A 124,686-nucleotide genomic window follows, 5' to 3' on the forward strand; every position below is an offset into this window, starting at 1 on the left:
GGTCGGCCATTTAGGAAGAGATGAGGAGGCATTTCTTCACTCAGAGGGTGGTGAATCTACCCCAGAGGGCTGTGGAGGCTCAGCCTTTGAGTATATTCAAGACAGAGATAGATAGATTTTTGGATGTTAAGGGTATCAAGGGATATGGGGATAGTGCAGGCAAGTGGAGTTGAGGTAGAAGATCAGCCATGAATTCATTGAATGGCAGAGCAGGCTTGAGGGGCCAAATGGCCTAATCCTGTTCCTATTTCTTATGTTCTTATAAAGTGATGTGGAATTTGAAAGCAACATTCCATCCTGATCCCTGGGATTACCCTTTAGTGAAATGTTTCTAGGCAATTCATCAGAAGGAGAATTGGGCTCCACTCTGCTATCAATCATATTCATGAAAGCAGCATAGGCCATGAATCTATAGAGTTATGTAAGATGTCACTGGAAGTTAAAGTCAATCTGAGGCCCAATCAGATTGCAACGAATTAGACAAACACATAAATATTGGGGCTGGAATTGCAGTCGGAGGCTTCCCGTGGGCAATTGCCTCCGACCTGAAACATTTCTACAAAAGTACCTGGTGGTCCGGGAGGAGCGTGGGATTCCGGTAGGGAGGCCTTCTCTTCCCACGCTGTGAAGCGCGCTCCCGTCCTCCAGGTTCCCACACAGAAGGTGAAGCCATGTGTGATTGCTCAGCCAATCAGGTACAGTATTCCACAGCTTTCTCATTAATAACAATGAGAACTCCGTATAATGAGGAAAAAAAACAAACACACTAAACACATATAATAAAAAATAAAAAACACAACTCACATAATTAAAATTAAAGTTAATAAATCTCTTAGAGACATTTGTTTTTCTGAGTCTTTGAAAAGTTTTTTTAATTATGGTTAAAAATAAATGTAATGTAGTCGGCAGGGTTTTTAAAAATAATATGTGTTTTATAAATTTAATTTAATTATATTTTTGTATATTTTTAAACTCTTATGCCTGTAAAAGTAGGCTACACGCCTGCTTTTATCAGGTGCAAGAATTTTGAGGACATTTGCTGGGCAAGATATGGGCTGTAGTAATACCTGCCCTCCTGTATGGATCAGAGGCATGGATGATGTATAGAAGACACCTCAAGTCGCTGGAGATATATCACCAACGATGTCTCCTTCAAGATCCTGCAAATCCCCTGGGAGGACAGGCGCACCAACATCAGTGTCCTTGCTCAGGCTAACATCCCCAGCATTGAAGCACTGATTACACATGATCAGCTTCGCTGGGCAGGCCACATAGTTCGCATGCCAGACACGAGGCTCCCGAAGCAATTGCTCTATGTGGAGCTCCTCCATGGCAAACGAGCCAAAGTTGGGCAGTGGAAATATTACAAGGACACCCTCAAAGCCTCCCTGGTAAAGTGCGACATCACCACTGACACTTGGGAGTCCCTAGCCGAAGACCGCCCTAGGTGGAGAAAGTGTATCCGGGAAGGTGTTGAGCTCTTCGAATCTCAACGCCGCGAGCGTGAAGAGGTCAGGCGCAGGCAGCGGAAGGAGCGGCGGCAAATCAGTCCCACCCCCCCTTCCCCCGACGAATATCTGTCCCACCTGTGACAGGGTCTGTGGCTCTCGCATTGGACTGTTCAGCCACCAAAGGACTCACTTTAGGAGTGGAAGCAAGTCTTCCTCGATTCTGAGGGACTGTCTATGATGATGTTGAAATCCCACAATCTTGCCCTTGCAAATGTCCTCGCACCCGATATGCGTGCGTTCTGTCAAGCTCCAGCTTGACAAATTGGAAAAGCCGGTTTTCAGCGCATGCGCATTGTGCGCCCAAAACCGGCTTTTGCGGGGCCTTTCCAGGTCCGTCGACACTCAGTACCAAAGCAAAATACTGCAGATGCTGGAAATCCAAAATAAAAACAGAAAATGGTGGAAACACCAGCAGGTTAGACAGCAGAGTTAATGTTTTAGGTTGGTGATATTATCTGAAACACATTAGGTTTTGCATGTACCCTGGTGACACTCAGCTCTATCTCATCACCACCTCTCTGGATCCCTCCACTGTCTCTGATTTGTCACACTGCTTGCCCGACATCCAATATTGGATGAGTAGAAATTTCCTCCAACTAAATATAGGGAAGACTGAAGCAATTGTCTTTTATCCCCACCACAAATTCCATTCCCTGGTCACAGTTTCCATCCCTGGCAACTGTCTGAGGCTGAGCCACGCTGTTCGCAACCTTGGGTGTTGTGTTTGACCCAGAGATGAGATTCAGACCACATATCCACTCCATCACCAAGACTACCTACTTCCACCTCAGTAACATTGCCCGACTCCGACCCTGCCTCAGCTCATCTGCTGCTGAAACCCTCATCCATGCCTTTGTTACCTCTAGACTTGACTATTCCAGTGTACTCCTGGCCAGCTTCCCATCTTCACCCTACATAAACTTGTGCTCATCCAAAGCTCTGCTGCCCATATCTTAACTCGCTCCAGGTCTCATTTATCGATCACCCCTGTGCTCGCTGACCTACATTGGCTCCCACTCTGACAATGCTTCAATTTTAAAATCCTCATCCTTGCTTTCAAAACCCTCCATGGCCTCGCTCCTCCCTAACTCTGTAACCTCATCCAGCTCTACAAGCCTTCAGGATCTCTGCACTCCTCCAATTCTGGCCTCTTGAGCATCCCCAATTTTAACTTTTGGTGGGCGTGCTTTCAGCTACCTTGGCCCTAAGCTCTGGAATTCCCTCCCTAAATCCCTCCGCTTCTCTCTCCTCCTTTAAGATGGTCCTTAAAACCTACTTGTTTGACCAAGCTTTTGTTCGTCTCCTCTTGATATTTCCTCTGTGGCTCAGTGTCAAAAATGTTTTTATTGATAACGCTCTTGTTAAGCCCTTGGATGTTTTGCTATATTAAATGCACTATATAAATGTAAGTTGTTGTTGCTAATAAACAGCAGAATGACTATTCTGACTTTGAACTCTACTGCACTCCCTTTGGTTTTCTTGCATCAACTTCAATTAGGCAAAATTAACACAATGTGTGAACCGAGTAACTGCTGAGTAATTTTGCACCATCTCTGTTTATTGCTGCTTAACATGCCAAAGTAAATGCCACCACCAGGTTTGCCTTACACATATTTAATACCAGAAGAAAATTTAGGGTTGTAGACAATAGCTAGCACTCACTATTAACAACTCACAAATTACTGATCCTTAATGTATAATTAGTATATGCTCCAGGTCTAGGTTCAGCCCCCAGTTGTCTCACCTGATGGGTTCTAGTTGGTAAAAAATGGTTGCACTTTTCTGGTCCTGAAATTCCGGCCTCACCGGGTCCGTGGGGAATACGTACAGACCCGGCGAGGCCCCGCAAAAGCCGTTTTTTGGCATGTGATGCGCATGTGCCGAAAACCAACAGTTCTAATCTGTCTAGTTTTAGCTTGACATATCCTCCATATCCTCACAGCCAGGACATTCGCGCGGGCAAGATTGCACTATTTGCCCATCTCTTGCCCAGCGACTGTCCTTAAAACTCTTGCGCCTGGTAAAAGCATAACCTACTTTTACCAGCGTAAGAGTTTTAAAACATATGAAAACATATAAAAAGTAAAATTAAAAAACACATTTTTATGATAAAGACCCTGTCCGCTAAGGTAAGTTTATTTTAAACCCTCATTACAACACTTAAAAATTCAAAAAATTTTTTTTTTTCTAACACATTTCATTACCTTTAATTTAAATTTATATAAATATGTGAGGTTTTTTTTAATTTTTTACTTGTGTTTGGGTGTTGGGAGGGGCGGGGGGGTTATCATTCATAATAAATTCAAATTACTTACGGAGTTCCCATTATTATGAATGAAAATACTGTACCGAGATTGGCTGTCCAGTGCCACGTGACTCCAGCTTCTCTCTCCACATCTCCAAGACGTGAACGTGCCCCGTAGCAAGAAGCCTCAGAACGGAATCACTGGAGGGTGCAGGAGCAAAAGGTAGGTGCGGATCTCTTCCCTTATTTTCAGGCAAGCGCCCGCGGGAAGCCCAGAACCGGGATTTCAGGCCCATTGTGTTTTTAAATGTAATCATACAAAAACATTTCTGAACATTCTAATTGATTCGCTCTAATTTCACAATTTCCTAGGAGCTACAACTCACAATAAGCTTAAAAGTAATTTGAAAGACTATTGGCTTGTGACCTATAGAATCATCACAACTATTCCTGTCGGTATTTTATTGATATGATGATGGTTGCTGGTCCTCCTCACATTCCTCTCATGGTACCTGAACACACTCCCCTTTACCCAAATTTGTGTTGACTCATCGTACCATCTTTTGCTCTAACTTTTCCAAGACCTCAAAACTGTGGAACCTCCCTTGCCTCCCACAATCCACAGGCTGGCTAATATGCCAGCTATCTGGTCTTGAATTCCTTTATCTACTGTGCTAACTCTTTCAAACTTAGATGGTGTCTCATAATATGAGCCTTAGCCTCGCACCCTAGGTTCCTCAATTAAAAATATAGTAGCACAGAGGGCCAAATTCCCTCTGCTTTTGCACCCCATCTGCACCTATTTTTGAAGCGAGACACAGGTGAAAAATGGACCATTATGCCAGTCACCTCCCTGATTGTACTGTAGGCCAACTTTCTCTCAGGGTTTGGATGGGCTGCAATTCATTGTGCCTCAAAGCGGCATTAATATTTAATTGATATTATAATGGAAGAGCAGAGAAGATATGTTAAACTTGTATCAAACCTTACTAGATCACACTGGGAGTACTGTGCACAGTTCTGGTCTCTATATTATAAAAAGGATATATAGGCATTGGAGAAGGTGCAAACAAGATTCACAAGGATGATACCAGAACTGAGAGGATAGACTTAGCAGGAAAGACTGAACACGCTGAGGCTCTTTTCTCCAGAAAGGAGAAGGGTGACCTGATTGAGCTCTATAAGATTATGAAAGGGTTTGATCGGGTAGATGTAGAGAAAATGTTTCCACTTGTGGGGGGTGTCCAAAAATAGAGGTCATAAATTTAAGATAGTCACTAATAAATCAAATAGGGAATTCAGGAGAATCTTCTTTATCTAAAGAATGCTAAGAATGTAGAGCTGCAGAACACCAAAGGGCAAAAAACGTTAGTAGGAGTTGTGTACAGACCTCCAAACAGTAATAGGGATGTTGGGGAGGGCATCAAACAGGAAATTAGGGGTGCATGCAATAAAGGTGTAGCAGTTATAATGGGTGACTTTAATATGCACATAGATTGGGCTAGCCAAACTGGAAGCAATACGGTGGAGGAGGATTTCCTGGAGTGCATAAGGGATGGTTTTCTAGACCAATATGTTGAGGAACCAACTAGGGGGGAGGCCATCTTAGACTGGGTGTTGTGTAATGAGAGAGGATTAATTAGCAATCTCATTGTGCGAGGCCCCTTGGGGAAGAGTGACCATAATATGGTGGAATTCTGCATTAGGATGGAGAATGAAACAGTAATTTCAGAGACCATGGTCCAGAACTTAAAGAAGGGTAACTTTGAAGGTATGAGGCGAGAATTGGCTAGGATAGATTGGCGAATGATACTTAGGGGGTTGACTGTGGATGGGCAATGGCAGACATTTAGAGACCGCATGGATGAAGTACAACAATTGTACATTCCTGTCTGGCGTAAAAATAAAAAGGGGAAGGTGGCTCAACCGTGGCTATCTAGGGAAATCAGGGATAGTATTAAAGCCAAGGAAGTGGCATACAAATTGGCCAGAAATAGCAGCGAACCTGGGGACTGGGAGAAATTTAGAACTCAGCAGAGGAGGACAAAGGGTTTGATTAGGACAGGGAAAATGGAGTACGAGAAGAAGCTTGCAGGGAACATTAAGGCGGATTGCAAAAGTTTCTATAGGTATGTAAAGAGAAAAAGGTTGGTGAAGACAAACGTAGGTCCCCTGCAGTCAGAATCAGGGGAAGTCATAACGGGGAACAAAGAAATGGCGGATCAATTGAACAAGTACTTTGGTTCGGTATTCACTAAGGAGGATACAAACAACCTTCCGGATATAAAAGGGGTCAGAGGGTCTAGTAAGGAAGAGGAACTGAGGGAAATCTTTATTAGTCGGGAAATTGTGTTGGGGAAATTGATGGGATTGAAGGCAGATAAATCCCCAGGGCCTGATGGCCTGCATCCTAGAGTACTTAAGGAGGTGGCCTTGGAAATAGCGGATGCATTGACAGTCATTTTCCAACATTCCATTGACTCTGGATCAGTTCCTATGGAGTGGAGGGTAGCCAATGTAACCCCACTTTTTAAAAAAGGAGGGAGAGAGAAAACAGGGAATTATAGACCGGTCAGCCTGACCTCAGTAGTGGGTAAAATGATGGAATCAATTATTAAGGATGTCATAGCAGTGCATCTGGAAAATGGTGACATGATAGGTCCAAGTCAGCATGGATTTGTGAAAGGGAAATCATGCTTGACAAATCTTCTGGAATTTTTTGAGGATGTTTCCAGTAAAGTGGACAAAGGAGAACCAGTTGATGTGGTATATTTGGACTTTCAGAAGGCTTTCGACAAGGTCCCACACAAGAGATTAATGTGCAAAGTTAAAGCACATGGGATTGGGGGTAGTGTGCTGACGTGGATTGAGAACTGGTTGTCAGACAGGAAGCAAAGAGTAGGAGTAAACGGGTACTTTTCAGAATGGCAGGCAGTGACTAGTGGAGTGCCGCAAGGTTCTGTGCTGGGGCCCCAGCTGTTTACATTGTACATTAATGATTTAGACGAGGGGATTAAATGCAGTATCTCCAAATTTGCGGATGATACTAAGTTGGGTGGCAGTGTGAGCTGCGAGGAGGATGCTATTAGGCTGCAGAGTGACTTGGATAGGTTAGGTGAGTGGGCAAATGCATGGCAGATGAAGTATAATGTGGATAAATGTGAGGTTATCCACTTTGGTGGTAAAAACAGAGAGACAGACTATTATCTGAATGGTGACAGATTAGGAAAAGGGAAGGTGCAACGAGACCTGGGTGTCATGGTACATCAGTCATTGAAGGTTGGCATGCAGGTACAGCAGGCGGTTAAGAAAGCAAATGGCATGTTGGCCTTCATAGCGAGGGGATTTGAATACAGGGGCAGGGAGGTGTTGCTACAGTTGTACAGGGCCTTGGTGAGGCCACACCTGGAGTATTGTGTACAGTTTTGGTCTCCTAACTTGAGGAAGGACATTCTTGCTATTGAGGGAGTGCAGCGAAGGTTCACCAGACTGATTCCCGGGATGGCGGGACTGACCTATCAAGAAAGATTGGATCAATTGGGCTTGTATTCACTGGAGTTCAGAAGAATGAGAGGGGACCTCATAGAAACGTTTAAAATTCTGACGGGTTTAGACAGGTTAGATGCAGAAAGAATGTTCCCAATGTTGGGGAAGTCCAGAACCAGGGGTCACAGTCTGAGGATAAGGGGTAAGCCATTTAGGACCGAGATGAGGAGAAACTTCTTCACCCAGAGAGTGGTGAACCTGTGGAATTCTCTACCACAGAAAGTAGTTGAGGCCAATTCACTAAATATATTCAAAAGGGAGTTAGATGAAGTCCTTACTACTCGGGGGATCAAGGGTTATGGCGAGAAAGCAGGAAGGGGGTACTGAAGTTTCATGTTCAGCCATGAACTCATTGAATGGCGGTGCAGGCTAGAAGGGCTGAATGGCCTGCTCCTGCACCTATTTTCTATGTTTTTCTATGTTTACCACTATGAATAGTTGAGGCAAATAGCATAGATGCATTTAAGGGGAAGCTAGATAAACACATGAGGGAGAAAGAAACAGAAGATAATAAATAATAATAATAACTTGTATTTATATAGCGCCTTTAACGTAGTAAAGCCTCCCAGGGCACTTCACAACAGTCTTACAACACGTTAGATATTGACAATGGAGGGAAAGAGAGAAAAAGCAGGAGAAGGAAGTGTAAAAGAGGTTAAAGGCTCGGGTCTGAAGCGGCAGCCAAAATACGTATGCAGGTAGACACAGGCGAAAAATACATTAAAAAAAGACATTCAAATTATATTGTAAATAATACATTAAGGAGTATACAATAGTAAAATCAGTATAATAAAGTTAATTATAATTAAACAAAATTAAATAATATATACAATAATTATAAGTTAAGTTAAATTGAGAAAATCAGCAATTGAAGCAAATTAAACATGTTTTTAGCTCTCTCTCTCTCTCATTAGGTTATGCTGATGGGGTTAGATGACGAGGGGTGGGAGGAGGCTTGTATCCACTTTTTTAAAAAGGAGGGAGAGAGAAAATGGGTAATTTAGCCTGACTTCTTTAGTGGGGAAAATGTTGGAATCAATTATTAAAGATGAAATAGCAGCGCATTTGGAAAGCAGTGACAGGATCGGTCCAAGTCAGCATGGATTTATGAAAGGGAAATCATGCTTGACAAATCTTCTGGAATTTTTTGAGGATGTAGCTAGGACAAGGGAGAAGCAGTGGATGTGGTGTATTTGGACTTTCAAAAGGCTTTTGACAAGGTCCCACACAAGAGATTGGTGTGCAAAATCAAAGCACATGGTACTGGGGATAATGTACTGACGTGGATAAAGAACTGGTTGGCAGACAGGAAGCAGAGAGTTGGGATAAACGGGCCCTTTTCAGAATGGCAGGCAGTGACTAGTGGGGTGCCACAGGACTCAGTGCTGGGACCCCAGCTATTTACAATATACATTAATGATTTGGATGAAGGAAGTGAGTGTAATATCTCCAAGTTTGCAGATGACACTAAGCTGGGTGGCGGTGTCAGTTGTGAGGAGGACGCTAAGAGGCTGCAGGGTGACTTGGACAGGTTAGGTGAGTGGGCAAATGCATGGCAGATGCAATATAATGTGGATAAATGTGAGGTTATCCATTTTGGGGGCAAAAACACAAAGGCAGAATATTATCTGAATGGCGGCAGATTAGGAAAAAGGGAGGTGCAACGAGACCTGGGTGTCATGGTTCATCAGTCAATGAAAGTTGGCATGCAGGTACAGCAGGCAGTGAAGAAGGCAAATGGCATGTTGGCCTTCATAGCTAGGGGATTTGAGTATAGGAGCAGGGAGGTCTTACTGCAGTTGTACAGGGCCTTGGTGAGGCCTCACCTAGAATATTGTGTTCAGTTTTGGTCTCTTAATCTGAGGAAGGATGTTCTTGCTATTGAGGGAGTGCAGTGAAGGTTCACCAGACTGATTCCTGGGATGGCTGGACTGACATATGAGGAGAGACTGGATCAACTGGGCCTTTATACACTGGAGTTTAGAAGGATGAGAGGGGATCTCATAGAAACATATAAGATTCTGACAGGACTGGACAGGTTAGATGCAGGAAGAATGTTCCTGATGTTAGGGGAGTCCAGAACCAGGGGACACAGTCTTAGGGTAAGGGGTAGGCCATTTAGGACTGAGACGAGGAGAAACTTTTTCACTCACAGAGTTGTTAACCTGTGGAATTCCCTACCGCAGAGAGTTGTTGATGCCAGTTCATTGGATATATTCAAGAGGGAGTTAGATATGGCCCTTATGGCTAAAGGGATCAAGGGGTATGGAGAGAAAGCAGGAAAGGGGTACTGAGTGAATGATCAGCCATGATCTTATTGAATATGGTGCAGGCTCGAAGGGCCTATTGGCCTACTCCTGCACCTATTTTCTATGTTTCTATTCAAGAGCATAAATGCCGGCATAGACCAGTTGGGACGAATGGCCTGTTTATGTGCTTGTACACTCGATGTAACTCAATATACCTCGATGGACCTCAAATTATGTCATACGATTAGCTTTCCTTCCTTTCTGCTTTTCACAGGTAAGGTGCAGGCTGCTTTCATTTGTGTATGGAGAAAGAGTCAGACTGAACAGTGTGAGCTCAAAGTAAAGTGTGGCCTTAGTCTTTTATTGTAGGTCTCCAAAGTGTCTGTCCAACCTGTGAAACCTTCTTAAATACCTGTGCTCCCAAGGGATTATGGGATCCCTTGGGACTCCGGGTAATGAGCCCTCTGGTGGCTGCACAGAGTAAATACAAGTCCACATATATACCCTCTGGTGGCTGTACAGAGTAAATACAAGTCCACATATATAACACTCTCCATACCAGGGGCAATAATGAAGGGGTGTGTGTTAATCGAGGCTTTGATTACATTGTGGCCTGTTTCGTACAAGGCAGGGCAAGTATTTCAATTTTCCTCCGGGGCTATTACTTTGATATATATATATATGCAAACACAGTATAATTATTACCATCAAGCTACAGACATGAGTACCTTAATTTATTTATTGCGTCACATTTCTAGTAAATATGTTATTTTCTAAGTGTTTGAATGTGGAATAAAAGTATAGTATTAGGGGAGGTGAAATATCTGTGTGAAATATTTGTATTAAATGAAAGATGGTCATATTACATGGAACTGTGCAAATTAATACATTCGTCGACACGGGGTAAAAACATGATTAGCCAGTCTGTCTGAGCAGGTGAAACATTTCTGGATTGCTCTTTTGCCTTTCCAAGGAGATCACATGGTTTTGGGAAGGGTGGAGATATATGGGACAGGCTGGATGGACCAAAGGGTCTTTACTTGTCCAAATTTTTTTGTAAATAGCCCGGTTGAAAAGGCACATTACAGGGGTTTAATATGAGTAGTGTAACATTTGGAATAAATTAACTCCAGTGACCAATGAATATGTATAAGCATCAGAATGCAGGTCTGTATTTCCTTCGCATATAGTCTACTCAGACTTGGCAGATGGAATATAGTATTTTGAGCATCTCCATAATCAAAGCACAGGCCATCAGCCAGGTCGGGACCCAGGAAAGGCTCAGCACGGGCCATCAGCAACATCAGGATCCAGGGAAGGCACAGTGTGGACCAGCAGGGAGGTCGGGACATGAGTCCAGCAGTGTGGTTGGGACCCAGGGAAGGCTCAGTACGGACCAGCAGGGAGGTCGGGACATGAGTCCAGCAGTGTGGTTGGGACCCAGGGAAGGCTCAGTACGGACCAGCAGGGAGGTCGGGACATGAGTCCAGCAGTGTGGTTGGGACCCAGGGAAGGCTCAGTACGGACCAGCAGGGAGGTCGGGACATGAGTCCAGCAGTGTGGTTGGGACCCAGGGAAGGCTCAGTACAGACCAGCAGCGAGATTGGGAGGCCAAGGCCAGCAGTGGTTACTAGAAAAGAACCAACGATCAACGGCTGGAGAGAGAGCGGAAAAGCGCAGGAGAGCTGTGTGCTGGAGCTGGACCCGGGGGGGGGCCCGGGGTACAGTGTCAGTATTTTATGGACAAATTCGCAAGCTGCTCCAATGCGCTCTCCTGCACTGTGATTGCTGATAAACAGGGAGAGGGGACCTGAGGGAGGGAGGGGGGTCAGTAGGAAGATGCGTGTGTGTACTAGGTCCATGAAGCAGAGCCTGCTCTCCAATCGTCTTGGATCCATTGGACTAAGAGCTTGCTCTGTCAAGTTTGTGCGGTAGCTGATGTGCAATGGCCACTACACGTTAAAAGAATTCAAGCACAGGCATCTTCCACACTTTACCAAGTGCAAACAGCGGAAGGAGCAGAAGGAGCTTTTGACTAATCAAGCACCCCATCCACTCGTCCCTCCAACCACCGTCTGCCCCATCTGTGACAGAGTCTGTAGATCCCGCATTGGTTTCATCAATTACCTTAGTATTCATTCTAGTGTGGAAGCAAGTCATCCTCGACTCCGGGGGACCCTAAGAAGAAGTGAAGAAGATTTGCTCTTTTGAAAGAAATATACATATATATATATAAAGTTAAAGTTAATACAACTGTATAACACGACGGAATTTTAATATGAATTAATCAGGCGCGATGGAGGAAGGCTTCCGAGAGCCTGGCTTGACCGGGATCTGCTGTTCTTTCCCAGCTTTCAATTGCTGTATGTGAATTTCTTCACTTCACGGCCCTCTGTCCCTGACTGCAACTTAAAGCAGGCGGGAGTATTAATTGTCACAGGACCAAACTTCTCTCACTTGCTACAGCTGGAAATAGTCGTCACGTCACTCCCCAAAGTGTCAGCGAATAGATCTCAGCTATCATCTAAATGTTTTTTCTAGCGTTTGAGTGGATCAGCATACGTTCAGTGTAAAGTGCACTCCTGCTGCTGGTTATCCCAATGTAGAGTTTTGTAGATTGTTTTCTTCACTTGATATTAGGATCGAGGTGCCATACTTGTGAAAGCTACATTTTTCAATTAGAGATTTTAAAATGGCCACGAGATTAGGTAAACAAGTACACGAGACAAAATAGATAAGAGCTAAACAATGGCACGCAGCCAAAGTGGGAACGGAAGACATTTAAAGGCATGAGGATTTATAAATTATATAATAGTTTATGAAGCCTCCCCTTCCTAAAGCATTACAGTACCACCTGATCACCAGAAAATCTCCAGATGTAATATAGTTTTAAGACTAAGCAGATATCAGGTAATCATTAAGAAATAACAAACTTGCATTAATGAAGTGTCTTTCACATCCCCTGGACATCCCAAAGCTTTTCATGTGAAGTATTTTTGAAGTGTGGTCACTGTTGTTATCTGGGCAAACACACCAAAGTCCCACAAATACAAATGGGATAACCGACCAGGTAATCTGTTTTGATGAGCGTTGGTTAAGGGGTGAATGTTGGTTGGGACACTGGGAGAATGCTTTGCTCTTCTTCAAAAAAAACCATGGGATTCTTTTACTTTGACCTAAACAGGCAGTCATACTCCTGGTTTAACATCGCATCTGAAAGATGGTACCTATTGACAAAGGAGCGGCAAGCGGCGGCCATGAGTCACTGCAAGGTACAGTGAGAGTCAGTCCGGGAGGGCAACGGCTGTGAAGAGGGCGACTGGATTGGACGTCACCAAAATCCCTGTCGTTGATTGGAGCCTGAGCAGGTACAGCAGGAGCGGCGAGGTCGGGGCAAAGGAGCGGTGAGAGATTGTAGAGTGACGCGATCGGGGCCCAGGAGAGACGTGAATTTGGGCCCAGAACAGGTGAGGACCCAGGGGTAGCACGAGCCAGCCCACACTGCGATATGTGTACGCTTTAGGTCCGTGCAGCAGAGCTGGTCTCCAGTTGACTTGGTTAATCCTTGCCACTGGACCAAGACCTAGCTCTGTCAGACCCGTGTGGTGGCTAGTGTACAACGGCCAGCACATGTTAAAAAATTCCTCGCACAGGCATCTTCCACCCTTCAATATGTAGTTCGGGATCTGGAATATTAGATCCTGTGAACTCATCCTTTTTTGGCATGGAAACAAGTCATCCTCGATACGAGGGACCACCTAAGAGAAGAAGAGATGACAATACAGCACTCCCTCAGTACTGTACTGAAGTGTTAATGAAGATTTAGTGCTAGCATGGGATTTCAACTCACAACTATGTGACTCAGAGTAAGAGTGTGATTATTGAGTGCAACTGATACCTAATCATTATATATAAATTAAAAAATTGAGTGGCAAAGGGTTAAAGGAAGGCGAGCAGAGCTGAGCAATGTACACACCATTGTACTCTTTACAGAAACTCTAGCATCCAGTGAAATCTGCTTAATATAAATTATATAGGCTAATAAAAAAGTATAGTGATTAATGGCCTGGAATTTGCGGTCAGCAGCGAAGCGAAGGTGTTCCATTCGCAATCGCGGTGTTCAAGAACTTCAGTTTTTCTGACCTTCAATTCAAATCAACGAATTGTAGCAGGGATCCCCTTGTGCGAGCTGCTGTGATGTAAACAAACTGTCTGAGCAGCCAATCAAAACACATAATTCTCAAGACAGCAAACAAGTAAGTGAGTAAAGCTCTTAAAATTCTGATCATTTAAAAATGTTGGAGAGAGCAAAATAAAGATTAGGGCTCCCACATAGGGAAAAGGCAAACATGAAATAAAGATGGACAATATTTTTTTTACAACATTTTTTTTAAGTTTCTTAAAAATGTTAACTTTTATTAAAATGGACAAATTTCACACTGCACAATATTAAAATTAGTTTTTCAGGACCGTAAGCTTTCCTTAGCAGTCAATACGCTGTTAAAACCCCAATTACACCTAATCCCTTTGGGTCTAACTTTTAGTGGGGCATTTAACAGCGTAATTACAGTGGATGAGCCGGTTTTCGTCAGTTTCCCTGATTTGGGTGGTTACACAGAATGTTGGCTCAATGGGGAATTAGGGGGAGGGGGTGGGTGTCAGAGCAGTGAATGACAGACTGCAAATTCAGGATTTCCACATTAGTCTGCGCATGCGCTAAATCCTGAAATTGCGGTCAGTTTCAGAGGCGGAGTGACGTTGAACGAACGCTGGCAGCTTAACGTCATCCCGACCGCAAATTCTGGGTCAGTATCTCATACCACTGAAGAAAGCATGTTCTAAGAAGCAGATTAACCATGAAGGTCACAGTTAAGACACCAATCATGTAATTGGTAAGATGCCTGCTAAAGGCATCTGACTACTGCTGGAATTTCATAGGGATGCAGTGTGAAAACATGGTACAAATATCATTCAACACCTAGGGGCCAAGTTTCATCTGTGAAATTGGACAGATTCACAAAGTGTTCACGCACAAACTAAGTTTTGCTCTAAGTGAGTCACTCTCATACACCTCCTAGTGGCAGTTTATGAAATGTCTTGGGCAAGGACAATGAGAGCAGAGATCAGAAAGAGAGAAAAAAAACTCAGCTAGTTTTATCCACACATTACTTTTTTTAAATGATGGGGTTCATTGTGCAGGCAATTTGGATCCATCTCCAGATAAAAGTTTCACGATTTCTCCCAACAATACACAGACCAGCTCATTCTTGCCTATAAAGGTGGTTCATACATGACATCTAAATACTACTATTTCTGCTCAGCCATGCTATATATGCAAAGTGGACTATATGCAAAATGCTTGCCTGGGGAACTTTTGTCAGCTGTGGCTCAATGGTAACATTCTCGCCTCTGAGTCGGAATGTTGTGGGTTCAAGTCGCCACCTCAAAGATTTGAGCACAAAAATCTAGGCTGACAAGTCAGTGCAGTACTGTGGGAGTGCTGCACTGTCGGAGGTGTCGTCTTTCAGATGAGACATTAAACCGAGGCCCCATCTGCCCTCTCAGCAGGATGTAAATGATCCTATGGCACTATTTCAAAGAAGAGCAGGGGAGTTTTACCGGTGTCCTGGCCAATATTTATTCCTCAACCAATATGAGTAAAACAGATTATCTGGTCATTATCACATTGCTGTTTGTGAGAGCTTGCTGTGTGCAAATTGGCTGCTGCATTTCCTATATTACATTAGTCACTACACTTCAAAAATAATTAATTGGCTGTAAAACGCTTTGGGATTTCCTGAGGTCATGAAAGGAGATATATAAATGTTAGTCTTTCTTTCCATGGTGCAGGGTGCTTTAGCCACATGCACTAATTTTAGTAGAAGACACCTTACATACTCATACACAACACATCAACATATAGCACCATTCAGTAACCAAGGAAGTAAAACACTCACAATGATCAAAAAGCACTGGCACACTTTGCTTTTCGTTTTACCATTTTACCAACAAACGGATACAAAGGTTAAATTTCACATACACTGTGCAAATGTAAATATTGAGATCTCATCCCCAATGACGGTGTCTATTACTCATTTATTTACTGATCAAAATACAATTAGCCACATCTAGATTCCCCAAATCTAGGCTGACACTCCAGCTGAGGGAGTGCTGCACTGTCGGAGGTGATGTCTTTCAGATGAGACGTTAAACCAAGGCCCGTCTGCCCTCTCAGATGGATGTAAAAGATCCCATGGCACTATTTTGAAGAAGAGCAGAAGAGTTCCCCCCAGTTTCCTGTCCAATATTTATCCCTCAATCAGCATAACAAAAACAGATTATCTAGTCATTATCACATTGCTGTTTGTGGGAGCTTGTTGTGTGCAAATTGTCTGCCATATTTCCTACATTACAACACTTCAAAAAGTACTTCGTTGGCTGTAAAGTGCTTTGAGACGTCCATTGGTCGTGAAAGGCGCATGTGGCTAGTGGCTAATTTATTGGACAATAATTGGTTAATGCAGCCAATATAATTGCTCTGCCTCAAATGAAAGCCACCACTAGATGGCAGTAAAAACATTTTTTTCATCAACTATTTTATGCTCTTATTTTTATTTTGTATTGGAAAACTTTCTCGGTGAGATGTAATGGGTAATGTGATGACATTTGGTACCAATTACATAATTGTGTTACCTCCATCCACATGTACACAACCAAGAAAAATTGTATTAGGTGAGTTATCCTATCGGTTTTGTAAGGATCAATGGCAGTTTTGGCTTCACTTTAACAAGAAGTATTCAATGTGAAGTTACTAAAATGGCAGTACTTTGCATTTTAGTGAGTGGTGTGAGACCACCTTAAGGAGATAAACGTATATTCCAACATTATACTCCATCTGCCAAATATTTGCCCACTCACTTAGCTTGTCTATGACCTTTTGTAGATTTTGTGTGTCTTCCTCACACATTGCTTTTCCTCCCATCTTTGTATCGTCAGCAAACTTGGCTACGTTACACTCGGTCCCTTCTTCCAAGTCATTAATATAGATTGTAAATAGTTGGGGTCCCAGCACTGATTCCTGCAGCACCCCACTAGTTACTGATTGCCAACCCGAGAATGAACCATTTATCCTGACTCTCTGTTTTCTGTTTATTAGCCAATCCTCTATCCATGCTAATATATTACCCCCAACCCCGTGAACTTTTATCTTGTGCAGTAACCTTTTATGTGGCACCTTGTCAAATGCCTTCCAGAAGTCCAAATACACCACATCCACTGGTTCCCCTTTATCCACCCTGCTCGTTACATCCTCAAAGAATTCCAGCAAATTTGTCAAACATGACTTCCCCTTCATAAATCCATGCTGACTCTGCCTGACCAAATTATGCTTTTCCAAATGTCCTGCTACTGCTTCTTTAATAATGGACTCCAACATGTTCCCAACCACAGATGTTAGGCTAACTGGTCTATATTTTCCTGCTTTTTGTCTGCCTCCTTTTTTAATCATCTGTTGATCAGATCACCCTAGGCTTTTCCAAAGTGTAGAGTCTCAGCTCTTTTAGCCTATCTTGATAACTAGGATGCTTCAGATGGAAATTAATTGAATGGCCCTTCTCTGCACCCTTTCCACAGCCTCAATGTCACCCGCTATGTGAGGAGACCAAAACTGGACACAGTATTCCAACTACGGCCAGGTCAAAGTCCACTTTTTCTTTCAAAAGAATATGCGCTGGATCACTGGAAAGAATATAGAAACAAATGATGTACTTGCAGAGCTGCTCAGTTCCCGGTGAGTTGGAATTACACTTCTAAATTTTCACCAGGATGTTGCAGTGCACAGTGGCAAAGTTATTGACTGATTCGTGACACATATCCAGCGCTTGGATATTGTGCTTCAGTTTTAGTCTGACAAGACTCGTTCTTTCCTGTTTGTTTGCTTTATTCGATTAATGGACGTTTTACAGATTTTATTTGAACATTACTGTAACATTCTTATTTGGAAAACAGGCCATTTTTTAGTAGTCTTGATTGGCCTGGCAAACCCTTTCCTCTCTCCCCCCACCAAAGAATATCCTGCATACGTGTCAGCGGTGAAGAATGGAGTTCAGAGACACATTCCCACGTCCATTAAATGGCATCCGTGTTTGTATAAATGCATTTCACCATTAGTAATCCCGGTTCTCAACAGAGTTTAGCAGCCCCGCACAAACTGCGGTGTTTTCACAACAGCCCTGGCTGATCTGCCTGTGACAGCAAACACACTTGAGTGCGGAGCAGAGCGAGGTTTTATTTAAACAATTTCTGACATTGGTGCTATGGTAACGCGTTTTTCGATATTGCTGTTAATGAACTTTCCCTGTTCAGTGCTTGTATTGCACAGCGATTCCCTTTACTGTTTCTTTCCAATTGCTGCCCCGCTTTGATTCTCTGTATGTAAATGTCCCCTTTTTCTGGTTAAGTTCTCTTTTCCGCTTGGCTTTCCCTCATGCGCCTGGTTTTCCTCTCCATCTCCCTCGGATTCGCGGCATTCCACCAACCGATTCCCTTCTCTTTTTCTCTCCCATTTGAGGTTCAGTCCCATTCCTACCCTGCCCTGCCTCCTCGGGCCAGTTGGTGTCAGTACTCGGCGGCAGAGGAGGAAGGAGGCCACAGACTAGAGGGAGGAATCCGCAATCCCGCTCACAGAGCCGCCGCACACGGAAACACCCCGCCGAGCGGCGCAGCGTCGGCGGAGCGAGGGAGGGAGCGGCGCATTAGCCGAAAGTCCACGGGAAAACTCCCTGCAGCGTCTGCAAAAACGAGTCAAAAAAAGTTATTCAAAACTATTGCAACTTCTCTCAACTTTGTGGCGAGTGACGGGGATTGTTTCCCACTCACTGAGGGTTCCAAGGCACTGCGAGTCCAGAGGGATCGGAGTCTGGCCGAGCTGCAATTTAACCCGCGGTTGGTTTCTAGGTTTGTACAATGAAGGGGAGCCCGAGAGACGCCATTGACTGCCACCGGCGGCTGTATTGGTGGATGCGCGGTCGAAGTTTGACGCAATTCGGAAATCTCAGGCTCCTTAAATAGCTCACTGCTCGAGGGCCTCACTCTTTGCAGGATGTTGGAGCAACCTGTCATATATATATATAGATCATAATAAAACCAGCCACTGCTTTAATTAATTATTTATGTATTCAGCAAGAAAGTGAAATATGCAAAATATCTTCATGAGAATGTTCTGGGTTGGAGAGAGGAGCTGGTATGTTAACTTTTATTACAAAAGGATTGCAGTATAAGAGTAAAGAAGTCGCTGCAATTGTATAGGGCTTTGGTGAGACCACACCTGGAGTATTGTGTATAGTTGTGGTCTCCCTACCTAAGGAAGGATATACTTGCCTTAAGAGGAAGTGCAAGGAAGGGTCACCAGACTGATTACTGGGCTGATAAGGGGGATGTCCCATGAGGAGAGATTGAGGAGAGGAGAGATTGAGGAGAGGAGACCTATATTCACTCGAGTTTAAAAGACTGAGAGCTAAGGCTTGACAGGGTAGATGCAGGGAGGATGTTTCACCTGGCTGGGGAGTTTAGAACTAGGGGCCATAGTCTCAGAATAAAGGGTTGGCCATTTAGGATTGCGATGAGGAGAACATTCTTCACTCAGATGATGGTGAATCTCTGGAATTCTCTACCCCAAAGGGCTATGGATGCTCAGTCGTTGTGTATATCCAAGACTGACCGATAGATTTTTGGGCACTAAGGGAATCGAGGGATATGGGGATCAGATGGGAAGGTGTTGAAGTAGACATGATCTTATTGAATGGCTGATCAGGCTCGACAGGCCAAATGGCCTACTCCTGCTCCTATTTCTTATTTTCTTGTGTGTCACAGTGACTGTTCCAGTCTGTGCATGATGTACTTTGATGTAATTTATATCGCAGTGGTGTGTGTACACCTGTGAATGACAAACACAAACAGGTTTTCTGAACACTTTCTCACAAAGATGGTCTTCCTCTCAGTTAAGTGTTTCTTTTAAATAAGATTTTGTGCCTCAATAATTGAGGATGTGGTTCTCCTGATGCCTCAGTGGGAAATTGCATTGTATTGTCTGATAGTGAATCATTCATAGCTGCAGCTTCATCTCTGCCCTGGGCTAATACCAGTTAGGGCATTGACTGAGGCTCAGTGATATTGGCCAAGGAAATGGATCTCAGCCAATGTCCACAGTCCCGATTGGCAGCCAGTCACCCCTGCTGGGAATTATGTGATTTGCTGTGATTTCCCCCCATGGTAAAACTGTATATTGCTGTGATTGATTGCCCCATGGTAGAACAGTATATTGATGTGATTCCCCCCATGGTAGAACAGTATATTGATGTGATTCCCCCCATGGTAGAACAGTATATTGATGTGATTCCCCCCATGGTAGAACAGTATATTGATGTGATTCCCCCCATGGTAGAACAGTATATTGATGTGATTCCCCCCATGGTAGAACAGTATATTGATGTGATTCCCCCCATGGTAGAACAGTATATTGATGTGATTCCCCCATGGTAGAACAGTATATTGTGATTCCCCTCATGGTAGAATAGTATATTGATGTGATTCCCCCCATGGTAGAACAGTATATTGATGTGATTCCCCTTATGGTAGAATAGTATATTGATGTGATTTTCCCCCATGGTAGAACAGTATATTGTGATTTCTCCCCCCCCCCCCCCCTGGTAGAACAGTATATTGCTTTGATTTCCCCCTCCCATTGTAGTACAGTATTGTAATCTCATTAATTAGAAAATATAATGTTCATACAAAGTTTCATATTACAATAACCCTTCTCACAGGTCACTGCCTTTTGCTGTGCATGGTGTATCGATTATTGAGTTAGTCACGCTCCTCGTCTTTAATGTTGTACTGTGATGTTATGTAAACAACTGCCTGGACAATGTGGCTTATTTTTTTTTATTTGATCTGCAGAGTGTAGTGTGTGGCATGGCCTCGAATATTCTACACAAGTTTCGAAAGAAGGTTGGAAAACGCAGCCCAACTGAGGAAACGGTGGAAGATTTTCCTGAAAGATCAGAACTCTATGATGACACAGAGGGGGTGTCTGCACGCCTGAGTGGGACGCTGAGCTTTGGAGATGCAGTTGTGGCAGATGAGGACTGGGCCCAAACAGCTGCTGCAGACAGTGACCCTGAATTTTTACACAGTTTTGAGAGTGATGGGGTTGAAAGTACAGGTAAATATTCCTTTTAAAAATGTAAAAATTCTAATTTTACATGCCAGTGTTGCCCTTACTACTTAAGGGTATAATGACATTCACTGTTTACATCGAAATTTCATTAATTGGATTCAAACTATTAAACTGTGAATCAATCCGCTAGAGTACTGGATGGAGTTATTACTGAACAATCCAGTTAATACATTTAGAGGATTTACATGGAGAATAATGGACAGAGTGGAATGAATACAGCTTCATACGATGCCATTCATCTAATTGACCAGTTGAGACATTATGACCCGGATTTTACAATAGCAATAACAGTGAGGCTATCAGTACTTACCGTTGTTATTGAGTGAATCTGACAGCAACTTCCAGCATCCACACATGCGCAGTTAAATGCGGAAATCAGAAAGTTGCTGTCGTGAGTTGTCCTGCTCCCCCACAACCTTCGCTACACTGATATCTTGCAGGGAGCTTTAGCATTGAAACACACAAAGGGCTTGAAGTTGCTGTACTTGCCCACTAAACACCCCCAAATTAAGACAAGTCCATTCAATTGTAAGTGAATTTTTAACAGCGTGGTTAGTCTTAATTACACACAGAACAACTTCTCTGGTACTGAAAATTAACTTTCACAAGCGAGGAGTCTCATTCCTTCAGATTTTAATTATTGTTGGAGATTTAAACATTTTTTTAAGTTTTCCTCTCTTATCTTTCTTAATCCCATCTTTCTTTCTGTCTCTTTATTTTGCTTTCTGTACATGATTTTACATTGAACTAAATATTCTAACTGACTCTTCCTGGTTTAGACTCTGCATGTCTCAGTAAGGATTTTTCAATCTGATTGGTTGAAGAGACATGCTGTTGCTTTGCCTGCGCGCACAGGTCCCAGATCCCCTGTAGAGGGTGTGCGTTGAAATGGCTCTCCAATTACCATAAGTTGCCATGCAAAAGCCCACTAAAAGTCTCTGGGCAGCTGGAAGCGTATTGAATGGCGAGCACCGTTCATTTGCCGCTGACCGGAAAATCCGGGCCAATATGTGTTCAAGCAAAAGCAAAGTTTGAGCAGTTTGTGACGACTCATTGTGGCAGATTATCTTATTGCTACTGTTTGATCGATAGTGATTTTATTCAGTCTCATTTTCTTGTGATTATTAGTATCTATTACTGTGAACGCATCCTATTGCCAGTACTGGTGTTAGTATCTGTCACTGAACATTAGAATCCAGTGTGTTCTGTCGATGATCATGGAATGACATTCATGCGCAAGGATTAACAGTTGTGATGTCCTTCTAATAATTTACAAGAGTCTGTAAATGTAGAAAATAGTTAAATGTTAGCAAGTTACACAGACTTGAGCATGAATTATTAGCACTAATATCTTCTGTTTAAGGAAAAGTGGAGGAAGACCATTGCAACTATTCATCTCATGTTCTTTGCATCGTGCTGTACAAAGACAGGTTTAGTAAGCTCATATCATATACTGTATGTTACTCTGTCTCACTGCAAGACAGTGCCATAGAGGAAGGACTGTCAGAATTAAAAATTATGTATGGGAAGTTGTTACCTCTAGATTTACCTTCTCCTCTAAATGGGTTTTAAATTATAATATATATGAGCGATAGACAGACTTTTACTATTAGGAGTTCCATAGAAGATCATATAAATGCATTTTAATAATTCCTTATTTCTGAAATGTATTGTTGCCTAGCCCAGACTCTTGAACTATTGACACAGTAGGAATCGCATCCTCAAAGAATTTCAGATTTCCACTAACTTTTGTGTGGGAAAAGTGCTTCCTGATTTCACTCCCGAATGCCCCCTTGTTTTAGATTCTCCCACCAGAGCAAATAGTTTCTCTGTATCTACTCCATCAAATCTTTTTTATTATTTTAACTACCTCAATTAGATCACTCCTTAACCTTATGGCTTCCTTGACGCATCAGGTCATGAAGCAACCATGCATTGCATTTATCAACTGTGACTCAAAACCACTTGGGTTTCCCCCTTATAATAACATTCTGGTTCTCACATACCCTTCCTATCAATTGGTACAACTAATTGCCCTCTTTATGGATTGGAAACAAGTTAATATATTTAAATGGGGGAGAAACCAGACATGGGTAACTCAGGACAATTATTCTTGCTTTCATTCTTTGTAAAATAATGGCATCTATTTATCAGGAATAAACTTGAGGATTGCCTCTCCAATAATAACATAGTAGAACAACATCCAGCATGAATTAAGAAGGGAAAGATGCAGCTTGACCACTCATATGACTTACTTGAGGAAGTGCCATTCCAAGTAGTCTGGTAAACCCTATGGCATGACGCACCTAAACTTTCAAAAAGCATTTGACAAGTTCCGTGCGAAAGGCATTTAATTAAACTTAAAGTTGTAGGAATTCGGAGTAAACCCTTAGTGGATAAGAAATTGGCTCAAGGTGTTATGGTAGGAGGAATTAGTCAGGTGCCCCAAGGCTCTGTGTTGAGACCACTACTCTTTCTAATTTAAATAGATGACTGATTCAGAAACTCAATGCAAAGTGGTCCAATTTATAGGTGTTAACCAAACTGCGGTAGCTCAGAAATTTTGTGGCAGATATAATTCAATGCAACAAATGTAAAGTGCTGCATATAGCAGGAAAAAAAATAACTGATCCCATGCTTCATGAATGATGTCAATCATTGAATGGTACAGCACAGAAGGAGGCCATTTGGCCCATCTATTGCAAGGCAGCAATCAACACAGCCAATAGAATGTTGAACTACATAGTCAAAATGGCAGAATTCAAGTCAGAGAAATTCAAGTCTGTGAAACCGCACAGTGTTCTGACCACACCTTTAGTAATGGGTGCTGTGTTTGATTCTGGTCTCCCAGACACAAGAGAGACATTTAATTGCTAGTAGCAGTGTAGAGCCCTGGTATATGAAGTTTAACTTATGTAGAATGACTGGAGAAACATGAAATGGTGCAATATGTTAAACAACTTGTGGTGTTTAGCTCTTTTTTTTTGGAACCCCATCTGGCATTTCCCCTATGGTACACCTGTGCACAGTGAAATGATAGGGACCTTATTTGAGGACATTTTTGAATGATTTTGTCCTAAAAATCACTTTCCCTGTTTCTTCAATCTCGCAGCTGAATTGTGCTGCTATACAATGGTTTTCATTTACTTGCGTTGATGGCTGCTTACACAGTTATTTTTTTTCCAAATTCTATCACTTTACAGCAGTTTGTATTTTAAGCTACAAATTGGTGAACTTATATTATATGTGTCGTATACAGTTTACATGGTACAGTACAGATGCTTCATTATAGAACATTGAATCACAGAATCTTGCAGCACAGGCAGAGGCTATTTAGTCCATCGTGCCTGTGCCAACTCTGAAAGAGCTATCCAATTAATTCCACTACCTTGCTCGTTCCCCATAGCCTTGCAAATTTTTCCTTTTCAAGTATATATTCAATTACCTTTTGAAAGTTACTACTGAATCTGCTTCCACCACCCTTTCAAGCAATGCATTCCAGATCATAATAATTCGTTAAAGAAAAATATATCTCCTCATCTCGCCTCTGGTTCTTTTGCCAATTGCCTTAAATCTGTGTCCTCTGGTTACCAACTCCTTATTTACTCTATCAAAACCCCTCATAATTTAAACACCTCTAATAAAACTCCCTTAATCTTCTCTATGGAGAACAATCCCAGTTTCTCTTGTCTCTCCATTTCCTAAATTACAACACTTACTACACTTCAAAGGCTGTAAAGCACTTTGGCATGTCCTGAGGTCATGAAAGGCAGTATATAAATGCAAGTCTTTCTTTTCTTTCATATAACTGAAACTTCTCATCCCTGGTATCATTATGGTAAATGTCCTCTGTAGTCTCTCCATGACTTTGACATCCTTCCTAAAAGTGGTACCCATAATTGGGCACAATATTCTAGCTGATGCCTAATCATCTACAATGGACGTGAACACCTTGCGCTGCGTATAACGGGAGGCCAATCCAATTTCGCCTGGTTAGCGCCATCGCCCGAGACAAATTCCTCGACCATTGTATTTTAACTCCTATAGCTCTGTTTTCTTTGAAATTTGTTTGAAGAGATGGATCAAAACGGATATATTCACAACTTGCCCCACACAACAACTGATTAGTTACAACTCACACTTGCATCCCGCTGCACTGAGATGAAACCACAAAGGAATAGAACATATCATTCAATATATCATTCACCCAATTAATTTTACCTTATACTTTACCAGATTAAGTTATAGGAAGAGAAACCGGCCATTTAGCCCCTTGAATCAGTTCTGCTTTTCAATTGAATCATGGCTGATAACTCCATTTTTCCATTGTTGAGAGTATAATTTCCAATTGCATGCTCCCAGCCTCATATGCAGGAAACATCAATTGGGAAATTGCGATTCAACCCAGGAAAATTCTAATTTGTGCATATACAATGTCCCAATATGAGCTTCTGGTGGGTGAGGCTCTACACTGGGAGCACACAGTCAGAATATTGAGCCTATAGTATGTATGATATAAGTAGACGCTGCATTATGATGATCCACGAGGTATAATTTATATTGAACTTGCTTGCAATGCTCAACAGTGGCCTATACACCATGTCCTAAAGGTCTTTTAGGATGCATCCAGTATTGGAAAGAAATATATCAAAGAAGACTTCGGCCTCAAACGATAACCGTGTGCAATAAAAATAGTTTAAAATTATTCAAGCATGGTTCCAATTGTTTTAGAAACATAGAAACATAGAAAATAGGTGCAGGAGTAGGCCATTCGGCCCTTCTAGCTTGCACCGCCATTCAATGAGTTCATGGCTGAACATTCAACTTCAGTACCCCATTCCTGCTTTCTCGCCATACCCCTTGATCCCCCTAGTAGTAAGGACCTCATCTTACTCCTTTTTGAATATATTTAGTGAATTGGCCTCAACAACTTTCTGTGGTAGAGAATTCCACAGGTTCACCACTCTCTGGGTGAAGAAGTTCCTCCGCATCTCGGTCCTAAATGGCTTACCCCTTATCCTTAGACTGTGACCTCTGGTTCTGGACTTCCCCAACATTGGGAACATTCTTCCTGCATCTAACCTGTCTAACCCCGTCAGAATTTTAAATGTTTCTATGAGGTCCCCTCTCATTCTTCTGAACTCCAGTGAATACAAGCCCAGTTGATCCAGTCTTTCTTGATAGGTCAGTCCCGCCATCCCGGGAATCAGTCTGGTGAACCTTCGCTGCACTCCCTCAATAGCAAGAATGTCCTTCCTCAGGTTGGGAGACCAAAACTGTACACAATACTCCAGGTGTGGCCTCACCAATGCCCTGTACAACTGTAGCAACACCTCCCTGCCCCTGTACTCAAATCCCCTTGCTATGAAGGCCAACATGCCATTTGCTTTCTTAACCACCTGCTGCACCTGCATGCCAACCTTCAATGACTGACGTACCATGACACCCAGGTCTCTTTGCACCTCCCCTTTTCCTAATCTGTCACCATTCAGATAATAGTCTGTCTCTCTGTTTTTACCACCAAAGTGGATAACCTCACATTTATCCACATTATACTTCATCTGCCATGCATTTGCCCACTCACCTAACCTATCCAAGTCGCTCTGCAGCCTCACAGCATCCTCCTCGCAGCTCACACTGCCACCCAACTTAGTGTCATCCGCAAATTTGGAGATACTACATTTAATCCCCTCATCTAAATCATTAATGTACAGTGTAAACAGCTGGGGCCCCAGCACAGAACCTTGCAGTACCCCACTAGTCACTGCCTGCCATTCTGAAAAGTACCCATTTACTCCTACTCTTTGCTTCCTGTCTGACAACCAGTTCTCAATCCATGTCAGTACACTACCCCCAATCCCATGTGCTCTAACTTTGCACATCAATCTCTTGTGTGGGACCTTGTCGAATGCCTTCTGAAAGTCCAAATATACCACATCAACTGGTTCTCCCTTGTCCACTCTACTGGAAACATCCTCAAAAAATTCCGAAGATTTGTCAAGCATGATTTCCCTTTCACAAATCCATGCTGACTTGGACCTATCATGTCACCTCTTTCCAAATGCACTGCTATGACATCCTTAATAATTGATTCCATCATTTTACCCACTGCCGATGTCAGGCTGACCGGTCTATAATTCCCTGTTTTCTCTCTCCCTCCTTTTTTAAAAAGTGGGGTTTTGACTTCATAATGGCAGTCACTGTACCTTAACTTCAAAACCAGTACTTAACACCACTATTTTAATTAACACATTCTGAACTTTGGTGTAACTGAAAAACAGCTCTGCCTTCTATATTAATTTAACATTTTAAATATCTGTGACTTATTTTCAATTTTTTAATTACATTGCCTTCCTTGTTTTTTTTAATTTTCTCCAGCTCTGTATGTCACACAGTTGTTTCTTCCTGGTGTACAGTGTGTTATTCAAAAGTAGTTGCCTTGTTTTTAAACTCCTTTCTGTAATACTTAAGTATGTTTTGGATACTGGGCTCCGTTCAGGTTAGATTTAGAGTGGTAGTGAGACACAGGGCAATGTAGAATTATCTGCAATAGAGGTTCCTTTGTAGGCAAATTAGATCGAGGCATTATTTTGCAACTAATCTATACCAGCATGGCTTGTACTTGACCTGGTCTGCTTTGGTTAATGGTTAACAGTGTCCCAAGGACACCATTTTCTTTACGCTATTGATTTATATCTTTCAGTAAAGAGACACTATATAGAATACCAGGGCACAAAGACAGCAGCACTGAGGCTTTTGCCAACAAAATAGTGCCAGTGACTGAAGTGCTGATTGAGTAACCTGAATATCTAGACAAAAATTTAGCTTTGCAACTCTTATCAGAGTCGAACACTGTGCATTGTTTGTATCTTTCCGAGCACTCGTGGAATAAGTCATCATCATCATAGGCGGTCCCTCGAAACGAGGATGACTTGTTTCCATGCCCAAAAAAAGGACAAGTTCACAGATGTTTCAATGAAGGACCCGAACTACATCCTGAAGGATGGAAGATGTCTGTGCGTGCATTTTTTTAACGTGGGGTGGCCGTTGCACACCAGCCACCACACGGGCTCGACAGAGCTAGGTCTTGGTCCAGTGGCAAGGATTACCCAAGACAACTGGAGACCAGCTCTGCTGCACGGACCCAGTTCGCACACGTATCGCAGTGTGGGCTGGCCCGTGCTGCCCCTGGGACCCTAGCCCCGAAAGATAACGAGTGTTCCTTTCACAGACCACAAACAATCGACCCGATCCTGAATTCTACCCATCTATCATAGAATCATAGAACCTTACAGCACAGAAGGAGGCCATACGGCCTGTCGTGCCTGTGCTGGCTCTTTGAGAGAGCAGTCGTGTTTAGTCCCACCCTGTAAGTTCTTCATCCTCAAGTTACTGTCCAACTCCCTTTTAAGATTATTTATGGAATCAGCTTCTACCACCTTTTCATGTAGAGCGTTCCAGATCCCGACAACTCATTTGAAAACATTTCTCCTCATCTCCCCTCTAGAGCATTAGCAAATGATTTTGAATCTATGACCTTGAGTGATTGACCAATCTGCTTACTCATTGCATCAATACATTTGAACTCTGCTTTTTAAGAGCCGTATAGACGCACACCAGATATGATTATTCCTCCTATCCATCTCTACTACTCATTTTCAGTTACTCAGATTTCAAAGTAAGTAATACTGTAACCACCACGGCATCTATTGTCATTATGGCCCGGATTTTTCGGTAACAATAACGGTAACAGTGCTCACCATTATTAAAGTGTAAAACGGACAGCAACTTCTGACGACCACAAATGCACAGTTAAATGCAGAAATCAGGAAGTTGCTGTCCGAGATGCCTTGCTCCTCCAAAAGCTGCGTGAGAATGGTATCTCGCCGAGAGACTCACCATTGAAATACATGGAACAGCGTGAACTTGCTGGACTTGCCTATACACACTAAGCTCGCCAGGAAAGGTTAGGGCTTCTCCATTCTAGAGTAAGTAAATATTTAACGGCGTGGTAAGTCATAATTATTGCCAAAAAACCTCTTTGGGCTGGATTTTCGCATGGTGCGGAGGGACCCGGGAGACAGTGGGAAATGCGAAAGGGTGGGCACTCTGAGTTTTAACAGAAGGCTGGTGTTCGTTGCAGACGGGAGGCCCGAGTTAATTTTAGATCGATAAGCATGTATAAAAGCAAGATTCTGCAGATACCTGTAGTTTAGCCTCTGACCATTTCTCTCACTTTGCATTGTATCTGCAAAGCACTTTGACCACACACTCTGCACCTTGTTTCTGAAAAGTAGCTGTCAGCAACTCTGAGTGAAGTGACTGACTTAAGGATGACTTTGGTTAAACAGAAAGTGAGTGAATGACACTAAGGCTAAATGGCATCCTATATGCCTGACTGTGGAGGTGGCAACTTCGAGAAAATCATTACACGAACCAACAAAGAAAGGTTTATCAAAGCATACAAGAGAATAAAGTACATTTGATGCCTCATTAATACTTCAGGTACCAGCACCTGTTTTAGGGTAGGATAAGCTGATAACTGAGTTATACTGCTGGCCTGCTCTGTGTAATTCAATAAAAAGAGAAAATGTTGGAAACACTCAGTTGGTCAGACAACATCTGTGGAGAGAAAAACAGAGTTAACGTTTCAGGTCAATGACCTTTCATCAGTGTACTTGTTGTTGGAGGGAAACATAAAATGGTCTCCAAATGCAGGTGAAACTTTTAGTGTAAAGCTGATGGCCCTCTTAGCTTTAACAGAAAAATTTAAAGTTGTTTTGCATAAGCCACCCGAGAACCTTTTGAACGTTAAGTTTCCTTTCTTTGTACTAGTTGCAGTTGGCCCTGCATCCAATGTCTAAACCTGGTTTGGCTTCAGTCATTTGTCACATATTATATTGCTGTGACACCAAAACTGCTTTACAGTGACTGTGCAGTATAACTGCTCGTGTTATAGAGTAGCGGCAGCAGTTATTGGGTGGATTAGAAAAACTTGCATTTATATAGCACCTTCCCTGACCTCTGGATGTCCCAAAGCGCTTTACAAACAATGAAGTACTTTTTGAAGTGTTGTCGCTATTGTAATGTAGGAAACACGGCAGCCAATTCAGGCACAGCAAGCTCCCACAAGCAGCAATGCGATAAAGACCAGATCATCTTTTTTTAGTGCCGTTGGTTGAGGGATAAATATTGAACACTGGGGAGAACCCCCCTACTCTTCTTCAAAATAGTGCCATTGGATTTTTTACATCCACCTGAGAGAGCAGAAGGGGTCTTTATTTAATGTTTCATCTGAAAGACGGCATCTCCGACAGTATATCACTCCTTCAGTACTGTACTGCAGTGTCAGCCGAGATTTTGTGCTCAAGTCTCTGAAGTAGGCCTTGAACCCGCAACTTTTTGACTCCGAGGCAAGAGTGCTACTGACTGAGCCACGGCTGACACACACTCGTATGTAGAACTCAAGCAGTTTATATACCTCATCTAAACTCTAGGAATCTGTTATTACATTTTACCCTCATATCTACCTAATGTGTTTTAATTCATAGAATCATAGAATCGGTACGGCACAGTAGGAGGCCATTCAGCCCGTTGCGCTCGTGTCAGCTCTCTGCAAGAGCACTTCAGCTACTCCCAATCCTCCACCCTTTCCCCGTAGCCCTGGAATTTTTTTTCCTTCAGCTAATTATCCAATCCCCCCTTGAAAGCCACAATTGAATCTGCCTCCACCACCCTTTCAAGCAGGGCAGTCCAGATCATAACCACTCGCTGTGTAAAAAAGTTTGTCCTTATGTCGCCTTTGGTTATTCTGCCGATCACCTTAAATCTGTGTCCTGTGGTTCTTCACCCTTCCATCAGCGGGAACTGTTTCTCTTGATCTACATTGTCCAGACCCCTCATGATTTTGAACATCTCTATCAATCTCCTTTCAACCTTCCCTGCCCTAAGGAGAACAACCCCAGCCTCTTGAAGTCTATCCACGTAACTGAAGTCCCTCATCCCTGGAACCATTCTTGTAAATCTTTTCTGCACCCTCCCTAAGGTCTTTACATCCTTCCTAAAGTGCAGTGCCTAGAATTGGACACAATACTCTAGTTGAGGCCAGACCAGTGTTTTATAAAGGTTCATCATACTTCCTTGCTTTTGTACTCTTATGCCTCTGCAAAAGCAAGGAAGTTATGATTAATTATTTAAAAATATTTTACAGTGTGCGCAAGGCTGTCTGTAAAACGGCAGGAATGTTTTCATTTAAATAAGCTTCTTTTGTGAATCCCCTCTCCCTCTGGGCCTTTGAAAGGCCCGCTCACTCTGGCCCCTCTCCCAGATTCCAGTCCCAGGCTCTGTGCTCACTGAACTGCTTTCATCTGGGGACAGCGCCTTAGTCCAGAGGCAAGTCTGATTTTTACATCAATGGAAGTTGAAAATTCTCACGATTATCAGCATGGTTTAAAGTTTCTGACCACACAGCTACCTTTCCTTGCCCCAATGCTTGCTGACATTGTTAAGTGCTCCCTTTGCACAGACATTATTTACCTTCCCTTCAAAACTGCCATGCCCAATCCTTCCTCAAGAAGCCCATCCACTAACACTGTGTCCTCTGCAACAACCAGCTCACTTCCAGCTTCCCTGGCCTCTCTAAGGTCTTTGAATGTATCATTGTCACCCAACTCCATACGCACCCCTCTCACCTCTTTGAACCCCTGCAGTCTAGCTCCCGACACCAAAAGCTCACTGGACAAAGTTGCCAGCAACATCCTCTGCGATTGTGGCCATCACACTTTGTCTTTCCTTGACCCTTCTGTGGTGCTGGACATGGTCAACCGTTCCATCCTCCTTCACTGCTTCTCCTTTGTGATGCACCTTTTGTGGGATCATCCTTTCGTGGTACCAATCCTACCCGTCCCAACATAGCTAGCATATCTCCAGCGATTGCTTGTCCTCCCACCCATGCATGGTCAGCTGGGCAGTACTGCAAGGTTCTATTCTTGGCTCCTTCCTTTTCATCATTTATATATTTCCCTCAGTGACTTCACCTTTTATGCCTGGAGAAACTTTCTAATGATATGATGACACTCAGATCCACCACTCTGTTATCACCCTTAACTCAGCAACCACTGCTGGCAGATTGCTTGTCTGGCATCAAGTCATGGATGGGACAGAACTTTCTCCAATGTAACACAGCCATTCTGTACAGTTACATAGAATTTACAGCACAAAAACAGACTATAAGGCCCAACTGGTCTATGCCGGTGTTAATGTTTCACTCAAGTCTCCACCCACCCTACTTCATCTAATCATATCTGCAAAACCTTCTATTCCTTTCTCCCTTATGTACTTATCTAGCTTTCCCTTTAAGGCATCTATGCCAGTCCCTGCCAAAAACTGCGTACCCCAGTCCCTCCTTTCATGTCTGCTTACATGCACTAACTCAGTGTCCTACTTAATCTTGAGCTGCACATCAAACCCCCAAAAAACTATCTATCACCAGGAACGCCTACTTCCACCTTAAGTAACCCCCACTGCAGCTGAAACCCTTATCTGTGCTTTGCTTACTTCCAACTCACCCTACATAGAATCCAACTTGTCCCTCCATGCTGTATTATTCACTCACCAACCTCCATCATCATCCTATACTCCAACACATTGTTTAGAAATCCCTCCAAACCCTCAACCCCAACATCTTCAAGCCTCCATTTGGTGATCTATTACTCCATTTCCCCCCCCCCATGAAGCACCTTGGGACTGCATTAAAGGCGCTACAGAAAGATAAGTGTTGTTTGTTTATTTGATGTCTAATAAAGGGCTTCTCCAAATCATCATTTGCAGAATATTTATATCTAGACGCCAGCTGATCTGTTTGAAGGGATTTAACCCTTTTCTTTCCACACATTCCCTGCACGTAGATTTATACAGAGCTGAACCCTCACTACTGCTTTCAACACGCTTCATTTTACATTCGGTCAAATCCCTCCCTCCCGTTCATTCTGGGACAGTGCTGCGAGACTCACCGCTCAAGAGAAAATCCTACATAATTTCTCCCTTTCCCTGCCCCCTCCTTCGCCCCACCACCTTTTCTGATAGTATGGTGGGTCCCTCAGGCATCTGCAGCCATTCAGTACCTCGCTCAAGTGACCATTATTTATTTGTGAGACTAGAGGGGTGACTATTCAATTGTGGAGATCATCACACCCTACCCACACATGTACTTTTCAGTAGGTGTCACTGGATAGGGATCAAGTGCAGGAGCTTGGGTTAATTTGTATTTTATTTTTGCCCTCCTTAGCCCAGAAGTGATGAGGCTCATTGTAGCAGCCCATCTTCAGATCAGCTAACTTGGCACAAACCAATGATTGTATTGGTCAGTATCAAACTGGTGGGGCATTCACCCAGTAAGGCGCTGGGTGAGACTCAAGCCTTTGGAAAAGTATTCAAAGACAGCTATGCAATTTGAACTTTTCAAGACTGAGATCGATAGATTTTTGTTCAGGATATGGATCAAAGGCAGCTAAAAGGAGTTGAGGGACAGATCAGCTCTGATCTGAATGAATGGTGGAATAGGTTCAATGGGCTGAATGGCCTACTCCTATTCTAGTACATTAATGTGAACTAACATTACAGCTGAGAACTCCAGTAGAAGTGTGGCCCATAGTCCTGCCACAATTCTGTTCATTTTCCTTTTCATCCTTGGGTTTTGTCAAATTTTAAGTTTATTTTCCGAAAATTATATTTGTTGATGTGCAGGAGCCACTTGCCTACATTTGAGTGAATGTGCTATGAGGAATGTCCTTACCCTCTGTCACATCAGCTCAGGAATTATCCCCAGCACTGCCGCCAGCTGTCCAGTATGGGGCTACACTGAGGAGGCCTGAAAATGGTAAATATTTCCGAAGTAAACCTAAAATGATGGAGGTACTGAATGGACAAGCACGCACTTCCATATATAGCTGGTAGCAATGTGGTGGAGGAGGATTTCCTGGAGTGTATTAGGGATGGCTTTCTAGACCAATATGTCGAGGAACCAACTAGAGAGCTGGCCATCCTAGACTGGGTGTTGTGTAATAAGAGAGGACTAATTAGCAATCTTGTTGTGTGAGGCCCCCTGTGGAAGAGTGACCATAATATGGTAGAATTCTTTATTACGATGGAGAGTGACGGTGTTAATTCAGAGACTAGGGCCCTGAACTTAAGGAAAGGGAACTCTGATGGTATGAGACGTGAATTGGCTAGGATAGACTGGAAAATGATACTTCAAGGGTTGACAGTGGATAGGCGATGGCAGACATTTATAGATTACATGGATGAACTTCAACAATTGTACATCCCTGTCTGGAGTAAAAATAAAATAGGGAAAATGGCTCAACCATGGCTAACAAGGGGATTAAGGATAGTGTTAAATCCAAGGAAGAGGCATATAAATTGGCCAGAAAAAGCAGCAAACCTGAGGACTGGGAGAAATTTAGAATTCAGAGGAGGACAGAGGGTTTAATTAGGAGGGGGAAAATAGAGTATGAGAGGAAGCTTGCAGAGAACATAAAAACTGACTGCAAAAGCTTCTATAGATATGTGAAGAGAAAAAGATTAGTGAAGGCAAACGTAGGTCCCTTGCAGTCAGAATCAGGTGAATTTATAATGGGGAACAAAGAAATGGCAGACTAATTGAACAAATACTTTGGATCTGTCTTCACTAAGGAAGACAAAAATAACCTTCCAGAAATACTAAGGGTTCGAGGGTCTAGCGAAAAGGAGGAACTGAAGGAAATCCTTATTAGTCAGGAAATTGTGTTAGGGAAATTGATGGGATTGAAGGCTGATAAATCCACAGGGCCTGATAGGCTGCATCCCAGAGTATTTAAGGAAGTGGCCCTAGAAATAGTGGATGCATTGGTGATCATTTTCCAACATTCTATTGACTCTGGATCAGTTCCTATGGACTGGAGGGTAGCTAATGTAACATCACTTTTTTAAAAAGAAGGGAGAGCGAAAACAGGGAATTATAGACCCGTTAGCCTGACTTCGGTGGTAGGGAAAATGTTGGAATAAATTATTAAGGATGAAATAGCAGTGCATTTGGAAAGCAGTGAAAGGATCGGCCCTAGTCAGCATGGATTTATGAAAGGGAAATCATGCTTGACAAATCTTCTAGAATTTTCTGAGGATGTAACTAGTAGAGCAGATAAGGGAGAACCAGTGAATATGGTGTATTTGGACTTTCAAAAGGCTTTTGACAAGGTCCCACACAAGAGATTAGTGTGCAAAATTAAAGCACATGGTATTGGGGGTAATGTATTGACGTGGATAGAGAACTGGTTGACAGACAGGAAGCAGAGAGTTGGAATAAACCGGTCCTTTTCAGAATGGCAGGCAGTGACCAATGGGGTGCCGTAGGGTTCAGTGCTGGGACCCCAGCTATTTACAGTATACATCAATGATTTAGAGGATGAAATTGAATGTAATGTCTCCAAGGTTGCAGATGACACTAAGCTTGGTGGCGGTGTGAGCTGTGAGGAGGATGCTAAGAGGCTGCAGGGTGATTTGGACAGGTTAGGTGAGTGGGCAAATGCATAGCAGATGCAGCATAATGTGGATAAATATGAGGTTATCCACTTTGGTGGCAAAAACAGGAAGACAGAATATTATCTGAATGGTGACAGATTAGGAAAAAGGGAGGTACGAGACCTGGTGTCATGGTACATCAGTCATTGAAGTTTGGCATGCAGGTACAGCAGGCGGTGATGAAGGCAAATGGCATGTTGGCCTTCATAGCGAGAGGATTTGAGTACAGGAGCAGGGGGGTCTTACTGCAGTTGTACAGAGCCTTGGTGAGGCCACACCTGGAATATTGTGTTCAGTTTTGTTCTCCTAATTTGAGGAAAGACGTTCTTGCTATTGAGGGAGTACAGCAAAGGTTCACCAGATTGATTCCCAGGATGGCAGGACTGACATATGAGGAGAGACTGGATCAACTGGGCTTGTATCCACTGGAATTTAGAAGAATGAGAGGGGATCTCATAGAAACATATAAAGTTCTGACGGGATTGGACAGGTTAGAGGCAGGAAGAATGTTCCTGTTGCTGGGGAGTTCCAGAACCAGGGGTCACAGTCTTAAGAATAAGAGGTAAGCCATTTTGGACCGAGATGAGGAGAAACTTCTTCACTCAAAGAGTGGTTAACCTGTGGAATTCTCTGCTGCAGAAAGTTGTTGAGGCCAGTTCGTTAGATATATTCAAAAGGGAGTTAGATATGGCCCTTGCAGCCAAAGGAATCAAGGGGTATGGAGAGAAAGCAGGAAAGGGGTACTGAGGGTGAATGATGAGCCATGATCTTACTGAATGGCGGTGCAGGCTCGAAGGGCTGAATGCCCTGCTCCTGCACCTAATTTCTATGTTTCTATAACATCACTTATGGCACATCAGTGCATTAGAGCCCAATCGTGCATTGCCACATTAATAATGGGCTGCACATTTGTAATCCTCCTCTTCCCCAGTCCCTCTCCCCTCACTCCTCATTGGCTGATTTCCTGATCTTGGTCACTTTACAGTGAGAAGATGTTGAAGTAACGTAGCTTCACACACAGACACCAGATCCGAAGGAGAGTTGTCTTCAGATGTCTACTTGCACCCAATTTTGAGTTCAGCTGCTTTTTTACGCTCTTAGTGTGGACCCCAGGAGTCCACACCCCAGGAGTCCACACTATGAGCTGGCTTTCAGGGTTTATCCGCTGGTTTCTGTGGTCAGGAGGCACGCTCGTGTGGACTACAGAAATCAGATTTAGCACAAATCTGAATAAAGGGCAGATCAACCGAGAAGTGTTGATAGTGGGAGCAGGATTCTTCTTTCTACATTTAGCTGCGGAAGCTTCATGGTTCTTAGCCAAACAGACTGAAAGGATTTTGCATGACTTCCTGTTTCTGTTGTTTAGTAGTGAACACAAATTGGTTCAGTGATTTTGCATCCTCTTCTCATCTAATGCAAACATTGCTGGAGATCGGCTAATGACTTTAGACCTTGGATACAGGGCATAGGACTGCTGATAGAATGAGAGTGCAAAAAACTGATACTAGGCAGAATGTAAGCCAAGGTATTTAATACCCATTGTTATTCAGTTGTCCATTCAGTAAGGAATGGTGCTGCATGTTGGTGTGTAATGTATATCCTGCCAGTTTGAAGCTGGTAACATCATTGCCAGAAATCTGTGCCAGAAATAATCTGTAGATCATAAGCAGCCATAGAGTCACCTGATGAATATTACACGGAGCGATGTCACAGAGCTTCCCGTGAGATTATAAGTAACGAGATTTAAGCTCTCTTCATTGATTCCCATCATCTGAACCATAAGAACGAAGAAAGAATGTACATTTATATAGTGCCTTTCATGACCTCAGGACATCTCAAAGTGGTGTACAGCCAGTGAAGCATTTCTGAAGTGTAGTCACTGTTGTAATGTAGGAAACGCGGCAGCCAACTTGTGCACAGCAAGGTCTCAAACAGCAATGAGATCACATTTATCTTAGTACTGTTGGTTGAGCGATAAATATTGGTCAGGTTAGTGGGAGGATGCTCCTACAAATAGTGTCAAGGGATCTCTGAGTGTAGAGCCCAAGGTAGTATGCAGACAAAGGACACTCCAAATAGCTCCCTCGCTTTACTTAACAGTAGTCAGAAAATAGCAGTGATAAAGATCACCCATCCACTGTCTGGCTGAGCATCTTTACATGGTGTGGAGAGACTTGGGAAGGGAGGAAAATTGCCCATAAAAATACACGTGAAATATGAGTGTTGCTGTTGCCATCGTTGAGAATGCTGGTTCAGGATTTGTGACTAGGTGATGGATATTGCACCATGTGCAGAACATTGCCCACTTTTCCCTTGGGCATGGTAAAAGCTAGTATGGGTTTACTAAATATGTTAACCGCTTTTGTAAGTACTGTCCTGTATCTGAAAATAGATGTATGATAACAATGACCATCTTATTGAATAGCTTAGATTTATAAAGAAGCTGCATCTACGTAGCACCTTATCACATCTGCAGCATGCCCCAAAAAGGCTCCAAAGTCACTGAATTGCTTTTGAAGTGCAGACACTATTGTTATGTGGGCATTGTTTGTCAACAGCAAGTTGCGGCAGACAGTAAATGAGATGAATGACCAGTCAATCTATTTTTGGTGATGTTGATCAAGAAAGGAATGATGGCCAGGACACTGGGAGAATTGCTGCTCTTCAAAAACTTTCCCGGGACCTTTAACGTTTGCTTGAACCACTGGAACAAGCTTTTGTAGCCCTGGTGTAACGTCTCATTCAAAAGATGGCACCTCCAATAATGCATCACTCCAGCATGCCTATTATGTTTTCATTTCCTGGAAGGGGGAGGGAGCGCTTGAACCTACTGCCTCAAGAAAGTGTGTGCTATCAACTGAGTCAACTCACAATAATAAATAGGTGCTGTTAACTTGGACAGGACATTAGAGAGCAATTCATGTCCCTGGAACAATACCTCCGCAAGGGAACATGAATTTCAGGAAGGGAGGGAGAAATGATTTTGCTGTGACACCACCAATGGTCGCCGATCAACTAGAATTTTCAGTATTTGTGCTGTTCTTTACAAACTGGCTTGCAGCAGAAAGGAGAAGCAACGGCAATAAAAACAGTGCCTAAAAGGTGAAGTGGTACAGAGTCTTGTGTTCTGCAGCCCATCGCTGCTTTATAAAGCGATGTAGATAGAGCGTATCCTACTCAATATTTGAATGTGAGATGCACAGTTTCCTCAATGAAGGAGGAAGTCTTTTGGCGGTAAAGGAGGAAGTCTTTTGGCGGTAAAGAAGGAAGTGGATCTATCTCCATGAGTCTGAGTTATGTAGCCTGTTCTTGGTGTTGACCAGCGGCAGATTGGGAGAATTTGTATTGGAAGACATTCAAATGAATGAAACACACCCTGAAACAAATTCTATCTTTGTATGGCTGTTTGTATTTAAGGAACCAGTCTCTTGAGAGGGAGGAAGGATTGCATTTCAATGTGAAATACTAATTTTTCTCTTTACCAGCTAAGTTAATTATCTGCAGTAATGCCAACTCTCGCGAGTTAATCGCGGGATGCTAATTTTTAATTTTAAAATTGCCCCAACTCGCAATCTCGCGAGTCAACTGCAAAAAGTCATAATTTTCCATTACAATGTCTCGAGCCTGCACAGCTCTGGTTTAATGACATGACTTCATATTCAATGACTACAACCTCTGCCAAGCTGCACATATGTCCTACGATTTTGGAAGTCACAAGAAAGCCCCAGATTCAATCTCAAGTCTGTGCTGAGTTACCTGATCTCCATCAGGGTGGCAGGTGGGGTTTGATAAGGCCTTAGTAATCCTGGGCTAGGGACAGAAATATCACCCAGGGTTCAGCTCCTGATCATTATCCAACAACCTCTGCTCGTGTGCAAAGAAAGAAAAAAAACTTGCATTTAAAAAGCATCTTTCATAACCAACAGACATCCCAAAGCACTTTACAGCTAATGAAGTACTTTTGAAGAGTAGTCACTGTTGTAATGTAGGAAACACGGCAACCAATTTACACACAGCAAGCTCCCACAAACAGCAATTTGATAATGGCCAGATAATCTGTTTTGGTGGTGTTGTTTGAGGGATAAATACTGGCCAGGACACCGGGGATAACTCTGCTGCTCTTCTTCGAAATAGTGCCATGAGATCTTGTACGTCCACCTGTAAGAGCAGACTAACATCTCATCTGAAAGATGGCACCTCCGACAGTGTAGCACTCCGACAGCACTGCACTGGAGAATCAGCTTCAATGTGCGCAGACATCCAGTGAGGACATACAGACATTCACTGTGTAGGTCCACACATGAAGAGCGATCATTTGATGAAGATAGCAGAGACTTGTCAGAACCTGTGGATCATCCCTTTAAGAGAGGAGGGTGCTGGAATTACAACGGATCTGGAATTTCCTGTTTTGTGAAGGAACATGGGTAAAACTAAGCACTCTCGTATTGAGAGAGAGGCCAGTGGGAATAAATAAATACATTACAATTTATTGTTTTCTTATCTAATTATTAAATGTACTTGTATAGTACAAAACATTCTGAACTGTGGGAGCACCGAGTGTTAACCTTTTAATTAAAAAAGACTTCAGTTGGCTCAAACTAAGCAATAAAGCTCCTTTTACTAATGCATTTAGAAACATAGAAACATAGGGGTCAAGTTTCGGCCTGAGTTGCTCCTATTTTTTTGAAGCAACTAGTTTAGAATGGAGTATCTTAGAAATTGCAATTCTCGGCATTTAGTTTGCTCCAGTTCTAGTGAGTTAGAACAGTTTCATTTCAGAACAGATTTTTTTTTTCAAATGGGGGCGTGTCCGGCTACTTACGCCTGTTTTGCAAGTTTAGGCAGTGAAAACTTACTCCAAACTAACTTAGAATGGAGTAAGTGTAGATTTTTGTATGCTCAGAAAAACCTTGCCTATATTTATAAATCAGGCATAAGGAAGAGAGATGGGGGTAGGGGGTTTTACAAACATTAAACACTTCACTTTTACAAATAAAGAGCCATCAATAATAAATGATATATAAATCAATAAATTAACTCAATAATCAATCAAAAAAAATTAAAAAATTAAAAATCAATAAATAAAAATTACGTTTCTACTCACCGACTGCAGCACTGGGAGCCCTCTAACAGCGTGCTGGGACAGGGCCCCTCCAGTGTGTGTGTCTCGTTCTCTGCCAGTGTCTCTGTTTCTGACAGCGAGGCGGAGGGGGGTGGGATGGAGGAGGGGGGGAGAGGAGAGAGGAGGGGGGGAGGGAGAGGAGAGAGGAGGGGGGGAGGGAGAGGAGGAGAGAGGAGGGGGGAGGGAGATGGGAGAGGAGGAGGAGGGGGAGGGAGGGAGGGAGGAGGGGGAGAGGAGGAGAAAGAGGAGGAGGAGGAGGTGGGAGAGGGAGGGAGAGGACGAGGAGGGGGGGCGAGGGAGGAAGAGGGGGGAGAGGATTAGGGAGGGAGGGGGGAGAGGAGGAGGGAGGAAGAGGGGGAGAGGAGGAGGGAGGAAGAGGGGGGGGGAGGATGAAGAGAGGAGGGGGGAGGATGGTGGGGAAGAGGTGGGGGGAGAGAAGAGGTGGGGGGAGAGAAGAGGTGGGGTGGAGGGAGAGGAGGAGTTGGGGAGGATTGAGGGGGGAGAATTGGTGGGGGACGATTGAGGGGGGAGGATTGGGGGGGAAGGGGGAGAGGGTAGGAGGGGGGGAGAGGAGGAGGATTAGGGGGAGAGGAGGTGAGTGGAGAGGGGTAAGAGGTGGGGGAAGAGGGGAGGGGAGTAGGGGGAGGGGAGAGAGGAGAGGAGAGCGAGGAGGGGGGGAAGAGGAGAGGCGGAGGGAGAGAGAGGAGAGGGAGGGAGAGGAGGAGGTGCAGAGGAGGTGGGGGAGAGGGAGGGGGGGAGGATGGGCGGGCCGAGGAGGGGGGAGAGGCTGAACGGGCCGGGCCGAAGACTTTGGGCGGGGCCCTCCCCCAGCAAGATGGTGGGCGGGCGGGTGGGGGGGGGTGGAGGGGAGCAGACTGGACTGGACCTGAAGTGGGGGGGGGGAGCGGGAGCTGAAGGGGGAGCGGGGGGGAGGTTGTGGGAGAGAGCCAGACTGGGGGTGGGTGGGAGAGTGCCGGACTGGGAGCGGGAGCTGAATGAGGGGCGGGGGGGGGGGAGGCGAGGAGCCAGAGCAGGAGCTGAAGTGGGGGGCGGTCCAGTCGTTCTTTGTACTGCGGAGGTTCAAGAAGGCAGAACAGGCAACTGGCATCAAGGTCAATGGAACTCTTTAGTTAACCACTGGTAGGCACTCGAGAATGGTCTGCTGCAAGTTCCTGCCCACGTGTTTCTGAGTTTCAAGACTTTCCTGTATTGAGGCCACAGTGCAGATGGATACAGAGCAGCATCATCATCGTCATCGGCGGTCCCTCGAACAAGGATGACTTGCTTCCACCTGAGTTCACAAATGTTTCAATGAAGGACCCGATGTTCCAGTCCTGAACTCCAGTTGAGGGGGGTGGAAGATGCCTGTGCCTGGATTGTTTTAATGTGTGGTGGCCGTTGCACATCAGCCACCACATAGGCTCGACAGAGCTAGGCCTTTATCCAGTGGCAAGGGTTGAACCAGGACGACTGGAGACCGGCTCTGCTGCGTGGACATAGTGCGCACACATATCGCAGCAGCCAGCCATGTTGAATACCTATGCCCATAGCTATAACTAATTGTGCCATTCCATTTACATGTATTGTAATGACAATACCATTCACCTCTTGTGTTTTATAGAGAGTCTCTGGGGTGAGTTTAAACACTGCAACATGCTCACTAAACAGCTCCAGGAAAACTGGAAGAAAGCCAGAGGGAAGCTCATCGTGGAGAAGCTGATCTTTGAGGTCACTAGCGCCGATGTGGTCCAGGATGCCGCCTCCAAATACGTGGTGAGTCTTTGTAGCTGTGGAGATTTGTCTTTGTTGAACAGATATGTCTTATTATTGTCGTCTTGGGTGGGAAGAGCCTCCTTGTTTCTTTGTCTGAAAAGAATTGCACCCCATTGCTGTACCCTAGGGATGGAGGCAAATAGCATAGATGCATTTAAGGGAAAGCTAGAAAAATACAGGAGGAAAAAAGGAATAGGAAGGATATGTTGATGGGGTGAGATGAAGTAAGGTGGAAGGAGGCTTGTGCGGAGCATAAACACCGGCACAGACTTGTTGGGCTGAATGGCCTGTTCCTGTTCTGTTTTTAAAAAAATCTGTGTAATTCTATTTCCTCTTTAACCCTTCCAAACAATCTGATATCACCACAACTCCTCTGATGTTCAACCTAGAATCTGCCAATGAAAGGCCTCTGGATTAGTTCTTTTCAACTTGATAAGATGGCAAACGGATCCATCACACCCTCAGCCCAGGCATGTTGGAGCATGCATTAAGCAGCTGGGGATTGTTTTACACATCTGTCCAACTTGAACCAATTGATTCTTGACCCGATTGGATAGGAAATCTGCAACATGTTTTTGCAAACTCATCTGGGGTTCAGTCTGAATCTAAACGAATGAAGTGTCTAGACATTTTTAAAAGAGCAGCAAAAGTAGGACTCGCTCTTTAAATTTCATTCTTGTACTTGTTCCTTGACGGCAAAAACTGCAAGATGATCACATTTTATATCTTTTGATTGACTGATATCCATAAGCAGAAGTATTTTTACGGCAGATTAAAGATTTAATGATGTTTCCAAGCAAATTTTCTTGGAGTCCATTTTATTCCTTTTAACATTCAGATTACATGCACCTTCTGAAAAACGATTGGAGTCTTAAAAAAACCTTGTATAAATATATATTTAAACAAAGATCAACTGTAGGGAGGGGTGTGTGGGATAACATGTTGCCCCCCATGAGTCACCCAATAAACCTTGCAGTTGGCTTGTTGTAAAGAATTAGTTCAATCACAGAATCATACACTATTGATGTATAATTATATATGGTGCTCCTGTCGGCAGTTCTCGACGCAGTTTCTTGTGCTAAAGTATAGGTCATGTTCTTAAGAAATCTAAGCAACAGGACTAATTGTTGGTTGGGTCACGAATGACAAGTTACGTAATGCTGCCTCCCTTTTTAAAAACACAAACAAGCTTCCTGCAGTTTCTGTCAGTGCTAGGTTTGTTCATTGAAGAAGAAAGAAAAACCACAGGAAGTGACTATACAGTGTTACTTTAACTGATCCACTGCCGTTCAGCAGTACGGAGTCAGGAGCGGCTTAAAGGCAGATGACTGCCAGTGCTACCAGTCATTAGGGTACTGAGAGTCCAGATTTAGGTACGGCTGGCTTCAGCGGGATGAGGCAGAGACTGTCCACAGTAAACTGGACAAATCTGTTAATGGATAAAACGACAGAAGATCAGTGGGAGATGTTCAAAAAATAAGTTCAAGTGATACAGAACCAGTTTCTACCCCGAGGGGCAAGAGCTCTCCTTCCAAAAAAAATAGCCATGGATGACAAAAGTTGTAAGGGACAACATAAAATTAAAAGAAAAATCATACATAAATGCAAAAAGGAGCACGGATCCTGGTGAATGGGAAAGATACAAAGAACAGCAAAGGGTGACCAAACAGATAGTAAGAGCTACAAAAAGGGAGTATGAAAAGAAACTTGCAAGTGATATTAAAATCACCACACAATGTTTTGACAATAATAGTGGGAAAACTGAAAGCGGTGATACTGTAAATGGAAAATAAGGAAAGGGCAGACATGTTCAATAATTACTTTGTGTCAGTATTTACAGTAGAGGACGAGGATAGTATGCCGGAAACCCTAAGGAAACTAATTTTGAATTAAGGACGAGGAATTACCATAATTAACATAAGCAAAATAATAATAATAATGAAGAAAATAATGTGACATATTCCCAGGACCAGGTGGTTTCCATCCCAGGGTTTTAAAGGAAGCGAGGTGAGAACATTGCAGAAGCCCTAACTATGATCTTCCTTTAGACTCTGCTATCTAAGAGGCAAATAGGGAATTATAGACCAGTTGGTCTAACATCTGCTGTCGGGGAAATTACTCGAGTCTATAATTAAGGATCGAGTGACTGAACACCTCAAACATTTTCAGTTGATCAGAGAGAGGGTCAACATGGATTTATAAAAGCTAGGTCATTCCTGAAAAATCTGATTGAATTTTTTGAAGAGCTGACTAACATCATCAAATCATAGGCAGTCCCTCGGAAACGAGGAAGACTTGCTTCCACTCTAAAAATGAGTCCTTAGGTGGCTGAACAGTCCAAAACGAGAACCACAGTCCCTGTCACAGGTGGGGCAGATAGTCGTTGAGGAAAGGGGTGGGTGGGACAGGTTTGCCGCATGTTCTTTCCGCTGCCTGCGCTTGATTTCTGCATGCTCTCGGCGATGAGACATCGTGGAAAGTCATCATCATCATCATAGGCAGTCCCTCGGAATCCAAGAAGACGTGCTTCCACTCTTAGGTGGCTGTACAGTCCAATACGAGAACCACAGTCTCTGTCACAGGTGGGACAAAGAGTCATTGAGGGAAAGGGTGAGTGGGACTGGTTTGCCGCACGCTCTTTCGACTGCCTGCGCTTGATTTTTGCATGCTCTCGGCGACGAGACTCGAAGAGCTCAGTGCCTTCCCGGATGCACTTCCTCCACTTAGGGCGGTCTTTGGCCAGGGACTCCCAGGTGTCAGTGGGGTGTTGCACTTTATCAGGGAGGCTTTGAGAGTGTCCTTGTAACGTCCCCGCTGCCCACCTTTGGCTCATTTGCCGTGAAGGAGTTCCGAGTAGAGCGCTTGCTTTGGGAGTCTCTTGTCTGGCATGCAAACTATATGGCCTGCCCAGCAGAGCTGATCAAGTGTGGTCAGTGCTTTGATGCTGGGGATGTTGGCCTGGACAAGGACGCTAACGTTGGTGTGTCTGTCCTCCCAGGGGATTTGTAGGATCTTGCGGAGGTATTGTTGATGGTATTTCTCCGGCGATTTGAGGTGTCTACTGTACAAGGTCCATGTTTCTGAGCCATACAGGAGGGCGGGTTTTACTACAGCCCTATAGACCATGACCGTGAGGGTCTATGGAGCGTCCTCCTCTGTTTCGGATGCCCCCAAATGTATGTCACCATCCTCCGCCTGCTCCATGACAACACGCAGGCTGTGATCCTTACCAACAGATCCATCACAGACCCAATCCACGTCCGGACCAGGGTCATCGCCCCAACCGTCTTCTCAATCTTCCTTGCTGCCATGCTCCACCTCACAGTCAACAAGCTCCCCGCTGGAGTGGAACTAAACTACAGAACCAGTGGGAACCTGTTCAACCTTCGCCATCTCCAGGCCAGATCCAAGACCACCCCAACCTCTGTCATTGAGCTACAGTACGTGGTTGACGCCTGCGTCTGTACACACACAGAGGCTGAACTCCAGGACATAGTCGACAGTTTTGAGGGCCTGGTCTTCAAACACTGTTTTCCTCAGACAGCCGAAGGCTGCACTGGCACACTGGAGGCGGTGTTGGATCTCGTCGTCAATGCCTGCTCTTGTTGATACGAGGCTCCTGAGATAAGGGAAGTGGTCCACGCTGCCCAGGGCCGTTCTGTGGATCTTGATGACTGGGGGGCAGTGCTGTGCGGAGAGGACAGGCTGGTGGAGGACCTTTGTCTTACTGATGTTTAGCGTAAGGTCCATGCTTTCGTACGCCTCAGTAAATACATCGACTATGTCCTGGAGTTCAGCCTCTGTGTGTGTGTACAGACGCAGGCGTCAACCACGTACTGTAGCTCAATGACAGAGGTTGGGGTGGTCTTGGATATGGCCTGGAGACGGCGAAGGTTGAACAGGTTCCCACTGGTTCTGTAGTTTAGTTCCACTCCAGCGGGGAGCTTGTTGACTGTGAGGTGGAGCATGGCAGCGAGGAAGATTGAGAAGACGGTTGGGGCGATGACCCTGGTCCGGACGTGGATTGGGTCTGTGATGGATCTGTTGGTAAGGATCACAGCCTGCGTGTTGTCATGGAGCAGGCGGAGGATGGTGACGTACATTTGGGGGCATCCGAAACAGAGGAGGACGCTCCATAGACCCTCACGGTTGACAGTGTCAAAGGCCTTTGTAAGGTCGAAGAAGGCCATGTATAAGGGCTGGCGCTGTTCTCTGCATTTTTCGTGCAGCTGTCGCGTTGAAAAAATCATGTCCGTTGTGCCCCGGAGGGGACGAGATCCACACTGCGACTCTGGGAGGAGTTCCTCGGCCACGGGGAGAAGACAGTTGAGGAGGACTCTAGCAACGACTTTCCCAATGGCTGATAGTAGGGAGATTCCTCTGTAGTTGCCGCAGTCGGACTTGTCCCCTTTTTTTTAAAGATGGTCACGATCACTGCATCTCTAAGATTTCCCGGCATGCTCTCCTCCCTCCAGATGAGAGAGATGAGGTCATGTATTCGCGCCAGCAGTGCCTCTCCGCCATACTTCAGTGCCTCAGCCTTGTTGTTTTTAGCTGTCTTAGGCTTTTTCTACCTCATGCAGTGTTGGGGTCTCACTGAGGTGGTGGCGGGTAGCATGCTGCGGAATGGAGTCGAGAACACTCGAGTCAAAGACACCGTCTCGATTGATGAAATCCTCAAAAGTGCTCCTTCCAGTGTGCCCTGACTACCTCGGTGTCCTTGATAAGTGTTTCCCCATTCTTGGCCAGCAGCAGGTTGGAGCCTTGGGTGTTTGGACCGGAGGTGGCCTTGACTGCGATGAAGTCGGCCAGCTGCTGTATCTCCTGTGCTTTCTCTATCCACCACCTGTTCTTTAGGTCCCGGGTTTTTTGTTGAACCTCAGCCTTGAGCCGTCTGTAATGCTGCTTTGCTGCTCCCGAGTTGGGTTGTCATTTTCCAACCTTCTATAGACTCTGGATCAGTTCCTATGGACTGGAGGGTAGCTAATGTAACCCCACTTTTTAAAAAAGGAGGGAGAGAGAAAACAGGGAAATATAGGCCGGTTAGCCTAACATCGGTAGTGGGGAAAATGTTGGAATCAATTAATAAAGATGTAATAGCGTCGCATTTGGAAAGCAGTGACAGGATCGGTCCAAGTCAGCATGGATTTATGAAAGGGAAATCATGCTTGACAAATCTTCTAGAATTTTTGGAGGATGTAACTAGTAGAGTGGACAAGGGAGAACCAGTGGATGTGGTGTATTTGGACTTTCAAAAAGCTTTTGACAAGGTCCCACACAAGAGATTAATGTGCAAAATTAAAGCACATGGTATTGGAGGCAATTGAGGGTCCACAGCCAGCGAGGGAATGGAAGACCAGCAGGAAGAGTAGTGCAAGGAAGGTAGTGCAGGGGTCCCCTATGGTCATCCCACTGCAAAACAGATACACTGCTTTGAGTGCTGTTGAGGGGGATGACTCATCAGGAGAGGGCAGCAGCAGCCAAGTTCATGGCACCGTGGCTGGCTCTGTTGCACAGGAGGGCAGGAAAAAGAGTGGGCGAGCGATAGTGATAGGGGATTCAATTGTAAGGGGAATAGATAGGCGTTTCTGCGGCCGCAACCGAGACTCCAGGATGGTATGTTGCCTCCCTGGTACAAGGGTCAAGGATGTCTCGGAGCGGGTGCAGGACATTCTAAAAAGGGAGGGAGAACAGCCAGTTGTCGTGGTGCACGTTGGTACCAACGACATAGGTAAAAAAAGGGATGAGGTCCTACGAAATGAATTTAAGGAGCTAGGAGCTAAATTAAAAAGTAGGACCTCAAAAGTAGTAATCTCGGGATTGCTACCAGTGCCACGTGCTAGTCAGAGTAGGAATCGCAGGATAGCTCAGATGAATACGTGGCTTGAGCAATGGTGCAGCAGGGAGGGATTCAAATTCCTGGTGCATTGGAACCGGTTCTGGGGGAGGTGGGACCAGTACAATCCGGACGGTCTGCACCTGGGCAGAATCGGAACCAATGTCCTCGGGGGAGTGTTTGCTAGTGCTGTTGGGGAGGAGTTAAACTAATATGGCAGGGGGATGGGAACCAATGCAGGGAGATAGAGGAAAACAAAAAGGAGGCAAAAGCAAAAGACAGAAAGGAGATGAGGAAAAGTGGAGGGCAGAGAAACCCAAGGCAAAGAACAAAAAGGGCCATTGTACAGCAAAATTCTAAAAGGACAGAGGGTGTTAAAAAAACAAGTCTAAAGGCTTTGTGTCTTAATGCAAGGAGTATCTGCAATAAGGTGGATGAATTAACTGTGCAAATAGATGTTAACAAATATGATGTGATTGGGATTACGGAGACGTGGCTCCAGGATGATCAGGGCTGGGAACTCAACATCCAGGGGTATTCAACATTCAGGAAGGATAGAATAAAAGGAAAAGGAGGTGGGGTAGCATTGCTGGTTAAGGAGGAGATTAAGGCAATAGTTAGGAAGGACATTAGCTTGGATGACGTGGAATCTATATGGGTAGAGCTGCAGAACACCAAAGGGCAAAAAACGTTAGTGGGAGTTGTGTACAGACCTCCAAACAGTAGTAGTGATGTTGGGGAGGGCATCAAACATGAAATTAGGGGTGCGTGCAATAAAGGTGCAGCAGTTATAATGGGTAACTTTAATATGCACATAGATTGGGCTAACCAAACTGGAAGCAATACGGTGGAGGAGGATTTCCTGGAGTGCATAAGGGATGGTTTTTTAGACCAATATGTCGAGGAACCAACTAGGGGGGAGGCCATCTTAGACTGGGTGTTATGTAATGAGAGAGGATTAATTAGCAATCTCGTTGTGCGAGGCCCCTTGGGGAAGAGTGACCATAATATGGTGGAATTCTGCATTGGGATGGAGAATGAAACAGTTAATTCAGAGACCATGGTCCAGAACTTAAAGAAGGCTAACTTTGAAGGTATGAGGTGTGAATTGGCTGGGATGGATTGGCGAATGATACTGAAGGAGTTGACTGTGGATGGGCAATGGCAGACATTTAGAGACCGCATGGATGAACTACAACAATTGTACATTCCTGTCTGGCATAAAAATAAAAAAGGGAAGGTGGCTCAACCGTGGCTATCAAGGGAAATCAGGGATAGTATTAAAGCCAAGGAAGTGGCATACAAATTGGCCAGAAATAGCAGCGAACCTGGGGACTGGGAGAAAGTTAGAACTCAGCAGAGGAGGACAAAGGGTTTGATTAGGGCAGGGAAAATGGAGTATGAGAAGAAGCTTGCAGGGAACATTAAGACGGATTGCAAAAGTTTCTATAGATATGTAAAGAGAAAAAGGTTAGTAAAGACAAAAGTAGGTCCCCTGCAGTCAGAATCAGGGGAAGTCATAACGGGGAACAAAGAAATGGCGGACCAATTGAACAAGTACTTTGGTTCGGTATTCACGAAGGAGGACACGAACAACCTTCCGGTTATAAAAGGGGTCGGGGGGTCTAGTAAGGAGGAGGAACTGAGGGAAATCCTTATTAGCCGGGAAATTGTGTTGGGGAAATTAATGGGATTGAAGGCCGATAAATCCCCAGGGCCTGATGGACTGCATCCCAGAGTACTTAAGGAGGTGGCCTTGGAAATAGTGGATGCGTGACAGTCATTTTCCAACATTCCATTGACTCTGGATCAGTTCCTATAGAGTGGAGGGTAGTCAATGTAACCCCACTTTTTAAAAAAGGAGGGAGAGAGAAAACAGGGAATTATAGACCGGTCAGCCTGACATCGGTAGTGGGTAAAATGATGGAATCAATTATTAAGGATGTCATAGCAGTGCATTTGGAAAGAGGTGACATGATAGGTCCAAGTCAGCATGGATTTGTGAAAGGGAAATCATGCTTGACAAATCTTCTGGAATTTTTTTGAGGATGTTTCCAGTAGAGTGGACAAGGGAGAACCAGTTGATGTGGTATATTTGGACTTTCAGAAGGCGTTCGACAAGGTCCCACACAAGAGATTGATGTGCAAAGTTAGAGCACATGGGATTGGGGGTAGTGTACTGACATGGATTGAGAACTGATTGTCAGACGGGAAGCAAAGAGTAGGAGTAAATGGGTACTTTTCAGAATGGCAGGCAGTGACTAGTGGGGTACCACAAGGTTCTGTGCTGGGGCCCCAGCTGTTTACACTGTACATTAATGATTTAGATGAGGGGATTAAATGTAGTATCTCCAAATTTGTGGATGACACTAAGTTGGGTGGCAGTGTGAGCTGCGAGGAGGATGCTGTGAGGCTGCAGAGCGACTTGGATAGGTTAGGTGAGTGGGCAAATGCATGGCAGATGAAGTATAATGTGGATAAATGTGAGGTTATCCACTTTGGTGGTAAAAACAGAGATACAGACTATTATCTGAATGGTGACAGATTAGGAAAAGGGGAGGTGCAAAGAGACCTGGGTGTCATGGTACATCAGTCATTGAAGGTTGGCGTGCAGGTGCAGCAGGCGGTTAAGAAAGCAAATGGCATGCTGGCCTTCATAGCAAAAGGATTTGAGTACAGGGGCAGGGAGGTGTTGCTACAGTTGTACAGGGCATTGGTGAGGCCACACCTGGAGTATTGTGTACAGTTTTGGTCTCCTAACCTGAGGAAGGACATTCTTGCTATTGAGGGAGTGCAGCGAAGGTTCACCAGACTGATTCCCGGGATGGTGGGACTGACCTATCAAGAAAGACTGGATCAACTGGGCTTGTATTCACTGGAGTTCAGAAGAATGAGAGGGGACCTCATAGAAACATTTAAAATTCTGATGGGGTTAGACAGGTTAGATGCAGGAAGAATGTTCCCAATGTTGGGGAAGTCCAGAACCAGAGGTCACAGTCTAAGGATAAGGGGTAAGCCATTTAGGACCGAGATGCGGAGGAACTTCTTCACCCAGAGAGTGGTGAACCTGTGGAATTCTCTACCACAGAAAGTTGTTGAGGCCAATTCACTAAATATATTCAAAAGGGAGTTAGATGAGGTGCTTACTACTAGGGGGATCAAGGGGTATGGCGAGAAAGCAGGAATGGGGTACTGAAGTTGAATGTTCAGCCATGAACTCATTGAATGGCGGTGCAGGCTAGAAGGGCCGAATGGCCTACTCCTGCACCTATTTTCTATGTTTCTATGTATTGACGTGGATGGAGAACTGGTTGGCAGATAGGAAGCAAAGAGTAGGAATAAACGAGTCCTTTTCAGACTGGCAGGCAGTGACAAGTGGGGTACCGTAAGGTCCAGTGCTGGGATCCCAGCTATTTACAAATACATTAGTGATTTAGACAAAGGAATTGAATGTAATATCTCCAAGTTTGCAGATGACACTAAGCTGGATGGCAGTATGAGCTGTGAGAAGGATGCTAAGAGGCTGCAGTGTGACTTGGACAGGTTAGGTGAGTGAGCAAATGCATGGCAGATGCAGTATAATGTAGATAAATGTGAGGTTATCCACTTTGGTGGCAAAAACAGGAAGGCAAATTATTATCTGAATGGTGACCGATTAGGGAAAGGGGAGGTGCAACGAGACCTAGGTGCCATGGTACATCAGTCATTGAAAGTTGGCATGCAGGTACAGCAGGCGGTGAAGAAGGCAAATGGCATATTGGCCTTCATAGCGAGAGGATTTGAGTATAGGAGCATGGAGGTCTTACTGCAGTTGTACAAGGCCTTGGTGAGGCCACATCTTGAATATTGTGTACAGTTTTGGTCTCCTAATCTGAGGAAGGACATTTCTTACTATTGAGGGAGTGCAGCGAAGGTTCACCAAACTGATTCCCGGGATGACAGGACTGACATATGAAGAAAGACTGGATCGACTAGGCTTATATTCACGGAATTTAGAAGAATGAGAGGAGATCTCATAGAAACATAAAATTCTGACTGGATTGGACAGGTTAGGTGCAGGAAGAATGTTCCTGATGTTGGGGATGTCCAGAACCAGGGGACACAATCTAAGGATAAGGTGTTAGCCATTTAGGACTGAGATGAGGAGAAACTTCTTCACTCAGAGAATTATGAACCTGTGGAATTCTCTACCACAGAAAGTTGTAGAGGCCAGTTCATTAGATATATTCAAAAGGGAGTTAGATGTGGCCCTTATGGCTAAAGGGATCAAGGGGTATGGAGAGAAAGCAGAAATGGGATGCTGAAGTTGCATGATCAGCCATGATCATATTGAATGGTGGTGCAGGCTCGAAGGGCCAAATGGCCTACTCCTGAACCTGTTTTCTATGTTTCTATGTTTAAGGCTCAGAAATGCCCTGCGCTTGCGATCTATTAGCTCTTGAATCTCTTGATCATTCTCATCAAACCAGTCCTGGTGTTTCCTGATTGAGTGACCGAGCGTCGCTTTGCAGGCACTGGTTATGGAGGCCTGGAAGACAGACCAAGTGCTGTGGGCATTCTGCGTCTCGGGGTCATCAAGGCACGCCAGGTTAGCTGTGAGCCACTGACTGTATAGGGCTCTCTTAGCTGGGTCCTTAAGTGCCCCGGCATTGACTTTTTTGCGGCACTGCTTCTGCTGCCTCTTCAGCTTTGGGGCTATGTTGATGTCAATGATGGATCGGATTAGGCAGTGGTCCGTCCAGCAGTCGTCCACTCCTGTCATGGCACGGGTGATGCACACATCCTTGCGATCCCTGGCTTGGACAATGAAATAGTCGAGCAGGTGCCAGTGTTTGGAGCGAGGGTGTTGCCACAATGCCTTGTATTTGTCCCTCTGGATGTTGGTGATGAGAAGTTCATGTTCTAGATATTTTGTTAGGAGTAGGGTACCGCTGGAGTTGGCTTTCCCTACCCCCTCTCTGCCAATCACGCCTCCCCAGAGGTCTATGGTCTTGCTGACCCTGGCATTGAAGTCATCGAGGAAGATCAGTTTGTCGCCCACAGGGACGCAGGACAGGGATTTTTTGAAGTTGGAGTAAAAACCCACTTTGGCCTCATCTGTTGCATTGAGTGTTGGGGCGTAAGCACTGATGACTGTGGCGCACTGGTTCTGGGATAGGGTGAGTCGAAGAATCATGAGGCATTCGTTAGCCTCGCAGGGGGAGTCTTTGAGGTGGTCGACCAGCTTGTATTTGATGGCGAAGCCGACTCCGTGGAGGTGGCGTTCTGCCTCTGGTTTCCCTTTCCAAAAGAAGGTGTAATCTCCATCTTGTTCCTTGAGCTGGCCTTCCCCTGCCCGCCAGGGCTCACTTAAGGTGGCGATGTCGATATCAAAGTGTCTAAGTTCCCGAGCAACCTTGGCGGTGTGGCGTTCCGGTCGGTCGCTGTTGGGGTTGTCCATGAGGGTCCTGACGTTCCAAGTCCCGAACTTAATATTAAAGGAGTGGAAGATGCCTGTATGTGAGTTGTTTTAACATGGGGTGGTCGTTGCACACCGGCTACCACATGGGCTTAGCTGAGCAAGGTCTCAGTACGTGGACAGGGGAATGTCTATGGATGTTATTTTTATGGATTTCCAGCTGGCATTCGATAAAGTCCCTCATAAGAGAATGTTAGATAAAGTTGAAGCTCATGGAATTGAGGGCAAATTATTGACCTGGTTAGAAGATTGGCAGGGGACAGAGTAGGGATATAGGAAGGTACTCAACTTGGCAGGATGTGACGGGATCTGTTTTGGGGCCTCCACTATTCATTGTATTAATGACTTAGGTGTCGGGATAGAGAGACTCATACCCAAGTTTGCCGATTACAGAATGATGGGCAGCATTGTAAGCAATGTAGATGGAAGCATAAAATTACAAAGAGATATTAATAGAATAAATGAATGGGCAAAACTGTGGCAAATAAATTTAAATGCAGGTAAGTGTGTGGTCGAAAAAAGGATAGATCAGAGTATTTATAAATGATGAAAAATTCAGAGCAGTGGAGGTCCAAAGAGACTTGTACATAGATCATTTAAATGTCATAGACAGGTACAAAAAATAATCAAAATGTCTAATGGAATGCTGGCTTTCATATCTCGAGGGCTCGAATACAAGGGGGTAGAAGTTGTGTTCAGTTCAGGGCACCACAACTTAGGATGGATATATTGGCCTTGGAGCAAGTACAGCGTAGTTTTATTAGAATAATACCTGGACTCCCAAGGGTTAAATTACGAGGAGAGATTACACAAACTAGGATTGTATTCCCTGGAATTCAGAAGATTAAGGGGTGATTTGATCACAAAGTTTTCAAAATATTAAGCTGAACTGATAGAGAGAAATTATTTCTGCAGGATTGGGAGTCTAGGACTACGGGACATAGTCTAAAGGTTAGAACCAGACCTTTCAGGAGTGAAGTTAGGGAACACTGCTACGTGCAAAGGATGGTAGGAGTTTGGAATTCTCTTCTGCAAATGGCAATTGATGCTTGGTCAATTATTGATTTTAAATATGAGATTGATAGATTTTTGTTAACCAAAGATATTAAGGGATATGGGGCAAAGTTGGGGATATAGAATTATGGCACAGATCAGCCATGATCTCGTTGAATGGCGGAATAGGCTCGAGGGGCGAAGTGGCCTACTCCTGGTCCTATACTCCAATCAGGATAACAAGGCAGTTCCTAAACTAGGCAGATAGAACTCTTCTCTATTCCTTATTGGTATGTAGATATTAACTTTTTAGTGGATTCAAAGGCCTTTCATCTTCCCAAATAAAGTTTGTGAAATATTTATTTTCCAAAACCTGTATTAGGTGATCTTTTGGTTGAATGTTTGTTGTTCTCTGCAATTAGTGAGCTGCGAATAAATTATATTCTCATACATTTCAAAGGCTGGGATTTCATTCTTGAGATGAACAACTTGCATTTATATAGCATCTTCAATGTAGTAAACCGTCCCAAGGTGCTTCACAGGAGCATTGTCAGACAAAAAAATGTTTTTGACACCAAGCTAAAGGAGGAGATATTGGGGTAGATGCCCAAAAGCTTGGTCAAAGAGGTAGCTTTCAAAGAGAGTCTTAAAGGAGAAGAGGTGGAGGGGATTCCTAGACGGCTGAAGGCGTGGCCACCATTGGTGAGGTCAAGGAAGTTGAGGATGCACAAAAAGCCAGAATTGGAGGATCTCTGAGGGTTTCAGGGCTATATAGGGTTACAAAGAGTAAAGAACATCCTTTCAGTTTTTTTATTGAAAGAAGAATTTCATTCTTTTTTAAAAATTCTACCTAATTTTAGGGTGCCTTCAGTTTCTTGGACAAAGGCACAAGTAGGCAATCCATTACTGTTCATTTGTTACACTGACTCTGTAAACAGGCTCTGAGAGGCACTTTGGAGCATGCCTGAGGTGGCCCATCTGCCAATATTTAGTCTTTTCTCCCTTAGGAGAAGTGCTTCCCCTGAGAGCACAAGTTGAACTAATCTGAAGAGTTTAAAAATCTAGGGTCAGACTATCTCGACATTACTGCTGTTGAATGTTCTGAATAGTTACATTCATGGGATCAGAATTCTGCACTCTAGTGGCTAGCAGTGCATTGCACAGACTGAGATTACCCTAATGTGCATAGCAGTTCTGTTGCTCTTGAGAGGCTGCTAAGTTGAACTGCACTGGATAATTCATGTAGATGCCCAGTTCATGAACAGCACAGTCTGTGTGAAATCTGTTCCAAGCCCTTCACAACAATACACCAGGTATTTTATTTTCTGTCTTTTGTCATTGAAGTATTTTTCTTCCATCTGAATTTGCTGCAGGAAGTACAGGGAAGCTGCCAGTTGAGTTCCCTTTAGCTTCGAATCACTGCCTTGTATAGATCAAGGGGTGAGAGGCACACTAATGAGAGCACGATGATTAAACTATCTACTTCCCCTCTGAGATGGGCTGTTCCACCCTTGATTTGTATCTGGTGACCCGTCTCTAAACTGGAGCAACTTCCACAATGTCAAGTGGCTGGAGGACTAAAATAAAGAATTGATGCACAGTAATAAATGGATACGAGGGGTGATTCATCAGGAGCTCCAGCATATTATTGGAATGGTAGGACATCCACTTTGGCCCTCTGTTTCCTCCATGGTCAGTTCCTGATCTTGGCTGTGTTGTCGGAGGAGATGCTGAGTAGAAACCAGACAGTACTTCATGGCGTTAAAGAGAAACAATGGAAAATGATTCATCCTTGTACGTGTATTAGTGACGTCCAGTGATATCAGTAGCGGCCTGGGAGCTGATCAGCTTCACTCTTGACTGCAATCTTTCTGTGAGGCCCTCGGGGATCTCAACAAAGGGAAAATGCCAGGTCATATGTCACCAATATCTGGCACAGCATGTCCCTGTGTTAAGTAGAAAAGCTGATACTTGACAGGAGTACAAGCTGTGCCAGTGATGGCAGAGTCTGTGGTTATTTTCTCAGATCAGTGCAGCAGCCACATTAGTAGCAATTAACCCTGTACAAACTGTACATCTCTAATACAGACATAGTAAAACGGAGTAAAAAAACAGTCCTACCATTGATACTTTCTATACAATGCATACTTTACCAGCACTATCAGGACATTGACCATTCAGAACTCTGTTGTTTGACTCTGTTGTGCTTTGGATTACTCACCAAAAGAATCTTGGTATGATTTTTACTAACAAGTTACTGTTAAGTTAAAATTTAGCTCACAATAGATTTAAATAGCACCTTTAATGTAGTAAAACATCCCAAGGCGCTTCACAAAGATATTATAAGATAAATAATTTGCCACCAAGCCACATAGGGAGAAATTAGGGCAGATGACCAAAAGCTTGGTCAAAGAGATAGATGTTAAGGAGCATCTTAAAGGAGGACAGAGGTAAAGAGGCACAGCGGTTTAGGAAGGCAATTCCAGAGCTTAGGACCTGGGCAACAGAAGGCATGGACACCAATGGTTGAGTGATTATGATCAGAGATGCTCAAGATGGCAGAATTAGAGGAGCGTAGATATCTTTGGTTGGGGGGGGGGGGGGGGTGGTGATGGTTGTGGGGCTGGAGCCATTGGGACAAAGAACAGAGGTAGGTATATTGATGAGCTCTTCCCATGGCTCTTCTGTGTAATGTCTTCAGTGCTTGAATTACAGAGGATTACATAGGATATACAGCACAGAAACAGGCCATTTGTCCCAACCAGTTCATGTTGACGATTATGCTCCACTTGAGCCACCTCCCATCTTTCCTCATCTAACTCTATCAGCATAACCCTCTATTCCCATCTCCCTCATATACTTATCTAACCTGCCCGTAAATGCATATATATACTGTTCGCTTCAACCACTCCCTGTGGTATCAAGTTCCACATTCTCACGACTCTCTGGGTAAATAAGTTTCTTCTGAATTCCCTATTTAATATCTTGGTGACTGTCATCTATTGATAGCTTCTAGTTTTGCTCTTCCCCACAAGTGGAAACACTCTCTGTGTCTACTTATCAAAACCTTTCATAATTTTAAAGACTGCTTTTCTCTGCCTCAGAGAGCCGTGGAGGCTGGGTCATTGAATATATTTAAGCCAGAGACAGATCAATTTTTGAGCGATAAGGAAACAAAAAATTATGTGGAGCTGAGTCCATGATCAGATTAACCATGATCTTATTGAATGGCGGAGCAGGCTCGAGGGGCCAAATGGCCGACTCCTGTTCCTATTTCTTATGTTCTTGGGTCATCTCTCAGCCTTCTCTTTTCAGGATAAAAGGGACCAAGCCTGTTCATCCTTTCCTGATAGGTATATCCTTACATTTCTGGTATCATTCTTGTAAATCTTTTTTGCACCCTCCCTAGTGCCTCTATATCCTTTTTATAATATGGCAACCAGAATTGTACGCAGTACACCAAGTGTGGTATAGCTAAGATTCGATACAAGTTTAGCATAACTTCTCTACTTTTCAATTAAATTCCTATAGCAATAACCCCTATTGCTTGGTTTGCCTTTTTTATGGCCTTGTTAACCTGTGTCTCTACTTTTAGTGATTTGTGTATTTGGACTCCAAGATCCCTTTGCTCCTCTACCCCATTTAGATTCTTACTTTCCAAGTAATATGTGACCTCCATATTTTTTATACCAAAATGTAATACCTCACATTTATCTGTGCTGAATTATATGCTCATTCTGAAAGTTTATTAATATCTTCTTGTAATTTGTTGCAGTCCTCCTAAATATTGACTCTCTCTTTCGCTCCCCCTTCCCTTCACTTTGGTGGCATCTGCAAATTTAGAAATTGTATTTTAGAGTCCGAAGTGTAAATCATTAATATAAATTGTGAACAACAGTGCTCTCAGCACTGATCCTTGTGCGACCCCACTTCCCACATTCTGGCACTCTGAATACCCTTTACTCTCTGCTTGTTGGCTTGTCTTGAAGCCAGCTAGTTATCCATTCTGCTACTTGTCCCCTGACTCAGCATTCTCTGACCTTATTCATTAATTTATTGTTTGGTACCTTATCGAAGGCCTTTTGAAAATCTAGATAAATTACATCTACTGCATTACTCTTGTCTACTCTCTCTGTTACCTCTTTTTAAAATTCAATGAGGTTGGTCAAGCAAGACTTTCTCTTTTGAAATCTATGCTGATTTCATTATTATATTTTTGGTTTCTGATGTTCCATTTCACCATTTAGTGGGGATTCCATTTTATTTTTCCTACCACCGATGTTAAGCTGAATGTGTTCTACCTCCCCTCTTTCTCAGTGACCAGAACTGGACACAGTACTCAGGACATGGTTCACCCAAAGCAGTGAACGTTTTTTGACTATGTAGTTCAACATTCTATTAGCTTTGTTGATTGCTGCTCTGCATTGGTTCAGCGTTGAATCTACTAAGACTCTTTGGTCTCTTTCAACCTTATACTCGGCTATTTCAACACTTTCCCCATTTGTCATCCATTTTTCCTTCCTATCTGCGATACTTTGCATTTGTTGTGTTAAATTTCATGTGCCACTGTTCTGCCCATATTTTGTCCAACTCGTTCTGTAATTTCTGAGCTATCCTTCCATTTCGCTTTCCCTCTTAGTTATCGTCTCCAAATTGGACCAATGTTCATGAGTTTCTGAATCCAAGGTATTGATGTAATTTGAAAGCAGTAGTGGCTCCAACACTAATCTCTGGGGCATCCCACTCAGCACAGTGTCTCCCCCGCCTCCCCCCACCCCCCCAATCTGACATTAGTCTTCTAACCAGTACCCATTATTTTCCATTCTCAGCGAGGTCTTTTTTAGCTGAGCTAGTAACTATGAAATGCCTTTTGGAAGTCCACAATGTTGTAGACTTTATCACAGTTGACTTGGGTTGTAATTTCGTCAATGAAATTAGAGGCTGGTCAGTCAGAATCCTTCCTTTCAGAAGTCATGCTGACCGCTGTTCACTAGGTTGCTGTTTAATCCTGATGATTAATTCCATTATTTTACATGGAATGGAAGTAAGTTTAACGGGTCTGTCGTTGCCTGTACATGTGCAACATCCCGAATCTGGAACTCCGAAAACTGGACATCTTGCGCATAGCTGATGGAGTCATCTGGAATTATTGTATAAAAAACGGACATTTTTGAGGCAAAACCCATAATCCGACATGGATTCGGTCAAGAATTCCAGATTTCAGACAAGGAAATCGTCTGAAATCTGGAATCCTCGACAGAATCCGTGCCAGATTTCAGGTTTTGGCAGATTTCAGACCTCGCCGCTCAAAACGCAGCACGGATTCGATTGAGGATTCCGGATTTCAGACTATTGATTTTCTTGTCTGAAATCTGGAAAAACCCCAAAACAGGAACAGACTCAGTCCCAAGGATTCCAGATTTAGGACGTTGTACCTGTATCTGTTTTTTCCCCCTTTTTGAATATGGGCACCACACTCTTTCCAGTCTACTGGTACCTCCCCAATGTCTATCAACTCCGATGTAACAATCATTTTTTTTGTTTTGTCTGAAAGTGGACAATTTGGAGTAGTGTCCTTTGATGGCTGGAAAACAGCATAAACTGCTCTTCTCTGGAGAAAAACAGTGACCGAACTCCAGAATAAATGGCAGTCCACACATGGAATCACTTTAAAAATCACATTTATAATGTATCAGGCCATGCCCTATTTTCCACGATAGCCTTTCAGGCCCAATGTGCCATAAGTGCCTGGTGACACTTCATGGCACCAAATACTTCAGGGAACTAATTGAAGTCCAGCCACGTTAAGGAAAAGAAAGAAAGACTTGCATTTATAAAGCACCTTTCATGACGCTCCAATGCGCTATACAGCCAATGAAGTATTTTGGGATGTTTGGTATGAAATGTGGCAGCCAATTTGCACACAGCAAGGTCCTACAAACAGCAATGCAATACTGACCAGATAATCTGTTTTCAGCGTTGATTGATTGAGGGATAAATATTGGCCAAGACACCAGGGAGAAACTCCCCTGCCATGGAATCTTTTACATCCACCTGAGAGGGCAGAAGGGGCCTCGGTTTAACATCTCATCTAAAAGATGGCACATACGACAGTGCAGCACTTCCTGAGTACTGCACTGCAGTGTCAGCCTAGATTTTGTACTCGAGTCTCTGGAGAGGGACTTGAACCCACAACCTTCTGACTCAGATGCAAGCGTGCTACCAATAGTAATGAGAGGAGTTGCCTGTGTACTGATGATGGGGGTCATTGCAAACATTTGTAAAGCAGTGTTAAAGATTGCAGTGAGTGTCTTTTAGGAATACAATTAACAGGTATCCTCCATCTCCCACAGGCTTATACCATACATGTAATAAAGTCGGGCAGCTTCGATGATGATAAGGCACTGATTATTCGCCGTTACACCGATTTTGCAAAATTGAACGAAACACTCCACAAACATTTCAGAGAGGACATGAGCAAAGTGGTGTTTCCAAAAAAGAAAATCCGGAAAAACTTCACACACGAAACCATAGCCAAACGCAGCCGGGCTTTTGAACAGTATCTGCAGCACATTCACTCGATCGTGGACATTCGCAGATCCAAAGTATTCCTGGAGTTCTTTTATCTCCGAGATTTAAAAGCTGGTCAGGGATTATTGCGGGGCGGTATGTGTGAGGACGCTTTGGAGACACTGATCAATGCTCTTCACTTGCAGAAGAAGCTGTGCTCCTGGGACATGGAGCACTTACTTTTCACTCTAGCTTCTATTTCTCTGTGTTGCCATGAACTGGATCGCTTGGAAGATGCCCAGGCCTACTGCGAGCGGGCCTTGCAGACAATAGACAACCAGGAAAATCATCCGCTATTCGTGCCTTTACTTCAGTCCAACATCAGGCTCTCCTGGAAAATAGCTAAAGACAAACGTCAGTCCGAAGCCAAACTCCAGCAAGTCCAAGAAGCAGGAATCGATGTTTTAAATCAACCTAGTCTTAAAGAACATCTTATTAAAGAGCTTTTTGAGTGAATTATACACAGCTTGATACTACATGAGGGCTGGAGGGCAGTTCTCTGGACAAATTTCAGTAGTTTCATTAAAGTAGTTTTATATTGGTAAGAACCTTAAAATGGGCCAAAGTTTAGTAAATCAAGTTTCACTTTCCTGTGTATTGTATTTAGCATCTCTGAACCGTATCATTGTAAATAGTTGTGCTTTTCCCAGTATCAGAAGTGTAAAGATTTACGAGAGCTATGACAATAATGTGTGTAATACCAAACACTGGGCAATGCATGCACGGGCCTCCAGAGAAAATTTACTGGTGACTCACCCTGTAGTATTGTGATTCTAATCTTAATCTCGCCTGCTTCGAAATACATATTTTACACTGCACCCCAGGCTAATGTAGATGTAGACATGATGTCTGTGTTCTTTATAAACCAAACACTCAGGATACAGTTGCAATATTGGGTGAATTCCTAGTACAGTAGCTTTAGAACGATTGCAAGATTGTCCTTGGGAGCTGTTCAGTTACATGTATTGCATTTTTTATAGGGACTTTGGAGATCAGAGTCCATCTGTTGATGTGCCTTCTGTCTAAACCTTGCCTCCAATTCTCAGAGTAATTGCTGTAAATTCTTTGCTCAGTAAGCAGAAGTACTCTGGGGTAACTCTTGTACAGAGTCTAATTTGGCTGGAAGCGGGGGGTTGAGAGAAGAGTGCAATGTGCTAGGATACTGGCACACTTGTAGCTAGCTATTTGTTTCCAGAGGAGGGAAGTAAAGGGAAGTACTGGTACTGAGCTACACTGGCCAGGATGGCAGCGGGTTTGATCTTCTGGAAGTAGCTGATCTTGGCCTCAGTGCCCGCTGTTGACATTGGGCAAGGGCTGGATTGGACTCTGAGGATAGCCTGCCAAGACTCAATGTCGAGGCTCACACACATGAAAAATTGCGCTTTGATTGAGATAATGAAGAGTTGCTGGCCTGTGGAACTGCACCCCAGCCTGAGATGTTGACCTTCAGGGGAAATTGAGAGGGGAAGAAAGGCCAGTGCCATTGGAGCTGGTTTCAGTTGACCATGACTACTGTGAGTTGCGATCTGCTAAGTGCAGTTAAAAGACGTCCTCGTGCATGTTTAGATGTGAGTAGCTCTACAATCAGAAAGAAAAGAGCCAAACTCTTCACCACGCAAGGGTCAACAGCGACTGTAAATAGGAGCAGCCCCACTTGGACGTCACGCATTCAGCTGCTGAACCTGAACTTTCTCAACAGCTTAACAGAAAGAGGATCTTTTGAGGGCAAGCGATGTGTGGCGTTTTTATATTGGAGGCCATGGTACAGTATATCAAAGTGTTTATAGTGAGTGGCCAGTGAACTGAATGATGGAAGAGCACATAAATATTTGCGTGTTGAGTATTACAATGTATATATTAGCTGCTTCCTTGTATTGCTGATACATCATAAAGCTGTAGCGGTCCCCACTTTTGTTGCATTATTTTAATGTACACGTCGGGCTAAAGAGTTAAAACTGCTTATTACCTGATGCTATCTGTTAGGTGGTTTTAGCAATGGACTTTCTTCACCACTTCCTGTTTGCTGGGAACCAAGTAGGCAGGAAAGCTACTCTCAGCTCTGTAGCAGTGCTGCCTGTAGGCCAAGAGTATGAAAGAGCAACTCCAGGCCTACATGTTCTCTGCTACTCTTTTCTTCCCCCTCAATATTCTCCCCTCCTGTGTGAAAGATACTGACTCACGCTGAGATATGACTCCACTTATACTGGCCACTTTCTCACCCAATTAGCTACATTTCAGTGACTGTCAGGAGACTATTTAACAATGGCTGGCATCAGAACCAAGTTTGATTCGGTCCTCCATCCATGATACTTTTCAACAGGAGTCACTAGGTACCGATCAGAAGTAGGGACCAGAGCTGATTTATTTCTTTAACTCCTCCTCAGCCCGTGAGACTGGCCAATTTGCAGTATCCCAATTGCGGAACTGACTGAAATCAGCTAAGTCAGAACAGAGCAGCGACTGAGCTGGGATCCTCCTGGCCTATATGTTTCATGACCGCATCATGCCATTCATTTGCATGGAGCAATTTGGGAAGCTATTTTCTGATCATCTTTCCCTTCCTAATGCAGAAGTGTACCTTTCATACTGTACCTTCCATACTGTACCTTCCATAATGACAATGCTGCAATCTGGAGATCGCTGCATGGGGAGTGTTGGATATGGTGCTCCATTGTTTGGAGAAATAGTAATCAGGCTGTGCATTTCTGAAATTGGCTTCCTTTGTGAAACCGGATATGTTCAAAATGGAGCACTGTTTAATATATTGCTGCTAAACTCCCTGTAGAAATATTATCAGCCAACTGCATAAATAGTATTTACTTCCAGGATATTCCAAAAAAATATAAGGCCAGTTTGGAAGTTAAAACCATTCTGATGTTATGTCAAATCCTCACTAGAAAAAGTTCTTGAAATCATGAAATCTTGAGCAAAGACGGTCAAACTACAATAGTGTTCATGCAGTGTTAAAGGGGATTGGTATTTATTAAGATCTGGGGTCTGAGCCACAAGTGCATGTAGCATAAGTCTGACTCTTGCACATGGAGTTTCAGTTAATGGGAAAATAATGTATAGGTTTGGCATTAAAACATAACTAAAAGGCAGTTGGCCATTACATTTCAAAAAAGTGTCATTGGTTCAAATCCTGCTTGTTTTTGGGGGAGATTTTTTCCCTTTCCCACCCAAAAGACTTCCCAAATCTGTACAAGTTTTGTTCTGGAGGCTGGTTGGTGTACAATGAAGACAGTGTCATAAACAGCTAGGGGCCAAAATTGCCCATCGCTGGAAACTGGGCGTAAGCACCCCATTTCTACTGTTTATACTGCCGCGGTAGTTGAGATGACCTCATGAGCGAAATTCCGCTCATTGGCTTTTTTTTTCGGGTGGCCCAGAAGTCGTTCATAATGGAGTCAGTAGTGCGGCGGTGAGCACGCTACAGGGGCGGAAGTTGAGGCGGCGTGTTGTGTCCGCCGCTGTCAGTCATCAGTGTAGCGCTGATGACGTCATCACAGCGCCATGTTTCCAGGGGAGAGCCTGCGGGATTTAAAAAATTCGGTCCATTGGGCCACCAGGGAGGGTTTTGGCTGGGCCAGCATCCTGACCCAAGAGGCCCAGCCGAACTCGGGGGCATAATAGTTGGCCCGACTTGGCTGCACCATCTCAAAAAAGCAGGTTTTGGCACTGCCCGGCGGGAGGAAGATTTTCTCGGCGGAATTTCACCATCGGAGGGGGGGGGGGGATATCGGCGGTGCACACTGTGATAACTCACTTAGGACGGCTCTGCAACAGCGGAGCGGTAGTGGGGGGAGTGGGTCACCGCCGGGACACCGCAAGAGCAGAATTTTGATAATGGCGGCCATTCCACGAGAAATTGGCAACCATTGCACACCACAGCGTGGCCACTGATTTCCGGCGGTAATGGGCCTTAAGGGAAGGGGCAATTTCAGCCCCCAAGTTCTTATCTCTGCAGTGTTCTGCTTTGTCCTCATCAAGTTCAGGGATGTCCTTTCTGGGAACTGGAACTCTTCTGATTTAAAGCATCCAATGCCAGCATCAAGCACTCCCAGGTTAGACAACACCGCTTAGACGTGGATTTCAGTCAAGTCAGGGACTTGTTCTTTTTTGACCAACTCACTATCTCCACAGTGCTCTGCTAATTTTATCTTTCTGCTCAGCCAGGATCCACACCCACTTAAATTCTGAGACACTGTCCATTATTGTGGCCAACTCGACACTCCATAGATCTTAGGGTGAAGCATAGTATTAAGTTCCTCAGTGTAGCAAGCTCATACTAGTGACTTATTTCAATTGTTTGAGGTATGATTGCTCTACCATGCTGCTTATCATATTTACAGGAGGGTTCTTTTGTTTCCTCCAGTTTACATCCTTTGCTGAAAGCAGTGATTAATGCTGAGATGCCTTAGGTGCTGCGAGCCCTGAATATGCTTCATGTGTGAAATTCTACAGAGTTCAATTTGACTGGATGGGGTGGAGGTCATTACAGTTGAGCAGATCATAGCCCTGGCTACTGCCCGTGGCATTTCCAGCAGCAGTGACTAGTAAGTGATTAGAATAAGGAACCTTGGCTGCTTCCCCTTGCCCCAGTTATAGGGCTTGCACTCCTGTCATTGGTGAGATAAGCCTAACTCACCATAGACCAGCGACTGAAGTGCAGACTTATTTATCTGTAATTCATTGCTGGGAGAAGGGAGGGTAGTCTTTTTTGACTTTCTCAATTTTCAGTTTTGCTCCTGGAAATGTTTGTAAGGTGCCTGAAAGATAAATATAAGGGATGGGATTGATAACATTTCAGAACCAGAAGCCTTTGGTTTATTACACGTGACAGCATGCACCATCCCCCCGATTTCACTGCTGTGGCAAGTGGAATTGCTACAGCGCAAAATAGCTGCGGGTGGCAATAAGGCAACATCTGAAGTAGTGACCTAACCTGGCGGTGAACTCAAACCTAAAAACTGCAGGTCCAAAACTGACCATTATCATGAAATAGACAGTGCAACCAGTCTCAAAATGTAGCTCATTTATTAATTATTTAAAATTAGTGACTCCAATCCATGTAAAGATTGTAACTGCATTTTATTTCAGGGTAATTTCATGATTCTTGTCTGGTCTATCTGCGGAAAGATGCTTTTACAGGTTAAACTTTAAATGCCATCCTTTCAAATGAATCATATTTGTCAGTCAGAAAAAACAAAATATGTGTGCAGAGAAGTGAATATTAGAATGTAAAAAGAGTGTGCATCAGTGAGAGTAGTTAAGGAGTATAAGCAGTGACCTATTGAGATCACAGATTCACAATGGACATTGTCACACATGCTCAGTTACTTCTGCAAATTGAGGGCTGATGGGTATAGTCAGAACGACCTGGTCATGTGTTTAGTTAAACCCTTTCACTTCTATCTTTTTTTCAAAAAAAAGGACTGGAAAACAAAACAACAGGAGTGAATCAAATTCTGTGGTCAAACTGCATTGCAACAATCAGTGGTTGAGATCGTGCGCTACTAGATAATTGGGTGGGGCCTTTGATAAGACTTTGCTGTGCTAGTATATGCCTTGTGATACTGATGGTAATAGACTTCTCTGTTGTATTATTCACTGAGGTCAGTCACTATTTTATAAATTATTCTGCTCTTCAGACAGACGTAATTACCAGTCCAGTCCAGTGTAAAGGATAAACACTGCTATGAACCTGTGACTGTTTAACCTTTCAGTGCCTAAATACCACTGCCTGTCACAGCTGTGTTAGTGTTTGGACAGTATATATTACTAACCTTGCTTTAGTCAAACGCCCTTTACAATGAAAAGTTTTAAAGGTTCCAGTCTATCAGACAACTCCCGACATCGTAAAAATCCTGTTACAATGAAAACATGATCTGAAAAATCATGAGTCAATTCTATTATACTAAAAAGCCAAGTTGTACTTTAGAGCAAGAGATGACCCTTATATAAAGCCCCCAACTCATTGAATGAAATTTGGTCACATTCATCCTATCAAGCTTTACATTTAAAAAAACCCAGACATACATCACTGTGATACATTCTTGGGGCGGGGGCAGAAGAAAGTTGTATCTAGAATTTTGGCAGTTGAGTTTTTTGAGAAAGAATTACCAATCTTTTAAAATGAATGCTTTGTGAAGTTTGGGATACTGACAACGCAGCCCAAGATTAGCAGGCAGTCAGAGCTAGAGTTAAATGTAAACTGAAAGAAGGAAGTGCAATTTAGTGGTTTTCCACTGCACCGCAATATCAGACTGACTTGTACAAGGGGTCTGATTGCGGCCTGGAGCCACTGTGAAGTTAAGTTGGCAGAGGTCAAGCTACCACTGCACTGAACTAAAAGACTGATTGGCTGGTTTGTGCAGATTTATCATAAGCCAGGTTATATTACTTTCTAGTGAAATTTTCTAGTGTTTTTTTAAACTTGCGTAAGGTCACAAAAGAAAATCCCCCCTTACTAGCAGTAACAGAATGTACAGTCTGCAACTGTAAAAACTTAACAGTAATGTTGGATAGTATCTTGCAATTTATACCAACACTAAACCCTTGATTTCCTTACTGCCTTGTAACACAGACCCGGCCATCTATTCCAAACAAGAATTTCTAATGAACTATAGATTTTAAAAAGTGATTTTGGATTTTCACTTCCTAGTCACCATTACTTCAATAACCTGCGTAATCAACTGGTGTGAATCAAAGGGGGTCAGATCAGTGGGATAAGTTTCAAAATGTATCAAGACTGGGAATTAACCCCTTTTTATATAGGGGTCCAGTGATCTGCCAGTGGGGTTAACCTCAGAACTCCACTTGATTTATTTTCTTAACCTTTTACAACATCCCCTTTCTTGTACTTCAGCTACACTTGGTTCAATAAATGTACCAGAGGCAGGAACCTTGCTTTTAAAGTCCTTAATGTCACACATGCTGAAATGTTGTCAATTATTAAAGAACACAGTACTTTTTAAATCAGTCATGGCCAGTAGTCAGTTACTTCAAAATTGTTAAAACAAAGTTATACTGCAGCTACTTGTCTGAAATTATTTACTCAAGCAGCAGACAAGAGTTATATTGCTAACTGGGCATTGTTTCATGTCACACAGAGGTCAGTGACAATGCATTTCTTAATATACATGTTTAGATGAGCATGCAACATTCCACACCCCAAGAGGCAAACATTTCATGCCAGATGTGCACAGGCAAAGTTCTAAATGATTATAAACATGCTTTTCAAACTTCTCAAGGTGCAATGAACCACCCGGCCACTTTTTAAATGTGACTTCACACTGGGTTGGAATTATGCTATAGCTAATGTGAACTCAAAGTGCTGTGAGTTAGCCTCCTGGAGAGGGCCTCACAACTATTGGTTATAGTGATTATCAGTGCTTTGATGTGTACTCACACCACTTTTCATTAATGCAAAACTAGCAGGGAAACTACACTCACAATATACAGGCCCATCAAATGTCCACCATGCTAATTAAAAATAGGTCTCCAAATATTCATACCTTGTTGCATTAGATGTAATGCAGTAACCTGTTGCTATTTTAATGACCATTAAAATAAAATCAAAATGATGATCACAGGAGGGTAGGGCAGTGTTCTACTTTTCTGACAATTGTTTAGATCATTTGATTCATTTTTATCTTTAAGTTTGCCTTCCCACATTTACTGTTTCCTTTAAAGAATTGTTGGCATACACTGCTTTCCTTTCCTATATTCCACTTTTGTCATTCTATCTACATTTTCTGTGCTACCAAATTTATGTCACCTGGATGCATTGTGCTGTTTAGGACTCTACTCCAAGTGTATAATGCTAGTGTTAAACTATATAAAGTAAAATAGGCTTTAATTTGTTCTAGCTGGAAATACTTGTTCTTGTAACATTAGATGAATGTTTCTCCATAATTGCATTCACTAGTTTTTCTTTTAATGCCAAAAAGCCAAATTTTTCTTCTTCAGTTTAGTAACTAAGAGCCTAAGGAGCAGAACACAGTTTGCTTTTGTCCAATAATTCTATGAAAACTTGTAGGTTTCTGTTTGCAGCGTATTGTCATCCTTTGTTGATTGCAACATGATGGTGAGAAGTTACACAACTATCTTCATAAATGTGACAATAACTGGGATTTTCTTATCGGAACCGGAGGAAGCCATTCAGCCCCTTGAGCCTGCTCCGCCATTCAATTAGATCATGGCTGATCTTTATCTTAACTTCCATCTACCCACCTTGGTTCCATATGCATTAATATCCTTGTCTAACAAAAATCGATCAATCTCAGTTGTGAAATTTTCCATTGACCTCAACAGCTTTTTGGGGGAAGAGTTCCAGATTTCCACTACGCTTTGTGTGAAGTACTTCCTGACATCACCCCTGAATGGCCTAGCTCTAGTTGTAAGGTTATGCCCCTTATGTACTCTGCCACCAGAACAAATAGTTTCTCCCTACCAAACAAATCTTGTTATTCTTCTCATTGTAACCATGCACGTCCTTACATAATTAGATAAGATGTATTAGAACTGATGCATTTGTTTTTAAATCAGTAAAATAAAAATGACCTACTGGAAGATTAAAGATTCATAACTGAATTGACTATCATTTGGAATATCTATTGTTCCCAATCAAACAAAGCTCAGTTATGCTGAATGAATTGTGTACAAGTTTAACTAATATTTGCACCACTTTTCTTAATTCAAGGTTATTCATGGTCATTCTGGAGTTGAGGGATTATATTGTCCTGCTTGGGATAGAGTTCAAACTTATCTCCAGAAATGTCTGTCTTCCTAACGGATAACTATATAATCTGTTGTTGTGGGGCTGTTACGTGACACTTGTGAACCGGATATCTTGGTTTGGTGGCCAGCTGGCCATTGGAGCTGAGGCTTTCAGCACGGCCAACCTTTCTTAATTGTGGATCCAAGGATAAATATCACTCCCAGCAATCTATAAGGAATCTGACTTATTAACAGCAGTTATGATGTGTGTGTTCCTGAAAACTCACTGCTGGTTCAAACAAAAGTGCAAATCTCCAGCAAACTTACAGCTGCTTGTTGCTTGAGATGGACATAAAAAATTCCATCGCACTATTCAAAAAAACAGCAGGGGAGTTCTCCTGGTGTCCGGGCCAACATTTATCTCTCAATCAAACACAAAAAAAAATTGATGATTTGGTCATTTATTTTATTGCTGTTTGAGGGATCTTGCTGTGCACAAATACACTGCCACATTTCTCTTCAATTTGTAAAGCATTTGGGATATCCTGAGGGGGCAAGAGGCAATATATAAATGCAAATTCTTTCTTTCTATACTTATGACATATTTTGGGGTGCCCTAGTGAGTGACTTTCAAACACTTGTATATTCTATTACTGTCTGCCTTTAGCTTTTTCCAGACATTTTAATGGTTAGGTCTTGTCACACCAATTTCTGGATGGTAAGGGAAAATTATATAATACTGAAAACTATTTTGAAGGGCACTTTGAAAGTTTATTTATTATCTCAAAAATATGATAGCAGATTTGAATGCTTCATACCAAGGATCTTTTAGAATGAAATATTTTGTTGTGTTACATTAGATATTGAATAACCCTATGTTTTTATGTCAGTTAACATGATAATTATAGTTTACTTATGAAATAAGGAATTGCATGTGACCGGGAGCTTAGCAAAACACTTAGTTCAGTTCTGCTTCCACTTATTAAGCTTTCTAAGGTACAAATCAGAAATGCCATAGAAAGCAGTGCGTGTCGATCTTCTGTTTCTCGTTAAATTATTTGTTTCGCCTCTTCTGTGATCAAGTACCATGTATCCAACATTTTCTGTGTGTCTAGTTAGCAGTTGTTCTACGAGAGTTTTACTTTTCTACAACTCGCTAGTCTCTTTGTATAAATAGATTTATGTACTTTTAATATTCTTTATGGTTCTTTGATGTATAAAGGTGGCAAAAATAAAGTAATGTGGAGGAAGAAAAGTTCTAGTTGATACATGAATCAACATTTAGTTTAAATTTAGTTGATTGGCTCTATAGCGCAGAACCTTTATGAAGGCTGGGATCATGTTGTTCCAGCTGAAATGTTTCCATTTGTTAATGCTGAATTTGGTTATCTATAGCATAACAATTATTAAAAGTTATCCCATGCATCACAATTTTAAACACCTCTAGCCAATCACCCTGTAATCTCATCGAATGAAGAGCGCCTATTTTTTTCCCCCAAGCCTTTTTTGTGTTTATGCTTCCTCATACCAAGCATAGCTAAGGGAGAAGAAAGTATAAATGTTGACTTTTTGGGTTAGAGAGAGTAGAGACATAGAAAATAACGCTATAGTATAGAAATTCGACCTTCCAGCTCCAGAGGAAAACAAAATGGTGGGGAAGCAGCAGATTTGTCAACAGCAAAAAATCAGCAAAAAGTTGTGCCTGAACTAGAATAGCACAAATCTGCCCTGAACAGCTAGTATAGTAGAACTAAAAGAAAAAAAAAAGGTGATGGAAGCAGATTCATCAGTATCTTTCAAGAGAGAATTGAATATATACTTAAAGGAAGCATTGGCATGGCTAGGGGTAAAGAGTGGTGAACTGGGATTAATTGGATAGTTCTTTCAAAGAGCTGGAGGTAGCACTGGCACAATGGGCTGAATGGCCATCTGCACTGGAATTTCAAAACAGTGCTAAAACAGCAGCAATGTATTTCATGCCAAAACAAGTTTGTGAAAGGATTCCCATTTAAATTAACATATTTTACACATCATTTGCACAAAAAGGTTTGTGGAAAACAAGAATTGTCTGCCAATTATTGGATTATTGGAAATTGCACAGCCATAAACAGACTGTTTACTAGATGTGAAAAGGTTTAGATAATATTTGACACTGCACATTAAGTATTTGTAAATAGTCAATGTAATAAAAGCACAGCAGCAACAACAGGCATGATTAAGAGAAATATTTAATTATGAAAATCAGTTGCATTTTGTTTTCCATTGGAATTCTTTACACTGGGCAGCATGTAGTACATTGTATAGTCCAAACAATTTAGTGTAACTTGGCACTATGCACTTGAATTCATACTCTAGATTTAACATTGTTGCTGAATTCTTTTTGAAAGAATCCTTGAACCAGACTCTGATCATCATTGCATTAACGCAAAATAAATATTCTAGAAAATCTAACAAAATCGAGTACCCCAATAGCCTAGTGGGTGAAGGCCTTTGGTGTATTACTAAGTCATGCAGACTTACGTTCAAGATTCAGTTCTTGGCCTGTGTGAAGTTAAGGCCAGTTTGAATGTTACAGTAGCGTTGGTCCTGGTAATAGGAGGAGGCATGATGAAACAACTGATTCAGGATTCCTACTCCCATTGGAAAGTGTGTGTGTGTGTGTGTGTGTGTGTGTGTGTGTCAACATGGCAAGAACAGGATTGGGGTTGCACATGATATTCTCCAGGCAAATAGCCTGCAGACACTCACGACCCAAACTCTCTCTGGTCATTTAAGAGAGCAACTGGAGGGCCGCTGGTACCCATGCAGCTGTAGCCCAGCACATTCAAGAGGATGGAAGAAAAGTGTAGGAGAAATTTGACTGGCTATGGCTTCACACACTTTGTACATTAACTATATAATAACAGAAAATGTTGGAAATACTCAGCAGGTCAGGCAGTATCTGTGGAGAGAGAAGCAGATTTTAAGGTTGCTGACCTTTCGTCAGAACTGGAAAAACAGCTAACAGATTTTAAGTACAGAGGCAGGGGGAAGGAAAGAAAGAACGAACAAAAGTGAAAGTGCGAGAGGGTAGAAGACAGGAAACAAAGACAAAAGGAATGATGGTGCAAAGCAAAGTGGGTGGCAGTGGGACATGTAAAGGAACAAAAGATGGGTCTCGAGATGTAAATGAGAATAGCAGAATCATCAACAGCTGCCACCTGAAAAAATGGTTCCGATATGACATTGTTGAACTCAATGTTAATCCTAGAAGACTATAAAGTGTCTAAATGTAAGATCGTAGGCAGCGGAAGGAGTGTGCGGCAAACCAGTCCCACCCACCCCTTCCTTCAATGACTGTCTGTCCCATCTGTGACAGAGACTGTAATTCCCATATTGGACTGTTCAGTCACCTAAGAACTCACTTTTAGAGTGGAAGCAAGTCTTTCTCAATTTTGAGGGACTGCCTATGATGATGATGAATCAAAAGAGATGGTGCTGTTCCTCAAACTTACATTGAGCTTCATTGGAACAGTTATAGGAGGCTGAAGACAGAGTGCAGCAGAGAATTAAAGTGACAGGCAATTGGAAGCTCGAGGTCACGCTTACAGACTGAACGGAGGTATTCAACAAAGCGGTTATCTTATCTGTGTTTGGTTTCCCCAATGTGCAGGAGACCATGTCGTGAGCAGCGAATACAGTATACTAAATTGAAAGTAGTACAAGTAAATCGCTGTTTCACCTGGAGGAAGTGTTTAGGGCCAAGGACGGTGGAAGGGAGGAGGAAAAAGGACAGGTGTTGTACCTCCCATGCTTGAAGGTGCCATAGGAAGGGGATGATTGAGGAATGTTGTGGAGGAAATGCTCCCTTCGGAATGCTTGGAGGGTAGATGATGTTTGATGGTGCGATCCTGCTGGAGGTGGTGGAAATGGCAGAGGCAGGTGGGAAGAAGAGAGGATAACGGGAACCCTATCGTGGTTCTGGGAGAGAAAAGTGTAGGGGTGAGGGCAGAAGTGCAGGGAATGAACAGACACAGTCATGGCCCCATCACCACTGTGGAGTGGAATCCTCTGTTGAGGAAAAAGGAAGACATATCAGAAGCACTGGTGTGGAAAATGGCAACGTCAGCACTGATGCGATAAAAGAGACGGAGAAATGGAAGAGAGTCCTTCCAGGAGGAAGGGTGGGAAAAAGTGTAGTCAAGGTAGCTATGGGAGTCTGGCTTATTATGAATATTGGTTGATAGTCCATCCCCAGAAAGAGTGTGAAATCGAGGAAGGGAAAAGTCAGAGATGCACCATGTGTAAAGGCGAGGAAAGGGTGGAAATTGGAAGCAGAAATTTTCCAGTTCAGGGCAAGAACAGGAAATGACATCGATACAGTCATCATCGTACCAGAAAAAGAGGTGATAGAGGGGACCGGACTAGGACAGGAACAAAGAATGTTCCACATATCCCACAAAAAGGCAGGCATAGCTAGAGACCATGCGGGTTCCCATAGCAACACCTTTTATTAACTTGTTGACTTCTCATGGCAATACAATGGGGAATCGCGGTCAAGTGCAGATTGCAGGTGATTTGGTGGGGGGGGGGGGGTGGGTGTTGGATTTGCAAACAGATATAATTAATATTTTATATATAGTCATATATAAAATCTGCATAACTTTGATCTCAGAGTAAGTGCTGGAAGTGGGGAACCTCTTCTGAACCAAGTGCGGTCAGGGAAAGGGGTCCCCGATTTTTACAACACTGCCTGAGCTACTATGGGCCCATCTCAGCGTTTCCTACATTACAACAGTGACTGCACATCAAAAGTACTTCATTGGCTGTAAAGCGCTTTAAGACGTCCTGAGGTCATGAAAGGTGCTATATAAATGCAAGCCTTTTTATTTTTATCTTTGTCTCCCACAAGAGCAAAGCGGGGGAGAAGTGGCAGTGACCAGCCACTCGGAGTCTGCGGCAGCTCCAGCTGCAGTGGCATATTGGAAGGACTAATCGGCCCTTTGTAACAGGGCCCAATTGGACATGACAACAGGCACAAGTTTTCGGGTGGGTCACGGCAAAATCCCAAGTGGGCCCTGCATGTCAGCTGGGAGGTTGGTTTGCCTTAATTTCAGTGTACTGACCACCCGCAGAACACAAGCTGGAGCTAAGACATTCTAGCCATCCCCTCTCCTGGCCATGTTCCTTCAGATGTAGGGGATCATGTTTTGGGTGGATAGAGGTTCTTACCCAAACAAGCTCCTTTGAGGGCAGGACCTGGAGGGAAAGTGGAGTTAATGTCGAACATCAGTCATGATATTGAATGGTGGAGCAGGCTTGAGGGGCCGTATGGTCGACTCTTGATCCTATTTCCTCATGTTCTTGTATTGGGTCATATGCTTTCAGCTGCACTCCCAGCACTAGTATTGGAGTGCACTAGAAGCCCCACAATTTTTGTGCCCTCTATCTTTACTTTTTTGTAATACCTTAATTTTATATTATAGTTAAATAGCAAAACATAACAATTTAGGAAGCAGGAGTTTATCTGCAGTACAGGTTTAAAACCTGGGAGGAACAAATGGAGGCACTACAGTGCCATCACTGGTGAAAGGGTGTAATTACAATGCATTTTTTTTTAAACATAGGCACTTTCCATTGTAAATGTGGACATAAAAATTTATAATGGAAAAGTTTTACAGGAAGTGCACACATTTAATATATTACAGATAATGTTATATTATCTCTTGACATATTGCACAGTGCATTAGATTGAAGACATGCTACAAATACACGAAGTAGGTTAATTGGCAAATAGCATTTGTCGTCACAACTTGCTTCCATTGGGCGTTGGCTTCACGTAAAATACTCCTTCTTGAGCACATGAAACTGCCAAGACTCCATTTTGCTTCCAGAGACGACCCTGCACCAGACCTCTGCAGCCACCTACAGACAGTCCAGAGAGAAGTTAATGAGCTTGGTAGAAATCACTGCTGTCACTGTTATTAGAATTTCTGAGCACCAAGAGACTAATCCTTCTCTTCTCCCACCATCCTGTTCTCTTCAGGACCCTAGGAGCTCCATTAGGGAGCCCAGGTGGTTCACCGGCATCAGGTTTCTGCATTCTTGTGTTGATTGACTTACAAAATGGCATGCGATATTTTAATAAAACTTGTTCTACATTTCCCTTTGGATAGTTGACACTGATAATTAGAAGTTAGGACAGAGGCTCTCTGGGAGTGTCTCCATATTTGCGACACACACTCACACTACCCACCTAACAGGATGGGCAAGCACGTGCTCCCGTGTCTTGCCAATGCTATTAGTGAACCAGTTGCCACGAGGGGCACGGGAATTGCTCAGCTTTCAATCCTTATGCTGCAAATGAACTCATCCGGCCTCTGTCTAGCACTTTTCTTAATGGCATAGCTGAAATCAAGAACTCATCTTGCAGGGAATGGAGTTTGCAAAGCCAGATCCCACCACGCTGAAGTAGAGAGCATTGTGCACAGATATGCAGTGCCACTCACTGATGCACTTTTTCAAATGTTCCATTGATATTAACTTTAAATAATTAATAAATCATGCATGTTAAGTTCTGTGCAAATGACACTATAAAGTAAAACATGTAAACTCACCAGACCAGGGACTTTCACATTCATATAACATCCACTCATCTGACCGGAATGGGGCATGGAACCACATAGAGTGGTCCAGGGATGCCATGAACTTTACCCTGTACTGCAAGTGAGGCAGTAATGCAGTTCTCAGGAAAGAGTAGTCAGAGATATAGGCAGCAACACAGCAATGCAACTTCATGTTCCCTTCACCTACAAAACAGTTTAAATAGAAACATTTATGTATTGCTGTATCAGGAAACTGGTATCTCAATGTTGTCATTAAATGTCACTGAAAAGAGCTTGTATTTAATATATTTATCTTTGGTAGAGCTATCCAATTAGTTCCACTCCCCAGCTCTTTCCCCATAGCCCTGTAAATCTTTTTCCTTCAACTATTTATCTAATTCCCTTTTGAATGTTCATGTGAATGTGCTTCCACCACCCTCAGGCAGTGCATTTCAGATCACAACAACTTGCTGTGTAAAAAGAGTTTCCTCATGTCGCCTCTGGTTCTTTTGCCAATCACCTGAAATCTGTCCTTTTGTCATCGACCCTTCTGCCACTGGAAACCGTTTCTTCTTATTTACTCTATCTAAACCACTTATGATTTTGAACACCTCTATCTCCTCTTAATCTTCTCTGTTTCAAGAACCCCAAATTCTCTAGTCTCTCCACATAACTGAAGTCTCATCCCTGGTACCATTCTAGTAAATCTCCTCTACACCCTCTCAAGGCCATTAACATCCTTCCTAAAGTGTGGTGCCCAGAAGTGAACACAATACTTGAGGCTTAACCAGTGTGTTAGACATAAAGGTTTAGCATAACCTCTGTTTTTGTACTCCATTCCTCTATTAATAAAGCCAAGTATCCCATTTGCTTTTAAAAAAAAAAACAGCCTATTCAACTTATCCTGCTGCCTCCAAAGATTTGTGTACCTACACCCTCAGGGTCTCTGTTCCTGCACCCTTTTAAAATTGTACCTTTTAGTTCATATTGCCCCGCTCATTCTTCCTACCAAAATGCATCAGTTCACACTTCTCTGCATTACATTTCATCTGCCATGTGTCTGTTGATTTTACTAGTCTGTATGTCCTCCTGAAGCCTGTTAATAACCTCCTCACTCTTTATTGCATTTCACTTTTGCATCATCTGCAGACTTTGAAATGATGCCCTGTATACCCAAATCATTTATATCAAAAAGCAATGGTCCCAATACTGACCCTTGGGCAACAGTCTGAAAAATAACTGTTCACCACTACTCTCTCTGCTTTCTGTCCCTTAGCTAATGATGTATCCATGTCGCCACTGTCTTTAATCCCATGGGCTTTAATTTTGCTAACAAGTTTATTATGTGTTACCTGTATTATTAAAACAAAACTGGATGAATAGGTCCATGAACTTACAAAATCAAACTCTTCCATTTGATATAGTAAAGCTGCATTACATAAGCATTCTCCAGTAAGCTAAGAATTATGGCTCCCCCTCATGGCAAAATCAGTTTTGCAATGATCACTTTGTTCTGTACAACACAGTACAAATTCTGTTTTTTTTTTTTAAAGTTGTCAAAAGTATATTTCCTCCTACTCTTCCCACAGGCCAAGAGTGAGGCCAGGTAAATGGTGGTGGATGCAGCGGTCTAGGAGTAAGGCAGGATCGTGGTCCAGTGATTAGGAAGCCTCAGGAACAAGCAGTATGGACACCTAGAGGAACATGAGGTAGGTGTTGGAAACAATGTAGGACCTTTATATCTGATGAACTGGCTATGGATATTGAAATGGGTAACTGTTACGGATGCTGCACCTCCGTTTAATAAAATGTTCTCAGAGGAACAGTGGAAATGCTGACTCGGGAGACAGCTCAACCAAGATTTACACTGAATCAATCAGAAAGCCAAGTCATCAGTCTGGACAAAAAACCCATTCTATACAGATCTTCAAAGACGATTCACAAATTTGTTCAAACCACATTACATCTAAAAGTTGCTATCGTCTTTTGCATCCCAATAGTTATCGATACTAGCAACCGTGCTGGAGAGGCACGGCGCAGAACGCAGTGAAGCTGCCAGATTCCAATTAGAGAAGAAGCCAAGAACAGCCTAGCATTAGGACCAGCCTGTTACGAAGACAAAGAGTTTTTGAGCACCAATAACAGGATGGCGTGTTGAAATTCCTGGGACCAGCACTAATACAGCAGCGCAAAATCCCTATCTGTCCATGTCCAAAGAAGCAGATAAGAGTTACCTGCATGGGCAGAGCCAATGAATGAGTGGCACCCACCTCAAACCGCTGGTAGCAACAGTGGAGGCGGCCCTGGAAGTACCCTACAAAAATTCTTCTCTCATCATCTGCTCCCAGTGGGGAAGGTAATTGATCCCCTCTGGTATCCATTGCATTTCCCTCAAAGGATTGAGGCCTTTGTAAGGTTCTCAAGGATTCTTATGGCCTTATGAAGAATGAAATAGTTAGGATTTCCTTGTTTAGCTATGGAAATGCTCGCTTGAAATGGGAATGGGTGGGTGGGGAGGGGGGGCGGGCGGAGGGGAAGCAGGTTAATGGAAAAGCTATGTGTTGCCCTAAATCCCCAAGTGGAAATCTTTTCTGCCAAACTTAAAGACTAAAATATTTAACTTATGAGTGAACCTACTCACTCTAGGCTTAAAGAACTTCAGTGCACTTCCAAAGGTGTTTGAGCACCTTTTCTCTGTTTATTTGGTTCATTATTTTGTATTTGACCTTAACATCTTTGGATTTTTCATTTGAATTTGGTGGAAGTGGAAGCTGACTCATTTACAAGCAGCATATATATTTGAGGGATTTATGATCAAACCACAGTTACTGACTGTACCTTGATTTTCCACGATGGGTAACTTTTATGGGACTACAGGTTGAACCTCCCTTATCCGGCACCCTCAGGACCTGGCCTGTGCCGAATAAGGGATTTTACCGGATGAGGGGAGGTCAGCGGCCCCGGGTGGTGGTGGGGGGAGGAGGGGCAGGAGGCGGCCCTTGGTTGGAGAGGAAGTCGGCGCCCCGGGCAGGCCTGAAAGTCGGCGGGCTGCAAAGGAAGCGTCGACGCGGCCCCAGTGGGCCGGGTGTCAACGCAGCACCAAAGTCGGTGTGGAGGTCGGCCATGTTCTGCGCATGCGCTCCAGCCGCCGGAATCATGCTGGACAAGGGGTGGTGCCGGCTAAGGGAAGTCCAACCTGTATCACACTGTATACTGACCGATTCATGGTCTGCCCGACTTTTTTTCATTTATTTTTTCATTTGCCCTCCCTGCACCTCATGACAATAGTGAGAAGCATCCCACAATCTGATCGCCTCGTCTCCACTCAAACTGATGGTGTCCAGCCAAATGGTCTTTTCTTTGGAAATTTGCTCATATTCAGCCTGTTTCTAAAGCGAATGGATCTCTCTTTACTCTGACAACTCACACAAGCAGAAATAATCCTGAAAACAAGTTCTGAATCCTACCTATGTAACCACGTGCTCGTACCCAGAAACGTTGCAGAGGCTCCATGGGTATACGCCTGTAGTAATCTGGTGGATTTATGGGTTTGATTTCAATTGGAATCTCCTCAGCCAATATTTTCGTCAGGCCCACTTTATGATTCTCTGTTAAATCAGGATCTCTAAAAATAAGGAAAGAAAGCAGAACAAAAAAATAATGGAACAATGATGCAATGACAGACATATTTCTGAAACAGGAAGGAACTGGGAACAGGGGAAGGGGACAGAAGACATTTAGTTAGCACTTTATCATAAAAAAATAAAGAGTCTGCAAAGTGTAATATCTACTAGCAGCCATACAGCACGATGACGGACTTATCATACAAATACAGTCTTGGCTCAGTGGTAGCAACCTCACCTTCAAGTCAAAAGGTTGTTAATTCAAGCCCAACTCCAGAGACTTGAGCACCTAATCTAAGTTAATAGTTCAGTACTGAGGGAGTGCTGCATTGTTGGAGCTGCCATTTTTTAGATCTGATGTTAAACCAAGGCCCACTCTGTCCTCTCAAGAGGACGTACAAGATCCCATGGCATTTTTGAAGAGCAGGGAGCTCTCCTGATGTCCTGGCCAACATGCATCCCTCAACCCAAAAACAGATAATCTGGTCATTTATCTCATTGCTGTTTAGAAGTTCTTTCTTTATGTACTTCTATCAAATTCTCTCATCTGCTATTTAAATGGAGGAGTTAACCTGTTTAAAGTAAATTGGTACAATATGTGCACATTTGTGCAGTAACATTTCAAACAGCAATTTCTATCCTCCACTCAATGTAATCATCTTGTGCAGGATAGAAACCCTCAGTCTTTGAACATAATAGAATAGGAGCAGGAGTAGGCCATTCGGCCCTCGAGCCTGTTCCGCCATTCAAAATCATGGCTGATCTACCTCAATTCCACTTTCCTGCATTATCCCCATATCTCTTGATTCCCTTAATATCCAAGAATCCATCGATCACTGTCTTGAATATACTCAATGACTGAGCATCCACGGCCCTCCAGGGTAGAGAATTCCAAAGATTCAGCACCCTCTGAGTGATGAAATGTCTCCTCAACTCAGTCCTAAATGGTCGACTCCTTATCTTGAGACGGTGACTCCTGGGTGTAGACTCTTGAGCCAGGGGAACATCCTCCCTGCATCTACCTGGTCAAGCCATGTAAGAATTTTGCAAGTGTCAATGAGATCACCATTCATTCTTCTAAACACTTTGTTTCTATTTTTTTCTCTTCCCACCAATCACCTCCCTGCCTCCCCATCTGCTGTCTCTTATTAGGTGTCAAAAACTATGACATTTCTGACATTCCTTTTTTTTTAAATATTAAGAGTGTGTGTCCTGGAGTACAAGAAAAGGAAACTGATTTAAGGAGTAGGACAAGGAGCTGCATTTATATACCTCATCATAACTCTCAAACATCCTAAGCACTTCACATACAGCAAATTACTTTGAAATGCACTGATTCACTAGGCAAATATGGTAGCTATTTTATGTAGAACAAGATTTCATTAATAGTTACGAGATCAACATTTTTTGGTGGTGTTAGCCGAGGGAGGAATGTTGACCAGAACATCAGGAAAATTTCTTGCTCGTCAAATCTTGCCGTGAAATCAAGTGAACCATTGAGGAAGACAGTGCTCATCTCATTTGAAGGACAGCACCTCCAACAATATAGTACTGCACTAGATTATGAGTTGAAGTCATGAGAAAATTTCAGTTCACAAGGGAAATAACCCACTTATGGGAACTGTCACTGGAATATTTGAGCAAGATTGTGTTGTAAAAGCCAGAACTGTAACAAAGGGGATATGGTTCCGTAGTGCCAATAGCCCTCATGTATCTCACCAAGTGAACATTCTTGTGAGCAGCCGAGTAAAGTGTTGGAAAACTATTCGAGCATTGCAGCCAAACATGGTTTTGTCCTCACTGGACATTTGAGACACATGTACTTCCAAGCAGGAGTAATCAAATAGAAGTCAGGAGCAAGAACCTCTCCTTAACTCACAGCATTGAGGCCAATTGAGAGTTCACCCAACTGCTGTCCCAGCTGATATTGGCTAACTCAACAATGACCAGGAATTAAGCCTGGAACCTGCTGGTCTGCATTGCTTAGTAATCTAGGCCGACACTCCAGTGCAGTACTGAAGGAGTGCTGCACTAACGGAGGTGCCGTCTTTCGGATGAGACGTTAAACCGAGACCCCGTCTGCTCTCAGGTGGACATAAAAGATCCCATGGCACTATTTCAAAGAAGAGCAGGGGAGTTATCCTGGCCAATATTTACCTCTCAATCAACATAACAAAAATAGCTTATCTGGTCATCATCACATTGTTGTTTGTGGGAGTTTGCTGTGCGCAAATTGGCTGCCACGTTTCCCACATTACAACAGTGACGACACTCCAAAAAGTACTTCATTGGCTGTAAAGCACTTTGAGACGTCCGATGGTCGTGAAAGGTGTTATATAAAGGCAAGTCTTTCTTACTACACCAGCAATGTCTTTACTCATTGAGGATCAGAGGAGCTAACTCCTCAATGATTTCTCAAAGTTGTAAAAAAACATTACAATGCCTACCAAGAACTAATCAATTGCACCCAACTAAGCAAACATATTTGCAGTAAACTGGCATGATTTGTGAAACTACGATTACTTTCTGTACAAAAAAAAAAGGAAGTTATTTTTAGAACTGTTTTCTGTGCAGATAGCAGTTAGGAAAAAAGCTAAAGATATCTACTTAAACTGTTTTGGGTACTGTTGGGAGAGATGACTCATCAGAGGAAGGCAGCAGCAACCAAGTTCATGGCACCATGGATGGCTCTGCTGCACAGGAGGGCAGAAAAAAGTGGGAAAGCTATAGTGGTAGGGGATTCTATTGTAAGGGGAATAGATAGGCGTTTCTGCAGCGGCAATCGAGACTCCAGGATGGTATGATGCAAGGGTCAAGGATGTCTCGGAGCGGATGCAGGGCATTTTGGAGGGGGAGGGTGAACAGCCAGTTGTCGTAGTGCGTATAAGTACCAACAATATAGGTAAAAAAACGGGATGAGGTCCTACAAGCTGAATTTAGGGAGCTAGGAGTTAAATTAAAAAGTAGGACCTTAAAGGTATTAATCTCAGGATTGCTACCAGTGCTACGTGCTAGTCAGAGTAGAAATAGCAGGACAGTTAAGATTAATACGTGGCTTGAAGAATGGTGCAAGAGGAAAGGATTCAAATTCCTGGGACATTGGAACTTGTTCTGGGGGAGGTGGGACCAGTGCAAACCGGACAGTCTGCACCTGGGCAGGACTGGAACCAATGTCCTGGGAGGAGTGTTTGCTAGTGCTGTTGCGGAGGGTTTAAACTAATATGACAGGGGGATGGGAATCTATGCAGGGAGACAGAGGGAAGTAGTATGGGGGCAGAAGCAAAAGGTAGAAAGGAGATAAGGAAAAGTGAAGAGCAGAGAAATCAAAGGCAAAAATCAAAAAGAGCCACATTACAACATCATTCTAAAAGGACAAAGAATGTTAAAAAAACAAACCTGAAGGCTCTGTGTCTCAATGAGGGGAGCATTCGTAATAAGATGGATGAATTAACTGCTCAGATAGCTGTAAACGGATATGATGTAATTGGCATTACGAAGACTTAGCTCCAGGGTGATCAAGGCTGGGAACTCAACATCCAGGGGTACTCAATATTCAGGAAGGATAGACAGAAAGGAAAAGTAGGTGGGGTAGCGATGCTGGTTAAAGAGGAGATTAATGCAATAGTAAGGAAGGAAATTATAGCTTGGATGATGTGGAATCTGTATGGGTTGCGGAACACCAAAGGGCAGAAAATGCTAGTGGGAGTTGTGTACAGACCACTAAACAGTGGTAGTGAGGTTGGGGATGGCATCAAACAGGAAATTAGGGATGCGTACAATAAAGGTACAGCAGTTATCATGGGGGACTTTAATCTACATATAGATTGGGCTAACCAAACTGGTAGCAATAGGGTGGAGAAGGATTTCCTGGAGTGTATAAGGGATGGTTTTCTAGACCAATATGTCAAGGAACCAACTAGAGACTAGGCCATCTTAGACTGGGTCTTGTGTAATGAGAGAGCATTAATTGGCAATCATGTTGTGCGAGAGTGGCCATAATATGGTAGAATTCTTCATTAAGATGGAGAATGACACAGTTAATTCAGAAACTAGGGTCCTGAACTTAAAGAAAGGTAACTTTGATGGTATGAGACATGAATTGGCTAGGATAGACTGGCTAATGATACTTAAAGGGTTCACGGTGGATAGGCAATGGCAGACATTTATAGATCACATGGATGAACTTCAACAATTGTACATCCCTGTCTGGCATAAAAATAAAATGGGGAAGATGGCTCAACCGTAGCTCACAAGGGAAATTAGGGAGAGTGTTAAATCCGAGGAAGAGGCATATAAATTGGCCAGAATAAGCAGCAAACCTGAGGACTGGGAGAAATTTAGAATTCAGCAGAGGAGGACAAAGGGTTTAATTAGGAGGGGGAAATAGAATGAGAGAGTAAGCTTGCAGGGAACATAAAAACTGACTGCAAAAGCTTCTATAGATATGTGAAGAGAAAATGATTAGTGAAGACTAATGTAGGTCACTTGCAGTCAGAATGAGGTGAATTTATAATGGGGAACAAGTAAATAGCAGACCAATTGAACAAATACTTTGGTTCTGTTTTCATTAACGAAGACACAAATAACCTTCCGGAAATACTAGGAGGACCGAGGGTCTAGCGAGAAGGAGGAACTGAAGGAAATCCTTATTAGTCAGGGAAATTCATGGGACTAAAGGCCGATAAATCCCCAGGGCCTGATAGTCTGCATCCCAGAGTACTTAAGGAAGTGCCCCGACAAATAGTGGACGCATTGATAGTCATTTTCCAACATTCTATAGAATCTGGATCAGCTCCTATGGATTGGAGGGTAGCTAATGTAACCCCATTTTTTAAAAAAGGAGAGAGAAAACAGGGAATTATAGACTAGTTAGCATGACATCGGTAGTGGGGAAAATGTTGGAATCAATTATTAAAGAAGTAATAGCAGCGTATTTGGAAAGCAGTGACAGGATCGGTCCAAGTCAGCATGGATTTATGAAAGGTTAATCATGCTTGACAAATCTTCTAGAATTTTTTGAGGATGTAACTAGTAGAGTGGACAAGGGAGAACCAGTGGATGTGGTGTATTTGGACTTGCAAAAGGCTTTTGACAAGGTCCCACACAAGAGATTAGTGTGCAAAATTAAAGCACATGGTTTTGGGGGTAATGTATTGACATGGATAGAGAACTGGTTGGCAGACAGGAAGCAACGGGTCCTTTTCAGAGTGGCAGGCAGTGACTAGTGGTGTACCGCAAGGTTCAGTGCTGGGCCCCCAGCTATTTACAATACACATTAATGATTTGAACGAAGGATTTGAATGTAATATCTCCATGTTTGCAGATGACACTAAGCTGGGTGGCAGTGTGAGCTGTGAGGAGGATGCTAAGAGGCTGCAGGGTGACTTGGACAGGTTAGGTGAGTAGGCAAATACATGTCAGATGCAGTGTAATGTAGATAAATGTGAGGTTATCCACTTTGGTGGCAAAAACAGGGAGGCAGAATATTATCTGAATGGTGACAGATTAGGAAAAGGGGAGGTGGAATGAGATCTGGGCGTCATGATACATCAGTCATTGAAAGTTGGCATGCAGGTACAGCAGGCGGTGAAGGCGGCAAATGGCATGTTGGCCTTCATAGCGAGAGGATTTGAGTATAGGAGCAGGGAGGTCTTACTGCAGTTGTACAGGGCCTTGGTGAGGCCACACCTTGAATATTGTGTACAGTTTTGGTCTCCTAATCTGAGGAAGGACATTCTTGCTATTGAGGGAGTGCAACAGAGGTTCACCAGACTGATTCCCGGGATGGCAGGACTGACATATGAAGAAAGACTGGATCGACTAGGCTTATATTCACTAGAATTTAGAAGAGGGGATCTCTCCAACACATAAAATTCTGACAGGATTGAACAGGTTAGATGCAGGAAGAATGTTCCCAATGTTGGGGAAGTCCAAAACCATGGGTCACAGTCTAAGGATAAGGGGTAAGCCATTTAAGATCGAGATGAGGAGAAACTTCTTCACTCAGAGAATTGTGAACCTGTGGAATTCTCGACCACAGAAAGTTGTTGAGGCCAGTTCGTTAGATATATTCAAAAGGAGTTAGATGTGGCCCTTACAGCTAAAGAGATCAAAGGGTATGGAGAGAAAGCAGGAATGCGGTACTGAAGTTGCATGATCAGCCATGATCATATTGAATGGTGGTGCAGGCTTGAAGGGCCAAATGGCCTACTACTCCACCTATTTTCTATGTTTCTAAAAATAAAGCAATTTATCTTTAGACCACTGTCTTTTGGAATCATACAAAATGTATTATAAAAGGGGTATGATAATTTGAAACGGTCTATATGGTGTGTACATTAGTTATAAAGAATATGTCTTATCTCACTGCTAGTTAACTGCTATACCTCAAGTATTTCTCAATTAGTTCCCCTTGGGTCATTACAGTTTCAGGGGCAGGAACCACAGGCATTGTAAATTGGTGCTGAATTGGGCTCTCCATTTTCTTCTGGAAAGAGGTCTGGCAGATTAGTATCGGATGCCCATGCTGGATGGCTTTCACGGAACGGACAGAAAAGCTCTTACCATCCCGAATACGATCCACTTGGTACAGAACTGGCACATTAGGATCACCTGCAGTAAGAGCAAAACACAATGTCACGGGCTAAGGTCGAAATGTTATGATGGAGTACAGCAAAGCATAGCTTTCTTTTTTTTGTAAATCCTCTTAACAAAACTGCTCTTTCTATAATTAGGAGCGATTTGCAGCGATATAGAAATCCAAGGGGAAAATGTTTTGGGAGAACATTCATCAATCAGCCAAGGAAGTCTCCACCTGAAACACTAGCCTGTATTTTCCCTTTCGGACACCGACAGGCTTGTTGTGTATTTCCAAAATCTTCTGCTTTTATTTTAACTGCACAACAATGTTTATTAAAGTCTTCAAATGAAATGTGAGGTATTATTTAGTCATGGGTTCACTTTTCACCACCAAAAGTTACTTACAGGTTGCTTCTGCTGCAAACTGCTTAAACTAAATGTTCTTAATAGACTGGACAAACAAGGACAGGGTCTCCTACAGCAGCTTGGAAATGTGTAAAGCACATTTAATCTTTCCTCAACAAAGCATGAAAGCAATTATAACTTGCAACAAATAAACCTAGAAAATAGCCAATCTAAATGTTCTTGACTATCTGACTGGGTAATCGGAATAAAACTAAGAATTGCCGTACAGTGCACATTTCAGACAACTAATGTTAATTTCAATCGCTAGATAGCTGTCACATGCAAAGCAGGAAGGTGAGAAGTTCCATTTTTTTTCCTGTAAGCTTGGCACTACATGTAAATCTCCTTTAAAAGCACCAATTTGAAGCAAAATTTGTAATAGGTGATCAAGGTATGTAGCATATTAATTTGCAGAGCACAAAAATAAAGCTTCCATTTTAGCAAGTTCTCCATTGGATATTATTAAACTTTGGGACACTGTTGGATGGCAGCACTTCCAGGAATACACAAAGTATGCAAACTGCAGACAGCAGATGCAGAGCCCAGCAATTCTCTGAAGAAAAACTCACTGCAGGCCAACAGCAGCTCTCCATCTTTTCTGTTCTGATTTATTTCTGCGATCAGCAAATACTTCCATTTAAATTGCGACTTTAATGCAATAACTTTAATGCTGCACCGAAAGCTTATGGAAAATGGAGACGGTGCCAGGGACGGGGATGTTGGTTGTTGAGATGAGCTTTAAGAGAGAGAAAAAAGGTGATTGCCGCATGCTGTGTGGACATAAGCACATGTGTACACACTGGTGAACTAGATAGGGTCAGACAGACAGAATCAGCTGAAGGAGTCACCACAGAATAGGCAGCATCAATACATAGTGGAAAGGACAAATCAAAAGTCCCGTCACCTTTGCCTGGAATTTCCTCGGGGCATCTATCTGGGGTTTTGGCCGATCTTCGGCTGAAGTTACGGCGGTCAATTGGGAGAGCCCCACTGGAAATTCCCCCCCACCCCCCGCCCCCATATTAGAGCTCCAGGAATGTATTCATAACCCAAAAGCAAAATACTGTGGATGCTGGAATCTGGAATAAAAACAGAAAGTGCTGGAAATCTCAGCATGTCAGGCAGCTTCTGTGGAGCGAAAGCAGAGTTAACGTTTCGGGTCGACGACCCTTCATCATACATGACCCTCTGATTGAAGTGGAAGTATTAGTTAAACCTGTTGATCGGCTGGGCCAGTCATTATTGCTGTTCTTTATTTACTGAATGTCACAAATATTAACATTTATACTGTTCAATTGTTAAAAAAATCAAAAGTATCCCCCCATCCCCAATCAAAAAGGATTTCTCAGCTTTGTTTCTCCTGTGAAAGTAGATCAGAGCTTGTTTTAGAAACATAGAAAATAGGTGCAGGAGTAGGCCATACGGCCCTTCGAGCCTGCAACACTATTCAATCTGATCATGGCTGATCATTTTTGCAACTTTAGTACCCTATTCCTACTTTCACTCCATACCCCTTGATCCCTTTAGCCGTAAGGGTCACATCTAACTTCCTTTTGAATATATCTAGAACTAGCCTCAACAACTTTCTGTGGTAGAGAATTCCACAGGTTCACAATTCTCAGTGAAGAAGTTTCTCCTCATCTCAGTCCTAAATGGCTTACCCCTTACCCTTAGACTGTGACCCCTGGATCTGGACTTCCCCAACATCGAGAACATTCTTCCTGCACCTAACCTGTCCAATCCCGTCAGAATTTTATGTTTCTATGAGATCCCCTCTCATTCTTCTAAATTCCAGTAAATATAAGCCTAGTCGATCCACTCTTTCTTCATATGTCAATCCTGTCATCCCGGGAATCAGTTTGGTGAGCCTTCGCTGCACTCCTTCAATAGCAAAAATGTCCTTCCTCAGATTAGGGGAGACCAAAACTGTACACAAGATTCAAGGTGTGGTCTCACCAAGGCCCCGTACAACTGCAGTAAAACCTCCTTGCTCCTATACTCAAATCCTCTCGCTATTAAGACCAACATGCCATTTGCCGCCTTCACCGCCTGCTATACTTGCATGCCAACCTTCAATGACTGATGTACCATGACACCCAGGTCTCGTTGCACCTCGCCTTTTCCTAATCTGTCACCATTCAGATAATATTCTGCCTTCCAGTTTTTGCACCAAAGTGGATAACCTCACATTTATCTACATTATACTGCATCTGCCATGCATTTGCCCACTCACCTAACCTGTCCAAGTCACCTTGCAGCCTCTTAGCATCCTCCTCACAGCTCACACTGCCATCCAGCTTAGTGCCATCTGCAAACTTGGGAGATATTACATTCAATTCTTTGTCTAAATCATTAATGTATATTGTAAATAGCTGGGATCCCAGCACTGAACCTTGTGGTACCCGACTAGTCACTGCCTGCCATTCTGAAAAGGACCTGTTTAATCCTACTCTTTGCTTCCTGTCTGCCAATCAATTCTCTATCCACGTCAATACATTACCCCCAATACCACGTGCTTTAATTTTGCACACTAACCTCTTGTGTGGGACCTTGTCAAAACCCTTTTGAAAGTCCAAATACACCACATCCACTGGTTCTCCCTTGTCCACTCTACTAGTTACATCCTCAAAGAATTCTAGAAGATTTGTCAAGCATGATTTCCCTTTCATAAATCCATGCTGACTTGGACCAATCCTGTCACTGCTTTCCAAATGCGCTGCTATTACATCTTTATTAATTGATTCCAACATTTTCCCCACCACTGATGTCAGGCTAAGCGGTATATAATTCTGTTTTCTTTCCCACTCCTTTTTTTTTTTTAAAAGTGGGGTTAGATTAGCTACCTTCCAATCCATAGGAACTGATCCAGAGACTATAGAATGTTGGAAAATGACCACCAATGCATCCACTATTTCTAGGGCCACTTCCTTAAGTACTCTGAGATGTAGACTATCAGGCCCTGGAGATTTATCGGCCTTCAGTCCCATCAATTTCCCTAACACAATTTCCTGACTAATAAGGATTTCCTTCAGTTCCTCCTTCTCGCTAGACCCTCGGTCCCTTAGTATTTCCGGTAGGTTATTTGTGTCTTTCTTAGTGAAGACAGAACCAAAGTATTTGTTCAATTGGTCTGCCATTTCTTTGTTCCCTATTATGATTCTGACTGCAAGGAACCTACATTTGTCTTCACTAATCTTTTTCTCTTCACATATCTATAGCAGCTTTTACAGGCAGTTTTTATGTTCTCTGCAAGCTTCCTCTCATACTCTATTTTCCCCCCTCCTAATGAAACCCTTTGTCTTCCTCTGCTAAATTCTAAATTTCTCCCAGTCCTCAGGTTTGCTGCCTTTTTTGGCCAATTTAAATGGAAGCGTTAAATGGAATATTAATTCATGGAGCAGTCCAGTCAATTCAGCTACTTGGTATGTAGTGCGAAATGGTTTCCCTAAAACAATAGAATGTTGCCTAACTGCAGTAGATTGCAGATTCACTTTCCAAACCCGCGCTACGTTGCAGTATTGTTTCAGTTATATAACACTACCTATAAACTAACCCTTCCACCCAATTAATCCATGCTATTGTTTATCCTGCACACAAGTAGGAATCCTAAACCCATGTATTTTTGTACTCCTTTCCTTTGCCACCTATCTAACCTATTGTGGTATTGTCTGCAAATTTGGCCAACATTCCATCTAGCCCTGTATCAAAAGGGTAAAATATGAGCGATTACTTCACTAAGGGTGAATTATCAGTGATTATATCTACTGATAATGGAAGTTTGAAATTTTGAAATAGCAGCAACACACATGAAGCATATTTAGCACAACAGTAAATGTGCTGATCGAAGTGTAATTTTTTTTTCTTTCACTGATAGTGTCAGCCGTGGCTCAGTGGGCTGAAGTCCCACTCCAGTGACAGCAATCTAGGCAGACACTCCAGTGCAGTGCTGAGGAAGTGCTGCATTGTCAGGGTGCCATCTTTCAGATCAGACGTTAAACCGAGGCCCTGTCTGCTCTTTCAGGTGGACACAAAAGATCCCACGGCACTATTTTGAAGAGGAGCAGGGGAGTTACCCCCGGTGTCCTGGCTAATATTTATCCCTCAGTCAACATAACAAAAACAGATTATCTGGTCATCATCACATTGCTGTTTGTGGGCGTTTCCCACATTACAAGTGTCCAAAAGTCTCTCGTTGACTGTAAAGCGCTTTGAGACATCTGGTAGTCATGAAAGGCGCTAGATAAATAGAAGTCTTTCTTTCTTGAATTAGTACCAATATGCCAATGCTCAACACTAAGCAAATGTTCCTTTCTGCTATAATGATGCAGACAAGGAAATCATGTCTGCTCAAAGTCCAATGTGAATTTTCATTTGAATGCAGCCAATAATGGCTCTGAACTTCTGGTGCAACATACAGTTCACTGTTTGCATGGCTGCTTGAGGGGAAAATAAACCAACAAGTGGACAAGTTCACGACTTACCTGCTCGTACAAAGTAACAATGCAGTGAATGGGCAAAAACATTATCAGATACAGACATTGCAGCTGCTACTAGTGCCTGGCCAACAATCTGCCCGCCAAATAACATGCGACTCCTCGGGATCCAGTGATGCGTCCCTCTAAAAAAAAAAACACACAGCATTATAGAGGGTGTGACACAATCAGAATTTAAAATGTAAAATCCTTTCATCAATTTTTTGTTGTTAAAAGGATGGCAGAGTACCTCATTTTATATTGTTCCCCACTAACACACATTCTTTTGTTAACACCATGTGTAGAAAATTGTGTCTGGTTGTCTTTTTTTGTGGGGTCAAGAATGTTTCCACAAACGACCTTCACTTGATTTGGAAATTCAATCATAGCTCAAATTGCATTTATCTACCAGCCTCAAATATGGTTTCATTCTCAGGCCAGTACAGATCTCTGTAAAAAACGACAATACTCTCAACATCAACTGTAATTTCCTTTACTAGATTCTTCACTTTCAGTCCCAACAATTTTAACTTTACTAATCTTCCCCAGTTTTTAAATGTATCCCCCTTTTTAAAAAAAAAATATATCCCCTTTTATTCCCTCTAATTCAAAAACACATATCTGCCATGCTTAACCTACTTGTTTTGTTCTCCTCCTCTCCTGAATGCAGTGTCATGCTGGGGCCTACAGTTCCACTGGTGCCAGCACTTGTTAATTGCCTAACCAAGTAGCTGTTATTCATGTATAACCCTACATGGTAAGTTTCAGCAGGTATTCAATAATGGTGGCATCATAAATGGAACTCTAGTTTCTTTCTAATTCACAGCTGCTTAGATCTCTAGTTTATTTCCATCTCTCCGAGCTCATTTTGTCCACCTGACCAACTTCCTGCTCCCTCAAACCTATTCCCATTAAACAGCTGGCCACTCAACTTCCCTTCCTGGCTCCGATGTTGGCGGTTCTCTCTCCTCAGGCACTGTCCCCCTCTTCAAATCTGGCATCATCACCCCTCTCCTCAAAGATCTAACCCTTGACCCCCTCTGTCATTTCAAACTACCGCCCTAACTCCAACATCCTTGAACGTGTTGTCGCCTCCCAAATCTGTGCCCATTTTTCCTGGAACTCCATATATGAATCCCTCCAATCAGATTTACGCTCCTGCCACAGTACCGAAACAGCTCTCAAAGTGACAAATGACATCCTATGTGACCGTGACAAAGGTAAACTATCCCTCCTCATCCTTCTCAACTTGTCTGCAGCCTTTGACACAGTTGACCACTCTATCCTCCAGTGCCTCTCCACCGTCGCCCAGGGACTACACTTGCCTGGTTCCATTCTTATCTATCTTATCATAGCTAGAGAATCACCTGCAATGGCTTCTCTTCCCCCTCCTGCATCATTATCTCTGGTGTCCCTCAAGGATCTATCTATGGCCCCCTCCCATTTTTCATCTATATGCTGATCCTTGGCGACATCTGAAAACACAGCGTCAGTTTCCAGATGTACGCTGACGACACTCAGATCTACCTCACCACCACCTCTCTCAACCCCTCTACTGTCTCTAAATTATCAGACTGCCTGTTCAACATCCAGTACTGCACGAGCAGAAATTTCCTCCAACTAAATATTGGGAAGCCCAAGGCCACAGTCTTCGGTTTCCGCCACAAGCTCAGTTCCCTAGCAACCAACTCCATCCCTCTCCCTGGCAATTATCTGAGGCTGAACTAGATTGTTCGCAACCTTGGTGTCGTATCTGACCCCAGGATGAGCTTCCGACCACACATCCGCAACATAACTGAGACCGCTTATTTCCGTCTCAGCTCATCTGCTGGTGAAACCCTAATTTATGCCTGTTACCTCTAGACTTCCAACCCACTCCTGACTGACCTCCCACATTCAACCCTCCGTAAACATGAGGTCATCCAAATCTCTGCTGCCCGTGTCCTAACTCATATCAAGTCCCGCTCAGCCATCACTTCTGTGCTCACTGACCTACATTGGCTCCCAGTTAAGCAATGCTAAAATTCTCATCTTTGGCCTAGCCCTTCCCTATCTCTAATCTTCTCCAGCCCCACAATTCGGGCCTCTTGAGCATGCCTGATTTTAATCACTCCGCTATAGGCAGCTGTGCCTTCAGCTATGAAGGCACTATGCTCTGGGATTCCCTCCTTAATCCTCTTCCCTCCTTGGAAGGCACTCCTTAAAACCTACTTCTTTAACCAAACATTTGATCTCCTGCTGGGCTTATATTCAGTGGAGTTCAGAAGAATGAGAGGGGATATCATAGAAACGTTTACAATTCTGACAGGTTTAGACAGGTTAGATGCAGGAAGAATGTTGCCAATGTTGGGGAAGTCCAGAACCAGGGGTCACAGTCTAAGGATAAGGGGTAAGCCATTTAGGACCGAGATGAGGAGAAACTTCTTCACCCAGAGAGTGGTGAACCTGTGGAATTCTCTACCACAGAAAGTTGTTGAGGCCAATTCACTAAATATATTCAAAAAGGAGTTAGATGTAGTCCTTACTATTAGGGGGATCAAGGGGTATGGCGAGAAAGCAGGAATGGGGTACTGAAGTTGCATGTTCAGCCATGAACTCATTGAATGGCGGTGCAGGCTCGAAGGGCCGAATGGCCTACTCCTGCACCTATTTTCTATGCCCGAACATCTCATGTGGCTCGTGTCAAATTGTGTTTTATAACATTGATTTCCATGTCACTTTTTTGGTCATCTTATCAACACTCTATTGCAGTTGCCTTTAGGCTACTAAAGCTTTAACTAAACCTACTTTAGCATCATCCAAAAGATGGCACACAGCCCACATTTAGAGATCAGCCTAATCTTGGCATTCAGCAGCTCTCACTGTGAACCCGCTGAGCTGCCCGCACTGGACGGTGCTACTTACAACAACTTTTATTTATATAGCGCCTTTAACATAGTAAAACGTCTCAAGGCGCTTCACAGCAGTGTTATAAGATAAAACAAATAAATTTGACACGGAGGCACATTAGAAATTACAGATGAGCAAAAGGTTGGTCAAAGAGGTAGGTTTTAAGGAGTGTCTTAAAAGGAGGAAAGAGAGGCAGAGGTCCAGGGAGTTCCAGAGCTTAGGGCCCAGGCAGCTAAAGGCATGGCAACCGCTGGTTGAGCAGTTATAATCAGGGATGCTCAAGAGGGCAGAACTTGAGGAACGCTGACATCTTGTGGGGTTTTGAGGCTGAAAGAGATTACAGAGATAGGGAGGGGCGAGACAATGGAGAGATTTGTAAACAAGGATGAGAATCTTGCAATCAAGGCATTGTTTAACTAGGAGCCAATGTAGGTCAGCGAGCGCAGGGGTGATGGGTGAGTGGGACTTGGTGCGAGTCGGGACATGGGCTGCCGAGTTTTGGATGACCTCAAGTTTACGTAGGGTAGAATGTGGGAGGCCAGCCAGGAGTGCATTGGAATAGTCAAATTTAGAGGTAACAAAGACACTGATGAGGGTTTCAGCAGCAGATGAGCTGATGCAGGGGCAGAAGGTGGAGCGGATGTGGAAATGGGCGGTCTTGGTTAGAAACATAGAAACATAGAAAATAGGTGCAGGAGTAGGCCATTCGGCCCTTCTAGCCTGCACCGCCATTCAATGAGTTCATGGCTGAACATTCAACTTCAGTACCCCATTCCTGCTTTCTCGCCCTACCCCTTGATCCCCCTAGCAGTAAGGACCTCATCTAACTCCTTTTTGAATATATTTAGTGAATTGGCCTCAACAACTTTCTGTGGTAGAGAATTCCACAGGTTCACCACTCTCTGGGTGAAGAAGTTCCTCCGCATCTCGGTCCTAAATGGCTTACCCCTTATCCTTAGACTGTGACCCCTGGTTCTGGACTTCCCCAACATTGGGAACATTCTTCCTGCATCTAACCTGTCTAACCCCGTCAGAATTTTATATGTTTCTATGAGGTCCCCTCTCATTCTTCTGAACTCCAGTGAATACAAGCCCAGTTGATCCAGTCTTTCTTGATAGGTCAGTCCCGCCATCCCGGGAATCAGTCTGGTGAACCTTCGCTGCACTCCCTCAATAGCAAGAATGTCCTTCCTCAGGTTAGGAGACCAAAACTGTACACAATACTCCAGGTGTGGCCTCACCAATGCCCTGTACAACTGTAGCAACACCTCCCTGCCCCTGTACTCAAATCCCCTTGCTATGAAGGCCAACATGCCATTTGCTTTCTTAACCGCCTGCTGCACCTGCATGCCAACCTTCAATGACTGATGTACCATGACACCCAGGTCTCTTTGCACCTCCCCTTTTCCTAATCTGTCACCATTCAGATAATAGTCTGTCTCTCTGTTTTTACCACCAAAGTGGATAACCTCACATTTATCCACATTATACTTCAGGACAATAGCGAATGGCACAGATTGCATTTGGTGGCAGTACCCAGGCTAGGAATGAATGGCTCCCTGATGAAGCAGATCACACGTTAACTCCACCTGCCCCACCTGTACAAGTCCACCTCCAGCCTCTCCAGGTTCAGCACACTGGTCACCAACACGCTGCGTAAATCGCCATTCGGAGAAGAGTTGGGGGAGGTCCAGCCGCCGCCGGGGAAGATGGCGCCAGAGGTCGAACTGTCGGAGCAGTCCCCCAGGGCCCGAGGCTCGGAGGCCGGACTGTCGGAGCGGTCCCCCGGGGACCGATGCTCGGAGGCCGGGCTATCTGACTGGCTTGCCCCATCTTCCGACCCTGCTCCTCCCAGCCGGAAAGCCACCACCCGCCGCTTAGCCGCCATCTCCCGACACAACCAACTGAGCCGTCGGCAGCCGGGGTTTCTGAGTGCCACTCCACCAACAAATCAGAAGCTGGGCCCGGTATGTCGTCACAATGCGCACTTGTTCCACCCAATCATAGTAATGCTAAGGCGGCGCTCGACCGCGGGGATTGGTGGGGAGGGGCGAGTGGGTGGAGTCACGATCACACCAACAAATAGTAGATCAGGACTCAAAGCGGGTGAAAGGGGCTGACTTTTTGCTCCATCCTGATTGGACAATTACTATATAAGCCTATACTATGTAATTACGATACAAGCTCAAGGAACAGTACCTCATCTTTCGTTTAGGCACATTCATTTGGAAACTCAAAAGGGTCTTTATCTGTCCTAAAGTTAATATGATCTGATATTTAAGTTTGTATACATCAGGCATTTATGCAATCCTCCTGGATGTTTTCAGTAAACCAGGAATACATCACCTGAAGATCAGAGAAACAAGGAAAGTTTGGCATTTTGAGCCATAACCGTAATTGTAAAGTGACACTACTCTGAATGTAAAACTATAATTGTGTTGTGCTAATTAGCCAACCGCCTGACATTTCTAAATTGTTTTGCAACAAACCCAATAGGAGCTGAGGATTTGCTTTGCCTGAATTTATGGTTTCCAGAAATAGTCATACTTTCTTGGAAGTTTTTTAAACAGCTCTTCCATTCTTCAGAACTTTACAGAATGAAGGTGTCCTCCTAAACTCAATAGGGAAGGTGCCGGAAACATACAGAAAGTTGCTGAATTTTCTGGATGTTACTGTTTGTAACTTCTTGGAAGTGTGGATTTTTGTGTACCAAAAATAACCAATAAAAGAATATCTGAAAAAAAACTTTACAGCCATCTGGACTCAACATCGAGTTCAACAATTTCAGAGTACAACCTCTGCCCATATTTTGCTCCCTTTCCTCTATTTTTTTTAAACTCCCCCCCCCCCCATCTTATACATTTTCTCTCTGTTTCCCATGGCAGCTGGTAATTATTCCTCCATTCAAACCCTATCTAGACTCAGCTTTTCCTAACATCTGCCATTACCATCTCAAGTTAGCCCATCATCCCTTTTGTCTCTCTAATCTCTCCTGTCTTCCACCCTATCATAGACCTTCCCTCCTATTCTTTCCTCCCCTCCTCCCTTTCAGTGTTCCTTAAGAACTTGTTAATTTCAAACTTTCGCCAGTTCTGACAAAGGGTCATCGACCCGAAACGTTAACTCTGTTTCTCTCAATAGATGCCCACTGACCTGCTGAGATTTCCAGCAGTTTCTGTTTTCATTTCAGATTCCAGCATTCGCAGTATTTTGCTTTTGTACTATATAAGCCGGCGGTTCATTGGTTGCTGAGATGCCATTCACTGTGATTGTTGGGTGATCCTAGCGAGTTCGGCTGGGCAGGGTTGACAGAGCGTTCGCAATGTGCACAGATTCTTAAAGTTAAAGTTTTCAAATTAACGTAATTTAATGCTGGGCTTAAAAATAACCCCCAAAATTCATCATCATCATAGGCAGTCCCTCGGAATCAAAGAAGACTTGCTTCCACTCTAAAAATGAGTTCTTAGGTGGCTGAACAGTCCAATATGGGAATTACATCCCTTTCACAGATGGGACAGATAGTCATTGAGGGAAGGGGTGGGTGGGACTGGTTTGCCGCACGCTCTTTCCACTGCCTGTGCTTGATTTCTGCATGCTCTTGGCGATGAGACTCGAGGTGCTCAGCGCCCTCCCAGATGCACTTCCTCCACTTAGGGCGGTCTTTGGCCAGGGACTCCCAGGTATCGGTGGGGATGTTGCACTTTATCAAGGAGGCTTTGAGGGTGTCCTTGTAAAGTTTGCTCTGCCCACCTTTGGCTCGCTTGCCGTGAAGAAGTTCTGAGTAGAGCGCTTGCTTTGGGAGCCTTGTGTCTGACATACGAACGATGTGGCCTGCCCAGTGGAGTTGAATTAGCACCGTGCAATTTAACAATGTAGGTTGTTATTACTGAAATAGCTCATGTTCACAACAATAGTGTAAAACCAGACCATACTACTTATATAAAAACAGAAAATGCTGGAAATACTCAGCGGGTCAGGCAGCATCTGTGGAGAGAGAAACAGAGTTAACATTTCAGGTTGCTGACCCTTCATCAGAACTGGAAAAAGTTAGATATGTAACAGGTTTTTAAACAAGTGTGGGGGCAAGGAAAAAAGGGAGGGAGGAAAGAACAAAAGGGAAGGTCTGTGATAGAATGGAAGGCAAACGAGATTAAGAGACAAAAAGGATGATGGTGCGATGCAAAAGGAGATGATCGTGGAAGAAATTAAAAAAACAAAAGATGAGTCTAGATAGGGTGGAAATGGTAGAATCATCAACAGCTACCATGGGAGACAGAAAAACAGAGAAAAAAATAGGGTCAGGGGTTATGGTCTGAAATTGTTGAACTCGATGTTAAGTCCGGAAGGCTAAAGTGCCTAAACAAAAGATGAGGTGCTGTTCCCCGAACTTACGTTGAGCTTCATTGGAACAGTGTAAGAGGCCGAGGACGGAGAGATCAGAGTGGGAGTGGAGCGGAGGATTAAAGTGACTACTTAATTGAACCAAAATGAGTGTCACAGGGGTAATCGACACTACGTGCCCCGTCAGTCTGAGTACACCATTAATAAAACAGACTTACACAAGATCCAATCAAACGCAAAGAAGAAAAATAAAACAAAATCAGGAGCTTATTGTCATGATCAATTATACTGTTTACATCCTACGGTGCCCAATAGTCATGTAAACCTGTAGCCTAACTGTAGACACCACATGGTTCCTCTCCAAGGCCACCCGGGAGTGGACAAGATCGCAAAATTGAGGCAGGCAGCCAGAGTGACCCTCCCCATGAAATAAATATTTTTTAATGTGATTTTAATAAACTTATTATTACTCAATATCTAATCGCATTGGTCTGCAACTAGTCACCTTCCTCCCCAGGTATTAAGGCAACAGTCGGCTGGAGTTACCTCCTTGGAATCGCTTGAGAGCCAGCCTCAGGATTGATCATTTAACAAGATTAATACAGAAGTGGAAAGCCAAACAGCCCAATGTAGATCATCCATTCAGAAAGAAGTACCTGCAATCTGTATTACTCTTGAATGACTCTAAGGGTCTTGTCTCCATTCCCCTATCAGAACTCTAATAAAAAAAAGACTTGCATTTATGCCTTTCATGACCTCAGGACATTTCAAATCACCTTACAGCCAATGAAGTACTTTTGAAGTGTAGTCACTGTTCTTCAAAATAATGCTGTGCATTCACCTGAGAACAGACTGGGCCTCGGTTTAATGTCTCATCCAAAACACAGTACTTCCAACAGTGCAACTTTCCTTCAATACTGCACTGGAGTGTCAGTTTAGATTTTTGTGGTTACATCTCTGGAGTGGGACTTGAACCCCCAACCTTCTGATTCTGAGGCAACAGTGCAACTTACTGAGCCATATCTGACAAATCCAAGTGTTGACTTGGCCTTGGGTGAAGACATTCTGCTTGACATAAGTTTTTAAATTCAACTTTCAGCACTTTGAACCTCTGTCCTGCTGTTATGGTTTATCTTGAAACAGTCTTTCAGATTTACTTTTTCTCTATCATTGAATAACATATACTTCGATAAGACCCTATTCAGTTGCTTTCTTTCAAGGCTGAAGAATCTGATTTTCTCAAATCTTGCCTCATAACTCTAGTGCGAGGGATCAATCTCTTCTCTGCACCACATCCTTGGCTTTGAGTGATGACCAAAATACGACTTGTATTCAAGTGCCATCTGAGCAGAGCACTGTTTCGGGATGATATCCTCTCACATTTTCTTTGCTGATTTAGTAATATATTTCAGCATTTTGTGCACAAACAAATAGTAAAACAATAGTATTTCATTCTGTTTAATTCACAGGATCACACGGTAGTTACGGATGAGGATGAAGGGGAAAATAGGAAGGCTTCTCTTCCCACGAGCGGGCTCTTTGATATAAAGGGTCGAAGCTCGTCCCAAACCGCGTAGCAGCCTTTGAAGTATTAGCCGGAGACGGATGGCAAGGTATAACGATCTTTAATTACAGACGTCCAGGAGCACTTCTCATCACAGCTGCCTGTGAGTGGAGATGTTCCCTGAATAGCAAAATTGTACATCATTTATACATTTCATAGATCACTTCGCCCCCCCCACTGCCCCCACCCCGGTACGACCTCCCTTGATCTCTAATTGGGTTACATTATTAGTAATATTTTGTATTGACAGACCAAGATCTCAAGGCAACTTTTAGACCTAAATTCGGATGACCTCATTGGGTTAGAATTTGCTGATCGTACGTAGCGCCTAAAAGTCTATTTTGAGTCTTTTCACAGAGTCTTGTCGGACTGGACGTACCTTAATATTATCTGGTGTTTTGGTACATCAATGTTGAATCAGAGACCTCTGGTTCCTTGGTGCTGGAATATGTTAGAATGTGAGGTCAGCCAAGACCTTCTGCCCCTTTTGCTGAGCCAATGTAGAAGCCGGCACTTTAACCTTATTTCGCTTATACCCCAAATGCCAATTTTCTCTTACAAGGATGTCCATTTGATTCATTTAAATTTATCCATCCAGAGACATCCTAATGTACCATCCAACTGTTTCTTAAATGCTTCCAAGGTTTTTGCCTCCATTGTTCTATGTAGAAGTTTATTCCACACCTTGATCACTCTTTGCGTGATAAAGAATTTCCTGTATTACTCTCTCTCACCCTGGCCGTTCCCCTTGGTACAGCCCTGATCTTCACTCCTTTAAGTCCAAGGGATGTAGACTTGAACGGATATGTCAGACAACTGGTTTAGCCATTCACCGCCAGATTTGGCTGGACCACATAAAGCACTATCGGGTCCTGCTCTTTTCTCACAAAATCGCTCAGTATTCCAGAATCATTCTGGTATCTAAAGATAAACCCGGCTTCTATTCTCCACTGTTAACCGTCTTTTTAAACTCCTCGCCCCAGTCTCCACTCTCACCTCCGACAATAAGTGTGAGGAAACATAGAAACATAAAAATATAGAAAATAGGTGCAGGAGTAGGCCATTCGGCCCTTCGAGCCTGCACCACCATTCAATAAGATCATGGCTGATCATTCACCTCAGTACCACCTTCCTGCCTTCTCTCCATACCCCTTTATCGCTTTAGCCATAAGGGCCACATCTAACTCCCTCTTGAATATATCCAATGAACTGTCATCAACAACTCTCTGCGGTAGGGAATTCCACAGGTTAACAATTCTCTGAGTGAAGAAGTTTCTCCTCATCTCAGTGCTAAATGGCTTACCCCTTATCCTTAGACTATGTCCCCTGGTTCTGGACTTCCCCAACATCGGGAACATTCTTCCTGCATCTAACCTGTCCAGTACCGTCAGAATTTTATATGTTTCTCTGAGATACCCTCTCATCCTTCTAAACTCCAATGAATACAGGCCCAGTCGATCCAGTCTCACCTCATATGTCAGTCCTGCCATCCCTGGAATTAGTCTGGTGAACCTTCACTGCACTCCCTCAATAGCAAGAACGTGCTTCCTCAGATTAGGAGACTAAAACTGAACACAATATTCCAGGTGAGGCCTCACCAAGGCCCTGTACAACTGCAGCAAGACCTCCCTGCTCCTATACTCAAATCCCCTAGCTATGAATACCAACATACCATTTGCCTTCTTCACGGCTTGCTGTACCTGCATGCCAAATTTCAATGACTGATGTACCATGACACCCAGGTCTCGTTGCACCTCCCCTTTTCCTAATCTGCCACCATTCAGATAATATTCTTCCTTTGTGTTTTTGCCACCAAAGTGGATAACCTCACATTTATCCACATTATACTGCATCTGCCATGCGTTTGCCTGCTCACCTAACCTGTCTAAGTCACCATGTAGCCTCTTAGCGTCCTCCTCACAGCTCACATCGCCACCCAGCTTAGTGTCATCTACAAACTTGGAGATATTGCACTCAATTCTTTCATCTAAATCATTAATGTATATTGTAAATAGCTGGGGTCCCAGCACTGAGCCCTGCTGCACCCCACTAGTCACTGCCTGCCATTTTGAAAAGGACCCCTTTATCCCGACTCTCCGCTTCCTGTCTGCCAACCAGTTCTCTATCCACGTCAGTACATTACCCCCAATATCATGTGCATTAATTTTGCACACCAACCTCTTGTGTGGGACCTTGTCAAAAGCCTTTTGAAAGTCTCCACTGGTTCTCCCTTGTCCACTCTACCAATTACATCCTCAAAAAATTCTAGAAGATTTGTCAAGCATAATTTCCCTTTCATAAATCCATGCTGACTTGGACCGATCCTGTCACTGCTTTCCAAATGCGCTGCTATTTCATCTTTAATAATTGATTCCAACATTTTCCCCACTACTGATGTCTATAATTACCCGTTTTCTCCCTTCCTCCTTTCTTAAAAAGTGGTGTTACATTAGCTACCCTGCAGCCCATAGGAACTGATCCAGAGTCGATAAACTATTGGAAAATGATCACTAATACATCCACTATTTCGAGGGCCAATTCCTTAAGTACTCTGGGATGCAGTCTATCAGGCTCCGGGGATTTATTAGCCTTCAATCCCATCAATTTCCCTAACATAATTTCCCGCCTAATAAGGATATCCTTCAGTTCCTCCTTCTCACTAGACCCTCAGTCCCCTACTATTTCCGGAAGGTTATTTGTGTCTTCCTAAGTGAAGACAGAACCAAAGTATTTGTTTAACTGTTCCGCCATTTCTTTGTTCCCCATTATAAATTCACCTGACTCTGACTGCAAGGGACCTACATTTGTCTTCACTAATCTTTTTCTCTTCATATATCTATAGAAGCTTTTGCAGTCAGTTTTTATGTTCCCAGCAAGCTTCCTCTCATACTCTATTTCCCCCCTCCTAATTAAACCCTTAGTCCTCCGCTGCTGAATTCTAAATTTCTCCAATTCCTCAGGTTTACTGCTTTTCCTGGCCAATTTATATGCCTCTTCCTTGGATTTAACACTATCCTTAATTTCCCTTGTTAGCCACGGTTGAGCCACCTTCCCTGTTTTATTTTTACTCCAGGCAGGGATGTACAATTGTTGAAGTTCATCCATGTGATCTTTAAATGTTTGCCATTGCCTATCCACCGTCAACCCTTTAAGTGTCACTTGTCAGTTTATTCTAGACAATTCACATCTCATACCATCGAAGTTTCCTTTCTTTAAGTTCAGGACCCTAGTCTCTGAATTAACTGTGTCACTCTCCATCTTAATAAAGAATTCTACCATATTATGGTCACTCTTCCCCAAGGGGACTCGCACAACAAGATTGCTAATTAGTCCTTTCTCATTACACATCACCCAATCTAGGATGGCCAGCCCTCCAGTTGGTTCCTCGAAATATTGGTCAAGAAAACCATCCCTAATCCACTCTTGGAAATCCTCCTCCACCGCATTGCTACCAGTTTGGTTAGCCCAATCAATATGTAGATTAAAGTCCCCCATGATAACTGCTGTACCTTTATTGCACGCAATCCTAATTTCTTGTTTGATGCTCTCCCCAACCTCACTACTACTGTTTGGCGGTCTGTACACAACTCCCACTAACATTTTCTGCCCTTTGGTATTCCATAGCTCCACCCATACCGATTCCACATCATCCAAGCTAATGTGCTTCCTTACTATTGCGTTAATTTCCTCTTTAACGAGCAACGCTACCCCACCTCCTTTTCCTTTCTGTCTATCCTTCCTGAATGTTGAATTCCCCTAGATGTTGAGTTCCCAGCCTTGGTCACATTGAAGCCATGTCTCCGTGATGCCAATTACATCATATCCGTTAACAGCTATCTGCACAGTTAATTCATCCACGTTATTATGAATACTCCACGCATTGAGGCACTGAGCCTTCAGGCTTGTCTTTTTAACATACTTTGCCCCTTTAGAATTTTGCTGTAATTTGGCCCTTTTTGCTTTTTGCCTTGGGTTTCTCTGCCCTCCACTTTTACTTTTCTTCTTTCTATCTTTTGCTTCTGCCCCCATTCTACTTCCCTCTGTCTCCCCTGCATCCCATCCCCCTGCCATATTAGTTTAACCCCTCTCCAACAGCACTAGCAAACACTCCCCCTAGGACATTGGTTCCGGTCCTGCCCAAGTGCAGACCATCCGGTTTGTACTGGTCCTACCTACCCAGAATTGGTTCCAATGCCCCAGGAATTTGAATCCCTCCCTTCTGCACCACTCCTCAAGCCACGTATTCATCTGAGCTATCCTGCGATTCCTACTCTGACTAGCACGTGGCACTGGTAGCAATCCTGAGATTACTACTTTTGAGGTCCTACTTTTTAATTTAGCTCCTAGCTCCCTAAATTCATCTTTTAGGACCTCATCCCGTTTTTTACCCATATTGTTGGTACCTATATGCACCCCGACAACTGGCTGTTCACCCTCCCCCTTCAAAATGTCCTGCAGCCGCTCCGAGACATCCTTGACCCTTGCACCAGGGAGGCAACATACCATCCTGGAGTCTCGACTGTGGCTGCAGAAATGTGAGGAGCTCATGGACTTCTTTGTCTCTAAGACTGAGACCATCTGTTTGGCCACCTCTGCCTCTTTCCTTTCCTCCCCTAGCGCACTAGGCCAAACTTCCTCTAAGGATGCCCCATGCCCTAGCCCTGACCTCACATCTTTCGCCAGTTTCTCTCTGATATCCCCTCATGACCTTTCGGAACTTATCCTGTCCATGAGACCCACTTCCTGCTCCCTTGAACTGCTGACCACCCAACTTTCCTTTCAGACTCCCATGTTAGCTGACATTCTTAATGGTTCACTCCCCTCAGGTACAGTCCCCACTCCCTCAAATCTGCCATCATCACCCCTCTCCTCAAAAAAAAACAACCCTCGATCCCTCCGTCCTTGCAAACTACTGCCCCATCTCGAACCTCCCTTTCTTCTCCAAAGTACTTGAACGTGTTGTCACCTCCCAAATCCGTGCCCGTCTTTCCCACAATTCCATGTTTGAATCCCTCCAATCCGGTTTCCTCGCCTGCCACAGTACCAAAAAGGCTCTCATCAAAGTCATAAATGACATCCTTTGTGACTGTGACAAAGTCAAATTATCCCTCCTCGACTTTCTTGACTTGTCTGCAGCCTTTGACACGGTTGACCACTCATTCATTCTCCAACGCCTCTCCACCGTCATCCAGCTGGGTGGGACTGCACTCGACTGGTCCCATTCTTATCTATCTAATTGTAGCCAGAGAATCACCTGCAATGGCTTCTCTTCCCGCATTGTTACCTTTGGTGTCCCCGAAGGATCTATTCTTGGCCCCCTCATATTTCTCATCTACATGTTGACCATTGGCGACATCATTCAGAAACACAGCATCAGTTTCCACATGTACGCTGATGACACCCAGCTATAACTCACCACCACTTCTCTCGACCCCTCCACAGTCTCTAAATTGTCAGACTGCTTGTCTGACATCCAGTTCTGGATGAGCAGAAATTTTCTCCAATTGAATATTGGGAAGACCGAAGCCATTGTTTTTGGTCCCCGTCACAAACTCCGTTCCCTAGCCATTGACTCCATCTCTCTCCCCAACTTTTGTCTGAGACTGAACCAGACTGTTCGCAACCTTGGTGTCATATTTGACCATGAAATGAGCTTTCAGCCACATATCTGCAGCATAACTAATACCGCCTATTTCCACCTCCATAACATTGCCCGTTTCTGCCCTTGCCTCAGCTCATCTGCTGCTGAAGCCCTCATCTATGCCTTTATTACCTCTAGACTTGACTATTTCAATGCACTCCTAGCTGGCCTCCCACATTCTCCCCTACATAAACTAGAGGTGATCCAAAACTCGGCTGCTCATGTCCTAACTCACACCAATTCCAGCTCACCCGTCACCCCTGTGCTCACTGACCTCCATTGGCTTCCGGTTAAGCAACGCCTCGATATCAAAATTCTCATCCTTACTTTCAAATCCCTCCATGGCCTTGCCCCTCCCTATCTATGTAATCTCCTCCAGCCCCACAATCCCCCCCGAAGTCTGTGCTCCTCTAATTCTACCCTCTTGATCAGCCCTGATTATAATTACTCAACCATTGGTGGCTGTGCCTTCTGTTGCCTAGGCCCCAAGCTCTGGAACTCCCTGACTAAATCTCTCGTTCCCTCTACCTCTCTTTGCACCTTTAAGATGCCCCTCAAAGCCTACCTCTCTGACCAATCTGCCCTAATATCTCTTTATCTGGCTCGGTGTCAAATTTTTATCTGATTATACCCGTGTGCAGCGCTTTGGGATGTTTCACTACGTTAAAGGTGCTGTATAAATACAAGTTGTTGTTGTTGTTGTTATTGTTGTCGTAAAACAATCCTAAAATGACCTTTAATAAGTTTGAGCTAGTGGCTCCTTGTTCTACTCCCAGAATTTAATGTAAGGTATTTTGCAGTTAAATGTTTTGTTTAAGAGGCACCGATGATGAGATTTTATTTAAAGAGCACAACTGTGATTTCAATATGTATGTTATATATTTATTTTCCACTCTGCCCTATCTAACATTATTTCCAAGCAGACACAGTTCCTTTCCTTGACTTCTTTATCTCCATAATCTGGCGATAGGGTCTCAACCAATATTGACTATAAGCCCAATGAATCGCACAGCTACCTTGATTATACATCCTCCCACCCTGCATCCTGTAAGGAAACTATTCCATTTTACTAGTTTTTCCATCTCTATTGCATCTGTTCTGACAATGCCACCTTCCACACAAGTGCTTCTGATATATCTTCCTTTTTCCTCAACCGAGACTTTCCCTCCACCGTGATTGACATGGCCCTCGACCGTGCCCGTCCTATTTCCTGCACATCTGTTCTCACCCCTTCCCCTCCCTCCCAGAACCACGATAGGGTTCCCCCTGTCCTCACCTTCCACCCCATCGGCCTTCACATTCAACGGATCATCTTCCGCCATTCCACCACCTCCAGTACAATGCCACGGCCAAACATATCTTCCCCTCACCTTCCCTTTCAATTTCCACCATGACATCCTGGTCCATTCTTCCACCATCCCCATAGCACCTTCCAATATAATGCGTGAGCGGCAACACCTGCCCTTTTATCTTCTCCCTTCCCACCTTCCAGGGCCCCAAACACTCCTTCCAGGTTAAACAATGATTTACTTGTACTTCTTTCAATTTAGTATTCTGTATTCGATGTTCACGATGTCCTCTACATTGGAGAGACCAAACGCAGATTGGGTGATCGCCTTGCTGAACACCTCCATTCAGTCCACAAGTGTGACCCTGAGCTTCCGGTCGCCTGTCACTTTAATTCTCCTCGCCACTCCCACTCTGACCTCTCTGTCCTCGGCCTCTTACACTGTTTCAATGAAGCTCAGAGGAACCGCACCTCATCTTTTGTTTAGGCACTTTAAAGCCTTCCAGACTTAACATCGAGTTGAACAATTTTAGATCATAAACTCTGCCCCATTTTTTCGGACAGCAGATGCCGGCAATGGTTCTGCTGTTGCCATTTACAGCTCCTATAGACCTTCTTTGATTCTTTCCTTGTTCCTTTACCACCTCTTTTGCCTTGCCGTTGTCATTTAAATCACTCCTGCATTCCACCCTATTACGGATGTTTTGTCCTCCTCCTTTCCCTGCACATGTGCTTGCTTAAAACCTGTTGCATCTGTATTATTTTCCAGTCCTGGCAAAGGGTTCCAGACCTGAAACGTTAATATTTCTCTCATTACAGGTGCTGCCTGACCTGCTAAGTATTTCCAGCACTTTCTGTTTATATTTCGGATTTCCAGCATCCGCAGTATTTTGCCTTTTTGTACAGGTGAACAGTTACAGTTCAGTTAGTCAGACTCTTCTTATTGAAGAAGCCTCAAAGGTTTAGTAAGATCAATGCTTGTATCAGTCACTTGTGCTGCTTTCAATGTGTGTGGTGCCCTGTGAAGCATAAGAGCGCCGAGGAGCTAAAGAGCAAGTGTTACACGCAGGCTTCAGTTATGTCAGTCCCCCTATACCAGCTGTCAGCTCCTGAACTGATACGTAACACAAATTCCTGCCGCGGTTAAAAATAGCAGAAGGATTAGAGAAATGGCTGCAGTGTCCGAGATGCGTTTCCACCACATCCATGGAACCAACGTGAGACTGGATGATTCTCAGACCCAGGCCACCAGAGCCGAGAGCTTTGGCAACGGTGTTTGTTTCAGCGAAGAACCTTTGGACCCTGACAAAATTTTCCTTGTAGAAATCGAAGAGAAAGAGTTGGGCTGGTGTGGTAACGTAAGGATTGGCTTGACAGCCCACAATCCAAGGAACCTAGAGACGGTTCCTGAGTACTCCCTCCCGGATTTGATAAACTTGGGGAGCAGTTGGGTTTTTGCAATAACCAGGAATCACAACAAGGTTTCCAGTGATGATCAGGAGTCAAATCCTGCTCCAACTCCACTCTGCTCTGTGGAGGCCTATCTGCAAATCGGAAAATGTAAGATCCCCAAGGACAAGCTGGTGGGAAGAAGTAGGCCAGGAAGGTACAGTCACATCTTAGATCAACTGTACAAGACTAACATTCTTCCTGCGACTGCCAGAGGAAGCAGAGTTGGGGTCTTGTACACCATTCGTGCTAATATGGGGGACATGCACATTGTCATCAATGGGGAGGACATGGGTACCTGTGCCAGAGGAATCCCCACAAACCAGCCTCTCTATGCTGTTGTGGATGTGTTTGCTTCCACAAAGACTGTGAGGATTATACAAGTGGACTATGGCTGTAAGTATCACCAGATCAGATTGATTATATTAGTATGATCTTTCAATTTGATTTATTTAATGGTTAACATTATATGTATATTCCTGAATGCCTATGCATAAGGTAGATGTAGTGCATCAATGCTAATTATGTATGTGCTATAATAAAAACTGTGCCCCTATTTTTGAAAATGGTACAGTTTGTATTTTACAAAACACAGGATGCAAACTTAGTGCATTTATCTTATCTTGCATTCACTGTGAATCATGGTTAAAAAAAACTGTTTAGATATGGAATGTATTTTAATGATGCAAATTGTCTCTCATTTTGTCTATAATACAAAGCGATATAGATTAATTGGAGGAACATGCTGTACATTTTCTGTTATAAAAGAAAATGAAAGATTTGCATTTATATAGCACCTTTTACGACAACCGGACATCCCAAAGCGCTTTACAGCCAATTAGGTACTTTTGAAGTGTAGTCTCTGTTATAGTGTCGGAAACACAGCAGCCAATTTGCGCACAACAAGCTCCCACAAACAGCAATGTGATAACGACCAGAAAATCTGTTTTAGTAATGTTGAATGAGGGATAGATATTAACCAGGACACCAGGGATAACTCCCTTCGAAATGGTGCCATGGAATCTTTTACATCTACCTGAGAGTGCAGATGGGGCTTCGGTTTAACATCTCATGCAAAAGACAGCACCTCTAAGTGCAGCGCTCCCTCAGCACTGCACTGGAATGTCAGCCTCCAATTTTGTGCTCAAGTCTCTGGAGTGGGACTTGAACCCACGACCTGTTACCATGTGAGCCGCAGCTGACACGTGGTTCAGATTTCCAACATTTACAGTTTATTTTTATCTTTATAGAGACAGCAGTACTTTCTATAGCCCAGCAAAGATCAATTTCTCCATAAAATAATCAACAGCTCGTCTGTCAATCTTTAAATACAGTTGAACTAATAGATGAATAGAATTGGCTCACAGTATGACTGCAGTTATGTTTCCATTTAGAGAAATGTCTGCTTGTATATAGTGTACTGGGAAAACAAGACTGGACAGATTTAACAGTATTATAATGAGGTACATTTAGAATGGCAATACCTGGTGACAGGAAGTGTGTAGATTCAGATTTGAATTCTCTCCATTCCCCTTTAAAAGAAAAAAAACACACAAGTTTTTTCTAAAACTCAGATGAAGTGGCTGCATGGTAGGTCCATGAAAACATCCTCCAACCAAGTCACTGCTTGGGATTGTGGTTCTTGTCAAATGCTAGTATCTCTGGATCAAATAATACATGGCATACAGGAAAATTGGTGTACAGATAAATATATATGAACTGATTGATAGTTACATGTCAAGTGCACAAACACTTCCAGGTGATGAGCTATTGCTATGTGTGATTAATAATGTCACTTTCACTTTTTTCATTTTCTCTCTGCAGTTCCATCTCTACAGACTCTATGCCGTCAGGTTGTTCAGAAGCACATAATGCACAGACTGGCCATCGATTGGCTAGAACTACCAGTTCTGTTAAAGAATTACTGCAAATATGAATAATGAAGCAGTGTTGTTTGGAAAAAGTTTCTGAACTTGGCTCATGATGAACACAGTAAATCAAATGGTTTTATACATACCATTATGTTAGCACCCATGTCACGCAGCTTCTTGTTCCACCCATGCTTTGTAGTAAACTGTGTCTTAAGATGCACTAAAATTTGGAACATGAAACAGAATCCTTTAAAATATTAGCCTATTTATTTATGAATTTTAAAATGTTAGCAAAATCGATTAAGTCTTCTCTTCCTCTAGCGTCCTCCAATTGTTGCTTCCAACAGAAGCGACATCATCAATGAAAAACTTAGTACTGCCTGTACCTTCAGTCTCTCTCTCTCTTACTCTATCGCTCCCTCTCCCCTCTTCTCTTGGGCTCTATATGATACAGATTATTATATTTTTAAGTCAATTACCACAGTGTGTGATTTGGGTGCATTTTCTGGTATTTACCGCATCTCAAAATTACTTCCTATCGGTTACTTATTCATGTCTCACAGCCTCTTGTTTTATCACATGATTTTTCATTGCTTATCCCTTATCTGTAGGTCCTAGTTAATGATGATGTCATCATTCTTGTAACATGCTGCAAGGTCTCATGCTGCTTCTAGTCTCACTCATCACACAGTTTCTTGGTCATAAAGGCTCACTGTATAACATTATACCTACATAACCCAGAATGAGCACAATTGATGTGGTACTCAGTTAGAAGCCACAGTCCAACAGCAACACTGGAACTGAAAATTTGCAGGACAATAGGTTTAGCAGTCCACAAGTTACTGACTAACCTTTTGTTTGTCTGAGATAAATGAGTACATCACCTTTCATCGACACTTGAGAACATTACAAAGTTGAATATGTATGCTTAGCCCTATAACCTAGTTGAACACCATCATTTTACCAATTGTCTCATTAAAGATCAATGGTGTTATCTAAGGTACCACTCAATTATGGTTGAAGAAAAATATGAATTTTCATCAATTTCATGGAGATATATATATCCATCACACTTGATATGCAGCCTATGGGCCACATTTGCCCCGACCATAAATATGTGTGCAGTGAACATATATTATGTGCACACACTACACACATAGTTATAGTCAGATGCAGACCTGGAGATAATTCCAAGATATTTTTTCTTGTAAAATGTCTTCCCTTTTTTGTAAAATTTGCTGGAGGTTGACATTTGCCAGCGTACAGTTCCCTAGGTACTGGTTGTGCTCTGTTATCTCATACAAATGGCCATGTGTGAGCTTGGAAGGTGATTCCATCACAATGAGCATCGCAATTGAGATTAATCATGTCCTCCCCTGACTTATGCACACACATTCTTAATTTCACTGCTTAGTGATCAGGAAGAGTAGGAACCCTGGATGATGCTAAGAGCAAACATGATGCCCCTATTGATAAATACCAAACAGATTTATCAGCAATGACCCAGGTTTCATTATCACTGGATTAATATCCTGAAATTTCCTGCCTAGCATCGTTGTGGAATCACCATCACCACAAGGTCTGCAGAAGCTCCAGGAGAAGGACCACCACCACTTTATCAGGACAACTTGGCTGGGCAGTAACAAAAATACAGCTTTCCACATCCCGTGAACAAATGATAAAGAAATTCCTGCTGAAATAAGCACAGGCTAGGAATCAAATGGGGGACCTTTTGGTAGTTACATGCTACTTTAATCAACTCAACTACTGGGGAAGACTTCAAAATAGTTATCGAGGAAATAAATGATGCCATAAACTAATCTCAAAGATGAGATACATCGCTGAATTCACTTCAGATGAGCTTCGTGGAAGAGTTTGTCTTTGGTTTTGAGTAATTTTTTGCGTGATTGTCACACAGCTGATGAAGAAACTCTGAGCCTCAGGATGACAGCTTCTTGGAAAGGTGTGTAAACGCATGCTCCCATATTTAGGTTTTGGTGCCTACCTTGATTAGGTTGCAGAGAGGAACGTATTTTCTGCTGAAGTTTTAAACCTCTAGCTGGTTCAGGAAGGCACAGTGTGTGTCCGTACTGTGTGAGGATGATGGAAATGCACTCATATATTTTATGCTGACCTGTGGTATTCACCATGCACTTGGGAGGTATGGCTAATATCTGTTGTCCCCTAGCAAGGATTCAAAACCATGCTATTTAGTTATCTAATGACCAACTAATAACCATCTTTGGGGGAGATAAAGGGTTTTTGGGGGCAGAGTTGAATTCAAGATAGATTCATCACCTCACAATGAAGAATTTGAAACAAGTTGATCTTCATCCAGGTTTTCAATATTCTAGAATGCCGTTGGTGATTGGCCAGTCCACTTATCTCATTGATGGGACCTGGAGGGGTAGATCTGTTACTAGGAACTGCTATTCTTCCCACACATTGCTCTAACAATTAGGGTAGCCTTAAGTGGACAAGCAGCAGAAAAATTATTAGCGTTCTGAGCTTTTAGAGTGTGCAGTTTTAGCTGGTAAAATTCTAGCAATGCACCTACATGCACCTTGGGATTCCTAAGCTCTTCCTTAGAGCTGAGCTAAGTTCTTTGGGAGTGTGTCCCTACATCACGCATATAGAAGCTCTCAGTAGTTTGGTGCAAAGGCCTTTAAGAAAGAAAAGAAAGACTTACATTTATATAGCACCTTTCACAGCCACCGGATGTTCCAAAGCACTTTACAGCCAATTTAAAATGTAGTCACTGGTTAATTTAGGAGATGTGGCAGCCAAGTTGCGCACAGCAAGGTCCCACAAACAGAAATGTGATAATGACCAGATAATCTTAGTGATGTTGATTGAGGGATAAATATTGGCCAGGACAGCAGGATAACTCCCCTGCTCTTCTATGAAATAGTGCCATGGGATCTTTTACAAATCCTCCTGAGAAAGCACACAGGGCCTTGGTTTAATGTCTCATCAGAAAGATGGCACCTGTGACACTGAAGCACTCCCTGAGTACTGCACCGGAGTGTCAGCCTAGATTTTAGTGCTCAAGTCTCTGGAATGGGATTTGAATCGACAACCTTCTGACTCAGAGGTGAGAGTGCTACCCACTGAGCTATTGGCTGACACTAAGCATGGTTTCCATGTGTGTAAGATGTTCAAGTGACCAAATAAAATTGATTGGGGTAGATTTTTTTCTTCACCAGCAGATCAGTGGAAACATAAATCTATCTCCGTATTTTTGTTGATATATAGTGACGTCCACACTGAAAGATTAATTATTGTGCCATAATCAGTACAAGTTTATCAGGTGATAATCAAGAATACCAAGAAGTAATATGATTAGGATATAAATCAAGTAACAATTCAAAGCTTGTGTCATAGTGTTCCTCTCATAACCCTCTGCTGAGTGTCAATTCCAATGGTTGAATATTTATTTGCTATCATTTAACATCTTTTGAAATAGTTTTAATGTTCAAATATAGCAACAGAATTGGAGATATTTAAGGAACTCCAGCATTTCTTAATTCTTTGTATTCTTTGAATACAGGCAAAAGCAATTTATTTGACTTGGAAAAACGGTTACAGACCTCAAAATTCAAATTTTCTCCCCTTTTTCTCCTGTGAGTTTAAAAGTTTAAAAGATAGTTCATAGAATAATAGAATCATAGACCTATGTGTTGAGGCAGAGGATATGGGTAAGGTACTTAATGAATACTTTGCAGCTGTCTTCACAAAAGGGAACATAAAAACTGACTGCAAAAGCTTCTATAGCTATGTGAAGAGAAAACGATTAGTGAAGACAAATGTAGATCCCTTGCAGTCAGAATGAGGTAAATTTATAATGGGGTACAAAGAAATGGCAGACAAATTGAACAAATACTTAGCTTCTGTCTTTACTAAGGAAGACACAAATAACCACCTGGAAATATTAGGAGACCAAGGGATCTAGCGAGAAGGAGGAACGGAAGGAAATCCTTATTAATCAGGAAATTGTGTCAGGGAAATTGATGAGATTGAAGGCCAATAAATCCCCAGGGCCTGATAGTCTGCATCTCAGAGTACTTAAGGAAGTGGCCCTATAAATAGTGGACGCATTGGTGATCATTTTCCAACATTCTATAGACTCTGGATCAGCTCCTATGGATTGGAGGGTAGCTAATGTAACCCCACTTTTTAAAAAAGGAGGGAGAGAGAAAACAGGGAATTATAGACCGGTTAGCATGACATCGGTAGTGGGGAAAGTGTTGGAATCAATTAATAAAGACGTAATAGCAGCACATTTGGAAAGCAGTGACAAGATTGGTCCAAGTCAGCATTGATTTACGAAAGGTTAATCATGCTTGACAAATCTTCTAGAATTTTTTGAGGATGTAACTAGTAGAGTGGACAAGGGAGAACCATTGGATGTGGTGTATTTGGACTTGCAAAAGGCTTTTGAAAAGGTCCCACACAAGAGATTAGAGTGCAAAATTAAAGCACATGGTATTGGGGGTAATGTATTGACGTGGATAGAGAACTGATTGGCAGACAGGAAGCAAAGAGTAGGAATAAATGGGTCCTTTTCAGAATGGCAGGCAGTGACTAGTGGTGTACCACAAGGTTCAGTGCTGGGCCCCCAGCTATTTACAATATACATTAATGATTTGGACGAAGGAATTGAATGTAATATTTCAGATTTGCAGATGACACTAAGCTGGGTGGCAGTGTGAGCTGTGAGAAGGATGCTAAGAGGCTGAAGGTTGACTTGGACAGGGTAGGTGAGTGGGCAAATGCATGGCAGATGCAGTATAATGTAGATAAATGTGAGGTTATCCATTTTGGTGGCAAAATAATGGAGGCAGAATATTATCTGAATAGTGACAGATTAGGAAAAGGGGAGGTGCAACAAGACCTGGGTGTCATGGTACATCAGTCATTGAAAGTTGGCATGCAGGTACAGCAGGCGGTGAAGAAGGCAAATGGCATGTTGGCCTTCATAGCGAGAAGATTTGAGTATAGGAGCAGTGAGGTCTTACTGCAGTTGTACAGGGCCTTGGTGAGGCCACAGCTTGAATATTGTGTACAGTTATGGTCTCCTAATCTGAGGAAGGACATTCTTGCTATTGAGGGAGTGCAGCAAGGTTTCACCAGACTGATTCCCGGGATGGCAGGACTGACATATGAAGAAAGACTAGATCGACTAGGCTTATATTCACTGGAATTTAGAAGAATGAGAGGGGATCTCATAGAAACATATAAAATTCTGATGGGATTGGACAGGTTAGATGCAGGAAGAATGTTACCGATGTTGGGGAAGTCCAGAATCAGGGGTCACAGTCTAAGGATAAGGGGTAAGCTATTTAGGACCGAGATGAGGAGAAACTTCTTCACTCAGAGAGTTGTGAACCTGTGGAATTCTCTACCACAGAAAGTTGTTGAGGCCAGTTCGTTGGATATATTGAAAAGTTAGATGTGGCCCTTAGGGCTAAAGGGATCAAGGAGTATGGAGAGAAGGCAGGAGTGGGGTACTGAAGTTGCATGATCAGCCATGATCATATTGAATGGTGATGCAGACTCGAAGGGCCGAATGGCCTACTCCTGCACCTATTTTCGATGTTTCTATGTTTCTAAGGGGACAATGCTGACGTTGAAGTTAAAGAGGAAGAGAGTGATATATTGGATGGGATAAACATAGTAAGAGAGGAAGTATTAAGGGATTTAGCATCTTTGAAAGTAGATAAATAGCTAGGACCAGATGAAATAAATCCCAGGCTATTAAAAAAAGCAATGGAGAAAATTACAGAGGCTCTGACCATCATTTTCCAATTCTCCCTGGCTACAGGAGTGGTGCCAGAGGATTGGAGAACTGCTAACGTTGTACCATTGTTTAAAAAAGGAGGAAGGGATACACCGAGTAATTACAGGCCAGTTAGTTTAACCTTGGTGGTGGGCAAATTATTGGAATCAATTCTGAGGGACAGTAAATAACCTTCATTTAGAAAGACATAGATTAATCAAAGACAGGGAAGGTCTTGTCTGACTAACTTGGTTGAATTTTTTGAGGAGGTAACAAGGAGGTTTGCTGAGGACAGTGCATTTGATGTAGTCTATATGGATTTTAGCAAGGCTTTTGACAAGGTCCCACATGGCAGGCTGAGCAAAAAAGTAAAAGCCTATGGGATCCAAGGGAGAATGGCAAATTGGATCCAAAATTAACTCAGCGGCAGGAAGCAAAGGGTAATGGATGATAGGTGTTTTTGTGACTGGAGGGCTGTTTATGGTGGGGTTCCACAGGGCTCAGTACTCGGTCCCTTGCTTTTTGTAGTATATACTAATAATTTATACTTAAAGTAGGGGGCATGATAAAGAAGTTTGCTGATGATACAAAAATTGGCCGTGTGGTTGACAGTGAGAAGGAAATCTTTAGCCTGCAGGAAGATATCGATGGACTGGTCAGTTGGGCAGAAATGTGGAAAATGGAATTCATTCGAGAAAAGTGTGAGGTAATGCATTTGGGGAGGTGCAACAAGGCAAGGGAATACACAATAAAAGGGAGGATACTGAGAGGTATGGAGGAACAGAGGGACCTTGGAGTATATTTCCACAAATCATTAAAGGTCGCAGGAACGGTCGATAATGGAGTTAAAAAACTATACAGAATGCTTTCCTTTATTAGCTGAGGCATAGAATATAAGAGCAGGGAACCTATGCTGGAACTGTACTAGTTCTGTACAACACTCGTTAGGCCACAGCTTGAGTACTGCGTACAGATCTGGTCACCACATTACAAGAAAGATATGATTGCACTAGGGAGGCTACAGAGAAGATTTACGAGGATGTTGCCAGAATTGAAAATTTTTAGCTATGAGGAAAGATTGGATAGGCTGGGGTTACTTTCTTTGGAACAGAGAAGGATGAGGGGAGATTTAATTGAGGTGTATAAAATTATGAGGGGTCTAGGTCATCATCATAAGCAGTCTCTCGAAATCGAGGAAGACTTGCTTCCACTCTAAAAGTGAGTTCTCAGATGACTGAACAATCCAATAAGGGAATTACAATATCTGTCACAGTTGGGACAGACAGTCATTGGAGGAAAGTGTGAGTGGGGAGTCTGGTTTGCCGCACACTCCTTTTGCTGCCTGCGCTTGTTTTCTGCTTGCTCTCGGCGACGAGACGTGAGGTGCTCAGCGCCCTCCTGGATGCTCTTCGTCCACTTAGGGTAGTCTTTGGCCAGGGACTCCCAGGTGTCGGTGGGGATGTTGCACTTTATCAAGGAGGCTTTAAGGGTGTCCTTGAAATGTTTCCACTGCCCACCTGGGGCTCGCTTGACATGTAGAAGTTCTGAGTAAAGTGCTTGCTTTGGGAGTCTTGTGTCGGGCATGCGAACAATGTGAGCCGGCCAACGGAGCTGGTCAAGTGTGGTCACTGCTTCGATGCTGGGGATGTTGGCCTAATCGAGAACACTGATGTTGGTGCATCTGTCCTCCCAGGGGATTGTCAGGATCTTGCAGAGACATCATTAGTGGTATTTCTCCAGCGATTTGAGGTGTCTACTTTATATGGTCCACGTCTCTGAGCTATACAGGAGGGCGGGTATCTCTACAACCCTGTAGACCATAAGCTTGGTGCCAGATTTGAGGACCTGATCTTCGAACACTCTCTTCCTCAGGCGGCCGAAGGCTGTGCTGGCGCATTAGAGACAGTGTTGAACCTCATCATCAATGTCTGTCCTTGCTAATAATAGGCTCCCGGGGTATGGAAAGTGGTCCAAAAAGGGCTCTAGATAAAGTGGATAGGAAGGACCTATTTCCCTTAGCGGAGGGGTCAATAACCAGTGGACATAGATTTAAAGTAGTTGGTAGAAGGATTAGAGGGAAGATTTTAAAAAAAAATCACCCAGAATGTAGTGGGGGTCTGGAATTCACTGCCTGAAAGGTTGGTGAAGGCAGAAACTTTCATCACATTTAAAAAGTACTTGGATATGCACTTGATTAGTTTGGGCCTATACTCATTGGAGTTCAGAAGAATGCGAGGTGATCTTTTCGAAACATATAAGATAATGAGGGGGCTCGACAAGGTGGATGCAGAGATGATATTTCCACTCATAGGGGAAATTAAAACTAGGGGACATAGTCTCAGAATAAGGGGCCACCCATTTAAAACTAAGATGAGGAGGAATTTCTTCTCGGAGGGTTGTAAATCTGTGGAATTTTCTGCTCCAGAAAGCTGTGGAGGCTGGGTCATTGAATATATTTAAGGCAGAGATAGACAGATTTTTGAGTGAAGCATTATGGGGAGCGGGCAGGGAAGTGGAGCTGAGTCCATTATCGGAACAGCCATGATCTTATTAAATGGTGGAGCAGATTCGAGGGGCCAAATGGCCTACTCCTGCTCCTATTTCTTATGTTCTTATTTTCTTAAAGAGCCGTGACCAGGACTGGAAGGTGGGATGAGGCTGGGAAAGGACATGATGGGCTGAATGGTCTCCTTTTGTGTCATAATTTTACTATGATTCTAAGTGTACGGTACAGAAGGAGGCTGTTTGGCCCATCGTGTCTGTGCCAGTTTACAATTGGTTAAAAACCAATTGGAAACTATCTTTGAACAATAGACATTTGCCAGTTGATGAATGTAATTTTTATACCACAGTGTTAATCTGACCTGCTGACCAGTAAGTTTATGAATTGGTTATACTGGATGAATTCACAAGTGGTATAAAATCATGTGCTACAGTTGTCATCCACGTGCTCTGTTGGTACCAACTTTTCCTCTCAAAAATTATTTTTATGTCGCTGAAAATATTCACCAACACCAACATCAACTTGCAATTATATAGTGTCTTTAACATAGTAAATCACCCCAAGGTGCTTCATAAGAGTGTTACCAAACAAAATTTAACACCGAGCCACATTATGAGATATTAGAACAGATGGCGATAGATTTTAAGGAGGGTCTTAAAGGAGGAGAGTAAGAGACATGGATAGATTTAGGAAGGGAATTCCAGAGTTTGGGTCCTTGAAAGCTGAAGGGATAGTGTAAAAATGGTACCAAAAAGGTTTCTAAAATTGGAATTTCCTAGGCTCTTCAGTGCTCCCCACCTCTTCAGAGTTTGGAAATAATCTGCCACTGCATAACCTGTATGTTTGTGCCTTTTGTTTTTTTGCTTGTAATACAAATAAATACATAATTTGCATTTAAATAGCACCATTCATGACCTGAGAACATCCCAAAACACTTCACTGCCAATGAAGTGTAGTCAGAATTGCAATGCAGGCAAAAACACAGCTGCCAATTGGCATTCAGCAAGGTCCCATAAACAGCGATATGATAAATGATCAGTTAATCTGTTTTAGTGATATTGGTTGAGGGATATATGTTAGGCTGGACACCTGGAGAACTTCCCTGTTTTTCTTCGAATAGTGCCAGGGGATGCACTTGGACTGGGGTAAGGCACTTTGGCTGGAGGAGGGATGTACTTGGACTGGGAGAAGGCATTTCAGCTGGAGGAGGGATGTACTTGGATTGGGGTAAGGCACTTGGCTAGGGGAGGCAAGCACTTGGACTGGGTTAAGGCACTTTGGCTGGGGGAAGGATTTATTTGGACTGGGGTAGAGGACTTTGGCTGGCCCTTACTGTCTTCTGGGGAGCTCTGTCCTCTGTCGCTTCAGGAAGTCAAAGTGGATCGTGTTACAATTTGAAAAGTCAGTGAGACCTTGGGATGGGCGGTTCCAATGACACATTCCTGTGAAACTTCAGGGTGTGGCTTATCCTCCAAGGGGACCAATGAGAAACAAAGGGTGGAGCACGTTGGCCATTCTGACAGTGCAAATAAACTCGTCCATCTTTTACATCCACTTGACAGGGCCTCAGTTGAGCATCTCAAATGGCAGTCAGCACCTCCGACAGTGCAACACTCCCTCAGTACTGCACTGAAGTGTCAGCCTAGATTATGGAGTCTGCCTTAGAACCCACAAGCTTCTGATTCACGGGAGAGAGCGCTACCACTGTGCCAAAGCTGACACTTAAGGGATAGAATAATGTATACCTGCGGTTTAAGTATGTCGCATTGCATTTTCAGTGTACCTATTTTGCACGTCCAAGGCAAAATCAGTTGATTTTAGGTTTTACAGGAAAATAGGCTAAATTATAAAATGTTATCCCAAATAGCCATGGAATTTAATCTGTTCTGGCACTATAACAACAACTTGCATTTATATAGCGCCTTTAACGTTGTAAAACATCCCACGGCGCTTCCTATAAAGAAGCCGACCTGGTAATAGGACATTGCAGAGAGCCGGCGCTGGCTCGACGGGCCAAATGGCCTTCTGTGATTTCTACTTCAATGTTGTTTCGTTTCCTGAGTTACCGGTTATTTTATAGATCTGCATTCTGGGTTGGCATGTATGCAGAAAATATCTACAAGAATTTGAAAAACTGTAATCACCATCAAGGTTGACTTTTATTAAAAAACTTGAGGCGTGTGCTGCTCTCACTGAGAGGTGGAGTGAAAGAGCTTCTTCTGCCTTCGCCACAAGTTTCTTCACCATCCAAACAGTTGGAAACCGGCCGAGCTTTCTCCCCCGCTCTCCTCCCCTCCCAGTGCCGGTTTGGTGACGTGCCAGGTCAGTTTGATTGTTCCGAGCTGCTGGAGAAGGAAGAGTCTTGCTGGAGAGGATTGTCAGGGTCGCGGATCGGGCCCTTGTTCTGGTCCCTGTGGGGGCACTGCGGGTCGTGGAAGTGGGTAACTTTCGGGAGGGTGTCGGTCTGCAGCTCGGGGTTGTATTGAGTGAGCCGCAAGGTGCCATCCTCTGCGTCGGGTGCTGCTGCATCTTGGCTCTTACTGGTGGTGGCAGGAGATGGGCGAGGCTTCTTGGTGTGGATTTTCAGCACCTTGTTGTCGTAAACGGTGAAGACCAATGCATCGGAGCCCACACCCGAGGGCAGGACAATTTCGTTCGAAAAGCCCCGCAGGGTTAAATTCACGGCGCCGTTAGCACCCTGGAATCTCTCCACATGTTCTCCATAAACGGACATTTTCCCGTGCTTGATCCTAACCGCCAGCTCTTGGGGAGTAACCCCGATCAGATCGAGACTGTAGGAAAACTCAGGGGGATCGGCGGCGGGCTGCATTGCCCCGTCCTGTGTGTTCTCGGGCCGACACTTAAATCCGCACGGAAGGTGCCCCTCGGTGACTTCACCCTTTCCTTCCAATTTGTTGCTATTTTCGCGTGCTCACAGCTTCCGTAACTTTCTGGGAAAGGGCCGAGACCCCCTCCCGGGCCTCTTCCTTACGCCACAGATCTGTGAGTGTGATCTCACACACGCTTGTGCCACTCAGTGATGTAAATAAGTGAAATAAAGTTGAGGCATCGTTTTATTTACTAGGAACCAAAAAGCAATGTACAAATATCCAGAGGATTCAATCCTCAAGAAATCACTTTCCAGACCTTCATTTCAGTGTTCAATGAGAATTCGAAGTTAGATTTAGTATCTGTCTGTTCAGACTTCGAAGGTACTACAAGTTATAATACATGCGATGTTATCGGGAGTCACTAATTTAAGGTCGGTAAACTCTTTTTCAAATCAACACAGCTCGTGTTCGGAGTTCATCTGATGGGAGTTACGTAGGCTTTTCACCGGAATGAAAGAATACCTCGAACCAAATTCACCGATCATTGATTTTTGAGCAAACGCGATGTTGTCTAATTGTCAAATTCCAGCCTTTAATTTCTAAAATCTATGTGTTTGTAAGCCCAGACTGCATCACTTGGTAAGTTGTTGGAAATGAAAAATGGACGGTGTAACTGCCAAAAGGGAGTTGGAAGTTGTAAAGGGAAGAGTGAATTGTTCCATTTATAACGTGTTAACAAGTGATGTATTTTATGCTTATACTTTCTGTTTTCTGATTATCTTGGGCAGTTGTTTTGTCCTGTTTTCTGTGACATCACACTGGCTTGGTTGCTGCATCACACACACATGTATTAGTCATAAAACTCACTATGGATAAAGTAAGTAATGTCATTCCTTAATCTGGATCAGGAAAGGAGTGAAGACACCGTCTCAAAAATTATGTATTGGAATTCAACAGGTGAGATTCATTTTAAACATGGTTTTGAGAGAGCAGACCGAATTAATGACTCCTATCATCATAGGCAGTCCCTCGAAGCGAGGATGACTTGCTTCCATGCCATAAAGAGATGAGTTCACAGGTGTTTCAATGAAGGACCTAATATTCCAGATCCCGAACTACATCGTGAATGCCTGTGCTTGGATTTTTTTAACGTGTGGTGGCCGTTGCACACCAGCCACCACACGGGCTTGACAGAGTTAGGTCTTAGTCCAGTGGCACCCAAGATTACCCAAGACTAACTGGAGACCAGCTCTGCTGCACAGACCAAGCTCGCACACATATCGCAGTGTGGGCTGGCCCGTGCTAGCCCTGGGCCTTCGCCTCTTCTGGGCCCCAGATTCACGCCTCTCTTGGGCCCTAGTCACTTCCCTCTACGGACTTTTGCCGCACCTTCGCCCCTCCTGCTGTGTCTGCCCGCACTGCAATCAGCGACCTGGCTTCATAGCCGTCGCCCTCCTGCAGTAGCATGCACTGCTCCCTGCAGAGGTATGGCACCGCACTCTGCTCCCTCCAATGGCCCCAGTCTGCTGATGGTCTTGCAGGCCGGGACCGCGCTGATTTCCGGGCTGGGCCGCCGCAGGCTGCTCCCTCCGCTAATGTAGCCTTTCAATGACATCAATGGCATAATGACTAACAGGTGGTTCCATCACTGAAATAGTCAATGATGATTTAGACATAGAAACATAGAAAATAGGTCCAGGAGTTGTCCATTCGGCCCTTCGAGCCTGCACCGCCATTCAATGAGTTCATGGCTGAACATGCAACTTCAGTACCCCATTCCTGCTTTCTCGCCATACCCCTTGATCCCCCTAGTAGTCAGGACTACATCTAACTTCTTTTTAAATATATTTAATGAATTGGCCTCAACAACTTCCTGTGGTAGAGAATTCCACAGGTTCACCACTCTCTGGGTGAAGAAGTTTCTCTTCATCTCGGTCCTAAATGGCTTACCCCTTATCCTTAGACTGTGACCTCTGGTTCTGGACTTCCCCAACATTGGGAACATTCTTCCTGCATCTAACCTGTCTAAACCCGTCAGAATTTTAAATGTTTCTATGAGATCCCCTCTCATTCTTCTGAACTCCAGTGAATACAAGCCCAGTTGATCCAATCTTTCTTGATATGTCAGTCCCGCCATCCCGGGAATCAGTCTGGTGAACCTTCGCTGCACTCCCTCAATAGCAAGAATGTCCTTCCTCAAGTTAGGAGACCAAAACTGTACACAATACTCCAGGTGCGGCCTCACCAAGGCCCTGTACAACTGTAGTAACACCTCCCTGCCCCTGTACTCAAATCCCCTCGCTATGAAGGCCAATATGCCATTTGCTTTCTTAACCACCTGCTGTACTTGCATGCCAACCTTCAATAACTGATGTACCATGACACCCAGGTCTCATTGCATCTCCCCTTTTCCTAATCTGTCACCATTCAGATAATAGTCTGTCTCTCTGTTTTTACCACCAAAGTGGATAACCTCACATTTATCCACATTATACTTCATCTGCCACGCATTTGCCCACTCACCTAACCTATCCAAGTCACTCTGCAGCCTCATAGCATCCTCCTTGCAGCTCACACTGCCACTCAATTTAGTGTCATCCGCAAATTTGGCGATACTACATTTAATCCCCTCGTCTAAATCATTAATGTACAATGTAAACAGCTGGGGCCCCAGCACAGAACCTTGCTACCCCACTAGTCACTGCCTCCCATTCTGAAAAGTATCCATTTACTCCTACTCTTTGCTTCCTGTCTGCCAACCAGTTCTCAATCCACGTCAGCACACTACCTCCAATCCCATGTGCTTTAACTTTGCACATTAATCTCTTGTGTGGGACCTTGTCGAAAGCCTTCTGAATGTCCAAATACACCACATCAACTGGTTCTTCCTTGTCCACTCTACTGGAAACATCCTCAAAAAATTCCAGAAGATTTGTCAAACATGATTTCCCTTTCACAAATCCATGCTGACTTGGACCTATCATGTCATCTCTTTCCAAATGCGCTGCTATGACATCCTTAATAATTGATTCCATCATTTTACCCACTACC

The 124,686-nt window shown here is 43.4% G+C and overlaps 3 protein-coding genes across 8 annotated transcripts; 2 read left to right on the forward strand and 1 right to left on the reverse strand.

The window, feature by feature from the left end:
• Nucleotides 1-3,934: 3,934 nt before the first annotated feature.
• On the forward strand, nt 3,935-64,394 carry snx21 (sorting nexin family member 21). 5 transcript variants are annotated; one of them, XM_070896086.1, is made up of 5 exons: nt 3,935-3,979; nt 17,184-17,340; nt 20,508-20,772; nt 42,087-42,238; nt 60,879-64,394. In XM_070896086.1, the coding sequence occupies exons 3-5, from the start codon at nt 20,523-20,525 to the stop codon at nt 61,548-61,550; spliced, it is 1,074 nt and encodes a 357-aa protein (XP_070752187.1). In that variant the 5' UTR covers nt 3,935-3,979; nt 17,184-17,340; nt 20,508-20,522; the 3' UTR covers nt 61,551-64,394. The 5 variants fall into 5 exon arrangements, with proteins under 5 accessions (XP_070752187.1, XP_070752186.1, XP_070752188.1 ...); XM_070896085.1 differs by lacking the exon at nt 3,935-3,979 and adding an exon at nt 12,942-13,018; XM_070896087.1 differs by lacking the exons at nt 3,935-3,979; nt 17,184-17,340 and adding an exon at nt 18,174-18,494.
• Nucleotides 64,395-72,040: 7,646 nt separating this feature from the next.
• On the reverse strand, nt 72,041-96,294 carry acot8 (acyl-CoA thioesterase 8). The gene is made up of 6 exons (XM_070896083.1): nt 95,967-96,294; nt 91,489-91,625; nt 86,410-86,635; nt 79,868-80,025; nt 76,413-76,604; nt 72,041-75,720 (listed from the first exon to the last, which is right to left on the reverse strand). The coding sequence occupies exons 1-6, from the start codon at nt 96,254-96,256 to the stop codon at nt 75,602-75,604; spliced, it is 1,122 nt and encodes a 373-aa protein (XP_070752184.1). The 5' UTR covers nt 96,257-96,294; the 3' UTR covers nt 72,041-75,601.
• neurl2 (neuralized E3 ubiquitin protein ligase 2) lies at nt 96,063-110,767 on the forward strand. Of its 2 annotated transcripts, XM_070896089.1 has the most exons (4): nt 96,063-96,335; nt 100,179-100,322; nt 108,022-109,047; nt 110,476-110,767. In XM_070896089.1, exons 3-4 carry the CDS (start codon nt 108,372-108,374, stop codon nt 110,589-110,591), a joined length of 792 nt encoding a protein of 263 aa, XP_070752190.1. In that variant the 5' UTR covers nt 96,063-96,335; nt 100,179-100,322; nt 108,022-108,371; the 3' UTR covers nt 110,592-110,767. The 2 variants fall into 2 exon arrangements, with proteins under 2 accessions (XP_070752190.1, XP_070752192.1); XM_070896091.1 differs by lacking the exons at nt 96,063-96,335; nt 100,179-100,322 and having other exon boundaries at nt 107,956-109,047.
• Nucleotides 110,768-124,686: the final 13,919 nt, after the last annotated feature.

Source organism: Pristiophorus japonicus, chromosome 12 (assembly GCF_044704955.1).
Source record: "Pristiophorus japonicus isolate sPriJap1 chromosome 12, sPriJap1.hap1, whole genome shotgun sequence".
Classification (NCBI taxonomy): domain Eukaryota; kingdom Metazoa; phylum Chordata; class Chondrichthyes; family Pristiophoridae; genus Pristiophorus; species Pristiophorus japonicus.

Excerpts from the sequence above, each read along its gene's own strand:
- snx21 (XM_070896086.1), top strand. The coding sequence starts at position 20,523 with ATGGCCTCGAATATTCTACACAAGTTTCGAAAGAAGGTTGGAAAACGC. Across the intron at positions 20,773-42,086 it reads TGATGGGGTTGAAAGTACAG|AGAGTCTCTGGGGTGAGTTT; the intron begins GTAAATATTCCT and ends TGTGTTTTATAG. Across the intron at positions 42,239-60,878 it reads ATGCCGCCTCCAAATACGTG|GCTTATACCATACATGTAAT; the intron begins GTGAGTCTTTGT and ends CATCTCCCACAG.
- acot8 (XM_070896083.1), bottom strand. The coding sequence starts at position 96,256 with ATGGCGGCTAAGCGGCGGGTGGTGGCTTTCCGGCTGGGAGGAGCAGGG. Across the intron at positions 86,636-91,488 it reads TTGTTACTTTGTACGAGCAG|GTGATCCTAATGTGCCAGTT; the intron begins GTAAGTCGTGAA and ends CTCTTACTGCAG. Across the intron at positions 75,721-76,412 it reads ATGTGAAAGTCCCTGGTCTG|GTGGCTGCAGAGGTCTGGTG; the intron begins GTGAGTTTACAT and ends GACTGTCTGTAG.
- neurl2 (XM_070896089.1), top strand. The coding sequence starts at position 108,372 with ATGGCTGCAGTGTCCGAGATGCGTTTCCACCACATCCATGGAACCAAC. Across the intron at positions 109,048-110,475 it reads TATACAAGTGGACTATGGCT|TTCCATCTCTACAGACTCTA; the intron begins GTAAGTATCACC and ends TTCTCTCTGCAG.